The sequence below is a fragment of the Delphinus delphis genome, chromosome 1 (assembly GCF_949987515.2).
Source record: "Delphinus delphis chromosome 1, mDelDel1.2, whole genome shotgun sequence".
NCBI classification, from domain to species: domain Eukaryota; kingdom Metazoa; phylum Chordata; class Mammalia; order Artiodactyla; family Delphinidae; genus Delphinus; species Delphinus delphis.
In genome coordinates this window covers 19,193,541-19,335,319 of record NC_082683.1, presented here as the reverse complement: position 1 = coordinate 19,335,319, position 141,779 = coordinate 19,193,541, and the positions used below count along the sequence as shown (strand labels likewise).

Sequence of the window (141,779 nt, the reverse complement as noted above, 5' to 3'; positions counted from 1 at the left end):
ATTCAAAAAGAGTCATGTACCAAAATGTCAATGCAGCTCTATTTACAATAGCCAGGACATGGAAGGAACCTAAGTGTCCATCAACAGATGAATGGATAAAGAAGATGTGACACATATATACAATGGAATATTACTCAGCCATAAAAAGAAACGAAATTGAATTATTTGTAGTGAGGTGGATGGACCTAGAGTCTGTCATACAGAGTGAAGTAAGTCAGAAAGAGAAAAACAAATACTGTATGCTAACACATATATATGGAATCTAAGAAAAAAAAGAAAGGTCATGAAGGACCTAGGAGTAAGATGGGAATAAAGACACTGACCTACTAGAGCATGGACTTGAGGATATGGGGAGGGGGAAGAGTAAGCTGGGACAAAGTGAGAGAGTGGCATGGACATATATACACTACCAAACATAAAATAGATAGCTAGTGGGAAGCAGCCGCATAGCACAGGGAGATCAGCTAGGTGTTTGTAACCACCTAGAGGGGTGGGATAGGGAGGGTGGGAGGGATGGAGATGCAAGAGGGAAGAGATATGGGAACATATGTATATGTATAACTGATTCACTTTGTTATAAAGAAGAAACTAACACACCATTGTAAAGCAATTATAGTCCAATAAAGATGTTAAAGGAAAAAAAAGAAAATAAAAAAGAAGAGAACCCAAGAGCACCTGATTCCTAGATGTGGCTTTTGCTTTCCCCTTTTCTGCCCAGATGCCTCTCCACAAGGCCTGTGCAGTGACTCAAATCTCCCTCCCCGAGCAGTGACTGAGCAGGTGGTGACCCTATCTCAGGCTCAGATGAGGAAAGCCCAGGGATGTCAGGAGTGTCAGGTTCTGGTCCTTTTTGTACCCTCAGCCTCAGAATGACTTTGGACAGATCCTGGCTGTCTCTGGGCTTCATTTCTTCATCTGTTGGATGGGGTGTGTGTGTGTGTGTGTGTGTGTGTGTGTGCGTGTGCGTGTGTGTGTGTGTGTGTGTGTGTGTGTGTGTGTGTGAGATCAGTCAAGTCCCTCAAGTTGTTGGAAAAGGGGGAGGCTTTGGGCTAGACTGTCCAGACTTGCTAAGGCTGACATAGGGGATGGAGGGGACTGGTTTGTCCCCTCTGTCCAGCACTCTACTTGGCAGGGCTGGGGTTCAGTGGTTAGAACACCTGATGATTTGTCCCTGCCTGGCTCTGAGGTCAGACTTTGGCCCAGTGCAGCTCAGTTGGCAGCCTTTGTCCCACAGACCTACACTCCCAGCTCTGGCCATGACTGAGCCCTGACCTTGGCCCATCTGGTCTTTGACCTTGGTGATGAATGGAGTCCTGATTTGAACACAGACTGACACTGTCCCTGTCACAGTCTGACCCCTGAGCCAAACCGTATACTGACTCTTGACCTGGCCACAGACTGACTTTTTATCTCAGCCACAGACTGACCGACCCCTGGTCCAGCCACAAACTTCAGACCCAGGCTGAACTCTGATCCCAACCACAGACTGACCTCGGGTTTCTGGGCAGTGGCTGGTCAGGCTAAGATTAGTCACTGATATTCCTCAGCTACCCTCCCTGCCAAGTGGGTTTGAGGTACAACCGCATTCAAGTAGGAGAGCCTCTCCTTAGGATGGAGAAACAACGGAAAGGGTGGCAGGGAGGCAGGGCCTGTCTGACCCTGAGTCCCACTATCGCTGATCATGGCCACCAACTCCAGCTCTGCACCCATCAGGCTGGGATCCAGCTCCTACCGTTGGTTGATTAGCCCCTCCAGAGCCTGCATCCTGCCCTTGTTCTTTGGGGGCTGTGATCTCTGGGAGTGCTGGATGTGATGTATCCCTTTAGACACTAGAGATACTCTAAAGAGCCTTGGTATGGGAGGCAGAAGACAGGGTTTGGATCCCCGCTCTGGCACTGACTCACTATGCGATGTTGGGCATGACCTTCCTGGCCTCAGTTGCTCCGTCCTGCCTCTTCCCTACCAGACTTGGAAAGTGTTCCCTAACCATGAAACGGGAACAGTGGTGGTTTATAACTCAAGGTTGATTGAGATGAATTAACGAGACAGTTGCCTCAGAGCCTTGGCACTCTGTTCCCTCTGCCTGGACACCCTTCCCTCAGACACCCCCATGGCTCACTTCCTCCTCTCCTTCAGCTTTCTGCTCGAATGTCATCTTGGGGGATTCCACCTCCCTCCCAAAATGCTCTCTATCCTTATTCCCTACTTAATTTTTCTCCAGAAGTTATCACCACCTGCCACACTATATATTTTAATTATATATATATTATAATGATTTATAATATATCTTTCTCCCTTGTCTGGAATACAAGTTTCACAAGGGCGGGGATTTCTCTATGCTTTGTTCACTGTTGTGATCCTGGTACCTAAAACATAGACGCATAGAAGATGTTTGATCAATATTTAAGTGAATGAATGAATGAATAACTGACTCATGGAAAGCACTTAAACCACAGCACCCAGCACTAAATCCTTAATTGATGATATTTTCTGTCATGGTGATTTTCATCATTATCGTTGGGTGATGTAGCCATAAGGAACTGGGTCTGGCCTTTGGGATGGTGGACCTCGCCTCCTCACAGGAGTATTCCAAGACCACTCCAGTCCAAGCTGACCACACTTGCTCAGAGCTGCCGTGGTTATCACGTGGGGGAAGTTGAATAAGCCCTAGACTTGGAAACTGCCAGTTTGGGCTTCACTTCCCAGCTCCTCTATTCCTGGCTGTGTGGCTTCATACACAATTGTGTCCTGTCTCTGAGCCTCCGTTTCCTAACAGTCAATGGGAGACTATGAGTAGCTACCCTATGGGATGACGTGGAACTCCAAGGGATGGGGCATCCACGGTGCTGAGCGCACAGGTGGCCGTGGCTGTGATCCCTGGGACTCAGGCACACATGCTCTCTGCTCTGTTCCATGGGCCATCCTGCCTCATTTGTTGGACTGTAAGTCCCCGAAGGGACTAGAACCTGATCCTCTTGGTCTCTTGTCTTCCCAACAGCCTGAGGCCAGGCCGAGGGCCAGTAAGTTGGAGATGCAGCCCATTGGCTGATGGATTGACAAAATCGTGACTGCGCTTCTGGGTACATGACAGTTACAGCCACCAGGGGGCGGCCTGGCTATGTGCACAAAGAGCTGCCCCTGGTTGGTAACTTTTAACATCTGCTATTCTCCTGACAGACAAGGGGAGGCCTCGTCCATACTCCAACCTGTCAGCTATTTCTATCACTCTAGTGGAGAAAGAGCCAGGAGACCTGGATTTCAAGGTCTGCTGCTCACATGCTGTGTGATCTTGGGCAAGAAGCTCTCCCTCTCTGGACCTCAGTTTCCTCAGCTGTCAAATTAAGAACACCAGCCGTGGCATCCTATCATGTTGTGGGACCCAGGCTTTGTCTCAACTTGTTTTTAATCAATAAGTGTGTTCCTGCCGGCCACAAAGTATTTCTTCCTTTTCCTCCTAATTCCTTCTTCCTGACACCTGGAAGAGGGTCTTGCCTTATTGTACATGCTGCCCTCTGTTTGCTGGAAAAAGAACTACAGCTTCAGGGACAGCCCTCAAGTGCAGTTCAGAGGAGGAAGAAGCAGAAGCTGGGGAAGGCTTGGGAGGCAAGTGCTGTCAATTGACTCACTTAGCCAACACTTACTGAGCTCCTTCTGTATACCAGGCCTAGTGTCGGGCCCTGAGAACACAGCACTGAAAACAATATGGCCCATGCCTTCAAAGAGATCACAGTCATTTGCAGGGGTTGCACATCCGGGGTTTTCTTCGGCCTGCTCTGTACTTCTCTGATCTGATACTGTAGTGTAGTGGCTAGGAGTGGGTGAGGATGATTGGATTCAAATCTTGGCCTTGCCATTTACTAGGTGTCTGACCTTGGACTTCTTCAGTGCCTTTGTTTCCCCAGCTATAAGATAGGGATAATAATACTACCCACCTCATAGGGTTGCTGAAAGGGTTGAAGTAATTCATACATCATACATCAGAGCAGTGCCCAGTCACTTCTGGAGAGGTGTCAGCTACAATAATAATGAAAACATATTTGTGGAAAGATGAAAGGAACAACACGCACATATTTCCGATCTTAATCGGTTAAGAGCTTGCCTGTACAACCTGTCTCTAAGGGGGTCTTATATGAGGGTCAGATCAGTTGAGCTCATTTTGCAATGGGCATCTTCAATTCAGAATGGCCCCACCCTTGTTTTCATCCCACCCTTGGGCTGGCCCCGCATGGCTCTAGATGAGGCCTGAGCTGGGCATCCCAACTGCCGTCAACAGAGGCAGGGTGATGGTGGAAACCAGGTGACTGGCCCGGCCTGTAAGGCAGATCCTGTGCTGGTGGTGATGCTGATAGCAGCGCTGTCAATAATACTGATGACGGTGCTGACGGCGGTGGTGCTGATGATGGTCTGATGGTGGTGCTGCTGGTGATATTGGTGGTGGTGCTGCTGGTGGTGGTGCTGGCAGGAGCTCTGGGGCTTGGCACAGGGAACCTGACCTAACTTTCCTCTCTCCCAATCTCCTCAAGCCTCAGCCACCCTCAAAGTCCTGGGACAAGGGCACGGGATACAGATTGCCTCTGAACTTCCTAGGAACTATTTTTGAGTCAGGAAAAGGAGGTCATAATCGAAGCACTAAGTACCCCACCTCATCCTGCTTATGAAGGCTGTGAGACACTTCATGTCTCTCTGCTTCAGTTTCTTCTTCTGTGAAATGGGAAAGGGGAGAAAGCACATTGGTCCTGACCTTTAAAATTTTGCTTTGAAAATTTAATGAAATCTGGACCACCCCCCTCAGGAAATGCAGACACACACACACACGCAACCAAAGCTACACACACACGTACACACAACCACACACACGCATACACACACAACCGCCCACATAACCACAAGTCTCTGTGTGATCTGGGGGTTTCCAGCTCTTCTTCAGATCCGTGGACCCCAGTTCTGTCCCCTGGATAGGCTAATCTCTAACCCCTCTGCCAGCCCCGTCATCCAGGACTCCCTGGTCTGAGGCCCTCTCTCCTGAAGCCCAAGCCGGGCCTGGGTGGCCTGTGCTAGGCGGCACCAGGGGGCTGCCCATGTCTGATCCAGCCTGCCCATTCTTCTGGCCCCCACCACAGAATCTGCTTGGGCTCAGGGTCCTAGGAGGGCCCTACAGGAAAGGAGGAGTTGGTGGGTAGGAGCCACAAGCTAAGGGGTGGATGTTGGTGGTAACAGCATCTCTGGTTACTGATGTGGGCAAAGTGAGTTCACACCTGGCCCCTCCCGGAGCACGGCCTCCAGTGACTCAGTGGAATCAGGGAAAGAGATTAGCTACCTATACCCAAGTGAGGGGAGAAAAGGGAATGAAGTCTTCTCCCCAGGCAGCTTCCTGGGGCCCAGACTGCACTCCCTGTACATGGAGCCTCGAGCAGGGGGCAGCAAAGAGCAGGAAACATGAGATCTGGGTTCCAGTCTGATTCCACCTTAGTTAAAAAGCTGTTCACGGTCGCAGGGCATTACATTCTGCAAAGCATCCCCACATGCATCGTTATAGGTGAGCCCCACCAGAGCCCTGAGAAGTAAGGCTAGTTCCGTCACTGCAGAAAACGGCTCAGAAAGGCTGATTGACTTGACCAAGGTCCCACCGCAAGGAAGGGGCTGAGTGAAGCCTTGGACCTCGTCCTGGCTCCCAATCCAGTGCTTTTTCCAAAACCTCAGAAACCCCTGCTACTCCCTGGCTGTGGGAAGAGGATCAATCCCCTTCCCTCTCCAGACTCAGCTTCCTCGTCCGTGAAAAGATATTGGACCAGAGGAGCCCTGGGGGACTTTCCAGTCCTGACCTTTTAGGACTGTCCATGTTTCTTCTCCGAGGCAGCAGGTGGGGGATTATCACCCCATTTCACAGATGGGGAACAGGTCCAGACAGGGAAGCAACTTGGCCAAGGCCTCAGCGCAAGGAAGTGGCAGAGCTGGGACGAGAAGCCAGGTCTGCAGACCCCCAGCCACAGAGTCAGTGGCCCCAGGCCGAGCTGGGTTTCTAAGAATAAAGCCGGCTCCCAGAACAGACCAGAGAACAGGGACTTTTGGGCCCAGCTGTTTCCCAAGTGTGAGCTCAGGCAGGACCGGCTTGGGGTGGAGGGTGGGAAGGGGTGACCACTTCCTGCTCGGGCTGATGCGGTCCCCGTGGGGTGGTCATCAGAGGCCGACCACTTCCCGGTCTGGGCCGCCTTCCCCTTTCTGAGCCTGGGAGGGGACGGGCGGCCTAGTGAGGCACCCCTCGCGTGCTGCGGCCTGGACGGCGTCTGGCCTCTTTTCATTTCCCCTGCTCACCGCGTCGCTCTCCACAGCCACCAACAGTCGGAAGTTGCGCAGGGCTGCCCGCCCGGTCCCCTGTCCACAGCTGAGCACCTCCCAGCCCTGCTGTGTGCTGGGCCCTCGGGGGAGCTGCCTACGGAGGGTCTGCCGCGAGGCCTTCTCACTCCCACTGAGGCTCAGAGAGGTTGTTGGTGGCCCAGGGTCACACAGCTAGGAAGTGGCAGAATGAGAATTAGAACTCAGATGTCTCTGACTCCAACTCTGCCTCCTTTGCACATTTAACATCCAGCGGCCCCCAGAGGAAGTCTGAGCCAGAGGAGGCTTGGACAAGGGAGGCATTGGAAGGATCCCACCAGACACTGAGCTCTGAGGTCAGCGTCCTGTTATATCCCAGGACGAGCCCCGCGCCTGCCCCAGAGCAGGTCCTCGGGACACACCAAAAGACAAACGCACCCTAACTGCTCCCAGCCAGCTGCATAGATAGGCCTGAGCCCTGGGCTTGGGGACATGGACCTGCGGGAGACACGGCGCCTTACTCCTTATCCCCTGACTCTTATACAGGAACGGTGCTCGAGATTTTTAAATACACCTCAAATCCCATGTGGGAGATCACAACACCCTTTAATCCTTTTAGCGGGGAAGCCAGAGGGTCACAGGGTCTCAGAGTGTTAAAGAGGCAGCAGAATGTAGGGATGAAGGACATGGAGCCAGAGAGGCCCAGGTTCAAACGCGAGCTCTGCCAAGCCTAGGGTGGCCTCGGGGAAATGACTTCCTGTACCTGTTTCCTCACCTGTAAACTAGGAACAAAACAGTTTAGACTGTCTTAACTGGCCTCCATTCAACGAATTCTCTGGATTTATAAACATTCTCCTTTCCTTTGAAAGGCAGACTAATGGGTGTCACAATGTTCCGAATGTTCCCAGGCTGGCCGGCTACTGCCCAGTGCTATCAAGGTCCTCCTGCTGGCCCGGTGAGGCCCGTCCCCGAACCCGTAGCTGCCAGTTGTAATTGCTAAACCAATGCGACATGAGTGAGAGTGGGACAGAGAGTTGGTGTGTCTCTGAAAGCTAAGAAAGGGCCTTGGAAAGATCCAATAAAGGAGAGCTGTCCTAAAAAGAGAACAACGCTGTTAGGTGTGGGCAAGACACATAGAAGACTGGAGAAAACAAGCGTTAAAAATCCACTGGAGGGCTTCCCTGGTGGCGCAGTGGTTGAGAGTCCGCCTGCCGATGCAGGGGACGCGGGTTCGTGCCACGGCCCGGGAAGATCCCACATGCCGCTGAGCGGCTGGGCCCGTGAGCCACGGCCGCTGAGCCTGCGCATCCGGAGCCTGTGCTCCGCAATGGGAGAGGCCACAACAGTGAGAGGCCCGCGTACAGCAAAAAAAAAAAAAAAATCCACTGGAAACATGTTGAATTGGGCGTAGGTTAATACTTGGTGAGGGCTGCTTTTAAAAATCCAGAAGGATTCTGCTCACAGGTCGCTTGACAAGCATCTCTACGTCTCCCTCCACTTGAAAGAAACCCAAATGGGGACCATCAACTCTGCTGCACAGGTTTGTTTCATGCAAGAAAAATAAGGTAGGACTTTGGCCAGAGGCCCAGGTCTCAAAGAGCCTTGGCCCTTCAGCCAAAGATCATCTAATAAATATAACTTGTACACGAGTTATGTTTGCTATAATGCCTATTTTATGTATCATAAGATGTCCCGCTTTAAATATTTTTTTTCTAGTAACAGACCACTGGTTTTTCTCTCATTCGATAAGAGATTTCTTCTATTAAAAGTACTTACCTCATGGGGCGGATGTAAGAACTGAACGAGGTAACACATGCAAAGAATTTGGTGCAATGCCTGGTACACAGCAAATGTTCTGCAAATACTAGCTATTTTAATTATCTTCAAATCCAGTCCTCCACTTGGCAGATGAGAAAACTGAGGCTCAGGAGACAAGTGACGTGCACACAGTCACAAAGTAAGAGGGCTACAGATCAAGGCCTACAAATGGATCCTTGAATCCAAACCTGATTTCTGAATTGCGAGGGGCCTCTCCCTGGTCCGGAACTGTATAGGGATAACGCTTCCCAGAAGAACAGTGGAATGCTGGCGGCAGGAAGGAAGATCACAGGCAGAGGGTGGGGCCTTCGGCATCCCTCAAGGTCACACCCTGCCCTGGCCTTCCACCACCCACCCCACTCTGGGGGATACATGAGTCCTCCCTCTAGTTAAATTTACGTAAAACGCTAAGTTTCTCATCTCAGCGGCCCCTCTGTGTTCGCTCACAGACCTCGTGTATTTTTATCTCAAAGAGTTTCATTATGTCTTTAATTACTTGTTTCCATGAATGTCTCCTCTAGCAGCCTGGGGGTCCCCGGGGAGCAGGCACCCGGTCTGATTCATCTCTCACCCCCGAGCCCAGCCCAGTACCTGGCACCGAGTGGGCACTTCGGAGATGTTTGTTGGACAAATGAGCACCTGAACAAATGTCAAATAACGGGGCGCCCTGGATTTCTTGCTGTCTCCACGCTAGACTTGGCAGGTGGGGCTGCAGCAGACAGAGATCTGGAAGACGCGGCGCCCTCCCGTTCCTTATCTCCTCCTCTATCCCTCCAGCCTCCTCTTCCCAGGGAGCCCGAGAGACACAGGCAGGGCAGGGTGGCCGCTGGGAAACCCAGCCCTGGGGCGAAGCTCCTCTCTTCAGGGATGGCTGGGGTGCGGTGTGGGGCTTTGCCTCCGCTGAGTCACCTCCGTGGTGCAGGGGCACTGACTCAGAAGGAGAGCGAGAAGGAGAACTTGGCCAGTCCTCCTGGCTTCCACGGGTCCTGGGCCAGGCCGGGCAGGAGGAGGGGAGGGGCCCGGCGCAGGGAAGATGTTAGGACGCACAGAATGGATCTCGGGTCTCCTGGAGCAGCAGAGCCCCACACTAGCTGCACGGGGAACTGAGGCTTGGAAGAGGCAGCTGGGTGTGGTGGGGGAGGAGTTCATCCTGTCTTTACCTCCTCGTCTCCCTGAACCTCAGATTCTTCACCTTCAGCAAGAGGGTTAGACCCTACTCCCCTGCAGCCAACTCCCAGCTGGGTGCCAGAGCTTTTCCCAAAAGCTGCTCAGACCTGGAAGAAAAGATCCATGACCAAGAGCTGCCAGTGCTTGAGCGCCTACTGTGTGCCAGGGACTGGCAGACCGTCTGTTTACAGATCTCATTTAGTCCTTATGCCAGCCCTCCAGAGCTTCATTTTGCAGATGAAGAAACTGAGGCTAACAGAGGCAATGACTTGCCCCAGCTAAAGCCCTGAGCCAAAGCCCTGCACCCGGGGTCTGCCTGCCCCAACGTCCTCCTCCTTGCCCACCAGCCCCCAAAACTATCACGTGTTCCCCCACCTCCCCACACCCCAAGATGCTCACGCTTGGGAGGCCGGCCGCTGGTCCTTGTCCCCTCTTGGGTGTGAAGCCAAATGGCCACCTCACTGGAGAACCTGTCTGGCCATCTGCAGCCGTCACAGCCCACCCCTCCCCGAAGTCCCCGAGCCCCAAGTCGGCTGGACAGCTCTGGGGTAGGCATCCGATTTCCCTTTTATCGTTTTTCTTCCAACGTCTTGCAGCAAATTTGGAGAATACAGATTTATGCAGAAAAGAAAAAGGAAATTCATTCTTTATCCCCTCCAATACTAACATTCGGGTACATTTTATTCCAGTATCTATTTTATGCACATGTACCCACAGTTTTGTTTTTATAAAAACAGGATCGTTGGTCAACAGACATTTCCTAAACCCTCACTGAGGGCAGGGGATGTGTGGTCTTCCTGGTCCACGGGCTCCTCTTCTGGTCTTGCTACCAGGTCCCGCTGGGCCGGGCAATGCTCCTGAGGCATTGCAGGTGCAGGAGAAGGTGGGCTCTGGGAGCCTGGCGCTCTGTGGCTTAGCAGTTCTGAGCTTGAGCTTTCGAGGGGGCAGATCTGGGTCACTGGCTGTGTGGCCATGGCTACGTCACTTGACATCTCTGAGGCTTGGCTTCCCCGCCTATAAAGTGAGAATCACAGCACCTGTCACGGCACAGGTTTGAGAACTAAACAGGCCAACGCATGTTTGGCACAAAGTCAGTGCTTGACGAAGGTTCTGTCACGTTCTCTGTAGGTGGTGGGGCCTCTGAGCTGGGGTATTTCTCTTCCTGATGTTCTCGGGTTACAAAGCTGGATCCAGGTCGTGGGAGACACTTAATGACAGTTCAGTGATTAAAATCTTGCCTGTTCAGCTTGAGGTCAGGGCCTGGAAAACCTTTCACCGCCCTGTGGTGTTTCCAGAGAACATAGAATCTGGCCCCAGTCATCTTCCTTCCCGCGGGTTGTGAATGTGGGTGTGATTCTCAACCGAAAAACCAAAGCTGACTTCACAGCTGAAGACCACCAGCCGGTCTCCCTTTTGGTGACAACCACGACCCCTCTGAGTTTCACTCCAGCTCCCCCCACACCCCCGGGCTCAGGTGGGGCACACTCCCATGGGAGACACGCTGGGATTCAGGTGGGTTCACAGGTGCCAGCAGCTCTTGTCAGCCGGCAGGTGCTCGTAAATGAGCGAACCAGCCAGATGAGGGGGTGGGTACTGGGAACAATCACGGGAAAAGAAATCTTTATCTTTTCTGCCCAAATTTCAAACCCCAGTGCTCACCCCAGAGCCTAGGGGTGCGTGAAGGACCCGGCAGGCTGGTGAGGTGCAGACCTCAGAACACCCTCAGTGACCCCTCCCTGGGCTCAGACTGCCTCATTCCTCACAGGACACCCCCCATTCCCTCCTTTTTTTAAAGATTTTTTTGATGTGGACCATTTTTAAAGTCTTTATTGAATCTGTTACAATATTGCTTCTGTTTTATGTTTGGTTTTTTCGGTGGGGAGGCATGTGGAATCCTAGCTCCCCGACCAGGGATCAAACCCGCACCCCCTGCATTGGAAGGCGAAGTCAGGGAAGTCCCCTCATTCCCTCTTAAGTATCCCAGCTACCCCCTTTCCTGGGAGAATTTACTAGTGCACCCCGGATACATATGCTTTGACCCCAAAGGATGGCTGGCTAGTGAGGGACTTTTTGGCATCAAGGGAAGGTAGAGAATCTCTTGTAGGCAACCAACTGCTCCACCTACAGATAAAGCCCACCTCAGGGGAGCGTCAAAGCAACGGGTCTGCTCAGCAGTCCCCAGCGCCCCAGCTACCCAGCATCTGGAGGCAGCTGACATGGAAGGTGCAGTAGGAATGGGGCTGGTGTCTCCACGTGCTGAGAGCCGCTGTGTGGTCCTGGGCACGTGGCTGAGTCAAATGCCTTCAGGAGGCCCTCCCAGCCCCCCACCCAGTGATGGGCATGGCCATGAGGAGTGGGGGACAGAGAGGGCAGAGGGAGTGTCCCAGATCAAGGCAGGTGGGCACTCCTCAGAGAAGCAGTGGGAGGTCATTTGGACTTAGGAATGGCATTGGCATTACCCAGGGAACATGGAGCAAGATGAACAGTAATAACAATACGATGATGAGAATTGTCACAGGTTAAGGACCACAAGTGAGGAAATTTGCTCAGATTATCTTGTCTAATCTGCACAATGAGCCCTCTTGTGTGGCAGGCATTAAAGACCATGGAATCTGGAGTCAACAGTTGGAGTTCAGATCCTGGCCCACCAAGCCTCGTTCCCTCATCGCCCACAAGATTTACAAAGAGCCCCTACCTTCTGGGTGATGGGGCGTGTCTGTGAGCGATCACTGGGCACCGCGGCAGAGAGGAAAAGCTCAAATCATGTGATAATTAGTACTGCGGATGCAGAGACGGAGGCTCAGAGAGACCACGTCACTTGCCCAAGACCACCCACCTAGTAAGTGGCAGAGTCAGAATTTGATCTTAGATCTCTGTGACTCAAAGCCCCACTCCCCCCCAGTGCCCCCTGCCTCAGTCTCTCTTGTGCCCCTTCTGTTCCTTCAGGAGAGTAAAGTACTCAAAACCACAGGTGCCCTAAAATGACATTCCTTTTAGAGGACCAGAGAGGAGTGGAATTTGCTGGAAGTCACAGCGAGTCTGCGGTCTGGCCAGAACTGGACCCTCGGTTGGCAGACTCTCATGCCAGTGCCCCACACATGTCTCTGTACAGCCTGACGGTGGGGTCACCCCCTTTCCGGAACCGTGCCCGACCCCGCCCTCACCTCCCTTGGGGCACAGGAAATGATGGCTACGATCCATTCCAAACCACAGGGGAAATTTTTGTCTGCGCTGGACTAGAATCCGGCCAGAGCCCCAGGTCAGACGTTTCCAGTCATATGCAAAGGGCGGGGGGTATGTAAGCAGGGTAGGAGGGCGCGTTACACTCCCACAACTGTCTGGCCTCGGGATTTCCCTCGCCTGGTGCGGGTGGCTCTGAATCAGGAGAGCTTCCGCGCTGCGGACAGAGGCTCCTGACCTCACCTGCACAGACCATCCTGGGGTCATGCACAAGCCGGGCCTTGGTCAGCTCAGCTCCAGCCTCAGATCAGAGCCAGTGCTGGGTCGGGGACAGCAGACAGACCTCCCCTGCTGGCTCAGCCCAAACTTTCTGTGCGACCCAGGACGGGTGACTTGTCCCCACCGACCTCCAGCTCCTCGCTGTCTCAAAATCTTTCCTAAACTCCTCTTCAGCGATTCACAGGGAGCTTTCTTTCAAGCATTTCTGCCTTTCTTACAAGACCCAGCCTGCTGAACCCAGCACCAAGAGAAGAGCTGGGGGTAACTGGCTTTTCAGCCAAGCAGGTGCCTCTGGCTTCTCATCTGTTCACTCTCTGGGCTGGCATGAGGCAGTGAGCTCTCGAAGGAGCAAGCCTGGCTCTGCAGACGGCAAAGGGCTGGGAAAGAACTGCAGGTGGCCCATCCTTAGGTTGATCCAGAGGGCAGCTCTTGGCCCTGCCAAGGCCTAACAGGGCGCTGGCGCTCAGCTCTGGCCTGGTCTCTCCAGGGCTTTCCTAGGGGCTGCTTGGGTGGTAGCGGGCAGTGCCTGGGGCTGGCAGGGCTAAATTGAATTGAGGGGTGGAATTGAAGCCGGAATCAGGTCTGGCTGGAGACAGACCTGAGCAGCTCCAGACAGACCAGAGCTGACTTCCAGGGCCCTCGATAAATCTTTTTGTTTCTGGTGGTGGGGTGGGACACCAGGGCAGGGGACCACGAGTTAGGACACCTGGATTCTGGACGCTGCTCTGGCCTGACCTCCTCAGGTGGCGGGCACCTGGGATGAGTCCTTTGCCCTTGCTGGGCCTCAGCCTTCTTCTCTGTACAATGGGGAGATACCTATGATCCTGAAGACAGGGCAGGGAGTTGGGAACGGACAGAGAGAGGGACTGAGTTTTCAATGAATTTGTGTCTTTCTGCATGAGGTGGGCTGCTGTGGCCTCAGGGAAGGCGGCTCTTCCTGTGTCTGAGCATTTCAGCAATAAGGCAGGCTGGGGGCGGGGCGGCTCAATTGCACAGTCTTCCGTCCATTTTCATGGTGCCTGGGCCCCCAGCACACACACCCCCACCCCAATCAAGTGAAGCTCCCCTCTCCCACCTTCCTGAGTTGCTGTGTGACCTTGCCTCAGTCACTCCACATCTCTGGCCTCCATTTGGGTAATGGAGCTGCAAAGTCCTCAGCGAGGAGCAGCCTGTTCTGGCCACATGCCACCCCTCCTGTGAGACCAACCAGCTAGGAGCGCCCTGGGGGATGGTGGAGGCCGAGTGCCTAGTTTCACAGATGCAGGAAACTGAGGCCCCAAGGGGGAGAGGCCGGCCATACCCACTCCTCATGCCCCGTTTTGCTCCCCATACACCCTTTCTCCCTCCCCTTCCAAGAGCATCCGAGTAATGGGGTAAATCTCACCCAAGTGGAGAGGCCTGTGGCGGCTGGGGCTTTGGGTCCCCGCGCCCCAGTTTTCAAGTTCCCAGATGTCCCTGAGCCCCCATGTTCCCATCTGTGCTCTGGGCAGAGTGAGGGTGACGGGGGGAGAGGGCTGACACCAATGTCCAAAATGGCCTCACTCTCTCTGGGGCCTGACCAGTGGCCCAGGCCCCTCTCCTGCCATCCTCCAGCTTCCTGGCTGCGGTGTCCCTCCTTTCAGCTCTCCTGGTGCCTCCACAGGCTCATGCTGCCCCTCACAAGGCCCCCAAGGCAGCCAGGAAAGCCAGGGAAGGAGGCGGCAGAAATGGCAGGCAGTGGGCACCCAAGCCCCAAGCATCTGCAGAGGCATTCAGAGCATTTGGTGTCAGAGGGAATATTTGCGTCCGTGGTCAGCTGCGCTGCTCTTGCTGGCGTGGCCCCTCCGGTCCTCTGAACCATTCCTGCCTGGTGGGTGACGGCGTGACCTCTTCCATGGTCATCTGTCCTTTCTTCCCCTGCTCCCTGCTGGCATGGCCACACCCCCTGATCACTGCGTTGCCCTTGTCGGTATGCCTGCTGTGGCGGTGGCTCCTTCCACGAGCAGAAAGAGGGCCCCTTTGCCGGACAGCTACTCCTGTGGTCGGGTAAGCTGCCCCCACCCCACTGGCATGGCCGCTGGATCTGGGTGTGAGGTCACGGCTTTCTGCATTCACGGCAGTACTCAAGGCACCTGCCAGACATCTGCAGACGGGAACTGCGGCCCCTTCAACCAGGGCAGGACAGCCTTGCCTTCAGATCCATCCCCCAGGGGGCCTCAGCTCCCCCATGCCCTGGGGACCCAAGATTGTGTGCTCCCCTCTGCCCTGGAACCTCTCTCTGTCCCCAACGCCACCCTGTGATGAGCACCGTCCGCCCTGGCCCTGGCGACCTGTGGGCCCCCAACGACAGAGCTGAATGCCCCTCTCTCTTGGGACCTCAGCCACTGCCAGAATGGCAGGGAGTGGGGGGCACAGCACACGCTCCCTCTCTCTTACTCCCCCAAAGCTCCAGTGCCGTAAGCAAATAGCCAGGGACTCCCACATCCACGGAGGGGTAGCCACCTGCTGTCCTGGGAAAGTTGTCCTCTGCACGGCCCCTCTGGGACCCTCCTGTCAACTCTAACCCTCAGTGAGCAGCAGGTCCCAGGGCCTGCCTTTCCCAGAGGTCACCAAAGGGAAGCAGAGAGGTTCCTGGAAAACCTTCCGGGCAAATGCTGCTCTGTGCTTCTCTCAGCCTCTGGCTGCCTTGGTGGCCCTCCTTCAGTCCACAGCCTTGGAAACCTACTGTGTGCCAGGTACTGTGCTCGCCTGGGGATGCAGCCATGAGGGGCCAGACCCGTCCCTATCCCAGGGACAGTCACAGTCTGGGCAGGGACCCAGGCAGAAAACTGCACAAATCATGATTTAAGCAGTTATGATTAGTATGCAGAGAGGGGCTGTGTGCTGTGAGGGCACGTAACAGAGCCAATCCTGGAAGATTCCAGGAGGAAGTGACCTTCCAGCTGAGGTCTCAAGCTTGAGGAAGATATGGTCAGGCAAATGGGGGAACAGTCAGTGCTCAGGCAGAGGAAACAGCGTGTGCAAGGGCTCTGAGCAGAAGGGGCGTGCTCCTCATAGCTCCTGTGGTCCAGATCTCCATCAGCCACCGTCCGCCAAGCTCCTGGGACAGGCTGGCGCAGCAATTAACGGCTCGGGCTCTGGTGCCACGTCACATGGGTTTGAATCTCACTTTGCGCTTACTGGCTGTGAGATCATGTGGAAGTAACTTGACTCCCTGTGCCTCAGTTTCCTTATCTGTAAAATGGGAATAATACTAGTAAGCACTTCCTGGAGTTGTTAGGAAAACTGAATGCGATCATGCATGTAAAATAAGCACCCAACACACGTTAGCAACTCTCACGAATTATAAACCCCACCCACGGAGCCCTGCTGTGTGTCAGGCACTGTGCTACACATTCTGCAGGTAATTTTCCCACAGAGCTGCAAGCTTGGACTCACTGACCCTTTTCAGAGATGAGAAGACTGAGGGCAGAGGACCGAGTCACTAAGGTGGAGATTGGTCGAGGTTCTGGAGGACTCATGGGTGGCTTCTTGGAGGAGGTGGTGGCTGTGATGAGTTTTGAGGACGGCATCCTCCCAGCCAGGCAGCACCCCCCCCCCCCCCGACCGCAGCAGAACGTTTCAGCCCTTGGGCTTCCTGGGTCTGGTGACAGGACAAAGGGGCCCCTCCAGGCACTTCCAAGGCCTTCCAGGAGTCCCAGCAAGGGAAGGCCCCAGCGAGCCAGGTTCTCAGACCGTAGAGCCTCGAGCGAGCACCAAACAAAAAGGCTTTTCTCACTCTGGATGACTCACCAGACCGAGAGAGCAGACGCCCGGTCTCTGTGCTGGAGAAGACGAAACCACACATCTAAAGAAGTTTCCCACGGCCACCACTTGCTTTAAATAGCTGCAGAGAAGTGGGGGAGGGTGGGTTGGGAGGCAGGGTTCTCCCCTCCGAGGCCCTGGCTGGGGTCTCCACACCCCGCCCGCACAGGACCCTGAGCTGAAGCCCCCTTGAGGCTGGTCATTGCTGGGAACGCAGGCCTCACGGGCACCATGGGAACCCAGCAGAGGTCCAGAACCCGTGGTGGGCCGGGAGATAGCGGACAGACAGACAGCTGGAGAGACATCCCACCAGGCAGCAGGCGTGGGGTGCAGGCCCGGGAAGGGGGAAGTTGACCTCACCCTGCACCCCGGTGCAGCCTCCAGGCCCACAGCCAAGCTGCCTCGCAGGTCACCTGACTCCCCCTCGCGCTCTGGCTGCCCCGCCTGCCCGCCCGGTTCGTGACTGAGCCCTGGGCGGCGTTTCCGGAGGCAGGCCAGGAGCCGGGGCTGCTGACGCACTTGCCGCCCCCCGGCAGGGCCGGGTGAGAAGAGCGAGCCCCCCATCCCCCTTTCCCGTAAAAGAGCTCCCCCACCCAGGCCTCGCAGGGATTCTAAGAAGTGGAAGCTTCTGCACCTGCTCCTCGCCCACCATCTCGGCTTCCCCGTGGTGGGGGGAGGGGCCGGGGGTCCTCACTTCTCTCCAGCTGAGCCCTCAGGCGCAGGGGCTCCGGGGCTGGCAAAGTTTTCTCCCCTCAGGTGTGCAAGAACGCTGAGATCAGTTTAGCTCAGGGTGCCCCCATGGCTTGTGCCCATTTTTCAGAGGGTCAATGGGGGAAATCCAAAGATGCCTGGGCAATCAGTCTGGTTCCCTCCCAGGCTGGGAGTAACAGCTCCTCTCAGGGGGTGTTTGAGCAGCCCTTGGGGGCCAGTGGTGGCTCACTAAGTGTCAGCCCTTAGAGACCATCAGAGCCAAGGCCCAGAGAGGGCAGTGACCTGCTCAAGGTCACACAGCAGACCCGTGGAGCCCCAGTGCACCCCTCCATGGGCCCACAACCCTGGGCAGCCCACCGGTATCACCGTCACACGTTTATTGCGTGTCCTTCGGAGGGTCCCAGGATGAAATAAGATGACATCCTGCTAGAGTCCGAAACATAACAACTAGCAGTCACCAGGGCCCTAGGCCAGGGGTTCTCAGTGCTGGCTTCTCGGACAGAGCTCTACGCTTTGCAAAAATACAGATTCTAGGATGCCAACTCTGAGACTATGATTCAGCAGATTGGGAACAGGCCCAGGAATCTGCATTTTATAAGATTCCTCAGACTGAGCAGATGACTGAGAGGCTCTGGGACAGACTGTGAGTGGCTCCAGGGCAGGTGCCACTCCTCCAGGAGGGTGATTTGCAAGGGCTTCTAATGGGAGGCTCACCCTGCGGCCTTCCCCTCCCACACCAACCTCAGCCTGCACACAAAGCCCAGCCCAAAGGGGCCCCAGAAATGATGCATCGCTGAGGGAGGAGCTGGATGAATGATGCCCCCCACACCTCCCTGCTGCGGGGAAAGGTGGGGGCCAGCGCCTCAGCCTCAAATGTCTTCTAACTCTTGATCTGGCGCTCAAGGAGCTTGGTTTTCTCAGGCCTGGTAGCACTTGGTGGCCTCTCTCTCGGTAATTTGGGAAGCAACGAGAAGCTCACAGGCTGGGCCGCCTAGTGGTTAGGGGCTGGCCGGACCCCTGGGGTGGGCTGAGGTCTGCCCCTTGTCCCACCCCTGTGCCCGGCACTATGTCCAGCCAGGGTGAGGGAGGGCTCCTTGACTGGCTGGGGGTCTGGGGCAGCTGGAGCCCTCGGGTGAGCAGGAGTTGCTCCCCTCTCTGAGCCTATGGCCTCAAGGGCCCTGGTCCTGCACGCAGTGCCCAGCTCTGCCACCTCCTAAGGTCACCTGTCCTCTCAGAGACTGTGTCCTCTTTGTTCAATGGGCAGAATCACTTCTTCCAGCAGGTGCAGACAGCGTGGGAAGAGTGGCTGGTCCAGCCCCCCAGCTGAGCTAACAGCAGGAGCCAGGCCCCTCTGCAAGCCCAGATGCCCCCCAGATGGGGTGTGTCCCCAGAGCCTCTCTGGTCTGTGTGTAGGTCACCGTGAGGAAGCAGAGGGCCCTGTCCCAACCTCCCCAAGGGAGGCTGCTGCTCACAAACTCCGGGACCTTAGGCAGGCCACGCCCCCTCCAGTCGGGCAGATACCCCAACTCTAGAAGGTCGTTGTGAGGATTAAATGAACAAAATCACCGGTGTGAAGAGCAATCATTACTTCAACAAGCACTACTGATTTTTTTTTCTGACTAAGTGTGAGTTCCAGGAGTGGGGACTATGTCTCTGTGCCCAGGGCCTGACACAGTCCCTGCTGCATGGTAGATGCCCTGCCTGTGTTTCTGGAGGGAATAAAGGCTTAGAGAGAGAGCCCCCCTCTCACAGCACATGTGTATGCATGCGTGCACACTCGGTATGCAGGTGTGAGCCAGCATGGAAGTGTGTCTGTGCATGGGCCTGTCTGGGTCTGAATTTGCATGTGGGTCTAGCGTGTGTGTATTTGCATGTATGTCTTAGGCTGTATGCCTGGACACATGGACCTATGTGTATGAGTGTGCTCAGCCCACAGGTGTTCAGGCCTTATGTGGTTAATTCTTTGTGTTCAGGCCTATATGTTAATTCTTTGTGGGGCGTGGGGTGGGAGGGTGCCCCTTGCTCTCCTGACCTCGCCCTTCCCCAGAGACTCCAAGTTACGGGCCCACCTGCGAGGGCCAGACTATGCAAAACAGAGGCCAGGCTTGGGGAAGCCCCTGGAGAGCGGCCCCTGGGGACTGGCTGGCCCTCCGCTCCTGCTTAGGCTCCCCCTCCCCCCACACTCTCTCCATCCCCACCACCCTCACTACCCGCAGCAGAGCAGCCTGCCCCTTCCAGAGTCCTGTGACCCTCCGCTCCAGGGCCTTCACCCCGTCAGGAGCCGGGTGCTTAGATTTCCCTGCCCCCCTGGCCCTACCCGTCCTGCTCTCTGCCTCTGTTGACGCTATGCCTGGCATCTCCTTCCTTCCTCTGCGAGGAAGGTGGCATCTCCTCTCCTTCCTCCCTTTCACTTCTGCACCTCCCTGAACTGCTTTTGCGAGCTGCACCGTGCAGCAGGTACTTGGCACTTTACCAAGAGAGAGGTCTGGCAAGCGCCCCATTTTACCAATGAGGAAATGGAAGCTCAGAGAAGTTAAGGAACTTGTCCAGGGTCACACAGCAAGTGACTGAGAGTCAGACACGAACCAGAGTCCACATCCAGATGTCTTACCCACTAGGCCACACTGCTGTCACATTTCAATTCACCTGAATGGCCAAGCCTTGCGGGGCTGACCTTGCGGACCTCCCCCCACCTCCAAAAGGGGCCTCAGGGGCCTGGGCACCATCTCATATGCCCACAGCCTAGGAGATGGAGACCCCGGACTCAGGAAAGAGCTCTTGTCCTCTCAATGGTGGAACTGTGGCCCATCCCTAGCTCTTGGTCTGAGCCACGTTTGGGCCTAGAAACTTCTGAGCCCACCCCAGTCAGGCCGACTTGAAGCACCCCAAGTCTTCCCATTGCCTGGTGGTCCCCACGGAGAGATCAGAATCCCCTTCAACAGGGTCGTTATTGTTTCCCCAGAACACGCTTCCATTTGTCAAGGGGGTGTGTATCGGGGGAGCCATGTGGCTTTGATTTAAATTTCACCCTGGAAAGACAATGGTTTGGATTAAAGGAAGAAACAGTTGGTGACAAGTCATGAAAAGAAAGAAGGGGGGCCCTTGTAGCAAAAATGAGCCCCAAACTTTCAAACCGGCGTTCCAGAGGTTTCTCAAGGCCGGCCGTCCAGCCATAACCTCCCACCCCAGCAGGCTCCTGTCCCCTTCAGTAGTTGGGCGGGCAAAGCTGTGGGAGTGGAAGGTAGGGGGGTCCCACTGGTCCCCCTCCCTCCTCTTACAGAGGAGGAAACTGAGGCTCAGGGAGGTTGATGATGGATTCTGGTGGCTTCCACGGAGGGCAGAAGAAAGGTGGGGTAGGGGGACCACGAGCCTCTGCTACTCCCACTCTGTTGGCAAGGAGCTTGCCCTCTCTAGGCCTCCATTACCCCACTGAGAAAGGGAAGAAAAGGGTGTTACAGTATCTTATCACCACTGGAGCTGAGTAAAGCCCAGGAGGCCCAGGCAAGGGTGATCTGCTTGGCTCTGACCTACTGGCCCTTTTCTCATGCCAGGCTCTGCACCGAAAGCTTTCCACACATCGCCTGCGTGAGTCTTCCCAACACCCGAAATCCCCATTTCACAGACGAACAGACTGAGGCTTCAAGAGGTTAAGAAACTTGCAGAGGTTCCCCAGTTAGGATGTGGTGAGTGGGTCTTGAGGCCAGGTCTGGGTGTCCCTGAGGGCTGTTTCTAACCACTGGGATGTGAGACTGAGGCCAGGAAGGCAGAGTGGAGGGGAGTCAGCCTAGGGAAGTGAGAGCTGGGAAAAGTCTGGAAACACGCCCACAAGAGCATTTTGTGTCTCCTGAATCGCCAACCGTCAGAGCTGGGAAAGCCCTCAAAGATTATCCATTCCTGCCTCGTAGGGAAGAGGGGAAACTGAGGCCAAGGAGGGTGGGACGTGTCCAGGGTCACACGGCGGGGTGGTGCCAGGCCCAGTTACAACCACGTCTCCCGAGGACCAGCTGGGGGCTTCGTGGTGCATGTCCTGGAGCCGCGTGGATGGCCTTCACCTTCGGGGATGGCAACCCTGGCTCAGCAGGCCAGCCTCAGGCGGTGAGCAGCCTGGGCTGGTCCAGAGCCCACATCGACGTCTCTGACACGGCTGTTTGGGGTCAGGACCCTGTGGCTGTGGCTACGGGTTCATCTGAGGCCAAGGTCAGGGCATGTTGTGTGGCCAGCGCTGTGTGTCAGGAGTCAGAGCTTGGTCTGTGGCTGGGGTCAAGGCTGAGGAGTCCGAGGCAATGAACTGACTGTGGAAGACCAAAGGACTTCAAGCCCCAAAGACCAGGGCTGCTAATGGTGGAGTTGCAGGGGCTGTGATGGGCTGGGACAGAGGTGGGACGCTGGGCTCTGGAGTGTCTGGGGGCAGGAGATGGGGGCTCTCCACCCCATGCACTTCCCCTTCACACCCACCACTGCCTGGCCCCACGTGTGTGCAGATGGCGGGCACACCTGGCTACCCCACCCCCACCCTCCCCCGGACAATGCCACCCTTCCCTCTGGAGAGAAGCAGCTGGCAGTCAGGCCTCTTCCCTCTCCTGATTTGCCTCCTATCGGACCAGAAGAGCCACTGCTCCTCAGTTCTGTGGTCACCTGTGCTCAGAGCCCAATCTTGCCCCCCGTGACAGGAGAAGAACCATCTGGAGGCCAGAAGGGCCGTTCTGCAGGGCTGGGTGTGGGGATGCTGAGCAAGGGACTGTGGAGGGCATCGTTCCAATTCAAGACGCTTCTGATCCCTAAACCCACCCCTGCCCCTGAACTATTCCTGTTACTGGGCACTTACCACCCATCCAAGCCATATGAGGTTGAGACAAATACCCCCATTTTATGGGTGGGTAAGTGGAGGCTCAGACAGGTGCCTTCACTTGCTCAAGGTCACCAGCTGACAGGGATGGGGCAGGGTTTGCCAGGCCCACCAGCTCTGAGACTGGGCCGTACCCACTCATCACATGACCTCCTCCAGCTCCTCTGCCCATCCTGGGCCCAAGGAAAGCACTCCCGGGCTGAACGGGACAGGGCGAGGCGAGCACACCCAGCCATGGAGACGCCAGACCTGCCTTCTCAGAATTTCAGGAGAAATGGTTTTCCCTGGCGGTGGGGAGCAAACCTCGGCTGATATGATCTACTTATCTACCTCCCTTGGGTTTCTGTGCCCGGTGTCGCCCCACCAATGCAATGATAATAATAAGGGCCAGCACTTCCTGAGGGCTTTGTACGTACCAGGTACCGTTCAAAGTAATTTCCATGCATTCACTCATGTTATCCTTCCAACTACCCCATGAAGTAGGAACTATTATTAATCCTATTTTTAAAAATAAGCTTTAGTTTTTTAGAACAGTTTCAGATTTACAGAAAAATTGAGAAGCTAATGCAGTGTTCCCGTATACCCTACACATATATCCCGTTTCCCTGTTATTCACATCTGACATTAGTCTGGTGCCTTTGTTACAGTGAACGAATTGATATTATTAACTAATGTTCATACTTTATTCAGATTTCCATCATTTTTACCTGATGCCCTTGTTCTGTTGCAGGATCCCACCCGGGAAACCACGTTACATTTAGCTGCCGTGTCTCCTTAGGCTCCTCTTGGTTCTGTCAGATTCTCAGGCTTGCCTTTTCTTTTTTTTTTTTTTTTAAATGATCTTGACAGTTTCAAGAAGTGCTGGTACTGGTCAGGTGTTTTGTAGAACGTCCCTCTGCTGGAATCTCTCTGATGTTTTTGTCATGATTAGACTGGAGTTACAGGGTTTGGGGAGAAAGGCCGTGCAGGTAGAGTGGCGTATCCATCACATCATACAAAGGGTACATGCTATCCATATGACCTATCACTGTTGTTGTTGACCTTGACCACTGGCTGAGGTAGCATTTGTCAGGTTTCTCTACTGTAAGGTTACTCTCCCCACTCTCAAACCTCTCCCTTTCCATACTGTTCTCCTTGGAAGTAAGTCATTAACCCATTCTACAGGTGCAAACACTGGGGCCCAGAGAGGTTAAGTAACTTGCCCCGGGTCACACAGCAAAGGACAGAGCCAGGATTTGAACCCTGGCAGTTTGGCTCCTTAGCTCATGCTTCCAATCAAATGCCATAAACTTCCAAGAGCCTAGTGAGGCATTTATAAAAGGTCGCGTGCACACTGTTTTAGCAAAGCAAGGCAGTGTGGGGCAAAGGACAGAAACTCAGGGCCCCATGGGCCTGAGTGTCAGGCTCCATCCTGCCATCGAGACTTTGAGCAAGTCACCTCACATCATGGGGCCTGACATGTAGTAGGTGGTCAACAAACAGGAGTCTTAGACTCTCAGCTCCAGGCTCCAGGTCAGGGAGATACTGCATAGCAGGGGAAGGAGAAGCCGGCCTGAGCCTCCAACCTGTGTCCCAAGGGAAGGGGCCCCCTCCAGCCTTTCCTGCATGGGGGCAGTCGGCACCGCTGACCTGGGCTTTGCCAAAAGGATCAGGGTCAGATTCCAGGTGTTGCTCTCGACCATATCTACTCATGACTACCACATCTCTGAAGACAGTGAGAAAACAATCCCCAAGAACTGGGTAGGAAGGGACCCTGCATATCACCCTCTCCCCATTTTACAGAGCAGAGAATTGAGGCTTCAGGTTAGGAAGGGACTTGGCCGGGGTTGTACAGTGAGGTGCCAGCACATGCCTGGCCCGATAGGTGCCTCATGATAACAACGGGGCTATGCTTGCCTGCGGGCAGCCCTACTCCTCGTCCCCTGCACGTCCAGTCTCATCTAATCCTGTCAGGGCCGTACGACCACCAGCCCCATCTTGTTGGGGGGTGTACACTGGTGGGGGATAGTTTAAGGCTACGTTCACTCAACCAGCAAGTAAAAGAGGTGAGATTTGAGCCTGGCTGCCAGGCACCAAGCCATGTGTCCCCTCTGTGCCGCCAGCCTCACTCCCGGCAGCCCAGGCCAGGGGATGCCCAGGGTGTGGCAGCCTCATGCCCAGCCCTCCTCGCCCCTGCATCTTTGCGGAAGTCCGGGCCCTCTGCGTTCCACAAGGAACACTGTTCTCTTTACCCTCCAGCCTGTCTCATGAGAGGTAAGAGGAAGACAAACCCACAGACGCAGGCGAAGTGACCCCACACCCGCCATCATTTCCCCTGGTGGGTTTTTTCTCTGCCGCTGAATTCAGAGGAACCAGCCAACCTGGAGAAGAAATTAGGCTCGGGGAGAGGCAGCTGTGGCCAGGGGTGGGTGTGGGTAGATGGGGGTGGGCAGTACATTGACCAACCAAATGCAATTAGTTCATTTAGCGTTAACCTTGAACAGTGTCAGAGTCTTGCTGGGTTGAGGGACACCAAGGCCCAGTTCTAGTGCCACTGATTTGCTGTGTGACCTTAGACAAGTGACTTGGCCTCTCTGAGGCTTTGTCGCCCCCACCTATAAAGCGAGGGGCTTGAGTTCATCAGCTCGACTCCGGCTGCACTGGGGATCTTTTAGAACATGCACTTCGTTAAGGTTCTGGGGTGGTCCCCATTTAAGCCCACCCCAGGCGATTCAACCGAACAGCCAGGGTTGAGGGCCCTCGCCAGGTCGTGTGTGAGGGGCCCTCTGGCTCTGACATTCCACCAGAGCATAGGGTTTGGTGTCCAGCCCTGCCACGCACCGCTGTGTGCGCCTGGGTCTCTTCTCTGCTCTATGCCTCAGTTTCTCCATTGAGGGCTCGTCCTAGCCTTCCCTGCGTGAAGTTATTGGAAGATTAAATAACCTGGTTGTGTAAGTTGTGCCATGTGCAGAGGAAGGACTGGGTCAGCTGGTGTGGAACGAGCAGGACAACAGTTCTGAGCAGAGGGCCCCGGCTGGCACATGTCCCTGGGTTGCAGGGCAGGATGCAGTGGGCTTTCCCGGAACGGATGCTTCTCTACCAGTCTGCCTAAGCCCCTGCGGCCGTGTTCTTGTGTGATCCCCTGAGCCAGTGCCTCCCCAAGGTGCAGCGGGGGCCTCAGGAGGTGGCGAGCTCCCTATCGGTAGGGGTGTAAGCAGGGGCTGGAGGACCCATGGTTGACGGGGAGCAAGCTGGTTCGGGCCTATTCAAAGAGGGTTGGACAGAGCTGGGCGTCTGACCATCTCAAGAATGTCTGCTTCTCCTGTTCCGGGATCTGGGGAGTCTAGAACCCGTTTGGCCCATCTGGGCCTCTCCCTCTTGCAGCTGCAGCCTCTGGCTCCCCACGCCCTCCCCACTGCCCGCAGTGTCCCTGTGGGCCGGGTGTTCTAGCCGTGGCAGGAGGTGCCTGGTGTGAGGAGAGGATGGGGGCTGGAGGAGGGACCTGTCCGGGGGGCGCAGAGGAGGCTGCCGCTCCGGGGTCGGGGCTGGCGCTGGGGCCCCCTCAGAGCCAGCAGCCCTGGGCTCCTGCTTGAGCTCGCTGAATGCCAGAAATAGGGCTCTGGACAAATCACTGCCTTCGATAAGCCTCAGTTTCCTCACCTGCAAACTGTAGCTGATAAGTCCTAACCTGTGAAGCTGTGGCGAGGAGAAAATGAGGCCACGCTCGTGGCGGACATCTCGGAGATCACAAGGCGGGCGTCGGGCCCTGCATGGGGGAGCATCAGCTCAGCTCACCCTGAGCTCCATCACTGTGCGCACCGTCCCGTTCACAGAAGAGAAACGAGACCTGTTTCGTTCACTGAAGGCCTGCTCTATACTTGCCCCATTCCTGCATGCCTCCGCCCCGAGGCAAGGCTCAGAATGGTAAAGCCACTTGCTCCAAGCTCAGCAACAAGAAGCGCCAAGCCTGGATCTGAGCTCAGGACCAGCAGGCTCCCCAGCTCTGAACCAGTCGACTGAAATGTGCAGAGAGGCCCTAGCAGGCGGTGGGTGCCACACGCTGACAGCTGTCGTATTGTTGCGTGGTACCCCTGGGCTCAGGCCTGGCTGTCAGGAAAGTGAAGGAGGTGGGGCTTCACTGCCTGTGCTGGACCAAGGTTTGTGGCAGGAGAGCTGGAAGTGTGCATCCTTGTGGCCAGAGAACATCTCAGGTCTGGTGTGGGTGACAGTGATGATATGGACATGGCCTGAGCACATGCTGTGTGCCAAGCCCTGCTCCAAGCACTTTCCACCCACTAACTCACAGCCATCCAAAAAGAAGAACCACCATGGGCCCCATTTCACAAAGAAGAAGCTGAGGCGCAGAGAGGTTGAGTAAGGTGCCCACGGTCACCGAGTTAGAAAGGAGCAGAGTTGAGGCTCAGGTCCAGACTCCATACGTGAACAGCTATGCCTTAAGACCTCAGTGTAGACACCTGTATAAATTCAAGAGGTCTCTGGATCAAGTACCCAGACTCTCCAGCCTGCCGCCTGGAATCAAATCCCAGCTCTGCCACTTACTGGCTGTGTGACCTTGGGCAACTTACTCAACCTCTCTGTGTGTTTCAGTTTCCCATCAATGAAATGTGGATGGAAACCAAGTACCCGCCTTAGGGGGCTACTGTGACACTTAATTTATAAATCGGCCTGGTGCAGAGTCAGCCCCACGTAAGCTGTGATCATTACGATTATTTTACCCGTGTAGATGGTATGCACTTAGCTGTTAGCAGGGGTTACTTCTAGGAGTGGGACGGCAGCATTTCCACTTCGTACTCACCACACTTCAGTAGCATTTTACTTTTTTTTCAGTGAGCATTTAGCCTCTATTTTGATATACACACCTTTTTTAAATAAAGAAAAACCTCGGGCTCAGCTGAGGTGTGAGTAGGCGTCAAGAGGTCTCTTGTGGCTAGTATGTTGCTCTCTTTAGATAAAAAAAGAGGGAGCATTTGATTGTACTTCATAGAACCTGAGTCACGGCTCGTGGGTGTGCAGGAGGCCAAGGCATTCCCATCGAGTTTAACAAGAAACAGTTTCACCCCCACTGCACACTCGGGGCTGCAGAAGGACCACTGGACCGTGAGCCCAGTGACTTAGGGTTAGCCTGGCATTCCGCCACCACGTATGATGAAACCTTTACTTATTTGCTCAACAAATTCTCCCTAGTGCCTCCTCAGTGCCAGGTGCAGGGCCCCATGGGCTCTGAGGGTCCACTGCTCACCAGTCCTGGCATCAGTCCTGGGGGACAAAATACAGGACAAGGCGGAGGTGGTCCCCCTCCTTCTGTAACCGGCAGTCAAGCAGCGGAGGCCGGCACTATCAGATCATCCCACAAGCGAATGTCCAATGGCCACCTGATGCATGCTGGGGGAGAGGCGGGGCACAGGTGCTCTGAGAGCCTCTGTGGGGGCAGGGAAGGGTCAAGGCAAGGAGAAGATAAAGGATGTATTGCAGGGAGAGAGGACAGCATAAGCAAAGATCAGGTAGTGCAAAGGATCATAGTGAGCCTAAGGGAGTGAAAGTGTGCCTGGAATGAAGGGGGCAAAGCGGAGCTTGGTAGGAATCTTGGTACGAATAAGAGGGAAGTGGGGGCAGGGCCGGGCCATGCGGGGGGTCATGGTGGGGATTTGGCCTTCACCCCTGAAAGCCACAAGGCCATGAAAGAAAACCAGGGGAGAGGGGGAAGGTCTTACCTAGTAAGATCCCTCCAAAGCCTGGGGAGAAGAGATTAGGTACAGGGTCAGAGTGGACCCCTGCCAATCTCCAGTTCCTCTAGCTGCATAGGTGTGGGCACAGAGCAGCATCAGTAAATGGCTCTTCCCCCATATCCTTCTCCATCAACTCACAGTAGCAAAATTTAGATCTCAGTCTTTTTTTTATTTAATAACTTCTTTTCCTGATTACAAAATATGCACTCTATAGTGCAGAACAATGGGAAATTAGCAAATATAAAGGGCTTCCATGGGAATTAGGGGCTGAGCTTACTTCCTGAGCCCCTATGAGGTTCTCATCAAATGGAAAACCAGGTCTATAGGATGTAGCTATAAGGATAAGGAAGAGTTCCTAAGCCTGTTCTAGGAAATATTCTAAGATTCCTGGGTTCCTTGATGGGTAGTGAGTTCCCCATTCCTGGTGGTATGTAAGCTGTCAGAGTTTAATCTTAAAAAAGAAGTATGACTCATTCAAATATAGATTGAACATACGTCAAAAATTTGTTTAAATCATGAATGAGAGAACCAGAAAGACGGTAATGCTGATTCCAAGGAGAACAAGAGGAACAGAGTTACAAGATATTAGAGAAAGAACATTGGAATAAAATGGCTCAGTTAAATACAAAACTGATTAATGTCCTAAAGGGCCAAAAATCCATAACCTTTTGGAGTTTTCTACTAGAGAGAAATCTATCAGCTAACATAAAACTTCTAAAGTCGGGTCTTTTGACATACCAAGTCAAATGTAAAATCCTCCAGATAATTAAATACCCTTGGTGGGCCAGTTAAACAGTGCTCCAATATGAAGTTGAAAAAACATGTTGCCCTCTCTTTGTCTATTTTCAAGTTTTGGGTAATTTTTCTTACAAAGCTGTGCAAATGGCTCCAGTGAAAGGCTGCAGGAGAGCTCTGGTGGCAAGGGGTTGGCTGGTATATTATTTTTTGTGGTATAAAATATTACCCAAAACTTAGTGGCTTAAAACAATTGGCTTTTATTATGTTGCAATTTCTATGGGCCAGGAATGGGAGAGCAGCTTAGCTGGCATTTCTGGCTCAGGGTCTCTCATGAGGTTGCGATCATATGTCACCTTGGGCTGCACTGACCTGAAGGATTGACTGGGCCTGCAGGATCCCCTCCCAAGGTGACTCACGACTGGACAATTGGTGCAGGCTGTTGGCAGGGCTTGTCATGTTAGGCCTCTCCATGGTCGCTTCAGTACCCTCACAATATGGTGGCCAACTTCCCTCAGTGATCCCAGAGGGTAAGGCAGAAGTAGCAATGTCTTTTATGACCTAGGTTCAGAAATCATACTCCAACATTTCTCCAACAGGCTACTGGCTACACAAGTCAGCCCTGCCTGATGGGTGGGGACTTCACAAGGGGGTAAATACCAGAAGGTGAGGATCATTGTGGCCATCTTGGAAACTGGATCCACAGCTGGACACCCTTAGGGTCCTTTCAGCCAGAGGATGCGGCTGGTGCAGGTAGCAAGCAGAAGTTGCCTTCAGCTGTCCGACTGCCCAGGACCCTTCCTATTCAGCTCCTTAAAGCTGCTACACAGCAAAGGTCATGGGGCAGGTGGCTCTGCATCAAAATCTGTCATTGTAGCACCTAGTTGTGTCTTGAGAGCAAAAGCTGCTCTTCCCATCCCAGAATCTCAGCCCAGGACCTTTCTGGGAGCCTCTCTGGGAGAGCTAGGCTGGTCAGTCAGACACACCTTGGTATGAATGAGTAGAAGGAGAAAAAGAAGGAGATTTGGGATGGGAGCTGGTGGGAAGCAGAGTCAAGGTTGTAGGGAAGGTAAGCCAGGGGCACTTGGAGGGATTCTCTGGCAGGGAGCAGACTTTCTGAGGAGGGCCAGAAGGGACCATCTTGGGGGAAGCCTTAGAAGGCGGACACCTCATGCAGCACATGGGTGGGGCCCCTGAGGGGGTCAGGGAGGGAAGAACTCGGGATGGGAGCTGGTGCCCACTGCTCAGGGTCATCTGGGGATCAACAAATGCCCAGGTGAGGGCATCAGGAGAGGGCAGAAGGCATGCAGGGGGAAATGGCACAGCAAAGAGAAGCTTCTGGCCCAGATGGGTGGACCCTGGCTGGCCATTAAGATGTGATTGGCTGGCTGCCTGCCAGTGTGTCTGACTGAGGGGTGGGCCACAGCCCACTAGTGACCAGCAGAGGCAGACACTGCAGCTGGGCCACCCCAGGCCCTTGGAAGGCTCCCTTGAGGTCGTGGAGCAGGAAGGAGAATCCGTACCTTGCTCAATGGGCTGGCAAGGACCCAGGGTGGAAGGAGACCTCCTGGTTAGAGGCTGCATTCTCAGGAGTCCTGCCAGGCATCAAGCCCATCAGTAGAGGCCCACCCAAAGCTTCCAGGCGAGGCCGTTGGGACGAAGAGTCCAGAGTCCAGGGTCCAGTCTGGTCTCTGTCCTCCGCAGCACCGTGCCGAGACCTCCGGCACACTCCTTCCCCTGTCTGGTGCTCAGTTCCCTTCTGTGGGAATAGCCAGGGCACCATGATGGTGGAGCCAGCTCAGGGAGCTGCCACCCAGGCTTTGCCTCTTCCTTGGCCAGGCCTGGGGCACAACAAGACTCCCTTCTCCTTCCTCTCCTCCCAGGCCAGTCCTCACTGAAACAGGAGGTAGGCAACCAGGAGGGAGGGCAATGACCCCTGTGGACCCCATGCCCAGCTGATGCCCAGCATCTGATCTGAGGTGGGCAACTTCTGGGGGAGGTGAGGGGCAGATCCAGCTGGGATCTGAGGCCTGTGAAACTGTCCTAGAGGCCTTTATGCAAGGAGGGAGGGGGAGGGAGTCTGCCAGTTTAGGGGGTAATTATTTTGCAAAACTTTACTTCGGAAAATCTTGTTTCCCCCTTCACTGAAACCATTGTTTTTCAAGGGAAATTGAATTAGAAGGTGGTGGCTGCTGGAGGGGCTGGAGAGGGAAGAGTGAGCCACATGTTTTTCTAACTAACTGGGCAACTGTCCTTTGCCAGCAACTCCAGAAGCTCCTCATACTTTGCCTCTAGGACCACCAGGGCTGTGGCCGGGGCCGGGAGAGAGCTCCCAGCAGCTCTAGGGACAGTGGCAAGACTGGAGGTGCCCCTAAATCAGCCCCCTTCATCTGGGCTGGGAGACAGTAGGATGTAGCTGAGAAGGGGGGGTCAAGCCCTTGGTGCTGGGACGGAAGCCTGGGAGAGGCTTTTGCAGAAAGCTGGGTGGCCTTGTGCAAAGCCTCCCTGTCTCTCTGCAACCAGTAAGAGCAATCAGAAAGCAAGATGGGACTAAAGCTCTTCTGCAAGGTGAAAAGGGCTGCGGTCTTCATTGCAATTAGCATAACCGTCATCACCTTGTTGAGAGAGAGTCAACCGGTGCATCCTTTAGGCCAATTCCATGTGATCCCAGAGACTGGCTGGGGCGCTACAGAGCTGAAACTGAGCTCAAAGGGAGAAAGTGCAGGGATTGACTATTGATGCCTGCTACAGATGCAGACAGGGAAGTGATGTTGTGTGTGCCAGGTATTTACCATCTCTAAACTAGTCCAGTTCCCTCAATCTACTGATAAAGAAGCTGAGCTCTAAAGAAGAAAAGGGGCATTTCTTCCTGCTTCACAGGCTTATCGCCGTGTCCTCGCTCAAAACCCTTCACTGGCTCCTGCTGCTTAAAGAATAAAGTCCAAAATCTTTAGCTGGTCATTCAAGACCCACCCCAAGGACACTTTCCAAATGTCGTTTCCCTCCCTAGCAGCATGTTCCAGCTGAGCAAGGCCACGCACGACCTCATAGCCCCACCGCCAGGCCTTTGTCCCTGTGGCGCCTGTACCTGGGATGCTCGCATGTCTCGCCTGCTCAGCTTCCTCTCCCACCCCAAGCCCTACAGCACCCCCCCCTCTATTTTCCCTCCTGGTCCTGGTCAGACTTTATCTTTTACTGATATTCCCATATGTTCTCTTCCCTACTGAGCTGTGAGCTCCTGTCACTGAGAAGGCTGGCCACAGGCTGGCCACAGAAGGCTGGCCCTTTCCTAGCATGGGGCCAGGCACACAGATCCTCAGCAGACACTCAGCAAGTAAGTGAAATGAATGTCCAAGTTCACAGTGGAAACAGTGGCCTCCTCGCACTGGACCCTGGGCCCCTGACTCCCTGTCCAGTGCTCCTCTGGAGCCTCAGACGTCTTTCTGGGAGTCTGGCTCTCCAACATCAGCTCTCTAGTGGCTTCCGCAGGCCAGATAAGCCTCCATTTTCTCTCTCCCTCCCTCCCTCCCACCCACCCAACCTCCTCAGAGGTATCAGGAAGACCGCATTCAAGGCTGGCCTGATCGGGACCAATGCCTCGTGGTGTGAACCCCCAAATGAGGAAAGCCGGGTGGCGCAGCCTGAAACCCTACCGTTATCTCCCCGGCTCCTGGGCTCAGCACATGTCTCTCTCCTCCGATGACCCTTTATCCCTAGGCATGAAGGAAGCCCCAGTGCAGAGAAAGAGCCCTGGGTTGGAGGGTCTAAGTCACATCCTCTGACAGTGTGACCTTGGACAAGTCCCTCCCCCTCCTTGGGCCTCACCTGCGCAGGAAATCAGAGGACCCCCTCCAGCTCTAACAGGTGAGGCTTATTGGTGCCTCCCAGCAGAGTGGGGGGTGGGATGGGGGGACTGGGACTGCGGGGGTGGAGAAGGGACCCCACTATGCCCTGTCCTGAGCGCCTGGCCTCCTGGCCCCAGTGCTTGAGCCCTCTCCTCTGGGGCCGCGTGTCTCAGGCTGCCAGGGAGGCTGTCATTCATAAGGCCGACTGTCGCAAAGGCCTTCCTGGGCCAAAGTGATGATGAACTGGAAACCAAAGACGGCTCCCGCTTCTCTAACCTTTGGCAAACTGAAATACCTCCTTTGCTGGGGGGTGGGAGCGGGTGGGGGGCAACTTTGACTAAAGACACTAACATTGGTTTAAAAAAGAAGTTTTACATGTAATATATATATATATATATATATATATATATATATATATATATATATATATAATATACTTATTTACATTGAGAAAATACATTTCTACAAAGAAAGGGAGCCTCCAGGAGAGATAGAGAGAAAGAGAGGAACGGGAGGGAGGGGAGGGGTGCGGGGAGAGGAGAAGCAGACTCTGATGATTCGGGCATCTCCGCACACATGACAGCCACACGCAGGCGTCCTGACTGGGCATTCAAGCCCTGTTCCACCTCCCACTTCTCCTCTTCGCCTTCCCCAGGCTCCAGGAAGCAACGTCCAGCCTCCGAGCCTTGCTCCTGCAGTTTCCCCACCTGGAGTGTCCTCTGTGCTTCCTCAGCCTTGCTGTCCCTTGGGCAGGCAGGACAGGGTGGTGGATTTGGTCTCTGGGCTCCGAAAAGCCTAGGTTCCAGCGCTTCTTCTGCCACCTTCCTGCAAGTTACCTCACCTCTCTGAGCCTCAATTCCCATTCTGAAAAGAGAGGTAATAGTAATAGCATCTGGTGGCTTTGAGGCGATTTCAACACTCTCCAATACTTAGAATGGTGTCTGGTATATATTAAGTGTTTAAGTCGTTAGCTATTAAATAATGATAAGGTCCATTAATGCCCTGCTGACAGCCTGCAGCAGGTTCTCAGCAAACGTCTATCCCTGGTGAGGCTGTGGGTGAAGAGGGCGGTGGAGAAGCTATGCTGCCTCTCATCAAAGCCCCCGCCTCTGCGCAGGCCTCGTCCACAGCTGATCCCAGACAGTCTTGTACTTTTTGAGTTTGGAGCCGCAAGAATGTGTCACTAATTGTTCCAGTTGCTACTGCTGCATAACAAATTGCCTAAAATGCAAGAGCTTAAAGCAGCAATTTTATTTTGCTCGTGATGCTGTGGTCAGGAAGGGCTGGGCCGGGCCGGGCATCTCTCACTTGGGGTCTCTGATGCCGCTGCAGTCTGGTGCCAGCTGGGGCGGCATTCATCTGAGGGCTTGACTGGGCTGGACGTCCAAGCAGGCTGCCTCTCACAGCTGTCGACCCGGAGCTCAGCTGTGCCGCGGCCACTGGACCATCTACGTGGGGCCTCTCCAACACGGTAGCCACAGGGTAGTCAGATGCCTTCCACGGAAGTTGGCTTCTCAAGCAACAGGGTCCCAAGAGAACCAGGCAGAAGCTGGAAGGCCTTTTACCACCTAACACTGCAGTCACATCACATCACTTTCATCATATTCTATTGATGGAAGCAGACACAGCCCTACCCAGATTCACGGGGAAGGGACGTAAAGCCCACTGCTTGATGATACGAGTGTCAAAGAATTTCGGCTACTTTTTGATCTGTCACGCTGATTTTTTAAATTGAATTAATTTAATTTTAAATTATATCTTATATCTCCACACTAAATAAAAACCAACATCAAGTAACTGCAAAAATAAATATAAGGAAAGCAAAATATTGTATTACTTTCCTGTTGCTGTTTAATAAATATATCGGCTTAACTCAGCTGCAATTTACGATCTCACGGTTCCCGTAGGTCAGGAGTCCAGGCACAGGTTAGCTGGATCCTCTGCTCAGGGTGTTGGCAGAACTAAAATCACACTGGGGCCCAGGCTTCTCTTCCAAACACACTGGTTGTGGCGGAATTCAGTTCATCGTAGCTGTGGGGCTGTCTGCTTTCTTGCTAGCAGACAGCCCTCAGCTCCTAGAGGCTGCCCGCAGTTCCGCACTGTGGGCCTCCCATGTGCTGTCTCCCAGGCCAGCAGAAGTCACTTCTTGGTACTTCACCTTCTTTGAAAGTTTCCTCTGATTAGGTCAGGCCCACCCAACATAAACTTCCTTTGATTAAGTCACATTCACAGGTTCTGCTCTCACTCAAGAAGACTGGATTACACGGGACATGTACAGGACTCTTGGGGGCCATCTGAGAAAGCTGCCTACCACAACCGTTCTGAAACTCCAGCGGGATACTACAGTCTGCTGAAGCCTCTGACTCTGAGACTCTCTGCCTAGATGGGAGTCTGGCAAGAACAAGACTGTTAAAGACCCTCCGGCACCTAACTGATGGGAATCAGAGGTATCGACATGAATAGAAAAGGGCAGTCCAGGCTCACTCTGGAGTCCGTGCCCATCAACAGCCACCGAAGACACCTCAGAGACCAGACAGCCCTTGGGCCTTTCCAGCAATAACGTTCTATGACTTTGACCATCCATCTCAGCCCCGTCCTTTTTGGTCACGTGGCCTTAGGCTGCCCACAGTGAGCCTAGGACTTGAGAATGGGCTCTGCCAACTGTAAAGTGCTGTGCCAATACAGCGGGTTATTATTATTCGTCCTGCTTCCTGAACAAAGCCAAGCCGGGCTTTGTAACTGTTCCGGGTACTCACAGCGGCTGCGCAGAATGGAGTTTGGCTCCAATCAATTCTCATGACGTTAAGTAGCTTTCAGTGTTCCTGGTGCTGGGGGTGGCCCAGAAGGGGCCGGGCTGCGCCATCTCAAGGGTCTGATAAGAGCTGGGCTCGGGGATCCTCCGTAGGGATAACCGTCCTCATTGCTCTCCGAGGACCGTGTTATAGATGGTGCACCAACCAGTATTGGCTATTTTCATGGTTATTTCATATATTTTAGGGTGGAAAGTCTCTAGTCAATCAAACCTGTGATTCCACAGATAAGATTTCTCAGGATGAGGCTAAATGTAATTAAGTAAAAACAGTGAATACATTTTTTAAAACATACGAAGTAAGGAATATTATGTGCAATATGAATTTAGAGCAAGAAATGTCTTGAAGTTGTTACCGGAATGACTGAAGTTTGGAAAAAAAAGCATGTTTGGGAGGACAGTTCACCACAGAGCGGGGTGTGGCTCTGTTTCTTCCTGAGTCATCAAGCCAAAAGTCAGGGAGTTTAAGTTGGGTCCCTGCCACCAAGCCAAGTTAAGATGCTCTTCTCTAACAATGGCAGAAGCAGAGAAGCAGAGAGCATATCTTTGTGGATTGAGTTGCCTGGCTGGACCTGGCAGGACAGTGGCTCTGCTATGTTCCGTAAAGCTGACTGATGTGTAGTCTGTGGCCATCCTAACCGGGACCAAAGGGTGACCTGGGCTGAGCCAGCTGCCCGTGGGTGCCAACTTCCTGCTAAGGAAGAACCTGAGGGGCTCTGGAGGCTCCTGAGTCTGGTTTCCAGTGACCAGGGAGAGGACCTGGAAGGAGAGCTCACGGCAAGGGTGGAGGGGGTCCGGGGTGGGGCGGCTAGCAGACATGCCAGACAGGGAAAACCCAGGCAGGAAACATGGTCAACCAGCAGGACTTCACCTCGGGGACAGAGAAACCAGCATCGGCAAAGAGTAAATAAACCCACCCTGCCCTGTCCAAGCCTGTGCAGAGAGGCTGGCCTTGTCTCCTGGTGGGCCCAACAGTCAGCGGCCATCGTGGGGTGTAGGGAGGGAGAACCAGGGCAGATGTCCTGGATGTCCTCGGTGGCCTCTTCGAGGTGCTGGAGGACAAGCCTATAGCCCCATCCTGATCCAGGGACCACGAGGGCTTAGAGCCGGGCCTCTGCTGGGATGCGGGAGTCTCCCTCTGTTGTTACGGAGAGCTTGGGGTGATGGGCAGATGGAAAAGGAAAGTTTGGCACCCTATCCTCAGAATTGTAAGAACAGAGTGGTGACACCCATTGGGCACTGACTGCGTGCGGGCCCTTTGCAGCGTTAGCTCATTGGAGCCTCCCAACTCCCCAGGGAGGGAGACACTCTCATAGCCCATTTTACAGATATGGAAACTGAGGCCCAGAGAACTTTAAAAACTTCCCCCAAGTTTACACAGCAGAGAAGTGGCCAGGCCCTGCCAATATCACCTCTGCCCTCAAGAGCCAAAGTACATTTTTTTTTTTTTTTTTTTTTTTTTTTTAGTATGCAGGCCTCTCACTGTTGCGGCCTCTTCCGTTGCGGAGCACAGGCTCCGGACGTGCCGGCTCAGCCGCCATGGCTCACGGGCCCAGCCGCTCCGCGGCACGTGGGATCTTCCCGGACCGGGGCACGAACCCGTGTCCCCTGCATCGGCAGGCGGACTCTCAACCACTGCGCCACCAGGGAAGCCCCAAAGTGCATTTTTACATCAAGAAAACATGTCCTTCATATGAATGTAATTTACCAAGATGAGTTCACACCCACATACTGCTCTGTGATCAGCCTTTTCACTCAGTGTACTGAGAACCTCTTACCACATGATGACCTCAATCCTGACATTTCTCAAGGCTGAGAGAACCCAGGTCTGGGCTGGGCCTCAGCTGTGTCCCAGTCCTGTGCTCGGCGTGACGGGGAAAGGGGTGACAGGGAGAGAAGAGTCTCCAGGACTTGCAGACGGTGGAGCCTGGTACCTGGTGGAATATCTCCAGTGGACATTTGTCCCCTCTGTGCCAGGTCCTGAGCTGGACGTGGGGTGCAGACACATGCCCGACACAGTCCTGCACGGGCGGGAGCTCTCTCTAGTTGGGGTGTGAGCAGGGAATCCATTAATTCCAGGGCAATGAGTTGAGCTACCTGGAAAGAAGAAAACCCTTGACCCTCAGAACACCTGACAGCTAACCTGATGCACAGTGCTCTGCTGCAAGGGACAGACAGTGAGTTGGCGGGAAGCCTGAGGAGGGAGCGTTCTCTATGGAAGGACCCGTCCGAGAGGCTTCCTGGAGGAGCTGAGCCTGGGCACCTTAGGAGGACGGGCCGGGTACAGAGTGCGTTAATGCCGGAGCAAAGTCCCGCAGGAGGAAGGAGCCTGGTAAGCAAACTGGGACAGTTGGTCACCATAGAACGGAGCTGCTCGACGTCAGCACTAATGACATTTGGGACCAGCTGCTTCTCTTGGTGAGGGGCTGTCCTGTGCTCCAGAGAATGTCTGTAAGTGTCCCTGGCCTCTGCCTGCTAGTGGTGACCCTCCAGTTGTGATGACCAAAAATGTCTCTAGACATTTCCAAATGTTCCCCTGAGGGGCAAAATCCCCCAGTGCTAAGAACCATCACCCTAGAGGAAAGAGAGGCTGAGAGACAAAGACACTTATCCAAGGCCACACAGTGGTAAACAGCAAGCCTAGGGCTGTTGGAATCGCAAACGTGTGGACTTTGCACTGAGCCATGTGGCTGCTCCTGGCGTGGGGAATCAGGACATCTGGACGGGGGCCTTCGTTCTGCCTCTGATGTGCTGTGTGTCCCAGGCAAGGCTCTCCCTGACTCTGGGCCCCAATTTCCTCATCTCTAGGTTTGACAGCCTCTGCGGCCCCTTGGGTTTAGATGCTCTACCTTCGGCTCAGCTGACATGGGTGGGGAGGTGAGGTGCGGTGCAAGAGCACGGGCAGGGAAGCTGGGGGGCAGGAGTGGTTACCGGGCAGTGAGTGCCAAGCCCTGCTGTCTGGGCTTGGCCACCATCGTGTGTCTGTCTGCCCACAGGCGCATCTCATCGGGGCACAGGAGGGCTCTGTGGTGCTCGCGGTGGGTGTCTGCAAAGGAGAACAGAGGGGGCTGAGCAGAGGGGGTAAGAGAACAGGGGTCAGCGGGGTGACCCCGTCATTCAGGAAGCCTAAGCCTGTCTTCGTAGCCATCACCCACACTCCTTCCTTTGACTCCTGCCTGCCAGGTCTTTGTACCTAGTGCTCAGGAAATAGTTTTTTGAATGAATGAATGAATGAATTCCAGCCCAACTCCCACTACGGCTGTGCAGGACCCAGTCCCAGGCACCCCTGAGATCTCCCAGGCCTGTAGTTTAACCATCACGCCATCTTGGCTCCTACCTCCCTGCAGTCCTTCTTGGTCTCACCCTCCCCTGCCAGGCCTGACACACACTGTGCAGGCCCCCTGTAGGGAGGGGATGCTGCCCACCATGGGGCCAATCTCCATCTCCCTGGCAGAGAGCAGCTGGCACGTGAGCTGGGGGATGCCTGGCAAGGAGGGGCTCGGAGCCCCCATGCTCCCCACCTCTCCCGCCCCCCACACTGCGGTTTGCTCACAGAGGAAGCAGCAGCTGGGCCTGAACACGAAGCCTAGAGGTGTGCTCGTTGGGCCGTGTGGAAAGTTACAGCCGACACCACTGAGGTCTTTGAAGACCAAACTGTTTGTGTTCCCCACAGCTATTTGTGGCCAAGGCGCCCACCCGCCCCCATCCCGCGCTGGCTCAGAACTGGAGACGAAGCAGAACTCACAGCACTGTGGCTATACCCCAGCCAGCTGGAACCCAGGCAAGACAAGGCCAGCCTACAACCCAGCCCACCACACCAACCTATCCCAAGCCAGACAAGCCAACCAACCCAATCTGTCTAAGGCAGCCCAGTTCTAGAAATCCAAGTAACCTATCCCATCCCACTAGCTCTACCCAGCTAACCTTGCCTGCACCAACCCAAAGCAATCACCCAACCAACTAACCCAACCCAAGTAATGAGCTCAACCCATGTCAACAAGCCTAATTCAGTCAACCAGACCAACTCAAGTAGCCCTGCTCCACCCACATAATCCATCTTACTCAACAGGTTAGCCCAACTCAGCTGACCCATCCCAAGTCAACCAACCCAACTTGCTATGGACTGAATGTTTGTGTCCCCCCTGAATTCATATTTTGATGCCTAAATCCCCAATGTGGTGGTATTTGGAGGTGAGGCCTTCCAGGGATAATTAGGTCATGAAGGTGGAGCCGTCATGATGGGATTAGTGCCCTTATAAAGGGATGAGGGGAGCAGAGCTCGCTCTCTACATTGTGAGGCTATAAAGAGAAAATGGCCATCTGTAAACCAGGAAGAGGGCCTTCACCAAGAATCTAACCATGCTGGCACTGTGGTCTTGGGCTTCCAGCCTCAGACCTGTGAGAAATAAATATTTGTTGTTTAAGCCACCCGGTCTGTGGCATTCTGTTATAGCAGCCCCAACTGACTAAGATTCAACTCAGCAGCCCAACACAGCTAACCTAGTTGAATCCAACTAACCAGCCAAATCCAACTAAATCAACACAACTCACCCAACCCAAATGAACTAACCCAAACAAAGCCAACACAATAGCCCAGCTCAACTAACTTAAACCAATTCAATTTACCCACATCAAGCCACCCCAGCTCTCCCAATCCAAGTAATCCGACACAATTCAACTAAACAGTCATGTTCCCAAACCTGTCCAGTCTAACAAAACCAGCCCCACTCTACTAACTGGCCCAATCCAATGAACTCAGTTTAATCCAACTGAGCCAAAATAACTCAGCTTCACCCAGCCTGGGTAGCCCATCTAACTCATTTGAAATCCACCTGGTTTAGGATAAATCCTCCCAATCGAGCTCATTCTGTTTAAGCAGTCCAGGTCCAGACAGACTACCCATGGTCTCCCTCCAAAGGCCACCCCAGCCCAGTTCCATGCAACACGTTGGTATTAAGAAGGTACTTTTCTTCGGAGTTAAACAAGCCCCTGAGGACGGGGATGAGAAGACGTAGGTCCTGTCTGCAGGGTCCTCACAGTCTCCCAGCATTTGGGAGGTAGCCTCCATGGCATGGAGGGATCCCCTGTTGTGGGAGCCACCTCAAAGCTGAGCCAGGCCTGCAGCATGGTAGAGGTTGTAGCCAGGGCATGGGAGCTCTAAACACCAGGAACCACGGCTGACATGACCTATGTACGGGTCCTGAAGAACGGGTGGGCTTTGACAGAAGGAAAAGGCAGGGAAGGGCGCGAGCAAAGGCTCAGAGGTGGGGAAGCTCTGGTCTTACTTGACAAGCAGGAGCAGTGTGTTATGGCTGGAGAGCTGGGGGCACGGTGGGGAGAGGGGGATGAGAACAGAAGGGAGGGCTGGGAGGACAGCACAGAGCGCCCTGAGTGGACTTCTATGTCTTGGGCAACAAGGATCCAGGGAGGTTGCTGAGCAGGGTCTGATCAGACACGTACTTTTGAAGGTTCACCTTAAAGGATAGAGTGGAACAGAGGAGAGAGGAGGCCATGAGGATGCTACAGGTGGGGTGCAGGAGAAGCGGAGTGGCAGCAGGGAGGGGAGAAAGGGGGGAAGGGAGGAGAGTCAAGAAAATGTGGAGAGAACAGAGAGAGACAGCAGCGTGTGAGATCAGACTGGAGGGGCCTCAGAGCTGCCCCAGCTCAGTGCACCCCTTTTGCAGGTGTGGGCACCGAGGGCCAGAAAACAGGGGGTATCCAAGGCTTAGACCATCAGCCCAGTGTTCCTTGGCCAGCAAATCCTGAAGCACAGCTCTGGAAGCCATCTTAAAGGCCCTGTCTGCAGGCCCAGCTCCTGAGGTCCCCTTCCTGGGGGCCAGTCCTACCCCCATAGAGAAACAAAAACACAGGGCCCACTCCCTGACCGCAGGGGAAGCTACGGCCTCCTTGGGAGACAGTGACAGGGGTGGGGCAGGAGGTGGGGGTGAGTATCATGAGGGCTTTTGAAGGGAACTTGCCAGGATAGGGTAGGAGTGGGTGGAAAGGGAACGATAATTGACATTCCGTCTAGTACGGCAGGGGCCAGGGTGTGAAGGGAGCCAGTTATGCATTTACAAGGACCATGCCCACTCCATGAGCCCTCCCTGGGTAATGCAACATTTCCAGACAGCAGGGAATATCGTCACCACCATCAGCGAGATCAGAGCTGGACTGTCCTTACTGATCATTGGTCTGACCTCCTCCTTTGATCCCTGGGAACCTGAGGCCCAGAGAGGGACAGAAACTTGCCCAAGGCTACACAGCAGGTCAATGTCAGAGCAGGGACTAGAACCAGACTGATGACTCCAGCCCAGAGCTGTCAAACACGCACCACCAGGTTATTCTTCAGGTTCAAAGTCTAGGGCTAGAGGGAAACAGCAGTGAATTGAAGCACCAGAAAATATCGAGGTTAACCCAGAGCCTGGAAGGAGGTACCCCATGGGCTAGGCCTTTTCATCCCCACAGGCTGGGGCTTCCCAGCATGCTCTGCAGTCCTGCCCATGCCAGCTGATCCTCCAAGCAAAGTGTTTCCGAAACTCAAGGAGAACTATTTCCTGGCTCCAAACCCTCTGCCCCCATCGATTTCAGATTTGGAGGAAAACAGCTGCTTTCCCCGCGCTGACAACATGGATCAGCAGAAACAGCCCTGCACTTGCCAGGCCAGACAGGCTTGCGTGGCTGGTGGGCAGTGGATCTATACCAACCCGGGACCATTGAATCCCACCTGCCCCAGCTGTCTGTCTCCCCCTGTTAGGGGAGGGAGGCCAGGAGATATATATTTACAACACACTGTTTCTAAGAGTGAGTTCCCAGAGGACGAACAGGGTTTGGGGGTGGGAGGAATGAATGGACCGCATGGGGCAGAGGTGGGAGGCAGAGAGGTGCTAAGAGCCCAGCCATTCCCAGAAGGTGGAAAGAGTGTGGAGCATCTTCTTTGAGAACACAGCTCACTGACAGAGGAAAAGTGAGGCTCCGAGAGGAGCCAGGACCCCATTGTCACAGGTGAGTGAGGTCAGAGCTGGGAGTCCCAGATCAGGGACATAGCCCATTCTGCCTCCTTGAAACCAGAACCAAACAGGAAACTGGAGAGAGGGTCCAAGAGCCATTACCCTTGTTCCATGAAGAACTGACAACTCCCCCTGGCTCGGCACAAGTGGTACAGTTAGTAGTTTAAGGGCATGGACCGTGAATCAGACTCCTGGACTCAAATCGCAGCTCTCCCACGAATCGCCTATGTGAGCTGTTGATGCCTCAGTTTTCCTACCTCTAAAATGGGAATAATAGCATTTCTCTCATCTGTAAAGCATTTAGACTAGCACTGGGAGCATAACAAGGGTTCAGTAAATGTTAGCAGTTTTATTTCCCAGCACTTGACACTTAACCGTTGAGTAAGTAAATGAGAGGACCTCCCCCAAGATCACACAGCGCGTCAGTGGCAGAACTAGGACCAGACGTCAGGCTTTTTGACTCCTGTTTCCATCTGTAAAAGGAGTAGAGAAATGCTGACAAGGGTCAACGAAAGCACGCACAAACTTGCTTGGGACAGTGCTGGGCACACGACAAAGGCCATCGGGATGGCTGTGATTCCTCTGCCCGGACTGAGGGTTGGGCCCTCATTGGCCCATCTTGGGTCACATGCCCAACCGCAAACCAATCAGGGAAACCCTGAGTGGCCAGGTGAGTCCCTTACCGGTCCTGGAGATGGGGGCGTGGCCACCAGCACACCAGGAACTGGACCACAGGGTGATGATGCCGCACAGAGAGGCAATGCCCTCACATCCAGAGGACGAGGGATCCGAGCCATCAGGAAGAGAAAGAGTCATACTCACCGCCATCATTTCCCAACACTGCCCACCCGGTGTGCACATCCGGCCTATGAGGTGGGGACGGTTATCACCTCGTGTAGCGTGTGAGGACGCTGGGGCAGCACAGAGACTTTAAGAGCGTCTGAATGATGTTGCCTAGGAGGAAAACTATGGAGACTGTCCCGATCAGAAGCCTCCTTAAATTTAACTGAGAAATGTCACAGTGTTCTCCTGTCAAATGGCTGTTAGGAATGTGTAAATGAACAACAATAATAACAGCTGACTCTAATTAAGCACTTACTATACGCCAGGCATTGCTTTCGGCACTTCCCATGTGTTAGCTCATCTAACCCATGTAATACTCCTATGTGGTGGGTCTTATCTGTAAACTCCACTATACAGATTAGGAAACTGAGGCATGAGTAGGTTAGGTAACCTGCCTAGGGTCCCACAGCCAATTATTGGAAGTTTCAAGAGAATTTCAATTAACCATGGTTTTACCATATGCAGGGTAGAGATTTCAGTTAGCATCTGTATAGAACACCTCCCTTCCGCTTCCTCCCCACTGGACAGATAACTAATGTTACCTCAGCACCACCTACTTGCCAGACATTCTTCTGGGTGTATTACCTACATTTAGTCTCTCACTGCCAAGACCCCAAAGCTGGCCTCATCATCCCCATTTTACAGATGAGGACACTGAGGCTCAGAGAGGCAGAGTGATGTGCCCGGGGTCACACCCACATCAGGAAGAGCTGAAGCAGGGTCTGGACTGGCCGGGGCCCCTTCTTGCCCTGTGGTGAGGGCCTGGATGAATGGGGCGCAACGGCGGTGTGTAGTGGAATGTTCTGTGCCTGTCCCAGCGCATGTCCGGAAAATCTGTATCCAGAGAGGGTGGAAGTGGCCTGGCTACCCCCTGGGCTGCTCTGTCTGAGGCTTGATTCCAGGCAACCTTGGCATCAGCTCCTCCAGGACCACAGCCTGACCCTTGTTTTGCTCAGAAACCCCACACATCATTTCACACAGGAAATTCAACCTGGCCTTCTCACGTCCTGTTCTCAAGAACAGGGGAAAAAAACCTGTAAAGTGAGTCGCTGTGTTGTTTTTTAAGCCGACTTTGAAAAGTTTCCTGAGAGGGAGGGAGAGTCAAGAGAAGGAGAGAGAGAGAAACCTGCAGGTAGAAATGGGAGGGAAAATGTGTCAGAAGGACCTAGAATCAGAAAGGAAGAGAGATGGAGCAGAGAGGGCATCTGGGAGGGACCCCAGTGTGGAAAGGCACCAGGAGGCGCCTGCAGGTGATGGAGGGAGAGGAGAGGGAGGGAGAGTGGGCCAAGGGAGCCAGCGAGGCCCACAGAAGCACAGGGGAAATTTGAGCCTGGGGAGGATCCCTACCCCCACCTCCAGGGCCACCCTCACCCTCATGTCAGCTCCAGCAGCCTGTCCGCCCATCCAGGGCAGTGGGAGGGGGCCTCGCCTGGGGGTCAGACAGACCTTCAGTGGTGTGCTGGAGCCAGCTGGTGCTGGCTGCCGTGAGCTTGCAGGAGGCAATGGTGAAACATTTGGGAATTTTGCAGGCCAGTTGTTGGTAACTTGAAATTGGCCTTGGTGGGAGTATTTACACCATAGAAATTGGCCAGCACTACAAATCAGGGCTTTTTGGTTTTTGGTTTTTGTTTTTTTTGAGAACCAGTTTACACCGGAACACCAGTGCCTGGAGTCCAATTCTAGCCATGTCTCTTAACAGCTGTGTAACTGTGGTCTTGTCACTCTCTAATCCTGTTTCTCTTCCTATGCAATTAGAAGACTAATACCCAGCTCCCAGGGCTGCTGGGGAAATAAACTCAGAGTCTGTGTGAAGCACCTGCATACAGCAGACACCCAGCATATACCCCCTTCTTCCCTTGAAGAACTTGGAACCCTGTTTTCCTTCACCTTCTTCACTTCCCCTTTATGTCTGAGGTTCCCCTGCTAGAGAAAGATGGATTTAAGCCTTACCCTCTTTCAGTAGAAAAATACTCATCTTCCTGGTAGGGGAGGACCCTGGTATGTTTCTCAGGCCTTTAGTCATTTTAATTCAGTAGTTATTAAGCCCTTTGTATGCCCCACATGCCAGGGAGGGCGTGGGAAGGGGATGGGGAGGCAAGAGGAAAAGATAGAGATTAAGACGTATTTCCTGGACTCACAAGGAGAGATGAGGTGGCATATCCCGAAATGACTGATGCTAAGAGATAAATGATGTGTGGCTTTGAAACATGGAAATCAGGGGAGGCTCCCAAGGAAGGTCACATTTGAACAGCGTTGTCCTCCCTCCCTCCCTCCCCTCCTTCCTTCCTTCCTTCCTACCTTTCTTCCTTCTCTCCTTCCTTCCTCCCTCCATCCCTCACCCCTCCCTTTCATCATTCAATTATAATTTATTTGTTCATCATTCATTATTCAGCCAGCATTTCCTGCCTACCTGCCCAGCTGAGGTGACGAGGACGCTGGAAAGTGACACCTTCCTCCCGCCCTCCTGGGGCTTGCAGGCAAGTCAGGTAGGCAGGCCCACATGCAACCCATTTCAGTGAGTTATGGTCCCCTTTGCAGGCTGGCAGCATTGCAACATGTGGAGATGGTAAGGAGGACATTCCAGGAAGAGGAAATGGCACGAGCAGAGGCCCAGAGGCTGGACTGGGTGGACATGCTCAGAAGCCGTGAGAAGCCTGAGTGGCTGGAGAGGGGGGCAGGAGAGCTGGAAAGAGAAATCAGTCCCTTGAGTGCCTGAGACAGGACCTTTTTGCATCATCTGGCAGGACTGTTTCCAAGGACTGGCAGCATAAAGAGAGGAGGAGGGTGGGGAAGTGTCCCCAGAGACCATGGTCCCTTCCACCAGCGCTGCCTTCCAGACAGCCCCTGTCCCACATGCCAGCCCTCCTCTGCAGAGCTGGGCAGCTGCAATGGACACCTTGTTTTGGGGCCCCCCAGCATCTGTCCTCTCTTCCTTTGAAAACAATATCTGTGTTTCCCTGTGAGGAACTCCCCGTCCTCCATGCTCCTTCCTTGTGGGTCTGTATCACCTGATCACAGTCAGATCAGGCCTCTCCTCTGCTCAAGATCCTCCCGTGGCTCCCACCGCCATGGAAAGACAAGGCAAAATCCTCCCAATGGGCTTCAGGCCCTACAGCTCTGGCCTGTGTTACTTTCCGACTCCTCCTCTCACACCCTCCCCCTCACTCACCTGCTCCAGTCACACTGGTCTCTTCACTTTCAAGCCTGCGGCCACCTCAGGGCCTTTGCACTTGCTGTTGCTCTGCCTGGAATACTCTTCCTCCACATAAGGGTGCAGCTCGCTCACTCATTTCATTCAGGCCTCTGCTCAAATATCCCCTCATCAGAGAGGCCTTTCCTGACACCCACGTAGCTTTCAGTCCTCTTCACCTGATACGGTTTCCTTCTTACTGCTCTTCGTCATCTGATATATTCCATTTTTGATTGTGCTTTGTGGTTTATTATCTCTCTCTGACTCCCCCGCTATAGTGTTGTCTGTAAGGGCAGGGATCTTTGTCCCTTCTGTTTGGCTGTGTCCCCAGTGCCTAGAACAATGCCTGATGTAGATCATCAGATCAGGGTTAGCCAGAGGGGAGAGGGGTTACTGCTGGGAGAGTCAGCACTGGGTGGCTGCAAAGAGCCCGGAATCAATCATGGCTTCAAATCCCAGCTGAGCCACTCGCTAGCATGTGACCTTGGGCATATCACTCAACTTCCCTGAGCCTCAGTTTCCTCATCAGTTAAATGGGATGTAATAGCACCCACCCTGCAGAGCTGCTGTAAAGACTGAAATAAGATGACACATGTCAGACCCTTAGCGTGATGCTTGGCACCTGATAAATGCTCAGTATGAGTTTGCCATGATTGTTACTGGAAACCATTTGGGATAGAGCTCCAGCCTTGTCCCTCTGTGTGGGTTCAAATCGTAGCTCTGCGTGCTCTGGCTGTGTGACCTTGGGTAAGTTGCATGACCCCTCTGAGCCCCTGTGCTCTGCATCTGACAAATAAGAACTTAGTACTGCCTCGTGGGGCTCTTGAGGAGATGGAAGATTGAGCAAAATGATGGGTGTGGAGTATGTGGCCTGTTCTCAGCACACGGTAGTTGCTGATATTCAACTGTGACGTGTGATCCAACAGGGAGGGACCAGGCTTACAGATACCGAAGCGGCGGGATTGGGGGCTGGCTAAGGTGTCTCAGCTGGCCGGAGCCGCAGGCTGATCTCATTCATTCGTTTCAACAAACATTCATCGAGTGTCTACATGGGCCAGGCCCTGTCCCAGGTGCTGGGAACACAACAGAGAAGACAGGCAAAGGCCCCAGCCTCTGTGGAGCTTTCATTCAAGTGTCGCAAGACAGTCAGAGGGATACATGTAAAAGTGCTGGACTTGGATCCAAAATACAGCAGGAAGAAGCTGGCCTGAGCCACAGTGTGGGGCTGGGGGCTTCGCACTTGGAGATGAATTGACCGGGTGACCTGGCTGCTGAAACTGATGCTGGGATTCTCGGCTGCATTAATGAAGGCAGGGCACCCAGAGGAAGGAGATGAGTCACCTTCTCCCCTGTAAGGTTCACACATCCCTCACAAGTCCCCAGCAATACGGAAGATTTGGTTCATGAGTGGACATCTGTGTCTGTGCCTGCTGCCCTCCCGTCTTACTTCTTCTTTAAGCAGCATCTTTATTCTCCTCCAAGGAACTCCCCTCACCACCTCCCCGCCCCCAAACACACACATAATTTCAGTCCATGTGGTTTGGGTGGAAATGATACTATTCCCCAGCGCCAGAGATTAGTATGTTGCCCAGGCCTAGCGAGTCAGATCACTGGATCCTGCAGCTAGCCCTCGGTGTGAGGGAGAGCACGTGATCCAAGCCAGGCCAATAAGGATCAGTCCTGGAGGGCTTCCCTGGTGGCGCGGTGGTTGGGAGTCAGCCTGCCAATGCAGGGGACGCGGGTTCGTGCCCCGGTCTGGGAGGATCCCACATGCCGCAGAGCGGCTGGGCCCGTGAGCCATGGCCGCTGAGCCTGCGCGTCCGGAGCCTGTGCTCCGCAGCGGGAGAGGCCACAACGGTGAGAGGCCCGCGTACCGCAAAACAAAAAAAAAAAAAAAAAGCAGCCCTCCCTTTCTTTGCTTTGCTAAGCTTAGACAATAAGTTAGAACTTTGAGCAGGTTTCTTTGTACCTTGTGAGGAGAGCCTGCTCAGGAATGAAGCCAACACAGAGGAAAGCAGAACAGAGAGAGAGAGAGAGAGAGAGACAGATTTTAAGGAATGGGCTCACTCTGCTGAGGAGACTGGCAGGTGCACAGTCTGCAGAGAGGCCAGCAGCTGGAGACCTGTGGAAGAACTGGTGTGGCAGCTCCAGTCTGAAGGCCTATCTGCTGGCAGAAGTCCTTCTTCCTTGGGGAAGGTCAGTCTTTTTTCTCTGAAGGCCCTCAACCGATTGGACGAGGCCCACCCACATTAGGGAGGACAATGTGCTTTACTCAAAGATTATGGATTTAAGTGTTAATCTCATCTAAAAATACCTCCCCGAAAACGTTCATTAATGAAGAACTTGTCAAAGAAAAGGAAGTGGGCCTGGGTCTTACAGAGGCAGGTAAACAAGAGAGTCATCCACGAGTCTGATGGAAGCCATGAGGAAGGATGGAAAGGATGGAAGCTGTCTTATGTGGGAACATGCAAGGGCAGAGTGTTCTCTGCCATCAGCCTTAGTCCAGAACACAGGGTAGGAAGATTTTTAATTGTTTCTGCTTTCTGGGATGACAGAGCTTAGATAAAGTTCAGCAATGCCCATAGTGATGACAAAATAATGTTGAAAATGACTGAATCCTCATTCTGAAATGAGGTACTTACAACCTACTAGGCACACGGCTTGCACTGTGGATTGTAAATATATAAAACGCACACTGTGCTTCAGTTCCTCCTCGTCAGTGAACATCCTGCCTTAATGACTGTGCCTGTGCAGTCTCACGGTGGCTTGTGTTCCACTATGTGCTGCTTCTGAAGTTTGCATCCCGGAATCCAAAGATACACAGAGCAGAGGCAACCAGCCCTCAGTTTACAGGTATAACAATAACTGTTTGCTGTTGTGAATCACTAAGATGTGTAGGTTATTTATTAAAGCAAATAAAAACTCTTCTCTTTTCCATCAAAAATAAATAAATAAATAAAAATACCTTCCTGGCAACATCTAGACTGGTGTTTGACCAAATATCTGGATACTAGCACTTAGCCAAGTTGACACATAATATTAACCCATCACAGTTGGATTTCTGTCACTTGTTATGGTCAAAAGAGTCCTGACCGGAGGCAGGGGAAAATGGTCCAGGTGAACTTTCTGTCTTTTTCTGGCTCAGGGACTCCACCTGGAACAGAGGCAATAGAGTGTCTTAGAAAGAGCACTGGATTTAAGAGTCAGACCTGAACACAAATACCTTTTGTTATAAGGAAAAACGTAATAAAGAAGAAAGAGAAGGTTGAAATAAATGTCAAGGTGAAAACAGCAGATCACTCCTCTCTGCTTCCTCCAAACCCATCTGATGGAAAATGTTCCAGATGGAAAGATAAAGCATGGAGTAGAAACACCCAGATTGTGAACTCAGGAAGGCCCCAGAGCAACCCCAACTCTGATACTTCCTGGCTGTGTGACTATGGGGTGTTCCTTAGCCTCTCTGAGCCTCGGTTTCCTAACATGGAAATGGAGGAGGTAGTACCAACATCCCCACACCATTAAGTAAATTTAAGGAGGCTGAGTTTGTGAAATTTAAGGCCTGCGTGTAGTAGGTGCTTAAAATATGTGAGCTAAACCTGAACAGGGTAGAAAATCCAATGGATGCAATCACTGATGCCCATGCCACACACCACACGGCGCCAGGCACTAAGGGGGCAAGCAGAAGCAGAAGCTGACCTCTTGGCTACAAAAAACACAGAAGAATAGTAGCATGAGGTTGGCAGCTGGGAACTTCCTGGAGGAGGGGCACGAAAGCCGGGTCATGAAGGGGGAGCAGGATTTAGACAGTGGCAGAAGGAAGGGAGGGACTTCCAGGAGGAAGAATCCCTGTGGACAGTGACCTGGATTTTTTTTTTTTTTAAGTGCAAAGTATACCCTATCCTGGCTAGTGCAAGATGCATGATTAGAAGCATAAAGAAGTTTACCTGGAAGGCCTCAAACTCCAGGCTGAGGAGTGTGGAGGTGCTGCTGCGGATCCCAGGGAACCATGGGAGGCTGTAGACAGGGACAGGACCAGGCATTTTGCATCCCCTGGGGCTGCCACGGGGCTGAGGAATCTACCCCAGCCCAGGCTCCAGGAGTGAGTGGCCTCTGCCCACGCCCTCCCTAAGCTTCCCGGAGGCCCATCTGAACAGTTAGAACCACCGAGGGAAGCAGACAGCAGCCGGGCCCGTCTGACACCTCGACCACATACAAGACAAGAGGCTTATCTGATGTGCCTTAATGCAGAGCTGACAGAGCAGGCAAGGGAAGTGTCTTGATTTCTCTCTTGCTTCTGGTTGCTCTGCCTTGGAAATACTATTGTAGCTTCAGTAGGAGCTGGGGGTTGTGTCCTGGGCTGTCCTTATTGGGCCACCAGGAGTGGCAGGGCCCAGGATTACATTGAGGCCAGGCCCCTAGTGCCAGTGTAGTCACTGGCCCGGTGATGCTGGGAAGAGCTTTCTCTCTCTTCTGCATCCCACTGCCTGAAATCCCACCGTCTCAGCTGCCTCCCTGCCGGCCTAATGCCTGCTCTATCCAGTTACCAGAATGCAGGGGAGGGGGAGCTAGGAAGGTGGCTCAGTGGTCCAGCCTCAGAGGGAAGGCATTTTGGTTGTTCTCTGGGAGTGGATTCTGATGCGGGGAGGATGGGAAGCACAGGGATTCTAGAGGTTGGCGGGGGCGGGAAGGATCAGGCAGGATAAGGGACAGGTGGGGGCCCTGGGACTTCTGAAGCCCATCTCTGCCTTCTTTGGCCCAGAGCTCCTATGCTGGTCACTTGCGCTTTCTGTGCCTCTCCATCCTCTCCCCACCACACCAAACCTCGCCACGGAGCCCCGGGGTCCCCCAGGCCATGGTTCACTTTAGGGAGTTTCTTTTCACCTCCCACCTGCCCGGAACCTGGCTCTTTCCAAAGTATGCCGCCTCCCTGCAGCCCTCCCTGAGAGGCTGCCCCTCCACCTTCTCCCCTCTGTCAAGGGGGTGCACCTCCCCACTGCTTCCAGATGCCACCCCAGAGAGTCCCCCCATCATCTCCCACGGAACCCTCTGGTCCTCTGGACCCTTTTTGTCCCCCGCCTCCCCAGTCCCCTGGCCACAGCCCTTCAGCCCTTCCAGCCCTAGGCCCCTGGAAGACCATTTTCCTCTTTGCCCCAAGCCTGAAATAGTGAATGAATTGATGAATGGATGAGTGAATCAATGAATATGGCCTGACTTCTGCTGCCCCCACAACCCCCGCCCGCGCTCACCTGAAGTTGCACCTGGTTAATCACCAGCAACATCCTGCTCACTGAATCCGCGGTCACGTCTCAGGTTCTCTCCGCAGCATTCGCTCCCGTCAATAACATCTTCCTTCCAAACCCTCGCCTGAACCCGCTCTACCTCCCCAGTCACCTTTCTGAGCTCACCTCGCCCTCCTGATCCCTCAGACTGGTGTGTCCCAGCTTCCAGCCCTCTGTCTGGATCTCTTCACACCCACCCTTCCATGGCCATGTGTGAGCAGGTGATGCCCAAATTCCTTCTGGGCTCCAGAGCTGTACCTCTACCTGCCTGCTGGACACCTCCTCCAGGAGACCTCCTCAGATGCGGCAGGACCCGCCTGGAGCCTTCCCAACTCTGGACCTCACAAGCTCCGCCCCGTGTTCCTAAAGGCTCCACCCCATGGCCCCCACCAAACAGGCTCCGGCCTGGTGTTCCTCACCACCAACCACCCAGCCTCCAGGCCACAAACCCAGAGTCATTCTCAGCTCATTCTAGCCGGCTTCCTAAATGCCTCTTGAATCCATCTCACACCCTTCTTCTGGACACGCCTCCCGAGCTCCCCAAAGCCAATGGCGCCTCAGAAACCAGAGGGCACTTTTCAAACATTCTGCAGCACAGGCAGGTGGAAGTGGAGGGCTCTTTGGAGGGTTGTCGCGCGGGACTGGGTGGAAGCGGCTGCAGGCCTGGGAATCTGTACTTTGACAAACCCCAGATGCACGTAGGCCATAGACCTCTCCCCACAAACACCCGTGTAATCGAGCTCCTTCCCGCAGAGACAGCTCTGGCACTGCAGAGCCCACGGAGAGGGGACGGTCATCCCCCAGGGCACCCAAATGGCTAGCCTTTCCCAGTCACAGCTCCCGCCTGTGACCTGGGCCAGTGGGCAGAAGAGGGGGTCTTAACCTTTATTTGGGCCCTGGCTTCCTTTGGGAATTTTATGAAAGCTAGGGACCCTCTCACCAGAAACGACATATTGTATGTGACTTTGTGTGTGGTTTCTTCCACACAAAGAGGGGCCCCCAGACTCTCCGGAGCTTGTTGTACTCAGGGGAAGAATGCCCACTGTGGAACATTATCTATCCAGGTGGGGAAAGATTCATGAAAATTCAGGTATGGTGATGACATCTTGGGAGGAGAAAGAAAAAGACAGACACTGACTCAAGAGAAAGATACACACCAAAAAAAAATTTTTTAACATCTGTATTGGAGTATAATTGCTTTACAATGGTGTGTTAGTTTCTGCTGTATAACAAAGTGAATCAGCTATACATGTACATATATCCCGTCCCTCTTGTGTCTCCCTCCCACCCTCCCTATCCCACCCCTCTGGGTGGTCACAAAGCACAGAGCTGATCTCCCTGTGCTATGCGGCTGCTTCCCACTAGCTATCTATTTTACGTTTGATAGTGTATGTTAGTCCACACACCAAAATATTGACCGGGTTTAATTCTAAGTAACAGGTGTGGGGTAATTATTAAATTTTTTTCTTTGGTCTTTTCAAGTGTTCAGCATTGAACGTGTTGCTTTTGTAATTAGAGAGGGAGATGAACGTAACTACAGGCAGGGGAGAAAGGCAGGAGGAGGAGGGGTCCAGCCCCCATCCGGGGCAGGCAGGCAGGCCTGGAGGGGCCCCCCGGGGGGCAGAGGCTGGCTCCACTCAGAGCTGTCAGGGACTTGCCTGGCCTGAGCCTCAGTTTCCCACGCTTCAAATGAGGACAGAGGGTCACCTTGGTCAGCAGGTGAGGGTGAAGACGAGGGGTAGCGTGTAACAGGTGAAGTGCAGGGCACAGCAGAGATGAACCCCCAGTCAGCTCTCCCCTCCTGCCCGCCCCCATCCTGAGGCAACTTCAGGCTCTTTGATCTGTTTCCTTGAAAGAGGGAACTCAAACATCTACGCATGAGGGGCAGGGGTGGGGTGGGAACTGGGGACGGGGGCGGGCAACTTCCTCTCAGACCCTCAAGAAACCTGGAGGGCCCGTTCCCCCCTCCCCAGGGACAGGACCATTTCTGAGGGTCTTTGGCCCTGTGAGGGGCCACAGGCCAAGGAGGGGCCTCCTGGGGTGGGCTGATGGGCAAATCTGAGCCTGTGGGGCTGACCCTGGGGCCAAGGGGACCCGCAGAAACTGCCTGCCAATTGGTTGCCCCAATCCAGTTCCCTGATGCCTTCTTGACCCTCAACTGGTAGTAAAAGTTCCGAGAGGTTGAGGCGCTGGCCCTGGGTGCACAGCAGCCTGTGGTAGAGCTGCAGGTTTAACCCGGGTCCTTTCCACTCTGCCTGGATGGGTGCTGCCATTGCCCCCGTTTACAGACACGAGAGTTGTGTCTCATGCCGTGAAGCAACTGGCAGAAGGGGGTTTGAACCCAGCTTGGCCTGGTTGGCAAGTCCATGCCTTTCCACGTGCAAAATTCACTTCGGTTCAGTTGAGGACTGTTTGGGGCACAATACAACGTGTGGCAAGCCCAAGCTGGGCCTTCTGGGCACACTGGCCCAGTCACGCCTCACGCGTGAGGCCTGTGCTATCGGACCCTTGGACAGTGCCCCAAGCCGCCAGTCCAGGATTCCAGGCAGCGAGGGCATCTCAGCTGCATGTTCGTTTTCTAGGTCTGCGGAAACACACAACCACACACTGGGCAGCTTGAAACAACAGAAGCGTATTCTCCCACAGATCTGAGGCCCAGGAGTCCCAGATCAGGTTGTGGGCAGGGCCGAGCTCCCTCCGAAGGCTCTAGAGGACAGTCCCTTCTTGGCCTCTTCCCGCTTCCAGTGGGGCCAACATTCCTTGACTTGTGGCTGCATCACTTTGGTCCCTGCCTCCTCTTTTCCGCGTGGCCTCCCTTTGCCTCTAAGACACATGAGACGGCACTTGAGGCCAACCTGGATAACCCAGATAGTCTCATCTCAAAAGCCTTAATTTAAGCACACCTGTTACAATATAAGGTAATATTCACTCTTTTGCCGTGTAAAGTAACATTCACAGGTTCCAGGATGTGGACATAATCTTCTGGGGATTCACCGCTCAACTCCTGAGAGGCAGGCAGGCCAAGGGTGGGATGTTGGGAGAGGCTGTCCCTTTCTCCAAAAATGTGGGGTTGCCGGGGAGACCCTCATGAAGGGTATTGGAGGGGGCAGGTTCAGAGCAGGCAGGCTTATCTCAGGGAGGTTGGGACAGGGGCCCCAGGGCTAACCTTAACAGGAAGCCACCGCAGACTGCGTGGGGAGGGAAGGAGGGTGGGGGTCACCCTGCCCCTCTGCCCTTGGTGACAGGGATTGCAGCCTGTGTGTGTGTATAGGACACCCCTGACCACAGCCCTCAGTCCCCCTACAACTAGTTCTCTAGAGAAAACTTAGAACATGCAAACCTGATCATGTTACACCCCCAAGACTCACCAACACTATCTTCACCTCTGGTCACCTTTACATCTTCCAGAGCTGGCCCCTGGGTACCTGTTCAGCCTCCCCTCTCCCCGGGCCCATGGCCTTCTTCTGCAGCTCCCAAACCAGGCCGACCTCCTGTCCTCCTCCGGTCACTGCCCATGCTGTGGCCTCCACCAGGCCCACTCCTCACAGGTCTCACCCTCACCCATGGGTCACAACGGCTCCTGACTCTGTAAAATGTCACTTCATCCATGACTAAAATTCAGTAATTATTTGTGAACTTACTTGTCAAATGTCGACTTCCCCCATCAGACTCTAAGTCCCACAAGAGGAGAGGTCACGCCTGTCGTTTTAACCGCTGTGTCCTCAGCACGAAGCATAGGATGTGACATGTAGTAAGTGCACAGTGCACAGCTGTTGAGTAAATGAAATGAAGTTCGAGCCCAGCTGCCCAAGCCCCCTCTTTTTCAGTATTTCAGAAAAGGAGGGGCATTCATTCAATTCCTTATTTGGTCATTCGATCATGGATTCATTCAACAAACATTCATGAGTGCTTCTTCCAGTATCTGGAGACACACTTCCTATTTTTGAAAACTCACAGAAGGTGGAGGGGACCAGACATAGGAATGACAGCAGCTAGAAATATGGAGAAGATGAGAAGCCTGTTTCACAGAGGAGTGAGTTGTCCGTGGACAGGAAGCAGGGGCAGGGAGCAGGCAGGCCTCTCGGGAGAGATTACATCAGGGGCAAAGCCACAGACTTGTGAAGACACCACACCTGGCCTGGGAGGCTGGAGCTGGGAGGAACAGGGGGAGGGAAAGACCAGGGTTTTCTTGTAGAAAATGGGATGTTGTTGAAAGCGTAGGCAGGGTACTGACTGATTCTCCGCCTACCTGGCTGATAGGTGGAGGATGAGCTGTCATCCCACCAGGCAAGAAGCAGCATGGGTATTATTTTGCAGGTAAATTCAACAGTAAATGCAGAGAGGAGAGTGATCCAGGATCCAGCTTAGGGACAGGGCAGATGACCGTGCCATTCACGGAAGAAGGAGAAGGGGGTTCTGATGAAGTCCCTTTGGGAGCTGTGGCATTTGCCTTGTCTGTGGGACCTTTGCGTGGACTACCCGGGAGATGGTTGGCTATTTCCATTTGTATTGGTTTTTCTCCATTCCCCACGCTCAGATCTGCTTGTCACCTTTCTCTGCACTGTTCTGTGTACCCGGAGGCTACCATCTATGGCCTGCCTCACCTGGTCTCCATGCCCTCTGGCACTGTAGGAGGTGCTTCTTCCCTGCCTGGCCGGCCATGGTTTGGGCAGTGTCTGCATTCCTTCTGTGAGTCACCTCCTGTCCCAGAGCTGTTGACTTCCCGAACCATCTCCCCTCCCTCGTCCCTACAGGCTGGGGTGATGGTTTCCCATTGCTGCTAGAATCTGGGACCATCAGCATCCCTTGCTGGCTCCCTTGATCCTGCCCATACCTCCATAAAGAGCTGCTTCCTTAATGCTCCTTGGTCAAGGCTTTGAGGGTAACATCTGTTTCCTCCAGGATCCTGACAGATGCACCCTTATAGGGGCATCGGTTTCTGGGTTCTTTATTCTATTTCACTGGCTTAATCGTGTCATCTCGTGCCAGTACCTCTCTGACTTCATGACTGTAACGTATCCTAGATCCTGATATCGGGCAGGGTGACCCTTCTAGCTCCCCTCTTACAGAATTGTCTTGGCTTTTCTTGGCCATTCTTCTTCCACATGAGCTTTAGAAATAGTTTGTCAAGTTTTACTGAAAAATCCTGTTGGAGTTTTTACCGGAATTGCTAATATAATTTATAAGTGAATTTGGAGGAGAACTCACATCTTTTAAAGTTGAGTCTTCCCAAGCGCAAACAAGATATATCTGGAATTCTTATTTCAATCAAAATCTTCCCCACACTCTAGAAAACAGAAAGGAGTGGATTGAAGACATGAGTTTACCTCTGCTTCCTATCTGTAGAGTGTTGTTGTCGGCTAGGTGGTTGGCGGTGTGTTTTTTGGTTTGGGGGGTTATTTTAGGTTATTTGACTACCAGGTCAGAGAGAACAGAGAAAAGATAACAGCAGCGAAGTGTAGGAACCTGTAAAGCATCTGTGGGAGAAGCCACTGACTTGGCAGACCTGAGCGACCTGAATCCCCACAGACATGCCGTGGGAAAGCAGAAAGCACTCAGCTTCTTACATGGCAAAACTGCCAAAGACTCAGGGATTGGGCACAAGAGATACATCCAGAAATGCAGGTGGGGAAGGGACTGAGAACAGGAGGAACATTCGAAAGTCTGTAGGAAGCAGTTAGATCCCCAGATTCTCTCTCCCACCTCAGTAGGATATTTGAGGTTTATTTTTTGGAGAGAACAAAAATCAGAGGGTCTCTGGACAGGAGGGGACCAGCCACATAAAAGATAGAGGTTATGTATGGCATGAAGGATCATGAAGGATCAGGAGAATGTTACATATGTGCATTTATAACCCTCTTGGCCCAGAATATTGGCAGCCAGTACAATACCCTCTAAAGACATCAAGAGAGTCTACCCCAAGGAATCTGAGCAGACCAAGGGGAAAGATCTAAAGATACTGACCAAGGAATTGACCTACTCAGACCCCTCTATGAAGTCCAGAGTCAGGCTGGACTCAATTACACGGAGCTTCCAATCAGAGTTTAGTGCCCCTCTATTAAACAAGGCAGACAGCCAAGGAACATCAGCCATATGAAGAAAGACTCTACCAGGAAAGACAAAACAAAATAAAATGGAAAAAATAAAGTAACTGAAAAGAAACACACTAGACAGGGAGATGAAATCTTTTTTCGAAAGTCTATCATTCATATCTTCAGAGGGATAAGGAGAAGGTACTGCATCTATGCAATAAGAAAAGAGATGAAATGTAATAATTAGAAAATCAAAAAGTATGAATTCAAATTATTATAACAAAAATTAGAAACTTAATAGAGACATGGAAAGAAAAATATGAAGATATCTCCCCCCAAAAGACTACAAAAACACAACACAAAGAAACAGAAGAGAGGATAAGAATTTTAGAAATTATGAGACTCTTAAATTATTTAGAACTTTAGAAGCCTCAACAGAAAGATAGAACAGTGAAAAGGGAAGGGGAAAAAATAATCAAAGAAATAATTCTTGAAAACTAGCCAGGATCGATCACCATAAAAGTCCAAGTCATAGGATTAATGGAATGTCCAGAACAACGGGTGAAAATAGAACCACACAAAGGCATATAATTGTGGAATTTTAGGACACTTGGGACAAAGCATATCTTCAAAGTTTTCAGAGAGAAAAAAAAATAAGCTATTTTCAGAGATTAAGAATCAGAATGTCTTCAGACTTATCAGTAGCAGCACAACAAGCAAGAAAACAATGGAGAAATACCTTTGAAGAGGGAAAATTATTTTAACTATGATTTTTATGCCCAGCCAAACTACCTGTGAAGTATGACTAAAGACGTCATCAAATGCTCATCAATAAATCTACCTCGCATGCATCCTTTCTTGGGAAGCTTACTGGAAGATGTGCTCCATCAAAACAAGGAAATAAACCAAGAAAGAGAAAGGATCCAGAAAACAGAGCTTCTGGTGTAAGAGAAGGCAAAGAGAACCCCAGGATATCAGTGTAGAAAGATCACAGGTTAATAGCTGAGTAGCAGACCTGGAGAGCAACCAGTTTAGACTGGAGTAGGTTAGGATATTCCAGGAGAGAGGACTCCATAAAGGAATCGATGCCACTGAATTTCATAATAGGAGATTTGGACAACTAGTGGAGAGTTTGGGAATAAATTTGTGGTAAGCACACAGAAAATTATGCAAATGAAAAGCTAAACAAACTATAACTCCAGGGAAAACAAAAGGCTATGCAAGCAAGGAAATGTGATCAGAGCATACTATATGACCCAGCCGGGAAGGCATTTACCCAGTTGAAAAAAGGAAATGCTAACAGCTCATCTAACCAAAATAACTACTATCCTAGGAGGATAGAAAGGTACATGGTTAAGGAGAAGGCCAGGTAAAAGGAGCTAAATCCTCTTTCATATGGAAAGTCAGTAGATAATATCTAAAACTGAAAAATCACAATGAATTTGGTAAACATATTATTTAGAGAAGTGGAGGAAATACTAAAAGAAACAGTTAGAGGTGTTGAACATGGTTTTCTCTGAGGAGTGGGAAGGAGCGCCTTATAGAAGTATTTGTTTAAATCATGAGCATAACTTTGAGGGAATAATAATAAAAATTTTTAATTAAAAATTAAAAGACAAAGCAGACTTCTTTGGCCAAAGTGATGGAGGACAGAGTCCCTCTCCCCCCATTCAGCCTACTCCCTGGTACCTTCCTCCTTGAGGGTCCGCTGAGACACTGACCCCGAGGGGTTTCAACAAACACTATTTAAAAAGTGTTTAAATATGCTGAAGCATGGATAGGGGAAGCTCAGGCTCTGGGACAGGCAGTGAGGGTATGACTTTGTACCTCATCTACTGTGCTAACACATTACTTCCCTAATGTCATGACAGCTCAGAAGGGTTGATAGGAAGGATACTGAGGAAGATGCCTATGAAATAAGAAATCCTTATCTATCAGAGCCAAGGGATGCCTTAGAAATCATACACCCTCCCCAAATAGACAGTTGCCCTAAAGAACAGGTCGGCCTGAGGACATTTTCTGGTCTTGAGTGAGCTTTGCCCAAGGGGAGCAGCAAGAATTGTTGGAGAGTCATTACTCTTAGAATAACCCTCAACTAATGAGAGATGGGACTTGGTGGATACACTTCCCAGCTCCCTGACCCTTGGGGAAGCAGTTCTGTGCGGGTTCCACCCACTTCCTCAGAGGGGTCCCGGGGGGGTAAAGCTCCAGGTGCCAGAGCGGCAAGCTGTGCCCTGTATGGGCTACCTTCCCTCCCCTGTGCCACTTCCCCCCCCTTCACCCCTGCTTCCTGGGATCATTTCCCAAATAAACTGCTTACACTTAGTCCTTAGGTTCAAGGTTTGTCTTTGGAGGAGCCCAAACTAAGACAATGATCTCACCCTGTCCTTTTACATATAAGGAAAAACGACCCAGAGAGGGAAAAAGAACTTGTCTGATTTCACACAGCAAATTATTTGCAGAGCCTGGCAGCATGGAAAGAGCATCAGGCCACAAGTCGGGTGGTGCAGATTTGGGCATTAGCTGTGTGGCCTAGGGCAAGTTCCTGCCCCTCTCTGAGCCTCGGCCTGTAGCCTCACTGGCCAGGGCTTTCTCCTTACCCCAGGCAGCCCCTCTTCCTACAATGCTGCCACTTACGTGCAGATGCTCAGAGCATCCTATTTAAAGTCAAGAAAATGCACACACACAGTGAGGAGGAAGCCACAGCCCTGGATGGTAGCTAATTCTTTAATTTCCTTGAGGGCTGCAGAAATTCCTGGGATACTAGATCGGTGGCATATGAAATGCCTCACCATTTCCCAACCACATAATGACACACACCCCCTTCCTTTTGCCTGGGTCAGCAAATTTGCTGGCCAGCACACCCTTGCAAACGGGGTCATTATGATTGAAGGAGAGAGAAAGGGATGGAGATGGGTGGGGGGGACATTAAGACCAAATCATTTTTTAAAAATTACAACCCTATCCAGGCTCCTCCTGGGGCCCAGCCTCCTCAGAGAAAGCAGCAGGGATTGGGGGATGGGTGGGGGTGGGGATTGAGACTGGCAGCTTCTAGCAAAGGCTTCAGGAATTCCAACAGATGAGGTTCAAATCCCGACTCCACCACTTCCTAGCTCTGCAAACTCAGGTGGGTCCCTTTTCTTGTCGGAGCCTCAGTTTCCTCAGGAAAATGGGAGGGGGGGAGAATAATAGTACCCACCACACACACACACACACACACACACACACACACACGCACACACACACACACACACACACAAACACCATTTGTTGGGAGAATGAACCGAGGCCATAGGTGCCATGCCCTGGAAGCCCTGTCGTGAATCCTGGCCTCATCGTTTGCTGTCCAGGTGATTTTGAGCACATATATTCCTTTCTCTAAGGCTCTGTTTCCTCAGCTGAAACATGAGACTAACTAATGATAAAATAGACTGTCTGGGTTCAAATCCTGGCTCCATCCGTCCTGAGCCAAACTTGGGTAGGTCAGTTAACCTCTCTGAGACTCAGTCTCCTTGTCTAAGTGATTGGATTCTTGTGAGAATTGAGGTAATTTACCTAAAGCTCTTGGAAGAGTCCTTGGCATGCGGGGAGTGCTAGTTTATGATCATTGTTATGGTTATTAGTATTGTGTTTGCGGGGAGAAAGCACTGAGAGAAAAAGGGGGGCGGGGGGGCTCCCTGAGCAGGAAAGGAAGGAGCCCTGAGCCTGCGTCTGCCACGTGTGGCCCTGGGGGTCGGGGCAGGGTGGGCTGGGGACACCCTTCCTTGCTGCCTTCCTTCCCCACCCCGCCCCGCTGAGGAGTGCCCACCTCCAGCAGGGTTTGTGGTCAGACCAAGCCTGTCCCTCAGAAGGTCTAAGCCCCTGGCAGCACTCTTTGATGCTAAAAATAGATTATTCCACCAAAAAACCCAGAGAGAGCTCGTTTTAGGAGCCCAAAGGGGCTACAGCTTGGAGTTTTCTTGCTTTCTCTGAGGGGCCTGGGACTCTGAGGGAGGAAGCGTCAGGGGCCAGTCTTTCCAGGTCTCAGAGGAGCACAGGAGAGGCCTCTGAGCTGGACCGGCGGCTCGGGAGGGATGCACTCTGGCCGGGGAGACCAGTCCTGCAGCCTGGGACTCGGGTTCGGGTGGCCCTCGACTGGGATCGGCCTTCCGAACCCAGGAGAGTCAGCGTTGCTGGAAGCAGGGCCTCGATGGGACTGGATGGGAGGGCAGGAAGCTGCTGGGAGCACCAAGGAGCCTGGGAGAGTTGTGAGTCAGCCACACGCCCCCTCCTACCACCAGCCCTGCCCTCCATACAGGACACCCTCACCCCTTACATGCTGCCGCCCGGGCTCTCAGACCATCCGCCACAAAACAGCAACAGAAGAAGAGCTTACCCCAGCCAGCTGCCTACCTGTGTTCTTCCCAGGGGTTCCCTCCTCACCCGCCCACCCTGGGAGAAGACAGGGGCTTTTGATCTTCCCCATCTTACAGGTGAGGGCAGCGAGGTGGGGACAGGACCGGCTGACATCGCGTGGCCAGGAAGAGCCTGAGGGCACTCTCCGGACTCCAAGGCCCCAGCATGTCAACCTCCCTAGAGGGGACTTGAGGGAGAAAAGGGAAGTCAAGGGGCGCCCTGGGGATGGCTGGGTGTGGCGGCAGCAGACCTGCAGTTGACTCCCTCTTACCACACCTGCGACTGCACGTGAGGCCCTTTGCCTCTGCGAGCCTCAGTTTCCCCAGCTGTAAAGATGGAGAGAAGCATCTCTGCTCTGTCTGCCTGGGATGTTCGTGTGCAGGTGGCCGTGGGATGGGGGAGCACGTGGATCATTATTTTAAGCAGCAGGGAAACTCTGGCCAGAGAGAGAGGCAACAAGTCCATTTGGGGGGCAGCTGGGTAGAACCCAGCCTGTGTTCTTCCCCTGCAGGGGGCTCTGTTTACTCCTCCACCCGCTTCTACCTGCCTTTTTGACAGAGGGCTTATGGCCGAAATGTATCCAAATCCAAACGTGTACTGATGGTGGAATTTCAGGCAGGAAGAAAGGCCGTGAGTGGAGCTATCAGGGTCCCTGGTAAAGCAGATGCTGAGAGTGAAGATTGTTGCAAGATTGTCCTTAATGCCACCAAGCCTATGGCAGCTACACAGAGATGGCAGCGTGGGTTCCAGCAAAGGGAGGGCCTGGAGAAGGGGGCTGAGGCAGGAAGGGGGAGGAGAGGGAGGGGTTTGGTTCTGAAGGGGGCACCGTGAGCAGTTTTTTGAAACAAACAGCAGGAAAGAGAGAGGCGGGGGGCGGGGAGGGGAGAAGCCCAGAAAGCAGGCGGAGGGCAGGCTGAGTTTGATCCTGCTTCCTCCATCCACAAACAGGATGCCCTTGGGCAGGTCTCCTCACCTCTCTGACTGCCCCTGGAAATGGCAGGAAGACCAGTATGCATGGTTGGCTGTCCTGAGAGCCCACCATTGGAGACCCTGTGCATACAGCTCCTGGCATGTGCATCCCACCTGGTACCTTCTTAGCTAATGATCCCTGGCTTGGCCTGTGTATCCTGGCCCCTGGGTGGGCTGTGTGCTTGCAGGCCTCATCCTCTGACCTGAGCTCCCGATAGAGCAGGGGGTGGATCTGGCTGGGGGGATAAGGGGAGATGGGGGAAGAGACATCTTATCTTGATGTCTCTGTGCTGAGCTCTGAAGGTAGAGCCCCCCACCCCCGCTTCTCTGCTCTATCCCCCACCCCCCCACACACCCCCACCCCCGGGCAGCTTGCAGTAGATATCAAATATCATTCCAGTACCTTCCTTGGACCCAGTGCTGTGATTGGCTGGTTGAAAGCCAGGATTTGAACTCTAAGACCTTACCTCAAATCTGCTGCCTGTTTTGTCCAAGCTGGCTGTGCTGACTCCTAGAAGCTAAAACTCGGGATTAATTCCTGTGATTAGTCTTTTCCTCATCAGAAAAGTGAAGAGAGCCACACCTATCCCGCAGGTTGTTGGGAGGGTCCAGTGGGTTCAGAAGTGTGCCACCTTTGTAAACTGTAAGGTTCATCGACAGGCCCGGCAGCCAATGCTCATAATTCCCCAATCACAGTCACCCAAGGTTGTAGTGAAAGTATCAGCTCTGCACACAGGTTAAGAAAAAGGATTTCATCACCATTCACAGTAGGTGTTTTCTTAACTGACCCCAATGTAAATGGCCCATGGGGTTCACTGGTTCTTCTGGTGTATTATGCCAGTGGATGCCCTTGGCCAGCAGATCCCTCGCTGGTATCCACACCTTCTGGTCCCACCAACCCACTGAGCTGTCAACTTGCCAAACATCTGTTGGGTTTGTTCCCAAACCCGTTCGTTCCAGCTGGGTTTCCATGGTTACAGAGCTCCACTGAATACCATGCCAGTGTTGGGCCACTTTGCCCTCAGACCCATCTACTCCCTCCCCTCTTTGGCTCTATAATGCAGAGGTCTGATTCCACTACGTCAGCCGGCTCCAGCTCCATTCGACTGGTGGAAGGCACTAGAAGGAGGTGGAAGGACGGCAGGAAGAGAGGTTGCTTTATTCTTTGTCTCAGGGGCCCTCCATGGCAGCTGAGTCTCCTCTGCGGCTCCAGCAAATGCAAGACTGGCCATCATGCTCCTGCTTCCACTGGGGACCCTAGCGGCAACACTCCTCCTTGTGTCCCTCTTGCAGAATGGTGGCAGTGGCTTCCTGCCGTGGCTACTCTTGGGGCTCCTCCCCAGCTCTGTTTGGCTTCTCAGCTCTTCCATCACCTGGGTTGCCAATAATCCCTGAACTAACTTCCTTCCCTCGGTGTCCATCACTCAAAGTGGCTTCTGTTTTCCTAATTGGACTCTCACTAGTGGTGATGTGATGTTGTTCACGGTATGAGGCAAAACGGGGGTGTCTGTCTCTGTGAAAACTTTCCAAGGTTGAACACCTTGGAAAGACTCGGTGAAGGCAAGTTGCTAAAAAATAAACTGAATTGGGTATGGGTGAAACGTAAAAGATTGGGCGAAGGAGTCAGGTCTAGATGCTACGGGGTGCTAATTGCTTTGTAAGCATCCTTACATTTGCATTCCACTTTAAAGAGGACAAATCTGGAAATTGTAGGAGACGCCTTCCGGGCTGGTTTGAGACAGAAGAACAAGAGGGAGGCCATTTATAAATTTAAAGGTAAAATAAAGGAACATTACTATTTTTTTTAATGATTTCCTTCTTCAACCAAAGTTTTGGATTAACCTGATCTAACGATTCAGAGGCTTCTAAGGTATCGGATTTTTTTTTTTCCAGTGGAGAACAAGAGGACACCTGACTGCCCAGAGCATGCCGAGAGGGTGCACGGTCAGAAGCAGCAGGAAAGGGAATCTCAGGAACTGGGCACCTACAGTGTGCCAGGCACACCCACAATATTTGTTTTCATTTAATCCTCTTTGCAGTTTTGAGAAGTGGGTCCTGCTGTTGGCCCCATCTCACAGGCGAGGAAGCAGGCTCAGAAGAAAAAAGCCTTTTGCCCACAATCTCACAGCTCATAGGAACAAAGTCAGGCTTCGGGAAGGTTCTTTCTGCTTCCCCAGGCAGCCTCCAGGAGTTCGAGCAACGTCTGGTACATGCCTCTGAAGAGGCACATGGAGATTATAAGCCTCTTGAGGGAAAAACCAAACTTGTCACCCAGTAAGCATTTGCCACGTGGTCCCAGGAAAGCAGTAAACCACCTGCTGCACAGAAGTGCCCCTGGGCCCCCTTCCTGGGCCTGAACTCAGCTTCCCAGGGAGGGGGAGTCCCTCAGAGTGACCAAAGTATAGGTGTTATGGGGGGGCCCACTCTTATGTGTGGAAAAAACAGACAAGTGCGTAGGGTGGTACGTTAGAAACTAGAGGTGGTATCGGCAGAGTGGAAACAACTCCTGGGCTGGGAAGCAGGGGCCCGGGTTCCACTGACTCACGGGTGAGGTAGGGTAAGTCTCTGCCCCTCTGGGGGGCCTCAGTTTCCACTTCTATTAAAGGGGGTCTTTCCAGTTGTGTTCATCTCTGATCTATTTCACAACGTGGCAGACTCCAAAACGCTCCAGATTTAGTCAGGAGGCCAAGGCCCCTTGGCAGGCTCTGCTTGTGCCGCTGACCGCCCCTCCTTCCCCCCCCCCACCCCCCGCCCTGGCCCTCCTCGGGCCAGGCCAGCTGATGAGTTTCCAGCAGGGGCAGTCTATCCTCCTATGTGACTGTGATGGTTCTTTTCCTGCACTTACTCATAACAGAGCCCAAATTACATCACCGAGCCTCAGACAAGGAAACCAACCTTCATGGTGCCCTCACCCAGTTGCCTGTCTCTTTGAGAAATGTGTTGTCCCCATTCTACAGGAAAGGAAACTGAGGCCCAGAGATGGCAAGTGACTTGGCCCATAGTCTTGCAGCTGGGATCCAGCAGAGCTGGACTGGGACTTGAATCTGACTCCAGAGCCCTGTGGCTTTCATTGTAAACCTGCTTCCTCTCTGGACAAATGAGAACCTCCACCCCCATCCCCTGCCTCCACCAACTTGCCAGTCAGGAAGAGGAGACTGAGCCTTCATGAGGATCTAGATGAGGCACAGACAACAAATTTCCTAGGGCATCCCGCTCCCGGGTGACCCAGTGAGGCTGGGGGCAGAAGCAAGTCTCCCTGGGACCTTGGACGAGCCCCTCCTCCCCCGGATGCCCCTTCTGCTCCGCGTTAGCTTACAGAGAAGAGCGTGAGTCCGAGGCTGGTGCCGGGGTCTGGCCCCAAGCTTGGGCTTCCTGGGAGGGGCCAGGTGGTGGTGCCCAGTCTGCAGAGGACTCTTGGAAACCTTGGAATTTAGCTTAGAGGATGCTGCAGAGCACTGTGGTGTCGATGCTGAGACCCAGGCTGCTGAGCCAGCGGCTGACATTCTAATTCCACTCCGAATACTGTGTGGCCTTGCACAAGCTGACGTCAGTATTCTGGGCCTCAGTGGTCTGGCCCATGAAATGGGAGAGTAGAACTTACGAGGGAAATGGTAAAACCGCCACCCTCCCCCACAACGCCTGACCTGGTTTCTGGGAACACGGAAGTGTGGCGTTGAATCATCCTCCATGTCTCTCCTACTTTGGAGTCTCCCTGGGAATGGAAGCCTTCAAACAGGGGCTGACAAAGGGCACTGGGAGCCGGGCGTGGGGGGAGCGGGGAGTGGGAGAGCGAGAGGAAAGACCCAGAAGCAGGAAAGCCCAGGCACGTTAGGCTGGAACAGAGAACGCTACGGAGATGCACATGTAGGCAAGATGAGCAAAGAGCCTTGAACGACTGGCGCAGGCCTCAGAACCCGAGCTCTGCACAGGGCCCCTCGGCGAGGCCATGCCACCAGCTTTCCCTAGGAGGGCCTTTCTGAAGGCAGACAGGCCTCGGCGTGAGCGCCGCTGGCATCCCTTCATGTGTTTCCCTTTGTACTTAATCCCAACTCCCCTAAAATCGCCCTCAAGTGCTACCCAGCCACACATGTGGACGCCTCTCCCCAGCTGCAGTGGTGGACGATGACAGCGTGAGAGCCACACGCAGCCCAGGGTGGGGGGGCCTGGAGGGGATCCGGGCTCCCGGTACCCAATGCAGGGCCTGCAGGGCTCCCGGCTGCCCGGGCCAACACTGGCCTTAATTAAAAAGGGATCTCCCACAGGATCCAAACCGCCCCCCCCCAATGCCACTCCCTCTCCAGCCGCTTCTGGGCCGCGTGCTGAGGCTAGCTCCACAAATAAAAGCCATCCCTTTTTGTTCTCTCTTTCTCTTTCTTTCTTCTTCTTCTTCTTCTTTTTTTTTTTTTCTAAAAAGAGAGAGAGGCAGCCACAAGATCTTCTAAGAGGCTGTGACATCACGGCCCAGGTGACCGCCGCCCAGCCAATGGGCCAAGGCCGCGAGCTGACTTCTTGCATCCTGTGAGCTGAGGTCGGGTTGACACCGTGAAGGCCTGGTCCCTCAACCACAGAACCACAAGGCCAGGCCCTCAGCCGCCTTCAAGGCCCTGCGCCGGAGCTGGTTGGCTCCCCGTTCTCCCACCCCCGGGCCGCCCTCGCACCCACTGAGCTGAGCTGTGCCGGGGGCGAGCCTCATTCATTCATTCCCGTGGCGCTTGATGCTGGGCTGGCTCTGCTCTCACTGCCCTGCGACTCCTGCCCTGGCTGCCAAAGGCCCCTTCCCGTCATCTAATGATACATTCTGCATACGCTTCTGTTGAAAATTTGTGGCGAGACATTCCTGTGGGACCTGGAATCCAAATTCTTGGGTACAAACAGAAACTTACTTTCCTTGGGGATTTTTTTTCTCTCTCGCTCACACACACACTCTCACGTTCTTTGCTTTTTTCTTTTTCATAGCAGTAGGGGGAATAAAGGGACAAAACGAAAAAAACAAACAAAAAGCAGGAGCACCCCCCCCCCTTTATTTTCAAAAGTAGCTAGGAAAAAATAAAACGACAACCAACCAAGTCAATCCCAACCCAACCCCCCTGAAGGGCTGAAACCTCGCCTTCCTCAGAGCGGGGCATGGCATCCAACAGCATCTTCGATTCCTTCCCGACCTACTCGCCGACCTTCATCCGCGGTGAGTAATGATCCCCCTTTCGGGTGGGGAGCTGTGGCCAGTCCCCGGACCGCGACCCTCCACCGCCAGCCCAGGCTGCTTTCAAGTGCCCGGGCTGACTACCTAAATCCGCTGGCTTCTGAAAGCCTGAGGTGGGAAGAGGGCTTGGTGGCCTCCGTGGTCTCCTGCAGCGGAGCACCCTTGTGGACTTTCATCCTCAGCTGGTGGGGACTGTTCGTGGTGGGTGCCATGGATACCACAAGACCTCAAGACCTCAGAGGCCAGACCTCGGAGGGTCGTGGGGTGGAGCGGACACGGGGGTGTCCCTGTGACCCGAGGCTTCCCGCCTCACCATCAGGGCTCCTGAGCCCAGCTGCCCCAGCCCCTGGGCCATCCAGAGAGCTCAGACCCTCTACCTGTGCTCAGGCAGACACTCAGATACTCCGATCCCCCAGAGCTCAGCCAGCTTCTGAGCAGAGCCGTGGAGCAGGCAGGGGGCAAGTCTACGCCTTGGGATCCAGAGACCTTCCCGAGGACTTCTCCTGCATTGCATTTTCCGAGTGATCCCTGGGGTAAGGGAAGCAGAGGGAGAAGGGGCTACAGGCTTTTGCTGGAACTCGTGCAGCTCTGTGTGGCCTTGAAACTGGATCGGAGTTGAGGGAGCAGGCCTCGGGAAGTCTTGTGGACTTGGTCCCGGGTAGACATAAGTGTTTCTGGGTGGCTTCTGCCTCTATTCGTGGCCTAGAGGAACCCGGAGGTCGAAGTTACGTGCCTCAGAAAGGATAGGGTCCCGGGATCCCCCGCTTGAAACCTCTGATTGAGGCTAGAACTCGGGGGGAGACTGTTCCTGCCTCTGTCTGGCCCCCCTGCTGCCTTCCTCCCCGCTAGCAGGAGCCCAGAGGGGGGCTGTGGCCCCTGAGACTGGAGGTCAAGAGGCCCTGAGTCTGAGTCCCAGCTCAGTGGCAACCTTGCTGAGCGGCCTTAGACAAGTTACTTAACCTCTCTGTGCCCCAAATGGAGGCCCCTCTGGCTGTGACATTCTAATTGCCTGAGGCTGGGAACGGACTGTGTATGAGGGCAGTGTCTCTGGGTTATACACGGGGATGAGTCCTCCTCCAGGATAGAAGGACTGAGTGGCATCCGGAACTCCAGGGTCTGGGGGTCTGGCGTTGCCTTTTCTCAGCTGAGGTGATCGGCTGAGACACAGAAGTCGGTCTGACTGTCCATCTGCCCTTCTGCCCATCTGCCTGTCCTGCTGTGGGCTAACACGTGACTCTGCGCCAGTCCTTGGGCAGCCAGCTCTGGGCAGGGACTGAGGCACATGTGGGTGCCTATTGTCCAGAGGTTTCTGCGAGGGCTTGTCTGAGAGCAGGACATATTCCTCCTCCCTGGAGAGAAGCTGAGGCAGGCTGTGTGGCCGCATGTGGGGGCTGAGTGGGGAGAGGCGGGGGCGCTCCCGTCAGACCTGCCTGTGGCTGGTGACCAGCAGCAGCCCGAGGTCTGGGAGCCGAGTGCCATGGGCTCCTTCCTTCAAGCGGCTCCTATTATAACGCTGTTCCCTTTGTAGTCCTCGGAGCTAATTAAAGGCAGTTCTGTGGCAAGAAAATAAGAGTTTATAAAAACCATTTGCTGGGTCTTTGTAATCTGTATTTCTCCCTCCGTGAGCAAGATGGAGAAATGTCGAGTTTAAAACAAAGGAAACTTGGGAGACAGGACTAAAGGGCCACCCACCTAGGATGGGCTCCTGATGCCATGGGGCCCGAGAGATGGTAAACGGTGGCACAGAGGGAGAGGAAAAGGAGAGCTGGTGGCTCTGGGCCGGCTGTGTGCACAGAGCGGGCTGATGCCTGGTGGGCAGGGATGCAGATGTGTCTTGTAAGACAGGGTCCGGGGGAGGCCTCAGGGTCTGGGGTCTGAGGCTTTCCCTGCAGCTCCGTGTTCTGTCCCATTGTCTGGTCCCCTCTCTCCTGCCCAGTTCTGTCCCCCACATTCTGCTCACTTCGGGGGATTCTGTCTCCGGAGGCTCAAAGGGCTGCAGATGCCAATTCTGTCCCCAAAGCGATCCAGCCTCTGGGTCCGCAGTGCTCGGCTACATGCTGTCCCATGCAGGGCCCTTAACCTGCCCTGAACCACAGACCTTTCTGGAGTCTCAGGAAGCCTACAGACTCCGCAGAATCGAATTTTTAAATGCATAAAACAAAATACAAAGAGCTATGAAAAAACCCCAAATCTATGGAAATACAGTTATCCAACTATAAAAAAGCAAGTCTGTGACTCCGTGACCATGGGCCTCTCAGTGGAGGTAGTAAATGTCATAATACAGCAGGAACGGGCATACATGGTATTTCAAGAGAATCGTGACAGCCCTGATGAGACTGGAGGATATCTGTGATTTCCATGGGTGACAAAATCACTGTGGCAAAAGATGCTACATTTTAGTTAGAGGTCAGTGAAAGGAGAGCTGTCACGTGTTTCCCGCCTGAGTTCACGGACCCCCCTGAATGCAGGCCTGCGGTCCCAGCTCCTCAGCCGGAGGCAGTGGAGCCAGCAGGTCTCACAACATCACTGCCCCTCGAGAGCTTTTCAGGCTGGGTTCTCGATTCCAGAACTGCTCTCAGTTCCCTGTGACAGAGAGGTCTGGGGAGAGCGTGAAGAGGCATTTGATTTCCACACGAAGTAGAGGGTGAGGAGGAGACATGAAGAGGGCGGTGCCTACCCCACAGAGCTGCAGGCTGATGGCAGAATGCCAGGCACTGAGAGGCCAAAGGGGGCTCCTGGGGTGCCCTGTGCCCTGAGCAATTCACCACCTTCTCCCATCTCTTCTCCGGGACTCTCCCAGGTAGGAGAAGGGGTATGAATATTCTCTTTGACAAATGCGGAAGCTGAGGCCTAATGGTACACTGTGTGACTATGGGCGAGTCCCTTCCGGTCTCTGGACCTCAGTTTCCCCACCTGACAAATGTGGGCAATGGCCTTGATGCTGCCCAAGGGCCCGTCCACAACCCATGGAGGGCCAGCTCCACGAGGCCCTTCTCTGAACCCCTTGGGGGCGTCCCCCTTGCAGCAGGTCCCTCTCACAGCACCCTCAAACTGCACCCCCATGGACAAAAGTACTCTCCCCAGGACACTGAGGGTGGGCACCCCTCCAGGGAGGGAACTGGAGGAAATGGGTCTAAGCTGCCACATGCAGGAATTGGGAGACTCAGGGAGACAAAGGTTTTCCTTTATTCAGTAATTCCACAAAAGCTTATCAAGGAGTAGATACTGAGATTCAAGCTGGACTCTGGAATCAGACTCTCCAGGCTCAAGTCCTGGCTCTGCCCTTCGCTAACTTTGTAGCCCGGGGCGAGCCACTTCGCCACTCTGTGCGTCTGTTTCCCCATCTGTAAAATGGGAATGATGATTACACCAAGTTCATGGGCTCTGGAGAGAATTAAATGAGCAGGGTGCCTGGCATAGAGTAAGTGCTCAGTAAATGCCTTCCTTTTTGTAAATTATCAGGAGCCTGGCCTTGTGCTGGGAGCTCAGGTACAAGGGTGACTAGGTCAGGCTCTCCACCCTTGAAGTCACAATCTGGTGTGGAAAGAGACGGGTAAACTGAAAATTGCACTGGGGTGTGATAAATTTATAAGGCACAAAGAACAGGGGGCTGGGGGATCAGAGAGGGGGCACTGGTCAGCCTGGGGGAGGACAGTCCTCCTGGAGCGGGGCCTTGCAGGGTGAGGGGGTGACAGGCGGGGAAAGGATGTCCCAGGCAGAGGCAATGGCCTGGGTGGGCAAAGATGCAGAGGCAGGAAAGGATGAGATGACTGTGGGCACCTCCTGGGATGGCTGCGGGTACCATGTGCGGTGAGGTGCTGGAAGGGGACCGGGACGGGCCTGTCTGGCCAGAGTTCTCTGAGCAGCGGTGGGCAGCTGCACAGCTGAAGACACCTGGAAGGAGTGGGAAGTGGCCTCTCAGGTCTGAGGCAGGCCTCACAGAACGGCCCTGGGCAGGTCTAGCCAGGAAGGTCTGACTCAGAGGTCACTGGATGGCGGGAGAGCTGCCGCGACCAGAGAGGTCACTCACTGTGTCCTGTGCTCAGCTCTGGGCAGTGGCTAAACAACAGGGGACTCTCCCGAGTCCCGGGCACCCCAGGATGGTTGGTCACCCTGGGTAGAGCGCCCTTGGCCGCCTCCCCCCCACCCCGTGACCCTGGGAGATGAAGGTGCTGACCGCCAGCCACCCACGGCCACTCTGGCGTTTGCCTGGCACCACCTCTGCCGGTGCCCTTTGACGGCGGCTCCTGAGGCCGCCCTGCACACGCCCATCTCCCCAGACCACCCTGCCAGTCCACAGTGCCCCCCCAGGCAGGAAGGGCATTCCTGGGAGTCCCCCACTGGCCACAGGGTCTGGGCGGGCATGAGCCGGCCCCACACAGTGGGACTGTGTGTCCAGGCCTCACCCGCGCCCACGACGGCGGCCGGCGGCCCCCAGCGGCCCCACTGGTCACATAGAGAGCCCATTGACGCCTCAGTCTTGAGGGGGTTGCATCAAAGCTGAGGCCCGCTCGGCTACCGGAGGGCGGCCAGGAGTTAGATGCCCCTGAGCAACAGGGCCTGCAAACCTGACCTTCGAGAAGCCTCCTAGGGAAGGGAGGCAGAAGCACCCCCTGACCCCAGCCTCGCCTCTGAGCCAGTCCAGACTCCTCCAAAGGCGGGGAACCTGTGCTCTGGGCTCAGGCTTCGGTGGGGCGGCCGCAACACCAGCTCCTACTTCCGTCTCCTGGGGACGCCTCATCTGCAGACCCTTCCTCAAATCCACCAAGCCGGGGGGGTACCCAGCGGGCAGCTGAGGAGTCTCACCCAATCTTCAAGACTGAGCTCAAACACCCCTCTGCCAGGGGTCTTCCCCGGGACTACCTGTGGCCACCAGGGAGCCCTGGCCTCCTGGGAGCTTCCGGGCCCAGGCCAGCCTGGGGGATCAGCCAGTTACTCCCGCCTTGGTGCCCAGTAGCCTCCCTTACGTGCTGGAAGGGGACGGAGGGAGGTAGGAAGGGAGGGCTTTATCCCTCAGTGGATTTGGAACATGAGCCCTCCATCACCCGCCTTGAAACAGCACTTCCTGGAGGGACACAGCTGGGCTGGGAGCGAGACTTGTCATGCCTGGAGACTCCACAAGAAGCAGGAGCAGTGCGTGAATCCAGGAGAACCCTGGAGCTGGCAGGCAGAGGGCCTCCGCCTCGGTTTATAGATGGGGAAGCTGAGGTCCAAAGAGATGTGTGGTCTTGTGTGAAGTCGAATTCCGTAGCAGGAACACCAACTTTTCTCAGCTGCTCGGGGACCAGGCTCGCATACAGTTTAAGAATCAAGCCAGGTTTAAGCTGTGAGATAGCTGGGTGACCCAACATGTTAATTCACCTCTTTGAGTCTCTTTCCTCCTCTATAAGATGGGACTAGGGTGGTTGCAGGGGAGAATGTGACTCTGCCCTGAAGCCCTGTGCACGGCACTGGTCTATAGCAAGTGCTCACTCAGCACGGCCACCTCTTTGAGCCCCTCGGCCCCGCCGCCTCCCCATGTTCATTCACTTGCCACCTGGCAGATGTTCCCACGTATCACCCCATTGCTCCATCTCCAGCATGAACCGCCTGGTGTTCTCAGTGCTGGAGAGAGGTAAGCATGGGGGAGACTGTAGCGGGACTGTCAGGCCCCTTGTCAATGGCTCCCAGAGATGGGGATGGAGAAGAGGGTGTCCTCTGGGGAAGAGGCCACATGAAATGCAGTTAGTTACAAGCCCAGGCTGCAGCCAGGCCCGTCATTTCCTCACTCTGTGGCCTCGGACAAAGTGCCTCGCCTCTCTGAACTCAGTTTTCTCATCTGTACAATCGGGAGAACAAACGGTAGCCATCTCAGGATGTGTTGGGTGGGTTAATGAGATCATGTATATTACGTGCTTAATATAGGGCTTGGTGCAGAGGCAAGACCTCCATAATTACGGAAATTATGACTATTTCATGGTCCCGCTCCTCCTGGGCAAAAGAGTCTGACTCTGAACAGGATGGGGAAGGTGAGAAACCTGCCTCTCTCCTCTCAAGACCCAGCCTAACATATATACAATGGAATATTACTCAGCCATAAAAAGAAACGAAATTGAGTTATTTGTAGTGAGGTGGATGGACCTAGAGTCTGTCATACAGAGTGAAGTAAGTCAGAAAGAGAAAAACAAATACCGTATGCTAACACATATATATGGAATCTAAAAAACAAACCAAAAAATGGTCATGAAGAACCTAGGGGCAAGACAGGAATAAAGACGCAGACCTACTAGAGAATGGACTTGAGGATACGGGGAGGGGGAATGGTAAGCTGGGACAAACTGAGAGAGTGGCATGGACATACATACACTACCAAATGCAAAATAGCTAGTGGGAAGCAGCCGCATAGCACAGGGAGATCAGCTCGGTGCTTTGTGACCACCTAGAGGGGTGGGATAGGGAGGGTGGGAGGGAGGGAGACGCAAGAGGGAAGAGATATGGGAACATATGTATATGTACAACTGATTCACTTTGTTATAAAGCAGAAACTAACACACCATTGTAAAGCAATTATACTCCAATAAAGATGTTTTTAAAAAAAAAAAGACCCAGCCTAAAGGCCGGCCCCTCTGGGGAGCCTTCCCGGGTTCCCCCCTTCTCCCCTCCAGGCCTCGGGAGAGCCCTGCCCCCGCCCTCACTCCCCCCACCCCCTCCTGTTGGGTGGGGTGCTCCCGGGAGCAGGTCAGGCTCAGCGCTTCTTGCTAAGAGGAGGGAAGAGACAGAGGGTGAAAGGACCAATGAATAGATGGACCAACACTGACCTCCAGGGAGGGTTCCAGCTTCTCCCCTCACTTCCCCTTTGCCGTCTGGCTCGTTCTTTGAAACGCTTGCTGGTGGGTGCCTGAGCTCTCACATCCAATTGGTGCAGCCGTGTGAAGGGTTAGGTTCCTCTTTGGGGTTTTCTTTCGCGTCTGGGAAAAGTGTTTTTGGCAAAAGGTTCAGACTTACGTGTGGGCGGAAAGGGCGGATGCCATAACTTATGATTCGCAGGGGTGACCGAAGTCAGCCCCCCAGAACATCCTTCACTGTGTGACACTGAAAGTGGACACTGGTGGACTTAAATTCCACCACGGCACTCGGCCCCTCTGGGGTGAAGCATTGCCGGCTGGGCTTTTTTTAGAACGCAGGGTCCAGTGCCCGTGAGTTCACTGATCTGCTCACCTTTGTTAAGAGAACAGCGGCTGGGTATACAGCAAGTAGAAGGTGTTAAGGGAAGGAAAACTTGGGGTACTCAAATGAAAGGGGCTGAAAAGAAAGGGCATGGGGAGGAGACGGGAGGTCCATTCTGGTCATGCCCCTGCCCCAGACTCAACTCGCCCGGGTGCCCAGTGGCTAAAGGCCAACACTGCATGTTCCCAAAAGTGCCCCCACCTTGAGGACTTCCATTCCATCCTCCCTCACTGAACCCTAGTTCTGCCCCCCCCGTTACCCCCATGGAGGAAGCCCTGCTGAGGTCTCACCCACAGCTCTGGGCTCCCTCATATCTCAGGAAGAGGCATCAGGGCCAGCATGGTTGGAGCCCCATGTTAGGGGTGGGAGGGGCTCACGGCATTGAGCCTGGCTCTCCCCTGTACCGCAGGCATATCCCTTTCGGGGCAGGCAGAGGAAGCCGCCTCTGGGAACAAGGCCACCTTAGGAAAAAGGCTGGAAGGACAACACGAAAATGTTGTAGTTAGTGCTATGTGATGCGGTGATGGCGGGGAGCCTTTATTTCTAATTCTCTTGGTGATTTTTGTAGGGTTTCCAAACTGCTAAACACTGAACATGTATTACTTGTAAATTTAGGGGAAACTTTTTTTTCAAAACAAGGAAGAGGAAGAGGCAGCCCCACACTCCCAGGAGCAGGTGAGCTGGGCCTCCCATCAGCCGGGGCTGCAGCAAGGGGTCGGCCTGCTCCTGCCCAGCCAGGGCCCCACCGGCCGCCCCTCGTCTCTCTTCCTCTTCCCAAATCGCTGTGTCAGTCATCTTCCTCCCCGGCGCTCCCTAGCTCTCCCTATCTGTCTGTGGAGCAAGGGTCTGCCCTGGGCTGGGCAGAGCCATGCCTACAGCAGGTGCTTGGGAAATGCTTGTGGCCTGTGTCATGGTCCCAATCTGAAGACAGTTTTCCCTGGAAAGGGCTGGTTTTCCTGGATTCTCCCATTCCCAGTGCCCAGGACTTGGGGTGTGATGTGGGCCCACTGGTGCTGCTGATCACTCAGTGGACATTTATTGAGCATCCCCTGCATGCCATGTCCTGGGCACTGAGGATTCAGGAGCAGACAAAACAGACACAGGTGCCTGACCTCCTGGAGCTGACAGCCTCGTGAGGTGCGGAAAGTTTGCCTCAGGAAAATGCCCCAGTGAGAAAGGCCAGCACCCCTTCGGCTTCTACCCTTCCTATCGATGTAGAATCTCAGGCTCCTGGGACTTCTGTAACTTCCCATCACCCCATAGAACCCTCATCACAGCTCCGTGTGCTGGGCACCACTACCTCCATTGCAGAGATGAATAAACAGACAGACCCAGAGCGATGGGCGATGGACACTAACATTTCACAGAAAGAAGACACTGAGGAAGGGAGAGGGAATCATGTTTGTTGATGACTTGCTGTGTGCCAGGCACTGTGGTGGTTCTAATTTCATTAATCAGTTAATCTCTAATCCATGTAGTAGGTGTTATCAATATTATCCCCACTTTACAGATGAGGAAACTGAGGCTCAGCAAAGGGAAGTAACTCACCCAATGTCATGTAGCTAGTAACCGGTGAAGCCCAAATTCATGTCAGAATCTGTCTGATATCAAAGCCAGCCTGACAAAACTCTCCTTTTTCTACCTGGCAGACATCTCTTCTTAAAGACCCAGGCTCACCACCTCCTTGGAGCCCTCCCTGATTCCTCCAGGCAAGGTGATTCATATTTTCTTCTATGCAATTAGAGTACCTTCAGGCCCTTCTCAAATAATTCCAGAAGGCTTCCCAGAAAGGGTAGAATCTGAGACAAGTAGATCTGGGAAGGAAGGAACACTGGGGAGTCCAAGCAGAATTAATAGCATGGACAAAGGTATGGAAGAAGGACCACGTAGAGAGGATTGCTTAGAAATGGGAGGGCCTGTGGGTCCTGTGGCGACGTTGAGGGAGAAGAGACTGGAAGGCAGTTGAGCCAGGCCTAGAGGTTCAGCATGGCCTTCAAGGCAGTGGGGGTCCAGGCAGGATCCAAGCTGGGCAGTGATGTGGGGCAGAGCATCCTGTGACGAACCAGGCCGCTCTCTGAAACAGGCCAGTGTAGACGTGCGCCTTGAGTGCACGTAAGTGTGTGAACACAGACCACAGGGGCCTGCCCGCACCTGCCTGCGAGCCCTATTTTTATCACTCTCTAGGCACACACCTCGGCAACGAAAGCAAACTTTTTCTCAGACACATAGAGTGCGCCATGGATGGGATCGTCTGTGGTCTGACGAGGACAAGTCAGAGCAGCCAAAACGAGACCCATCCCCGGGAGAACCCGGGACTAGTGCCGGCGACACAATTTGCAGGGCACAGTGCAGAAGGAAAATGCAGAGCCGCTTGGTCAAAAATCATTAGGAATTTCAAGATGGCAACTGCAGAGCGTGAAACCAAGCGTGGGACTCTTCTAAGCAAGGGAGCCTGTGTGACTGCTTGGCCTGCAGGCCCGTGAAGCCAGCCCTGCCTAAAGCAGCCCTAGGCTGGAGGGACCCCTGGCCTGAAAATGAACCTCTGTCTGCCTCTCCTTCTTGGGTGCTCCATTCCTTTGCCTTGTGCAGGCCTCCATTCTTCATGAGTCCACAATTTTAAAAACAATGATAATAAATGAAGCCTTGGGCAAGAGCATACCTTGAAGCTTTTAGAACCAGCAAGAACATTAGAGAAAACATAACTCCACCCGACATCCCCACCCCACCGGCATTTTAGGTTGTAGATCACCTGAAGGACCTAGGAAATTTAAAAATAAACTCTGTAATCTCAATACCCAGAGAAAACCACTAACACTCAGTGTATTTCTGCCTAGACTGTTTTTCCCTGTGTCTGGTTTTTGCCTCTAGAGGGTCTCTTCCCTTTATGGGTGAGGCCATACGGAGACTTATGACATATCCAGGAACTTCACCAAAAATACTAACAATCGTTATGCATATATGTCGGGATATGTCTTGGGAGAGTCTGGAGCAATGCTGTCCAATAGAACTTTCTGTGATGATGAAAATGTTCTGTCTCTACTGCCCGATACTGTAGCCATTCACTGCGTGTGAATACTGAGTACTTGAAATGTGCCCACCCAGGTCCACAACGAGTGTGACTGAGAGACTGAATTTTTAATATTATTTTATTTTAATTATTTTAATTTAAATAGCACATGTTGGACCATGCAGATCTAGAAGAGTGTATGCCCAACTGTTTAACCCAGGTTATCTCTTGAGGTGAGGTTACGGAGCTTTTCATTTTCCAACTCAAAATGTTCGAAAAGTTTTATACCCAACCATCACGGATTGCTTTCGTAAGCAGAAAAAAGCTGCTGAAGATTTAAGTTTGTAATATATTCCGTGCTATAGGGGAAAAAAAGGCTTTAGATTTTTAAAAGCATATCACCAGGGAAGATTGATCCTGGCAGAATGAGATCTGTTTTTATTTTTCTTATCAACGTACAGAAGAAAGAATGTGGGGTTTAGAATCAGAAATTGTGGGTTTGCCTCCCATATCTGCCACTTACTGGCTGTGTGGCCACTTAACCTCGTGACCTCAGTTTCCTCACCTGTGAGATGGGGATATTGACACTACTGACCTCGCCAGGATGCTGTGGGGACTGAATCAGACAGTGATGATGAGAACGCAGGGAACCAGCTGAGCAATGGAAGCAAGTTACTGGAGATGATTTCTGTAGAGGTGGAACCACTCGTCTCTGTGAGGGGCGCCGCTCACAGCTCTGCCATTTCCTAGAAACCAGGAAATGAGTGGGGCATCTCCCAACGTGTGTTCAGCAGATGTTATCAGGTGTTGAGCAGAAATAAAGGGGGCTCATAAAAAGGAATGAAATAATGCCATTTGCAGCGACACGGATAGACCTAGAGATTGTCATACAGAGTGAAGTAGTCAGAAAGGGAGAGACAAATATCATATAATATTGCTTATATGTGGAATCTAGAAAAATGGAACAGATGAACTTATTTACAAAGCAGAAATAGAGTCACAGATGTAGAAAACAAGCTTAAGGTTACCAAGGGGGGAAGGGAGGGTGGAATGAATTGGGAGATTGGGATTGACATATACACACTACTATATATAAAATGGATAACTAGGGCTTCCCTGGTGGCGCAGTGGTTGAGAGTCTGCCTGCCGATGCAGGGGATATGGGTTCGTGCCCCGGTGCGGGAAGATCCCACATGCCGCAGAGCGGCTGGACCCGTGACCCATGGCCGCTGAGCCTGCACGTCCGGAGCCTGTGCTCCGCAACGGGAGAGGCCACAACAGTGAGAGGCCCATGTACCCCCCCAAAACAAACAAACAAACAAACAAGCAAAAAAAATGGATAACTAATGAGAACCTACTGTATAGCACAGAGAACTCTACTCAGTGCTCTGTGGTGTGACCTAAACGGGAAGGGAATCTAAAAAAGAGTGGATATATGTATATGTATAACTGATTCACTTTGCTGCACAGCAGAAACTAACACAATATTGTAAAGTACCTATACTCCAATAAAAATTAATTTAAAAAAGAGAAATAAAGGGGGCTCCGTGGCCAGATAAGATCAGGAATGACGGTATCAAGCAGTGTTCCACAGAGGGTTTTACTGCAGGACTTTTCAGAGCCTTTGATATGCTAATGAACACTGGCTTCTTGAAGGAGCTGGTGTGTTGAGAGCCCACTTTGGGAAAAGCTGCTCTAGGGAAAGCTATTAAATCCACCATAGCTGCAGGCCTGTGGGAGCAGAAATTGTATGAAACTTGAAAGGGAAATTTGCTGGATCCTAAATGCAAAAGGAAAAGTACAAAATTGGAATTAATAAGTGCATAATTATCTAGAAAATATAAATTATGACAATTCAACTCTTAAATAGTCACATTGGCAGTCAACACTTACATGGCTCTTACTGTATGCCAGAAACTAAGTTCCTTACACATCTTTGCTCACTCGATCCTCACAACCCTACAAAATGAGTGCTATTATTAAGCCTGTTTTATCCATGAGAAAACTGAAGCCCAGAGAGGTTAAACCACCTGCCCAGGATCACCCACCTGAGGTTCAAACCTGCATCCGGAGCCTGTGCACCTCACCGCAGCACATTAGCTCTGAGTTAACTGAGGTTTTCCCGGATAAAGGAACATCCCTTGGCTTCCACTGGCCTCCTTCCTGGGAAGGGCTGGCGGCACTTCCACGAGCCTGGCCAGTCAGGATCAGCTCTGCTGCTTTCTTGCTGGGTGAGTCATTGCCATTTCTGGGCTTCAGTTTCCTCCTCTGAGAAATGGGCCAGTAACCATTTGAAGACCAAGAGAGGGAAGTTTGTAAAACACAGTGCACAGTCTACTTAGAAAGCACTTGATGTAGGGTGGTCCTCTCCTTCCTCGGTGCACAGTTGGGGAAACTGAGGCATGGAGCAGTGGGAGCGGGGAAGGGTGGGGTGGGGGGCGTAATTTGAGCCAAAGTTGAGCTCATAAAGCACTCCAAGGAGCCAAGCCCAAATCCCACAGCTGGCCCAGGCCACGCGTGGCCCAAGCAAAGGGATCCTTTCTCATTTGGCAGGGAGGGTCCCCTGCTATCCCTCTCATAACAGCACTTTGAGCACTTTGGTGGTGGCCTTTCCCTCTGGGCTCCTCTCCCTGGGACGCCCAGTTTTCCCAGGGGTCCCTCCCACCTAGTGTAGGTTCTGTGTGATCCAGCCCCACGCCCCAAGCCTACTGCCTGGGCATCCTGCAGCAGTCCTCTGGAATTCCCCTCCTGGATCCTCCATGTGGAGAGAGGGGCACACAAGACATGCCTCTGGCCCTATTCATGGACCCCCCTGCTTACCGGGGGGTATATTCCTCTGCTCTGGGTCACCTCTGAAATTGACTCGTGCCAGTACTGGGCTCAGCACTTGATATAATCACTACTAACTCGGACAAATCCAACCAGTTGGTACTTGTGTCCCCATTTTGCAGAGGAGGAAAGTGAGGCCCGGAGAAGTGAAGTCACTTGCCTAAGTTCCCAAAGTTTGTAGGTGGTGGAGCTGGGGTTCAATCCCAGGCTCTGCTCACCACTGCCACGGTGTCCCCCATGGGCACAGCCTAGTGCACAAAAGGCAGCTCCTAAGTATACGTGCTGGGCACACACACCCACACTCCCCCTGCACCCCTGCATGTCAGGGGCTTTGTTGCTGGGGTGGAAGTTGGGTGACTGACCCTCCCATCTGAGCTGGGTCCCTCCCTCAGGCAGACCAGCTTCGTGAGCTGTAACCCATGGGGTGCTGCAGGGCTCCAAGCTCAGAAGGTCCCCACACTCGCGTTTAATGCTCTGCGGTTGCCTCTCGGCATTCTTAATACCTTTATCTTTGGCTAAAAAGGGGCTGCAGGGGGGTGCACACCAGCTCAGACTCCGGGGTGGCCCCATGCTCTGAGTGGAGGCTTGCCCTTCGGCCAAGGCAAGAGGGGAGCTGGGCTTCTCTGCCCCCTGCCCGGGCAGGCCCCAGGCCAGCACGCAGCCCCCTGCCCCAAGGAGGCTTGGCCCAGAGTGGTGGGCCTGGGGCGGTAAGTGGGCTCCTGGGGGTCTCCCTGCCCGAGCAGACAGTGGCCTGGTGAGGCAGGCACCCGGTCTTGGCTTTTGAACACATTGTGGCCCATGAAAAGCTCGTAAAGGCCCCTGCTGACTGGGGGAGGCGGGACTACAGCTTGTAGGGGGTCAAGCTGTGGTCAGGGTTGGGGCTCAGTCTGTGACCATTTGGGGGCTCCGATTAGGGCCTGTCTGTCTTGCTCAAGGCCAAGTCCCCAGTGCTGAGCTAGATCTGACTCCTCCGCTGGAGGAATGAATGAGTGAACACAGTTTTCCCAGGGGAGCCGAGTCCCGGACCCCGGGAGGATCTGCACTTGCAAATTAGCCAGACCTGGGTTCGAATCTTAGCTCCACCACTCACTCCCCGAGGGTCATATTTAAGCTCCCTTTCCCTCAGTTTCCTCATCTGTACAAGGGAGAGAGCAACAGTTCAGACAATTAACTAAGACAGTATTTCAAGTGCTTAGCTCCGCCCCCGGCCCCAGCGAAATGCTCAGGGTTTGAGAATTAAGATGATTTATATCAAGAGGCTCTAGAGACACCTTCCTCCTCAAAGACGCATGGTATTCACTCTGGCTCTAAGATTTCAGGCGTCAACATTTTTTAGGTGTTTTTCTGTATTTGTACAAGTTTTTTCATTGTGCTCATTCTACTTGTATCACGGGGCCAGGGGTGTGTTATGTGAGACCCTCAATTAATGTTATTTAGTAACAGTGTTGTTTTAAACAGACAGTAAAAAGGAGGCAAGTCAGAGTCAGCTCCCCTCAGACCTTCACTAGGGTCCCAGCTCCTGGAGGCCCCGACAGCACCGGGGCGCTGGGCCCAACGTGCCCCGCTCCCCCACATGATCCCCTCCCCCACATGCAAACCTCCCCCACATATACCCCCTCGTCACATGTGCCCCTCCCCCCCATACGCCTGCCCTGCATGCTCCCCTCCCCCACGTGCATTCCACCTTCAGGTTAGACCAGCCCCAGCCAAGGGGTTCTGGGGGGGACCTGTGGCTGTGGTAGGGCCTGACACAAGCTGCCCCTGTTCAGCAACCAAAGTCTGGTCCCCCCAGGCCCGTGTGCCCACTGGCCCCCATGTTCCTCCCACCCCCACCACGTACGTGTGAACACTCACAGAGGCAAACACACATCAGCGGCCGCACCCACTGTGACAGACACCCGACTTTTCAGGAACCCCTGTCTGTGGGGACCAGGTACACCTGGTGGTGTGGTCTGAGGGAGGCCGCAAGGGAAGCGGCTTTGCCCCTACCCAGGCTGGTCCCCGCTTCTCCAGCCAGGAATTTCCTCCTCTCCTGGGGGGCCCCCAGACACCTGCCCCTGGCCCCTGTCCACAGGGCTGACGCTTCTCGAGCCTCCCGGGAAACCCAGGACTGATGGGACAGAGTGGAGGCCCCAGCGCAGAAGGAGGTTCTCCAGCTGGGAGACGCTTCAGAGTTGCCCAGAGGGGACTCATGATCTGACAAGTGGGAAAACTGAGGCCGAGACAGGAGGGTCTTGCTTGCCCTGGGTCACCCCAGGAAGGTGGAGGCAGGGGAGGTGGAAGCACACAGCAGAGGGGGCGGTGAGGAAAGCAGGCCTAGTCCAACATCTCTGGGCTTCGGTTTCCCTGCCTATCACACGGGGACCTTCCAGCTCCAACAGTCTGATCTGCTGGGAGCTCTGGAAGGCTCCAGGGAGCTCCAGGTGAAGTCCACTCAGCTCCCTGGCTGGTGGGGGAAAGAGGATGCAAATAGGAGGGGTCCCCAGGGACCTGGGTTAACCCCCTGAACTCATTTCTGGCCTCTTCTTCCTGTGGGGTTGGTTAAAAAATAGCCTCCCATCTGCCGGGGCTGGGGGGGTGTGTGGTGAGTAGGCTCCATCTGGGGCTGTCAGGTCTAGGACTGAGACTTGCCCACTCCAACCCCGCAAGAACCAGGCTTGGCTGCCTCTGATGACGTGGCCCGTCTGACAAGAGTTCTCTCTTCCTTTGACTCAGCGGTGAGTATCACCACGGCTGTGCTCAGAGAAGCCGCATGCCCAGGAGGCTGTCATCTGAGTCCCTGCTCTCCCATCTTACAGATGGAGAGGGTGAGGGCACACACAGCATCAGGACAGCGGACAGAATCTGGCCCACCCAGCTTGTAGGCCAAAGCTCTTTCCTTACTTCCCAGTGATGCTGGGACCCTGCCCCGTCAGGTAGCAGGCAGCAGGGGCAGGCGGGCTAGGTCTTTGCACCCCCAGATTACAAGGCTCACAGCTCTTCAGCGTAGAATCAGGGGTCTACACGGGTGCAGCCCCTGGAGGACAGAAGAGTCAGCTTTACACTGAGTCAGGCCAACCTAGGGTGAATCCCAGGTGCCCTGTTTCCCTGCTCTGTGAGCTCGGCCAAGCCACTTCGTTCTCAGACCCTCAGTGTTCTCATCTGTAAGATGGGAGATAGTCATCCCTACTTCCAAGGGTGATTGTGGGGACGCACAGAGATGCACAGGGCCTGGTATGAGGTAAGTTCAGTCATTGAATTATTAACACATGATGTCTATGCAGGCCTGAGGTCGTGAGCACCCTCAGAGATGTCTGAGGCTGTTTCAGTTAGAACCGAGTGTCTGAGATGGAAATCATGAGCCTTAGACTATAAAGCGGACAAATGGCTAAATAAATGGGTATCTTCAGCCTGGATGGAACCAGTGAGGCCTTGGATGTAGAGGGGGTTTTTCTTCCGAGGAGGTCAAATAACTCCCACAGTTTCCTGCCAAGCCCAGAAAGCCAAGGCGAATGGTAGGAGCGGGACTGGGGAGAAGCAGGCAGGTGGGGTCGAGAGCCCAAGAGTGTCCACACGGGGGTCCCCACCCTGGAACACGTTCCAAGGGAGGAACCAGGGACGAGGCTAAGACGTCCACACTGGGGTGTTCTAGCAGTGTCTGCATAACTGAGATCTACAAACACCTCAAAGGACTCACCACGAGGGAATACCACGGTGGTCCAGCTGGGACTGGGGGGTCTCTCCACACACTTACCCCCACCATGCCCGATCAGTGTAGTTTTGTTGCCTGCCGTCAGGGAGAGGATTAAGATCAAGGGGAAATGCACACTGTATGTTGGTGAGTTTCAAAAGCAGGTTCAAAACATGGACTACAGGTTCCCACTGTTAGAAAAGAAAAGAAGGAAAGACAGAGGGAGGGGGGAGGGAGAGAAGAAAAAAAATCTATACATATAGTAAGAATACCAGAAGGCCGAAAACCAAAATATTAACAATTGTTCTGGGTGGCAGGATTATGGGTGGTTTTAATTTTCTTCTGCATAATTTTATTATTTTCCAATTTTTCTTTAATGAATGTGTATTATTCTTATTATCAGCAAAAACTGTGTTTTGTTTCAAGAGATGAGGGGGTAGGGATTAGAGACTGTTCTTCCCCTTTCATAGACTCTAAAACTGAGGCCCAGAGTGGGAAAGATGTTCGTTCATTCCCTCGTTCATTCATTCACCACTCATTCATTCATTCATTCACTGGTCCTTAAATGCTTCTGGAAAGCCCCTTAGAGCCATGCTCAGTTCTAAGTTCCTCGGCCAGAGAGCTGAAAATGACTCAGTTCTGTCCTCAGGGAGGTCCTAGTCTGGGGGAGTAAAGGACAAAACAGCAAGTCCTTACATACAGTGCATTCAGACAAGGGACCAAGTCCTCCTGGGAGCATCAGAGACAGTCTCACAATGAAGGGGAATTAGGACATGGCTTTGGTGTATGAGCAGGAGTTCTGCAGTCAGAGCAAAGGGGGAAGCCACCCCTCAGAGAGGCACCATGGTCTATTAGAGAGAAAGAATCCACTATGTGCAGGGAAGTGAATTAGGAGATAAAGCTAGAATGTTCTGTGAGCCAGGGTCTTCGAGGGCCCTGCACTGCCTGGCTCTGCCACTCGTGGGCCTCAGTTTCCTCATCTGTAAAGTGGGCTAATGACCCCATTCGGTTACTGCAAGAACTGAGTAAGTTAGTAATTGTAATGCACTCAGAACGGTACCTGGTATATAGGAAGGGCCATGAAACTGTTTGCTTTCATTATTTGCTGTTATTTATCCTGTAGGAATTCTGGAAGCCAAAAGGATTTTTAAGCTAGAATTTAATGTTTATTCATTCATTTATTTATTTCACTCATTCAACAGATATTTATTGAGATCCTAGTATGATCTCAAGCACTTTTTTAGGCACTGGGAGTAGAGTTGCCAGACAAAATACAGGACACCCAAATTAGTTGAATTTCAGATAAACAATGAATGACTGCAGTCGTTGGGACAACTTTACACTAAAACAGTATTTGTTGTTTATCTGAAATTCAATTTAACTTGGTGTTCTGTATTTTTATTTGCTAAATATGGCAACTCTAACTGGGACTGCGAAACCAAATGAAAAAAAAAATACCCTGCCCTCCTGGAGTTGGCATTCTGGTGCTGGGGGAGGGAAAAGACAATTCGTAAGTGAAAGTGTAATTTATCAGGCAATGATAACTATGCTAAATAAGTATAAATCGGGGAAGAAGGATGTATTAGTTTCCTATTGCTGCTGTAACGAATCATCACAAATGCAGTAGCTTAAAGCAACATACATTTATCATCTTACAGATCCGGGGGGTCAGAAGGCCTACGTGAGTCTCACTAAGAGCAAGGTGCTGGCAGGGCTGTGTTTCTTTCTGGAGGCTACTGGAGCATCCATTTCCTCGTCTTGTCCGGCTTCTAAAGGCCATCTGCTTTCCTTGGTTAGGGGCCCCTTCCTCTGTCTTCACAACCAGCAACACTGGGCCAAGTCCTTCTCATGCTGCCATCTCTCTGGTTCCCCAGTCAGTTTTCTGTCTCAACTCTCCCTCTGACTGTCCTCTTCTGCCTCCCTCTTCCACTTGTAAGGACCCTTGCGATGTATTAGGCCCACCCAGGTAATCCAGAGTAATCTCCCCATCTCCAAGTCCTTAACCTTCATCATATCTGCAAAGTCCCTCTTGCCATGTGAGGTGACATATTCAGTTTCAGTGGTTGGGATGTGGGCATTTTTGGAGCCATTACTCTGCCTATTGCTGGGGCTCCAAGAAGGCCTCTCACTGGGGTGTCAGGGACCTGACTGAGGTGGGGAGTTGAGCCATGCAGACTGAATGTAAAGGCTTTCCAGGCAGAGGGAACAGCATGTGCAAGGGCACTGTGGTGGGGGTATAATTGTGTGTTTGAGGACCAGCGAGGAGGCCAGTGTGGCTGGAGTGGGATGAGGGAAGGAAAGAGTGGAAAGAGATGAGGACAGACAGATGGAAGAGTGGGGGGCAGTCGTGCAGAACCCCATAGGGCTGATTGGAAGGGGGAAATCAGTGATGGCCCTTCCCACTCCTGGCCCTCAACTGCCCTCAACCCCTGCCCCCAGTACCACCCTGTTCTGCTAAGCTGACACCCACTCACATCAAAGGCCAAACTCCCCTCAGAAGTATCGCAAGATGAGAAGGAAAAGGGATTCAAGGGAGTTGGGCTCAAGGATCTTCAAGGCCTTCCCAATATCAACCAGCTGTGATTTCCGCACTCCAAGACCCTCTGATTCTAGGGATCTTATATTCTAGGACAAAAGCCTCAGAACTGTGTGACCTTAGGTAGGTTACTTAACTCTGATGAGACTCAGTCTCCCCACCTGTAAGTGGGGGGGATCATAGAACCCAGGATGCACGGAGTTAAACCGTATAAAGTGCTCAGCACTGTGCCTGGCACACAGCGAACACTCAATAAATGCGAGTTCTGATGACAAAGATTCCGCCATTCTTGCAGTGTCTCAGAGTCTGGAGTCCGTGACCCTGTCCCTGGGAGCCTGACATTGGCCGGCTGTGGGGTTCCAAGTCTCCGGAAGGCCCCTACACTGTCAGCGTGCCCCCAATGCCCTGGCCTCCCCCACGTGCTGGGTGGCATGCCTACCCCACAGCCACATGAAAGGCCATTCCCCCAGGGTGTTCCCACACCTGGGAAAATCGGCAGCCTGCCCGGTGCCGGTCCCGCCCAGTGGCTAGAACACCAGGCAAGATCAGTGAAGCCCGGCTGGGCTCCCAGGGCCGCCACCTTGTTCCAATCAGGGCCGGGCGCATAGCCCCCAGCGCCATCCCTCCCAGGCCCTGCCCAGCAGCCCACGTTTCTAGCCCCGTGACCCCTGAGGAGCGGTGCCCATGGCCTGACTCCACTCTGGCTGTCGCCTGCCTGGACTTGGAGGTTGAAGAACACGCTGGACAGTGGGGCCGGCCTGAGGAGCACCAGGCCGGGTATGGGGCCTGGTGGGGTCCTGGCACTGGGGCACAAAGGAATGCAGTACAAGCCCCTCTCATCTCCAGCCTCAGTTTCCTCAGCTCTAGGTCAGGCTACTTCAATTCGCCCCATCTGGTTCTCAGGGCTATTGTGGGAGAAGCAAAAAAGGAGAAAAGGGGAAACAAGTTTTAGAATCATGGACGTGCCTGGTGCAGAGGAGGTGGGAGAAGGCAGGTGCGAGAAGCTGCTTCCTGCCGTGCTGTGGGCCCTCCCACCAGCTCCCCTCTCCTTTCCTCCACCTGAGTCTCCTCAACCTTCAGGTCTCGGCGCAGATGCCACCTCGTCCGAGAGACCTTCACTGATCCGCCTGTCTAAGGAATTAGTGACCACCCACTGTCTATCTTCGTGTTTATGTATTTGCCTCCTTGTTTATCTTGTGCCTTCCCTGCTGGAGTCTAAGCTATCGTGTCCATTGCTGTGTCCTCAGCACCTAAAATAACCCCTGGCACATAGTACGTGCTCAAAAAATGTTTGTTGACTGAATGAATCTAGCTAGAGCCTCCTCCTTCCTTTGCTTATTTCCCCTTTTCCTTTCCATCCCAGCTCTTCCCCCATCAAGTGCAGTGCTCCCCGAGGATAGGACTGGGAACATTTCCCCCTGCGCTCCTAGGATGGGACCAGGCCTCTGTGAGCTAAGGACTTTCAGAGCATCAAGCCCACCCCTGATCTGACTGAGGTTCAGAGATGGGGCAGTAAGAGGGTGCAGCCCCCACCCAGGGTCTGAGCACACTTTATGATCCCATTCCAGAAGTCACTCAGGGGCACCCAGAGATGCACAGGTGATGAACATCACCTTCTTGCCAGGGACAAACTCATGCTAACAGCAAATGACAAAGAGTGCCCAGTGTCTGAGCCTGTGGCCCAGCTTGCTCTAGCCTCTGTTTGGTTCTGCCCACATCCTCAGCGCCTCCCCAAGGGCCACAGGCCCGCTAGGCGAAGAGGGACGGACACAGCTCATTGCATAGGGCTGGTGTCACTCTGGGAGCAGATCTCCCTGCTGCATACCCCAACCCCAGCCATCCATTCCTGCTGGCCTTCGGTTCCTGGGGGTCATCTGTGGACCCCAGGCCACAGCTCTGTCGTGTGTCCGTGGCGTCTGTGCTCCCCATGGGCCTGGCAGGGCAGCACAGGCTGCCTAGGTTCAAAGCTCACCTCTGACATTCATCTGAGGTGTGAATCGGGGCAACTTATTAACCTTTCTGTGCCTCAGTTTTCCTAGTGCTATAATGGAAGTAATTATAAGGGTACTTAACACCTAAGGTGGCTGTGAGGATAAATGAAATAATACATGTGAAGTGTGGATCTCATTAGTTATTATATTGAAGGGCCTGGCCCCTGGGGTGGGGCTGCTGCATACAGCAGGGCACAATTTCAGCATCAAAAGATCTTGATTCAAATCCCAGCTCTGCCCCTTCCTAGCTGGGTCCAGGAGACTTACTCAATGAACTTCAGTCCCTCGTCTGTAAAGCAGGCCCGATGACATGTACCTAGAAAGCTGTTGGTAAGATTTAAGGAGCTCAGTAGGGAGCATGCTCAGCAGGGGCTGGGTACCCCAAAATGCTCCACATGGGGGGCTGCCATGGTGAGGATGGCTTCAAGGCCACCAGATGGTTCAGCTGAGTGAGCTGGTGGACAGGACAATCTGGTTGAAACAGTGATTTGGCCAAGAATACACACCCTCCAACTTTGATGCCCCATGGGCAGTTTTGCAACTCTATGCAAATGTCAGCATTTTTGTCAATCATTTTTTCAGAGGTTTCGGGGAGGGAGGGCTTTTTCGGGGAGGGAGGGCTTTTTTACCTTTTGCTTTTCTCCTAAAATATTTTATTGTAAAATATAGTAACAGGGAGTGTATATAAATATTGTTTAAATGATAATAATAAAACAGACATCCATAAACCCACCACCTAGCTTTTAAAAAACCCCACTAAGTAAGGTGGATGGACCTAGAGTCTGTCATACAGAGTGAAGTAAGTCAGATAGAGAAAAACAAATACCGTATGCTAACACATATATACGGAATCTAAAAATAAATGGTTCTGATGAACCTAGGGGCAGGACAGGCACAAAGACACAGATGTAGAGAATGGACTTGAGGGCACAGGGCGGGGGAAGGGTAAGCTGGGACGAAGTGAGAGGACGGTATTGACATATACACACTACCAAATGTAAAACAGACAGCTAGTGGGAAGCAGCTGCGTGCCACAGGGAGATCAGCTCGGTACTTTGCGACCACCTAGAGGGGTGGGAGAGGGAGGGTGGGAGGGAGGGAGACGCAAGAGGGAGGGGATATGGGGACATATGTATGCATACGGCTGATTCGCTTTGTTGTACTGCAGAACCTAACACAACACTGTGAAGCAATTATACTCCAGTAAAGATGTTTAAAAAAAAAACCCACTAAGTGGACCTTAGGGCTCCCACCAGTGTCCGCTTCCCAGTCACATCCCTCCTTCTCCCTGTCCCTGCCACGGCGGGGCAGGGGAACCACTCTCCTGTGTTAACCATCATCTTGCTTGTCTGTATGCTTTCCGCTTTCAGTGTCATTTTCTATTTATAAGAGCAGTCATTTTGGAATGAACTGAAAGGCAGCAATAAAGGATGTGAGCTATTGAACTACTAAAATGTATTTGGAGGGAAGATCATGGAAGGTGGTCAATTCTCCCCATTTTACAGATGAGGAGACTGAGGCTGGAGGAGGCCCAAGGTCACACACTAGCAGGTAAAGATGCCAGGGTGAGAACTCAGAGCTGGTAGACCCTGCATCACAGACTGTCAGGTCACGAATGGAACTTCGGTTTCACTCTATCATTTGTTCAATAAATGTTTACTATGAGCCAAACCTAGGCTAGACACTGATACCTGGTCCAGCCTCCAGCCCCATCCAACTTTTAAATTCCCTCTACAATATCCTGGCCTCAACTTGAATACCTCCCATGACGGGGAGCTCTCTACCTCTAGAGGAATGTCTCATTCTGTCTCTGCTTCTTTTCCTCATATGGAGCCCAACAGCCACTGGCCATAGTTCCATCCCCAGCACTCGTATGGTCCCCTGCCACGCATGGGCTCTTCAGAGATCTGAAAGCAGAGCTCTCAGCCCCAGGCTTGCTCTTCCCCAGGACAAAGTTCCCAGTTGCTTTAACAGTTCATCAAATGACATGGCGTCAATACTCTTCCCCGTGCTGAGGTTCCTGGGGGTGTCACCTAGGCCCTAAAAGAGGGGGCTCAGGGTGACGCACCCTGCAGGGGTGGTCAGGCTGTGGCAGCTGCTGTCTCTGAGCTCCCATGTGAGCCGGAAGCCCCTTCACGACACCCCTTGAGAAGCAGTAATTGGCCTGTTTTCCAGGTGAGGGGGCTGAAGCTCAGGAAGGCGATGTGTCATGTCCGGGGCCTCTCAGCCCGAACCTGACCCCAGGGCTTTGGGGCCCCAGGCTCATGCTCTGCCCTCCAGCCCAGGCTGCCTCAGGGACCCTCCCTGCAACCCTCATATAACAGCCACCTTTTTCTGGACCAAGAGGGCAGGCTCCCCTCACCTCCATGGAGCATTTGGGAGGGAAGGAGGTTAACAGTCAGATACTGGGCAAGCGTCTGAAAGCCCTGGGCTCACAAAACACCTAGAGAGTCAATGCCCCTGAACTAAGAAGCAGCAGAAACTCCCACAGCCAGGGTTCAACTCCTCCCAGAGCTGAGCTAGAGAACAAACTCAAGCTCTAAGCCCTCACTCCACACCTGCCTCAAAGTTTGCGTGTAGCTCTGTCCACAGGATGGTCTGTGTCTACACGCACTTGACGTGTGCCTATGGAGGCCTATCTGCGTCTACATTAATGGGTCTGTGAGTGTTGACACAGACAGATGTGTCTCCTTGTGAGCGTCTTTGCACACACATACACTTAACTGTTTACATGTGTGGCTGTGACGTAGCAGTGTTGGCCTCCATGAGGACTTGTCCTCATAGATGTGTGAGTGTGAGCTGCGAGTGAGTGTGTGTGAGAGTGTGCGCATGAGCATGTGTGTTGCGTGTGAGTGTGCCCATGAGAAGAGGTGTGTGTGTGTGTGTGTGTGTGTGCGCACACGTACCCTGTGTGCCTTGGGTCCAGTAAGATCTTTCTTCTCCTGGCTTTCCAGCGCTCTATCCCTCACCTGCCCCTTGGGTCCTAGAGTTTGACCCTTCCTCCCCATTTTCTAGCCAAATTATAACACCTGGAATAGAGGCCTTTATTATGGAAACAATGACACAACCTAAACGTGAGTGGGGAAAAAAGGACATTACCATCACCAGGCACATTTTTTCCTAAAGAGGACCCTTAGCTGAGGCTTCCAGACCTGGGCACTTAAGGTGCCTGACAGGCCATGGTGACCTGTGGAAGACAAGACCAGAGTTGGTCCCTCCAAAGGTTTGTGCAGAGAAAAGCTAGGTTATCAGGCAGGAGCCTCAGAGTTGGGTCCGGCTGCCAGTGAGCATCCTGTGTGACCTTGAGCAAGTCTATGACCTTGCCTGGGCCTCAGTTTCCCCAGTCATAGATTAACATGGAATGCTAGAACATTGAAGATGGACAGTCCTCCTGTGGATCAAGTGTGGGCTAATACATTTCTCTCCCTGATGGGGTGTCTGAGGCCCAGAGAGGGAAGGGGCTTGCCTGAGGTTACCCAGCAAGGAATAAGGGGACGGCTCCCCTGGGGCCAGCAGCCAGGTCATAAGTCATGACCACCTTTAGGCTCCATTCAGCCCCAACTTTCTATGATTCATAGAGGATTGGAAGCCCTTTGAGTTTATCAAGGTATAAGGCACAACTGCTTCCCCAGCCAATGAGGGTAGCAGAGGAAAACTGGAGCATGAGAGAGTGAAGTCACAAACAAGGACTTCTAGATGTTTAGGACTGAGAGTGGGGGAGGGGGGCCAGGACTCCCACTACATCCAAGGCCAGACTCAAGGCAATGACCCACACAGAAGAGCTAAAAATGTACAAGTGCAACAAACAACTATAAAACTGGGACACCCCTCCCCCTCAGCCCTATGGGTCTGGGCCCAGGTCCACTGCTGCCCAGTCCAGGACCAAGGGACCCATTCCCCACTGACTGGGTATGACCATGAGTACCTTCACTTGTCAGGCCTCAATTATCCCTTCTGTTATTTGGAAATAAAAAAGCCTGACCGTGTGCATCACCATCCCCACTGGACATGATGAACATGAAAGACTGCAGAATGCGGAGGGACCTGACTCCAAATCTAGGTTTCCCTGCCGCATGGACGCCTCTTTGAGCCTCAGTTTCCACATCTGCCCAATTCACGAGGTTGCTTTAAAGTTCACCTCAGACAATATAGGTGCTCAAAAAACACTCTCCCCAGGCCTGGGCCCATGGAAGGGACCAGGAGACATGAGGCAATGGGCTGATGGGGTGACCTGTGGGCAGGATCAGTCATATCATTTGAGGGGCCTGGTGTAAAATGAAAATGCATGCCCCTTCTTCAAAAAGTATTAAGAATGTCAAGGCAGTGACGGCAGAGCATGAATCCAGTTGCAAGGCCCTTTTGTGTGACTGCATGGGTCACGGGCCCAGGAAGCTGGCCCTGCCTGTGGGACATCTGGGGCAGCTCAAACTCAGTTCAGGTTGAGGGACTGAGGCCCTGCCACTGTGGCTTCTACCACCGCGTGGAGGGCTACCCCTGTCCCCCGGGGTTGCAGCTGGGATCACGACCGCTGGGCCCTGCCACTCTCGGTGGCCGTTGGAGGCCACATAAAAGACCAACTGTTCTCCACCTCATTCTGCCCCGTTTTTATCTCATGCCATGCATACAGCACATAGTTGATTTCTTTCCGCAAAGGGCTGCGCTTTTTTTCTTTTCCAAGGGCGACGCTGGAAAGCCATGTGGCTTTTATTGCTGTCAGGAATGTCTGAGGCGTTCCTCTACTACCACATGAAATGGAGCCGTAATCTTCATCTGCGTAAGGCCAAAGCCCCCAGTCTCCTCAGAGCCATCGGCCTCTGAGATTAATTAAGGCTTCACAAGGACTGATAGTCATTAGGACCTATTTGGGGCGATGGAAAATCCCTAATGGGACTGGCTGGGCCCTGGAGGCACTGGGTGGGCAGGCATGGGGGGAGGTGGCATGGAGAGAAAGGCACCCTGGAGCACAGTCAGTGGGAGGCGGTGAGAGGGGGTTCCAGACTCTGCCCCTGGCCAAAGCTGCGACCTTGAGTGAGACCCTTCCCCTCCCTCGGCCTTGGTTCCACCATTCAATAAATAGGAGATTTGGATATGATACCTCAGAGCCCTGTGGAGTCCGACATAAAATTCTGAATCCTGCCCACAGTTCTCATGCCAGGATTCTAGTTCTATTCCATGACTGTAACTTCAAGCAACTGATTCTGGTCCATGAGAACAAGAGTGTGGTGGTCAGGAACGTGGGCTCCGGGGCCACGCTGCCTGGTTGGAATCGTAGCTCCACAGTTTCCCAGCTGTGTGTCCTTGGGCAAATTACTTAACCTCTCTGTCTTCGGTTTTCTCACCTGTAAAATGGGGGTGATAACTGTACCTCTCCCATAAAAATATTGTGAGGTTAGATGAACTTTAACTGTTGTCAGTAATGATTAATAAAGCTTAGCGTTCTAACCCTGTGGTTCCAATCCTATTCGAACATTGGTTTTTGGACTACCAATCTCTTGGACTCCTATTCTTGCCACCTGATTAAGGTTTGCAGGCATTTTGAACCTGAAAGCCCTCCTGTCTTTCCTCTACTATAGGGGATGCAAGAGGCAACAGCCACTCAGAAGAGCCCTTTCCTTAACTGCCAGAGTGGAGAGCTCCGTCCAGGGCCTGGGGAAAGGCCACGCCCTTCCCTGAAGCCCCCTTGGGCTCCAGGATACCCAGGCCCCTCTCCCCATTCTCCTGCTCTTCCCTGCTCCCCCACAGAGGAGTCCTCTGATTTGACGGCTCTGCCAGCAAGGAGCTTGGCACCCACCCAGTGTTGTGGATGGATGCACTGTGACCAGCCAGCAGAGCAGAGACAGAGCCCTGCTCTGTGTCAAGGAGTCATGTTAAAAGAAGGGCCCTCAAGGGACTTCCCTGGTGGTCCAGTGGCCAGCTGTGGCCCCAGGTTCAATCCCTGGTGGGGGAACCATGATCCTGCAAAAAAAAAAAAAAAAAGAAGAGCCCTCGAGACTTTCTTGTTTGAACCTCTCAGGTTCTGAGGCCCAAAGGGAAGAAGCTCTTTACTCTCTGAGCCTCAATTTTCCCACCTGTAAAGTGGAGAAAACAAACTCTCTACCCTGCGGAAGCCTCATAAGGGTTAGTGGTAATTGGCGTAGCACTCCCAGCACACAGCAGGAGTCCAACCAATTAGGGCAATTGTTAGTCATAGACCACAGCGCTCCGCCAGAATTATTTCCGTTTTATAGATGACCAAAGTGAGGAACGGTGAGGGTGGTAGGAAGACCAGACCCAGTGGTGGGAGCCAAAGCCAGAATCCACTTCCCTGGCTACTGCTGGGGCCGCCTCCCCTCCCCTGGCCACACTTGTGCTGAGACCACCCCTCTATCCTTCGTCCTCCCTCTCGCATTCCCAAAACTGGGCACCCTCTCCCAGGGGAGCTACAGCAGGGTGGGAGTGGGAGTGGGGGGCTCCGCGGCTGCAGGGACAAGAGGGGAGCCGGCACGTCCTGAGGCTCCAACCCGGGGTCACAGTGAAAATCATCTGGGGTACTGCGGGGAGCCGGCCCAAAGCCTAGAAGGTTGGTGAAAGTGAGGCCTGCAGCCAGACGGGGCACTTCCCCTGGAGCGATGGGTCGCACCTGGCCGGGAGGGGGCGCTGGAGGGATGCCCTGCAGCCCTGGCTCGCGGCTCCGTCTGCGGGCTCCAGCAGGGTGGGCGGAAGTCAGGCCGTCCGGCTGTGGTGCTGCCCCCTGGCCTTGCAGGAGCTCCGTCCAAGTCTCCCTTCTTCCTTGGTGACTCAGGTCAAGTCTCTCCCCGTTCTGGACCTCAGTGTTCCTATCTGTATACTGGGGACTACAGCTGAGTCAGCCTCCTCCCAGGAGAGTCGGTTCCGAGATGAAAAGAGAGCAGGCTGTGGGAGCGGACAACCCCTGCACCCGCTTCCCGGAGTCTGCAGGGTCTGCTGATTTCCAAGTCCACCGTTGTTCAACAAATTGTATTGCCTCTAGCTCCCCTACCATCATCACAGCTAACCGTACTGAGCTCTTTCAATATCTGTACACTGGGCTCTTCCCATTTCTTCATTTAACCACTGGTGGGGGGAGGGAGGAGGAACGTATATAACCATTTGAGGTGCCTCCTCCCCGAATTTTGAGTCAGATTGAGCTTTTAATCTGGTGCTTGTTCTCCTTAGCCCAGAAAACCTTGAGCCATGTTTCTTTTCATTTAAATGGGCGTAACACCCACCACGTACACATGAGGATCGAAAGACGCACTTAAAGCCCAAACACAGTGCCTGGACGTGATAACACCTCAGCCAACATGGCTGTTACTTCTCTTCCTACTTTATCGTCCAGGGGACCAAGGCTCAGAGAGGTGCAGACCCTGGGCAAAAGTTACAGCCAGTTAACGGCAGAGGCTGTAGCTGTGTCCTACTCACCATGCTCTCCCCAGCTCCCTCTCCCGCCCCTCAGAGTCTGGCCCTTTCCAAAAGAGAAAAAAAAAAAACCCTGCAATTTGAGAAGCCACTTGTCCTCCTCCTCCAGCCCCATCAGCAGGAGCCTTCCTGAGAGGCTGCCCAGGAGGGACAGCCTCAGAGATGGATTCTCGGGGGTGAAGGCTCCCAACTCCGGAGGCAGCAACCCCTCAACCGTATTACTGTTTTTCATGACCCTTTCTCACTAATTATATATGTATGTTTTAATATATGATATATAGGTAGCATATATAATAAAACTTACATATGTATAAATATATATCTGAAATAAGGATGCAGACAAGTCCTAGTTTAAACAGCAGCATTCTCTTTCTTTTTCTTTCACATGGAACAATTGATGGTATTTTTCATACGGTGAAACACAATGCCCCTCCCCGCCAGATTGTGAAATGGAGCGATTAGAATGACCTCCATTCACAGAAGAGGAAACTGAGGCTCAGTGAGGGACAGGAATGTTCCACCTTGGGTTCCAGGGCACTAGGAAAGAAACAGCTTTCACCATGGGTCTCTCTGGAGTGGGTGTGCAGGTCGGGCTGGGAGAAACCATCAGCTTCTGCATGACTGTCCTCTGTCTATTCTCTGGACTGGGGCTCCCATGAGACTCAGGATAAAGGGAACAGCCGCCTCCTGGGGAGGGCGTGAGGGCTGACAGTGCTGGCTGAGGTCAGTTTCTACTTGGGAAAGTGTCTGTGGGGAGGTAGGGGGTGAGGCGAGTGGGTTTCCAGAGTGAGGGTCTGAGAGCCCAGGGGAAGGTGAGTCCTCAAGGTCCAGGCACCGGCAGCCCTGTGATGGTTGCTGGAAAACCCTCCTGCAAGCTGTCTCTGGCTGGACATTCCTTAGCTCCCCCAGGCCGCCCCCAGGAGAACCAAGGGGGACAGGATTGCCAAGGACTAGGTTCCGAGTCTGGGGAAGCTTTGAATTTGGGAACTGGGTATTTCACAAATGGGAAACGTGAGGCCCAGAGAGGGGAAGGGACTTGCCAAAGGTCCCGGACAAGGGGTGATCAGGACTTATTTTTTTAGTATAAACAACAGTGCCAGCTAGAATGGATGGAGCACCACCTATGTGCCAGGCCTGTGCTAAGCACTTTACACACAATTCTATGAGGAGGCCACTGTTATTACCCCCACTATACAGATGAAACAGATGAAGCTCAGAGAGGTTTTAAGCAATTTTCCCTAGATCACAGTAGGTGGTGGAAGAACTCAGGCAGTGGAACCTCAGACCAAAGCTCCTTCCACAGCCAATGGACCTCTTAGGTTTTCCAGAGCATATACGTCCACTATCTGGCACGGCTGGGGGGTCCTCACCCCTCCCCAAGCACTGGGACTCCCTAGGAATCAGACCTGCCCTCAGAAGCGCTCTCTCTGGTGGGAGGGGAGAGACGTGCAGGCACCTCACTACCGGGAGTGCGCTAGGAGCGCACTCCTAGACCTTCTCCTGCAGCAGGAGGAGGGTGCCCGACACAGGGTCATTCTGACCCCATGGATCCCCTTCCAGGGGTGGAGGACACTTGGCGGGAGGAGTGGCTCCCAGAACCCAGACTCTGCAGGCTCCAGGTTGTGTCCGTGTTTACCCAGCTCTGGGCCAAGGTAGGTCCAGACCTCCTGGCTTCCTCCCCCTGCTGTGGACAACTTGGCGTTCCCTTAGGTGGGCTGTTTGTCCATCGGTCCCAGAGAAGAAGGAGAGGAGATGACTGTCCACATAAGATGGGGAAGGGACAGGGTAACTGGGTGTCCCAGCTTGGGGACTGGGAGCTTTCCAACTGTAACTGTCCTTCGAAAAACGGGGAGAGAGGGGGTGGGAAGAGAAGGAGAGAGAGAGGTGTGACCCTAGGTCTGTCAGTCTGGGGTGGGGACAAAGCAGGTTTGCCTTAGGTTGAAATTGGGAAAGAGCTGGTCTGTTCCTCTGTGAGTGCTCCTCAACCCCGGCGCTCCGGAACAGGACAGGAAAGTACTGTGCATTTCTGCCAGAGGGAACGTTCTGCAGCGGGTCGGAGGGCGCAGGAGCCCTCCGGTGTCCGAGATGCGAAGGCAGAGAGCGTCCTTGTCCATTGGGGGCGGAGAGGGCAGCCTCTGGTCTACCACAAGGCTACTGGTTTGTCCGATACGTAGCGCACAGATAGTGAGGAATAGGGCGGGAGGTCTGTCCAGAAGGGGCAGCTTGCAGGAGGCGGCCGGCAGCGCCTGAACGCGGGACCGCAGCTGGCGCACATCTGTGCGCAGAGCCTTTCGGGGCATCTCCGCGGCTGGCAGAGTGCAGGCGTCAACTAGCGGTGGATCTCGGAACTGCTCCTCCCCCGGCGGCCCCGGCGACCTCCTACGTCTACAACCCAGGTTCCCTGGTTCTGGCGCCCACTGGCAGCGAGCGCCTTCCTTAGGGCTGGAGCCATGACGGGTCCTATGCCAGGTGCCAAGATCCACAGGAGTCCTATTCTCAGGAAACCCATTTGTAAACCAGCCGTAGGATGAGAGGGAGAAATCAGGCGGAGAGACAAGGAAGGGCATGGCTGCAAACCAAAACCATTCGACAAACCGGATTTACGAACCTCAGAGGCAGCGGGTCCTGGCCGCTCCAGGGCAGTGCGGCGTCGCCCGTCCTCCCTGGCCCCGGGCCCTACCTGGCAGGAAGCTCCCAGAGGTTGGATGCGCCAAGGTCCCGATTCCTCACTTTCTTCTAGTTCTGCGGCTAGTGTCTGTGCTCACGTGAGCGAGCGGGCCTGAGCCCCGGCGATCTGCAACTCCGACGTGTAGGCTCTATAAAAAGGTCCAGTGATGGACCTTCGTCGTCCCTGTTCTCTAAATGGCCCGAGGGACTGATGTGAGGCTCCGACAGGGGTGGGGATCAGCTCTCCAGGTGGTCGAGGTTGGGCCAGAGTCGGTCCACCCTGGAGCGGACGCAGGGCTTGATTTCGTTTGGTAACGACGAAATGGCACGCGATGGGCCGGGGTCAGATCCAGGGCGAGATCTTGCAGCCACCTTCAGATCCTATGCTTCTTTGCTCCCGAGGCTTGGAATCGGTCGTTTTGCACCTGTCGAGTGCCGGAAACAACGAATATCCAACCCGATCTGCAAAACGGCGGGGAGGCTCTGCACGCGTTCGTTCCCCAGACTCCAGGGAGCGCATCTGTGGCGATAATCCAGTGTGCATGGCGGCTTGATCTTTCCAGTTCCCCTCCTCGATGTAGCCTGTCCCTACGCCCGCTCGCCCGGCCTAGGAGGCGGGAAAGGGATTGTTTGCCTGCTTGCCGCCGGGGAATGGTTGGGCCACGCGGCCAGGAGTGGGAGCGAGGACCCAGGGCCGGCGAGCAGTGCCTCGGCAGAGCTGTCTTTGGTCCCTGCCCGCGTGGCCCAAGCGCACCGCCCGGGCAGAGGTGGGCGTGGACCCGCGGGAGCCAGTTTGCATCCACATGGTGGATGAAAATTCCCTCCTTTGGAAGAAGGGGCCCTTAGCTTTGCAGCCATTCCTGCGTTATCTGCACAGTTTTCCTCTCACCAGGGACTCGCGTCCTCTTCCACGATGCAGGACAGTGTTTACATGCGCGCGGGGTCGGCGGGGGGCGGGAGTAAACACTCGCGTTTTTCAGGCCCCACCGCGTTTTTCGAAGACCCTCAGGCCGCCACAACGAAGAACGACACAGGCCTGCGAGATGCTGAAAGTTATTTTGAGGGGAGAGCGGAGAGAAATGGGGTTACTCGCCCCCAAGCCGATGAGGGCTCATAAGGGACACCCTTCCCTCTGTCCCCAGGTTGGCACCGGGGCCACCGGGGCCGGGAGAAAAGTCGCGCAGAGCTGGGAGCTGCAGAGGCCTCTGGCTCGCGCGTAATCTCGTATGCGGTGGAGGCTCTTGGGTCAAAATAATTTGCGGGACAGGTAGGGGCAGTGAGAAGCCACTTTGGGGCAGCTCCCCGCTGGATGTCACCGGCCTTGAGGCCCCCACGGCCCCCAGCTGAGAGTGCAAGCTTCACAGGCCGAAAGCAGCTGGAGTGGGGAGGCCTGGCTGCGGGCGGCCGGGAAGGGCGACAGAAGAGCAGCTGCAGCCCCCGGGTCAGGAGGCGGCGGCAAATGAGCCTCTGTAGGGACTAGACGTTTTAAACAAATTCTTAGCCTCGGCTCCGGCTCCTCAGAACTCTCAAGGAGCCCCGGGTCGTCGCGCTGGGGGCCCCCCAACCCCGGGCGTCCTCGGCGGGGCGGAGCCTGCCGCCCCTCCCCGTTGGGCGGCCTTCTGCGGTCCCCGTTCCTCCCCCGCGAGCGCTGCCGAGGTGCCCGCGATGGGGGCTCCGATTGGCTGCACGACGCGTCGCTCGGGCCGGCCCCGCCCCCTCGGGCCCCGGGGTACTAACCCCTCGCGGGCGGTTTCGGCACCGCCACTTGATTCTCGAGGATTTGCTCTGGGGCTGCGGCTGCGGAGTCGGTGGGGAGGCCGCTAGCGGGCTGCGGGGGCGGGAGGCGGCGGCGGCGGTGGCTGCACAGCCCGCGCGGGCCCCGCCGCGCTCAAGGCAACCGGGATCGCCGCGAGGGCGGCCACACGCGGGCCGCTCGCCCAGAATGCGGGACTAGCGGACAGGCTGCGCGGCCGTCGGGGCAGCGAGGCCTCGCGGCTGGCTGGCCCAGGGGAGGCGTCCCCGGGCGCCGCCCCCTGCGCCCTGAGGCCTCGGCCCGGCTGCTTCTGCTTTCCCGATTCTCGCGGCAGCGGCTGCCGAGGAGGCGCCCGCGCCAGCCACCCCCGGGGGAGCCGCGCCGCCGCCGCCCGCCCGGTGCCCTGACGGCCGCTGTTATGCGTATTCCTGTAGACCCGAGCACCAGCCGCCGCTTCACACCTCCCTCCACGGCCTTCCCCTGCGGCGGCGGCGGCGGCGGCAAGATGGGCGAGAACAGCGGCGCGCTGGGCGCGCAGGCGGCCGTGGGGCCCGGCGGGCGCGCCCGACCCGAGGTGCGCTCGATGGTGGACGTGCTGGCGGACCACGCGGGCGAACTCGTGCGCACCGACAGCCCCAACTTCCTCTGCTCCGTGCTGCCCTCGCACTGGCGCTGTAACAAGACGCTGCCCGTCGCCTTCAAGGTGAGTGCGGGGCCCTGGGCGGGAGGACACCGGCCCTGCGCCTTCGGGCGTCTCAGCTGCTGGAGCCAGGGCCCCAGAAAGGGAGGGGCGGGGACGTGCCCGCGACCCCGCGGCTAGAGCCCAGCAGCCGAGCCACGGGTGCTTGCGGTCTCTTTGCGCGCTCCGGCCGGGGACTTCGGCGTTCCTTCTTGGATGCACCCGACACGGACGACTTTTAGAGGATTTAGCCCCTCCACCCTTGGGGAGCCCTGCGGAGAGATGTTGATGCGGAAACGGGCGGATGGGGCTTCGCTCTTCCCCAGCCCGGATCCCTCGGACACAGCCCTGCGGGCAGCGGGGCAGAGGAGCCCCGGGACCAGGGCGAGGACACCGGAGGCGGGGTGCGGAGGGTGGAGAGGGCCTACCCTCCTCTCAGAGGAGCAGCACCCCTCCTTCTGCACTGCTTCAGAAACACTTCCTGCTCACACCGTCAACTCCCGGCTTCTGAAATTTTACACCGGGAGGCTCTATGCCGGGATCGGGGGCCTAAACGAACCCTAAACGGTTGCGGCCGGGATCCCGAATGTCAGGCAGAGACTGGGGGCGCTCCCACCCCTGGCAACCCCCAGTCATTCAGAGGAGCTTTTTCTCTTTGCTGGGGAGTAGACGACTGTTTCATTTTCATTTTTTTAAGGGGGCAGCGAGATGAAACGAAAACGCCTTGGTTTTCCCCTAAACCTCTCACAGCTGCCGTGAGAAAGGGCAAGGCAGGAAGGGCCAGCGGCTGGGGGTGGCGGGTGCCTGAGGTGGCTGGAAACAGCGGCTCCTGGCAGCTGAGGCCGCCCTTGGTCCCATTAAGACGACTCCAAATTGGAAAAAGGGATGAGTGGCTCTTTGAGGTCTCCCGGGTGACATCTTAAAATACCAGTGGGGAAAATCTCCCGGGGAGAAGGGGGAGGGGGAAGCCCGTGTGACTTTAATCCTCAGATCGGAGGTTTTACTGTCACTTGGAGCTTAAAAGGAATCTTTGAAATTAAAAGAAGACAGGATGTTGACAGGAAATCTGGCCTTTTTAATCAGACCCCAAACATTTTCTCCTTGAAATTTTTACCATCTGGATCCCTAGTCCCTGCACGCGGTGGCCACGTTTAAATGGCTGTGACTGCCTTTGCAGTCTGATTCCTTTTCAAAAGGCATCTGCCTCCCCATGCTCCTTGGGATGGGGTGTGGGGGAGACTGTATTAGGGGGGCATCTCCACCCCCATCCTGCAATTCCCAGCAGGTGCATCCTCCTGCTATCAAAAGCCCCTCTCTCACTTTAAAGGGGGTTTCTGGACAAACCCCTCTGAAAACACCAGTTTGTTTTGCATTTTGCATTTTCCCTGCATAACGAATTCAGGCTCTGCAGAGGCAGATAAACTGGGCCTGGGCTGCATTTCAGGGCCACATTTTGTACCCCAAAGGGCTCTGGCATTAATTGAATGTGGGGAGCAGTCCCGTTATTATTGATGATATTATTTTCATTTAGAGACTTGGTTGCTAGGAGCGTGTTGATTCCTCTTTTACTCAAGCCGAAGGGAAGAGAGGAACTGCACCCCACAACATACTGCCTGCGCTCATTCACTGCTTTCGCTTAGATTAAATTTCATTGAAAGGATAAATTGTTCAGGACGTGACTTAGCCAGTTGATCTAGGATTTGGGTGTGGAAGGTAGAAATTTTGTCCTTTGATTTTTGTTGTATTGGGGGGCAGGTCGCTCTTGTTTTTAACCTCTTCTCCAACCCGCATTTGAAAAATCTGCAGTGCGCCTGGGACCTAGGGGAGCTGCCCGCCCAGCTCCTCCCCTTCTTTCCTTGGCCTCCTCTACCTTCCTAAGCTGTCCCCCTGCCCCCATGCCCTCAGGTGGTGGCTCTGGGGGACGTGCCAGATGGAACGGTGGTGACCGTGATGGCCGGCAACGATGAGAACTACTCCGCTGAGCTGCGCAACGCCTCAGCCGTCATGAAGAACCAGGTGGCCAGGTTCAATGACCTTCGCTTCGTGGGCCGCAGTGGGCGAGGTGAGCGGGAGGGAGACCCCGCCAGCCCAACTTTGGCAATGGCAAAGGCGGGGAGAAGGAAGCTGAGAGCAAGGTCTTGGGGTCCCTGTGGCAGCCCCAGAAACAGGTCTTCAGGGCCAGCTCTGTCGAAAACAGCGGTTTGGAACCCCTTAGGGTGTTACAGACCCTTTTGAGGATGTGAAGAACGTTAGGGTCTTTTGCCGGAAAAGACACAACTTTCTTCCCATTTCTGGGGTTTACTAACTTGTGAAGTCTTCCACACCTCCCCTCTTTCCCGGTTAAGCACCCTTGTCTCACAAAGGTGCTGGGAGAAGATAGTAGACTATCACTGTCTTCAGAATGGGGCCTCGTCAGTCTTTTTTGGCAGGATGCTTCGAGGCTGATTTAGACAAATCCTTGGTCTTTAGGTCCCCAGCGCCCCAGCCAGTCTCCCCACTGGGGTGGAATCTCCCCCACACTTTGAGGCTGCCTCTCCCCAGCTGCGGTCTCCTGAAGCCACAGTTTCACCAGTTCTTCGAGCCTTAAGGTGGTTTAGAAAAGAAACGAATGCAGTGCAGGATGCTGAATGTTGGAAAGCATAGCTTGAAGGCTGCCGTCTCCCACCCTAGAATCATGGCTGGTGTGCCACCCTGCCTGTCTGATCTTCCTCAGGCAATATGAAGGAAGGCGGGACCAGACACCGCTGTGGCTGCTGCCAGGGGCTGTTGAGTGGGAGGCTGCTGGGACCTGAAACCCGTCATCACTTCTGGGTGGAGAAGTTCTAGAACCCCTGCCGGGGTGAAATGGAGACTTGAGGGCTCGCTGGCCCTTTAAGACCAGCCTGCTGAAAAGCGGGGAGTGTCCTTCCCAAGCACCAGCCGGCCCCTCCCGCTTAAGAAAGTGAGCTAGGTTCCCTCTGCTTCCAGTTGCGACAGAGGCGGAGGCAGAATGGTACTTTTCATCACCAATAAACAAGACCTGCTTAAGGTTTTAGTTCCCTCTGAGCCGCCAGTCCTGCTCGGAAAAGGGCATCTGGGCACCATTTTTTCCTCTCCAGCCGCTCAGTGTATACATACAAATGTCAAACATATTTTGACTTTTCAGCATTAATTAAAACCAGGGCATTATTTGCATGTAATAACTGTTTACTTGTTACTTTTTATGAAACTGAAATAGTTTACATTCTTTCAAACATTTCCTGTTCCTGTTGGCTCCCTTCCCCACGCCCAGATTTCTTTCAGACGTTGCCCTTAACTGGTTGCAGGTTGATAGATGGAAAATGTTTGCTTTTATGAATTAAGCTTTCATTGCTGCTCCTAATTAGTCTTCAAGTCCCTTTTGTCATCCCCAATCTCTCAAGCCTTTTGCAACTTAATCCCAGCCCCAGCCCTGAGTGGAGAGTCGCTCGCCGCTGGCTGGTGGTAGCTTGCTTGGATGCAGTTGGACGGCGGGGTGGTGGCCAGGTCCGCAGGCCCAGATGGCGGTGGCGAGGGAGGCCCACTACAGCTGCAGCAGAAGGGGAGGTCGGTCTTGGGAGCCCAGTGAAGCACCTACACCCTCTTCTGGGAGGTGAACTCCGGAAAGCGAAGAGACGGTGATTCTGTGTTACTGAGACCCTGCCTGGCCCTTCTGCTGCTGAAAACGATTTCTTTGTGGTATTTATACCCACAGACCCGCACCCACCCTGCAAGGCCCACCGGGAGGGAGATAGGTTTCCAAAGCATTGTGTAGCAGCGTGTTCCTGGAGCAGGCAAGGCTGAGGCTGGGGTCATGGCTCTGGGAGATGCAGGAGGCTGGGTCTATGAGGCATCCTCACAGCCATTCTCTTGCCAGTCTCAGTGGTCCTGGGAGGCAGAAGAGGCCTGAGTGGGCGCTCCGATGCCCGTGGAACTTGACGGGACTTTCAGACGTTGGAGGCTCATGGTCTTCAACAGCCTGGGCTCTACAACCAGCCGACCTGGATTTCAGTTCCAGCTCTGCCAGTGACTTGCTGGATGATATTGGGCAAATGGCTTAACCTCTCTGTGTCTCTGTTTCATCATCTGTAACATGGGGATGATAATGTTACCTACCTCGTGGGATTTTTGTGAGCATCAAGGAGACGGGTACTAGCATATCAGTTGGCACATGCTGAGAGCTGGATACAGGTCAGAGATTTTGTTACTTCAAATGCCTGGGACTGGAGGAGATCTTTGCAGTCCCTTTGAATGGTGACAGTCACTGATTTTCTGATTATGGTGTGGTTTGGGCGGGGGTGGGGGAAACCCAGAAAGTGTGAAGTGTCGAGTGGGAGAAGTGGAGGCGGCTGGCAGTGAGATAGGAGGACACAGGGGTCCTGTGGCATGCAGCTCCGCATCTGCCGTGCCCCTCCTGCCCACTGGGAAATTCCCTCTGAGGAACAGATCGGTGGTTGACACAGACAGTTTGGGCCACTTTAGGAGGCAGGACAGGCTGGGGTTTTGGACTCAGAGCCTTTCCCTGGCTCTCTGACTTCTGCCAGAGCTAAGAAACCAGATGGAAACTTCTGCTTGTTTCCTTGCATTTTACTCCTTGAATCTGTCTTAATTCCAAGAAGGTAGCTTTCCGTAAAGGCGTACGCACGATACCACCCCAGAGCTCTCACGATAAGCCTGAAGGTGTAAACCAAGAGAAGGAAGGGAAGGAAACCAAGTCATTCTCCTGCAGTGATTAGGGCCAAGGTCCCCGCCCTGCCGGCCGCAGTGCCCCTTCTTACACCAAATTTTTGCAGCACGCCCTCTACCATCCTACAATTGAAACGCGCAAGATAACTTAATCTATCCACCTGTGTGCATATTCAAAATCTATATAATTCCATAGCTATAATGGAGAGAAAAAGGAAAAGTAACTTATAATGATGTATCTATTTGAATATGTAAATGTTGGGGCGAGATGACAGACACTGTGAGGTGGATGGGTGTTTGCACCTCTAGCTGAAGCCCCGTGACCCCTGCGGCCGACCCGACAGGCCAGGTGTACATGACTCAGTCTGAACGTGGCACTGCCGTCAATGACATGATTCGCTGAAGCTGTGAGCAATTCTTGGCAAAATTCTGAGCAAAATTTAAAAAAAAAAAGAATTGTCTTCCCTCCCAGAAAATTCAGTACATATCAAAAGAGTGTAAAAACTTTTTCCTTGTTTTATCTAAAACTGAGTTAGGCTCATGGCTCAGAGAATCTACATAAGCAAGTTTTTCCCACATGGGAAGAGTGAATAGTTGATTGCCCTGTGCAGTGCTAGACATTTGCATCCCCCCCACTGCCTTCCACATCCCACCTCTTGAGGACCACGCAGCACACATCCCCAAAATGCTGTCTAGGAGGGGGCCACTGGCCTAGGTAAAGATGAAAACAACGTGACTTCCTGAACTGTCATGACCTGGTGAAAAAGAAACTGTAGTGTGTGGAGACAGATTTGGGAGCCAACGTGTAGGTGCAGGCTTAGGGGGACCACTGATGGGGGAGGAGTGGATGGCTTCCTGGTCGACATTGAACAAATCCAGAGGCCCCCAGAGATGTCCCCTCCCGCTGTCCATGAGGCCCCAGTGAGTGGGGCTTGTCCCACAGGAACCCAGGCAAAGAGAGACAGGGACTTGCCCAAGGGCGCACTGCCAGACCCTGCTGTGTCTGCTGCTCCATCCAGGGACCCAGGTCCTGTGGGGACGCCTACGGCCACTCTCAGCCCCAAGGAGCAACTATTTCCAGACAGGACTTCTCCGCCTCCTACCAGGGCCGGTGGGAGCACCTTGATTTGCAATTCCTGGGCTCCCAGCTGATTGAGAGTTTGCCCGGGGTTCCTGCACAGTTGTCCACCTCCTTTGTCCTCTCAGCTTCCTGCTCTAAGAGAGTGGAGAGGTGGGCGGATGGGTTTGCCGCCAGGTGGAGAGAGAGGTGATGGGCGCTCAGGGAGACAGCTTTCCCCACCTGTGGTTCGTGGGACCCCTGCCTCTTGTGGCACCTGACACTTGCCCCTCCCTCCCACTCCTGCTCCCAAGTGCCAGCCCCTCCCTTCCTCCCTCCCTGGTCTCTGTGGGTACCTGGGAGGGGTGGTGTCAGGCCTGGAAACTGGGAGGAAGCTGTTAAGGTGGGCTGGTGACCTCAGGGCAAGCCTGTGGTTTGCTGCCTGGTGGGGGCTCCTCACTCCCCAGGAGTAGGTGCTTAGGGTCGGTGCGAAGGGGCAGGCTCCAGTACATTCTAACCTTCCTGGGCACTCTGCCTGGATACTGTGTGACCTGGTCAACTCATTGCCCCTCTGTGAGTCTCAGTTTTCTAATCTGTAAAATGGGAGCAGTAACCTCTGCCCTTAATTCATTTAACAAACATTTATTGAGCACCTACTATATGCCAGATGCTGTCCTAGGGGACATAGCAGTGAACAAGACAAAAGTTCTGGCCCCCAGGGAGCTTATAATCTAGTAAAGGGAGACAAAATAAAATAAATAAGTAGGTAGATTATTAGAAGTAATAAGCATTAGGGGGAAACTCAAGCAGATTGAGTGGGAGTGGGAAGGTCTGTGACGCTTCAGAGTGAGCTTCTTAACCTTTCATTACCCGATGGACACCTTTGACAGTCTCAGAATTGTGCTTTTAAAGAATGAAATAAAATACAAAGGATGGCAAGGAAAACCAATTATATTAAAACATAGCAAAACGTTTTTAAAAATTGTGATAAATGCGCTGCCTTGTTAGCTTGTTAAATAACAAGATCTAGCAACGGGTTTGATGACGACCGTGACTTTGAAGTTGTGACGAGCATGAAAGATATTTAAAGAAATCTGCAACGTCTGTAATGTGATATGTAAATATGTGTGACGTCTGTTGGTGACAAGGTCACAGGGGCCGCTGTAATGCCTCTGTGGTTTGTTGCCTACGTTCATACTTAAGAGAGATGCTAAATTTCAGCTAGAGGCTAGGGACAATACAGTTGTCATTTTTTTCTTTTCCTGTCCCAGTTTCTGAGCCCGCTCAATTCTAAGAGGGATGCCAAGTTAAAAATGCCTCCTTAAAAAAAAAAAAAAAAAAGCCTCCTTTAGATAAAGTGAGCAGGGAGGGCCTCACTGGAAAGGTGACTTTTCAGTGATGACCTGAAGGAAGGAAGGTGAGAAATAGAGCACTCCAGGGAGCTGGCAAGTGCGGGGCACAGGGGCCCATCCAGCCCTGGGCTGTCAACCTCAACTACCCAGCGGCTTGGCACCCTGCGGTACCAAGGAGGTGACGGAAGGGTCAGAGGCCCAGGGACCCCTGGAGAGGGCCTGACTGGGGAAAGGATCCAGGAGGGAGAAGACCTCAGAGTGAGGGGAAGCAGTAGGGGGGAAGGAGGGTCCCAGGAGGAGTGGGGCCTGGAGCGGGAGGCCTCTGCACTTCCTGTTTCCAGAAAGCATGGAAAGCGCCCCTGTGGTCTGAGTGAGGGCCAGGTGGGTGTCTGGCCCAGAGCTCCAGGTCGGGAGTGGGTTGCATTTCCACCCCTGCCTCCAGCTGGCAGCTCTGGCAAATCCCTCCAGAGAGGCCCCACTCTTCCCCAGTTTGAGTCACACCTCAATTTAAACCCCTTCTGTCCCCCTACCCCCTTACATCCCCCCAGTCTCAGAAACCCTTGGGTTCCTGGGTGTGGCCCCGGGAGCCTGGCTGGTTTTCTTTTTTGCTGGGTTGTCCTCTTCCTGAGGCTGGAGTTTTCCCTCCATCACCGATCAACGAGTACCAGCCATGCTAAGCTACCGTTTCTCACACCCCGCCGCCCCCACCCCCACCCCCGAGCTTTCGTCTCCTACTTGTGAAGTGGGAATATGGAATCAGGCCTGCCTGCCCTGGCGAGGTGTTGGGAGGATGGGAACAGCCCTGGGGGGACACAGGTGCACAGGGCCATCAGCCCCTGCCCTCGGGGAGTCCCCAGGCCTGTAACTGGGGACCAGAGATAGGGGTGCTCGGGGGCAGGGCAGGAGGAGGCCAATCTGACTTGAGGATCAGCGAAGCTCCCCCCACACCCCTCCCCAGCCTCACACGCATGGAGACTTTGATGCTGGTAGAGAACAGGGCGGGAGAGGAGGCTCTCACTTCAGTAAAGGTGCTGGGAAAATTGGGGTGCCCTTTGAAGAAAAACCCAACCAGTAAACCCCCAGAAGAATCAAAGGATTCAACGTGGAAGGTAGAGAGGATGGTGTTTATTGAAGGTAACCTTTCTAAAGACAAAATGACAGGAGAAATCACCAGCAAGAGGTAGAACTGAAAATGCAAATCAGCTTGTGTCAGAAAGCGAAATGTAAAGGCCAGTGGAGTGGGAAACCGACTGCCACAAACAGGACAGGAGAGTGTTAACAAGCTTGATAGAGTGATTTTTCCTTAAGGCATTGAAACCTTAATAGAAAAGTATGAAAGACCATGAAGCAATGATTTGTGTTGGATTAGGATAGATGATAAACATATAAAAAATTTCAGTCTCACTAGTAATAGAACAAAGGTGACAAAGTCAAGAGTGTTTAAGAGATCTTTCCACCTTGATAGATGAGGTCACGAAGATGCTGACAGCATCACGGTAGACTCGGGCCCACACCAATCACGACGATCCTCTCCAGAGAGTCATCTCACCGGAGAGATTAATGCCCCTGAATCCCTCCCAACCCTCTGACGCGATGAAATCACTCACCGCTTCTTGGAATCTATTCTAAGGAAGTAAGCAGAGATGTAGGCAAAGACTTTTATAAACAGAAGGCCATTTTCGTTTTATTTTAAATGGTAAAACAAAAATGATGATTTTAAAAGTTTTCTCCCGTCTCAGGAATTTTGAATGGAGACTTTGGAGCCAAATGTCTATCTAAAAATAGAACAGAGCTCTGGAAATAACAGTTGTGTCTACAAATGAAATGTCTGCAGTTCCCAAATCAGTCCTTTTTCAGCCCCAGCTGCACACGCCAATAAGAAATTAGCAGCAAGGTAACACCCAAGAGTAAGGAGGTGGATAAGTCAAAGGTGAGGCTTCCAGGAGTTGAAATGTTTTGCAGCCATTAAAAATGAAGTTTATGAAGAATTTTTAATGACATAAGTGCTTATGATGTGATGTTAAGTGAACAAAAAAGAGGGTACGGAAATACTTATTTTAGTGTCATTGCAACTATGTAAAAACACACACTCGCCCAAAAAGGGTTGCAGGAAAGAACACCCAAATAAATGTTAATAGTGTTTATCTCTGGCTAGTGGAACTGTGGGTGATTCTTTTTTCTTCTTTTTTATATGTTCTGTGTTCTCAAAGTCTTCTATAAAGATCACTAATTATTTTCATGAAAAAAAAAATATGTACTCATCTGAGCTCCCCACCCCCAAATCGCAAGGGTCTCTAGGTAGAAGGAACAGCACAAACAAAGGCCAAGAAGCAGGGAGGAAGCAAGCCAGGGTGGCCAGAGCGTGGGGCAGGGGAATGTGGTAAAGTTGGTGCCAGACCTCCTGGGGCCTTGAATGCCAACCCCAGCAGCTTGAATTTTACCCAGAACCCTATCTTCTGCCCAGGTTCAAAGTAGAGAGACCTGCTCCTTCTGGAAGATGAGGGCTTCAGGGTGTTGTGAATAGCTCCAGGTGCCAACCTCTTCTTTATTCCCCACTCCCCCCAGGGAAGAGTTTCACACTGACCATCACCGTGTTCACCAACCCCACACAAGTGGCCACCTACCACCGAGCCATCAAGGTGACCGTGGATGGACCCCGGGAGCCCAGACGTAAGTGCCGGAGCCACTCAGCCCCCTGGGTCGGGGAGGAGGGCGGGGGAAGGGCGGTCGCCGAGGTCAGACAGATGGCACTGGATCCTGGGAGCGGTGGCGGACGGCAGTCCTCCGCTCCACACCCCCGCCCCGACCGTGTGCCTGTGCTTAGCCCAGGCTGTAGGAAGCCATTCTGGGAAGAGGAGATGACTGAACCAACCTGACCCGCCCTTGGCTCCCTGTACCCCAAGGGATGACTGCCCACTGGGGGCCGGCTGGGGGAGTATGGAGTTGCAACCTTTAAGGAAAGGAAAAGGATGGGTGTGTGTTGTGTGTGTGTGTGTGTGTGTGTGTGGTGTGTGTGGTGTGGTGTGTGTGTGTGTGTGTGTGTGTGGTGTGTGTGGTGTGTGTGGTGTGGTGTGTGTGTGGTGTGTGTGTGTGGTGTGTGTGGTGTGGTGTGTGTGTGTGTGTGGTGTGTGTGGTGTGTGTGGTGTGTGTGTGTGGTGTGTGTGGTGTGGTGTGTGTGTGGTGTGTGTGGTGTGGTGTGTGTGGTGTGGTGTATGTGTGTGTGTGTGTGGTGTGTGTGGTGTGGTGTGTGTGTGATGTGTGTGTGTGGTGTGTGTGGTGTGGTGTGTGTGGTGTGGTGTATGTGTGTGTGTGTGTGTGGTGTATGTGGTGTGGTGTGTGTGTGGTGTGTGTGTGTGGTGTGTGTGGTGTGGTGTGTGTGTGGTGTGTGTGGTGTGGTGTGTGTGGTGTGGTGTATGTGTGTGTGTGTGTGGTGTGTGTGGTGTGGTGTGTGTGTGATGTGTGTGTGTGGTGTGTGTGGTGTGGTGTGTGTGGTGTGGTGTATGTGTGTGTGTGTGTGTGGTGTATGTGGTGTGGTGTGTGTGTGGTATGTGTGTGTGGTGTGTGTGGTGTGGTTGTGTGTGTGTGTGTGTGGTGTGTGTGGTGTGGTGTGTGTGGTGTGGTGTATGTGTGTGTGTGTGTGGTGTGTGTGGTGTGGTGTGTGTGTGTGTGTGTGTGTGGTGTGTGTGGTGTGGTGTGTGTGTGTGTGTGTGTGTGTGGTGTGTGTGGTGTGGTGTGTGTGTGGTGTGTGTGTGTGAGGGTGGAGGTTGGGCCAGCTTTGCTCTACTCCACCCCAGCTTCCTCTGCCAGTGGCGGAGGGAGGGAGCCATCAGAAGTAGGGGCTGCTCGGGCTGCAAGGCCAGATCCCCTCCTTGGAAACGTTCTTTGAGTCTTAGCATGTGACTTAAGTCACATAGAGCCCAGACACTCTGACCCCAGGACCCACATCTTGAGATCAGGAATGCAAATTTGATTCTGCAAATATTTATTGAGCACATATTCTGTGCAGGGAGCCCTGATCCATGCACTTTAGCATCAAAGAAAGTTTGTGTTTCATTGCTTCTGCCTGCTGAATGACCTAGAGCTTGCAGATTCAGACTGGGGAAACTGGAGGGGCAGCTGCCACAGTGGGCCTGAGGCCTGTGTTCCCTGAATGAATGAGTGAAACAAAGAAGCAGCTGGTCATCGCTGGACTGGCTGCTTCCTGAGCTCTGAGCAGAGCTCTTGTGTGGACTGGCCCCCACTCACGGCATGCTCATGCCTGGTGTATTGAGAGCTGCCGTGTCCTTCTCTTTGTAACTGTGGCCCTTTACAGTTTAGAAAACCCTCTCACATTTATTGTCTCATGGGATCCAGAACCAAAGGGTCACTAGTTCCAGGGAGGAGAGAATCCAGCCCTGGGGATGTTGAGAACCTGACCAGGGCGTCACACTGTCTCAGGTGCAGGGAGGCGCCAGTCTTCCCAGAGGCAGCCTTCAATTCCAGTTCCAGGGCTAAGTGGGCCTGAGGCAGGAGGCTGAGAATGGGGTGTGGCTGTACCAGGGCAGCGCCAGTGAGGGCCACCCAGGCCTGGCTCCCCATCTGTCCAGTTCCTGGGCCCACTCCAGTACCTGGCCACTTGGGAAAGGCTCAGAGCTGGGCCCGGTGGCCCTGGAAGAGTTTCCCTGTAGGCCTCTCAGGGCCACACCTCCTCCACCCTGCCTCGGGTTCCTGAACCTGGTGATCAGGCCCAAGTTACTCACCTCCCAGCTGGCACCTGCCCTGGCCAGATTCCTGCTGAGTCCTTCCTGCTGGGATTGGATGTGGATGGGTCCATGCCCCTGGTCTTGGACTTTGTGGCTCCCTTTTGGCCTCAGTTTTGTCATCTGTGAACCGGGTCAGTGACCCCAAGAGTCTCAAGGTGGTGATGGCTGGAAAGCCCTTGTGAGCCATAAGCCCTTGGTGCAGAGAGCAGATTCTGAACCAGCTTGCCTGGCTTGGAGACCTTGGGCAAGGTCTGATCTCTGTGGGCCTCAGCTGCCTCCTCCAGGAAGTGGGATGATACCACCCAGCCTGCAGGCCTGGAGATCAGTGATGGCTTGTGGATAGCATCTGGCTGTAGCAGAGGGTCCTTGTGAGTCTCTGTATCTGTGGTATTCTCTTATCCCTGGTACCTGGCACCCCCTCTGTACTCCCACCACTAGCACCGTTAGCCGATGGTGAACCTTTCTTGGTCGGCAGCAGGGTGGCTGCTGAGAAACGCAGGCCATAGTAATAGAGGTATCAGGTCTCCGTTGAGGGAGGTGGTATCGTACTCGAAGTCTCCAGGGGCAGAATCAGGATGAATGGGAGCCGCGGTTGGGCTCAATGTGATGATGAGCTGTTAGGAGCCACTCCACGAAAGAGTGAGCACCCACTGTGTAGAGGCAGAGGGCGCTGGGAGCTTGGGGGGAAGGCACCCAGGGACCGGCCAATGCCTGGAATCACTCAGAACCCTCCATGTTCAGCCCTGCCCAGCCCAGAGCAGCTGCCCACCCTCCCCAGCCAAGGCCACTGGCTAAGGGTGGAGGCTCAGCCCTACCCTTGGAAGCCCCCGGTCAAGTCCTTGCCTGCTCATCTCTCCTGAGGTCCCCCAGACATGAGACAGCCCCTTCTCGGGGTGAGCTGGTAGGGGAAGGGGTGGCATAGGTCGAGGCAGCAAGAGGAAGGGAAAGAAATCAGGAGCGGAGAGAAGCTGGAGTCAGAAGCAAGGCGGTACGGGCCAGATCAGTGACTGGAAACAAAATCTTAGCAGAGGCTCATTTACAGAAAAGAGTAGATGTGGGAGGCGGCACATCTCCCAGTCTCCCATCTGAGCACCTGCTTGCTCTTCCCCCTGCCCGGCCCCCAGGGCGGGTCTCACCTGCACCCTGGGTTCCAGCCCCAACCTGCCCTTCACTCTGCGACCTTGGACAAATCTTCCTCCTTTCCCAACTTCCGTTTCCCCACCTATAAGTGGTCAGAGGGCAGCTCAGCTGCTGCTGGTCAACGAGCACTCCCTGTGTGCCAGGCCCTGTGCAGGGTCTCTTTTTTTTTTTGCCGTGCTGCACGGCATGTGGGATCTTAGTTCCCCAGCCAGGGATAGAACCTGCGTCCCCTGCATTAGAAGCGTAGAGTCTTAACCACTGGACCACCAGGGAAGTCCCCCGGAGTCTCTTAATTGATCCTCGACAACCCCAGGAGGAGACAGGCCAGGAGACCGAGCCACTTGCCCAAGGGTGAGCTTCGGTGCACCGCAGGGGCTCCAGCCTGGGGCTCAGGGAAACAAGGGCCGCTCAGAAGGGCCTCCCTAGCTCAGTGTGCTCGTCTGTAAGATGGGGATGGTATTAGCTTCTGCTCCGGGGAGTTGTGAGCTTTACGTGAATTACAGCTGCCTGGCCTGCAGGAGGCACCCAACAACCCTGATGGATTGTCACAGGGTTTCCCTTCGGGGCTTTTCTTCTGCTTTGTGACCCCCGACTCCGTGTGAGGGCTGAGCCTTCCGTGGGGAGGGGTGGGAGCAGAGGCTGGTCCCGGGAGCCGGGGAGAGGCGCCTGCAGATCCCCGAGGCCCGGCTGTGGGTTCTGTGGCCAGGTCGTTCCCCTCCGCTGCCCTGCAGAGCGTGCCCAGTCTGCAGCCAGGTGGCCGGCTGGGTTTGAATGCTGGCTTGGTGGCTTCCTGCCTGTGTGGCCTTGGTTTCTGAGGTTCTCGGTGCTGGTGTCCCTCAGAGTCACCGGGGGCTGGTAAAGAAGCAGTGGAGCAGGATCCAATATACGGGGCAGCAGGCGGTGTAGCGCCTGGCGAGCCTGGGGTAGACTGCAGCGTGGGAACTGCTCACCCTGTCTCCCAGGCTTAGCAGGTGCCGTAGCTGAGAGGGCAGGACACAAGTTCTCCATGCTGCCTGAGGCCATGGGCCGGCGGCTGTTCTGACATCTTGCCTGAGGGCCCTTTCTTCCCCAAAGTGTACATGGGATGGTTTCAACAAATATTTTTCTGGGTACCGACCATGTATCAGGCACTATTCTAGAAGCTAGGGACACTGCAGTGAACCAACAGATGGGCTCTGGCCCTCTTGGGTCTCACACACTAGGGGTGGGGAGAAATGGTAAACCATGCTATGGTCACCATGGCCCACGAGGCCCAACCTGATCTGTGCCCTTTACCCCTTGCCTTCCTCTCTGACACCCTTCTCCTCACTTACCCAACTCTGGCCACCTTGGCCTCCTGACCAGTCTTCAAACTGGGCAGCTTCACACTTCTGCCTCAGGGCCTTTGCACTGCTGTTCCCTCTACCTGGGACACGCCTCCCCCAACAACCCCAGACGTGTGGCTCGCTGCTTCCCACCTTGAAGTCTTTACTCACACTTCTCAGTGAGCCCTCCCCTGACCACGCTGTTTTAATCAAACACACAGGCATCCCCCTCTCGCCCTTACACTTCCCAGCTTTCATTTTACTTATCGCCTCCTAAGATGCTATATAGTTCACTCATTTATTTCACATATTTTTCATCTCCCCTGACTACTATATATGCTCCATGGTGGGGGTTCTTTGCTTTGCCAGACATTGATGTAGACCCTGGAACACGGACGTGAGCACTTAGTAGGTGCTCAGTAAATATTTGTTGAATAAATAAACGAGGTAAACAGATGATTAGCTAGTTTAATTTCAGGTAGTGAGAAGCCCTGCAAAGAAAATCTAAGCTGGGGGTCGGGGGGGAGCGGTGGAGAGTGCAGGGCGGGGACCCACAGTGGGAGGGGGACAGGGGAGGCCTCCTGAAGAGGTGACATTTGAGCAGAGGCCTGAAGGAGGTGAGCAGACAGCCACTGGGGCTGCTGGGGGCGGGAGACGACGTGGGCAGGAAAAGTGACCCTGAGCCTGCAACTTTAGGACTGTGGCCGTCCTAAAGTTGCCACAGTTCTGTCCTCAGCTCCAGGTGGGATTGGAGGGATGCCCAGCTTGAGGAGAGGCAACTGCTCCTGGCCCCTGGCTCCCAGGACCCCACGCCTCCAGGGGGAGTGCACCCAGCAGGAGGGAAGGGGTTAACCTTGGACCTCCCCGGTTCCCCTAATCAACTCCAGGCCACTGGAAGCCCCAGTTGTGCCCCTGGGAGAGCCGCTGGCCCCCCACCCGCCTGGTTCCTTGCCTAGCCACCGACTGGCTTTCATCTGCTCACAGGGGGCCAATTCACGGCAGACCACCTGGGGCTCAGCCCCCACCTACGACTCTGCTCGGCTGTTAGGAACCAGGGATAAATCTCCTGACAGGCCGCAGAGCGGGCCTTGGGCCCGGGTGCCCCACCCCACGGCTGGACAGACAGTGGCTGCTGTGTATGGGATGTGGCCGCACCAGGGCCAGGCCGGGCAGCCGAGGAGGTGGCCAAGTGGCTTCCGATGGGAGAAGGGCCCCATGGCTGGAGCCCACATTGTTGCCTGCAGACCACGCTGCTCCTGGGGCCCCGCCCAGCTCTGTTTCTCCCCGCTCCCTGCTCCCGTTGGCCTCCTGCCCCCCTCACCCCACCGCGGCAGGACACTGAGCTGGCCTCCTGCCAGTCGGGCCTCACTGCCAAGGAACCCAGCTCTGCTCTCTTGGAGGTCTTGGGAAGTCAAGACCTTAGCAGCTGAGCTCCATGCAACACGCTGACCAGTCCAGGTTTGACCTTGACCATGTGCCTCCACTTTCCCATCTGTAAAATGGTTGTGATGATAGCGGCCTCTCGGAGGATCGTGGCCCTTGTAGACGACACGCGTGGCCTGCCTGGCACAGTGCTTGGCACGTCGTAGATGTCTGCTCAAGCGATTGCCACTCTCATCACGGGGGCTTGTGTCAGGCCAGTGTGAAGGCAAGGGCGTGGCCCTGATGGCCCCTGGATTTCCCCCTGAAGCACCAGGTACCTGGCAGGTGTGGGGACCTGGTGCTGGCCCGGTGCTGAGAGATGCCGGGTGAGTCACCCACCTGGCTGGGCCCCAGCGTTCCTCCCCCAACTTTTATCCTTCTCACACACCTGCGAGGCTGGGCCCTCCCACTGTCCAGATCCATTGAGGAGGGGTTGTAAACCCGGAGTGCCTTCCTTGAGTGCCACGGCCAGGTGGGCTGTTTAATTCTCCCGGCCTGTCCCCAGACTCAGGAGTTAGAGTGTGAGCTCCACTTCACAGGTGACACAGCTGTGGCCCAGTGGGTAAGAGCTGCCTGGGACAGGCCTGGGCCGCTGGGTCCTGGAGGGTCATAAGTGAGGATCGGAGCAGGTGCCGTCCCACGGGCTGTCAGTGAGTTGAGCCCAGGCGCCGCAGGCGGACAGGCAGCCCAAGCGAGGTCCAGAGGGCCAAGGTGGGGCCGTCCCCAGGCAGTCCCCCTCCTCTGCACAAAGTGCTCTGCCTTGAAACACTTGGGGCCTGTCCTCTAGCTCATCCTCAACTCAGGGGTTAGACACTATGATAACCACTTGACAGCTGTGGAAACTGAGGCCCAGAGGAGCAGAGGGACTTGGTGGGTTAGAGCAGGGTGTGATTAGAGGGTTGGACGCTCAGCGCTGAGCTTCCGAGCAGGGCAGGGCTCCTGGTGGAGTCCACTGAGACCCTCTCATCTTCTTCTTTCCAGGCCTGTAATCCTGCACCTGCTCTGGGCCCTGGGCCCGGGCTGGGTCCTAACACCCATTGTTTGGAGCCCCTGACTTTCCAAACCCAGGCTCCTTTCCTACAAGATGGGCTCCGGGAAGACAAGGTGGCCAGGTGCCTCTATGTGACCTCGAGCATGTCCCTGGCCTTCACTGAGCCTCAGTTTTCTCACCTGTGAACTAGGGACAGTGGTAGACCCCCTCATGGGGATAATGCAGGTGAAACAAGGCAGAGCGTGTCAACCGCTTAGACAGTGGAGTGGAGGAAGCACTGAGTAAGTGTCGGCCACTGTTTTTCTTTCCGTTCCTGCTAGCTACTGCTCTTAGCCTGCAAGGTGCTGGGAGAAGGGGGCTTCCTGGAAGAGGCAGAGAATAAATACTAGAGAAACCCTGGGAGCAGCAGCAGCAGGAGGCGGTGATGGGGGTGCCCGTGGGGGGCTCATCCTGGCCAGTGGCTGAGTCTTGCAGTCTTAAGTCAGGGACTTTCAAAGCTAGAGGGGCCTCAGTGAGCAGTGTGTGCAGATGGGAAACTGAGTCCCAGCATGAAAGGGCTGGGCCCCTGGTGACCTAGTGAGCTGGGCCAGGGCTCCCCACCCAGCTCTCACTGTGGGCAGCCGAATGAAAGAGGTCTATTCTGAAGGCACATCTTCTTTCCTCAGGCACAGGGAGTTCTGCTCTGCTCCCAGTGTGAAGGCCCAGGCCCCGTGGCTCGGAGACTCTGTGGCGCCCTGGCCACGTGGAGTCACCTCAGCTCCCCTTGCCCCTCCTGGGCCGTGGCTCCAGCATTCCACAGCAACAAGGAAGCAGTTCCCCAAGTGCTGTTAAAACTCCTCCTCCAGGAAGTCTGCCCTGTGTGAAGGCAGAGCAGCATGTGGTGGGAGCGTGGGCTCTGGGACCACATTACCTGATTTATATCCCAGACCAACCGCTTAGTGTAGGGCTCATCTTGAAGCCTCAGTGGCCCCATCTGTACAATGGGACCAAAAGGGAAGTGTCAGGAGAAAGAGCACTGGACTTGGAGTCGGGGTCTGGGTGCCGACGCCAGCTCCACTGTCCTGGCTTTGTGTCCCGGACAGGACTTAGCAACCTGGCCTCCGTGTCCTGGTCTCTATGTGGGGATGATGATCCTGCGTCCCTTGGCACAGGCTGGGGTAGAAGTGACCGTGCAGATGGTGGGGCCCCAGGTGGGTGGAGAGCGTCCGGTCACCTTATTTGGCCAGCACCACGACCTGCGAGGGCACCACGATGCAGACACCGTGGCTCGGGGTGGGTGGGGGAAAGGGGTGAGGCCACCAGGCGGCAGAGCCCATCCTCGGACCCAGGCTGGCTGCGAACCCCTCCCTCCTTCCACTGGCCCAGAGGAGTATCTCTAGACACATAGTGCACAGTGTGACTCAGAAACGGGACTTTATTAGCCAGTGGCGATAACGAGGCCTGAGGTTTTGCACCAGCTTTCGTGTAACCCCACTGGCTCACTTCAAGCTTGTGGCTGACTAAGACACCCAGATCCTCTGCACCTGAGCTGCTGTCAGGTCAGTCTGCGGTCTCCAGATCTATCCAGCCGGCTTCTGCCTGTTGAGATTGTTCCGACTTCATTCATGCCCCAGCTCATCCACATTGCCTTGCCATTTTCAGTGGCCTCGGCAGCCAGGGCAACAGTATTTCCTCCAAGGCCGATCAGGACTGAGGCCAGGCCGTCCGGCACTTCCCTAGAGACCACGTCCTGAGGGGTATCCATGAGCCAGTCCTCGATGGCTAAGGTTAGACAACCAACCAGCAAATGAAATCCCAAGCTTGGAGGATGCAAACCGGCAGCCCCTGAACAGGACATGTTCTACACAGTGGTCGAGTTATTTTGTTGTTGTTTTCAGTATTTGAATTGCCAACACATAAAATACGGGAGGCTTCACATAAAAGCAGGTTTATGGCTTCCGGTAAACTGGAAGCTCTGGCAACACTGGGTCCACCCCCACCAGGGCACCAATCAGCTGGACTGGATGGCAACGGCCCCTTCTACGAGGCCCACCCTCTCCAGTCTGCCCCAGGCCCTACGCATCCCATGTGCCTCATTTATGCGACTTGCCCAGCCCCCATAGTCATCTAACCTGGTGGCCCCAGCTCCAGCCAAACTACCCCCAGCCCACGTTTTTCCTGTTGCCAAGGGTCCTGGGAGGCGCAGTGGGGGGCCCGGCTGGGAGCCAGGTGGTCTCATTTTGGCAGCTGGATGTCCCATGGGCTCAGGCCTGGGGCCTCCTCGGAGGGGAAATTGGGTCCCTGGTTCTTGGTGACTTGCTGAGCCCATTGAGGCTCCTGGGACAACCTGTTCCATTTCTAAGGGCTCTCACATGCCTGTTTGAGCTTGTGACAGTGGTGTGTAGCAAGACTAGGGGCCTGTGGGTACCAGAATGCATTGCATCCCCCTTTTGAAAATCAGAAGTCAGGCCCATTCTGAAGTCCCCACCTCTGTCCCCTCACTCCCAGTGGCAGTGAAGAGTCATCTCACACCTTCCAGGCCCCTAGGACACCATTTTCCAAGCCTCAGCAAGCCTGGTGAGGAGTTTTGTTTTACTTCCCGCTACCTCTCTCTCCTTCTTCTTTCTCTGTCAATCTAGAAGATTCCTCGTGTCACTGAAGACCCCAGGACTCAGGCAAGCCTTCCCCTCTCCCTTAGCCCCTCCCCACACTTCTTTTCCAAGGATCCCAAGTCTAAGACATCCTCCCTCTTTCCTCGCTGTGTGACCTCGGGCAATCCTCTTCACCTCTCTGAACTGCAGTTCCCTTGTCTGTAAAAAGAGGACCAGGCCCACCTGTCTGCCTGGCCTCCTCCCTCAGGGTCAGGTGGAGCCGAACGGGCCAACCTCGGCTGACAGGCTGATCAGGAGAGCCCAGGAATGTCCGGTCCTCTCAGTGAGGAGTCTGTTATAACACAGGGTCTGCCCTGGAGAAATCCCCCGACACAAGGAGGTGTGTGAACAGAGATATTCCTGGGAGTCCTGCATGCAGGGGGATCATTTGGAAGTGAGCTAAGTGTCCATCTGAGAGGAACGGCTGAGGGGACTGCGGCCTCCAGGGGATGTGACGAGCAGGAACGAGGGACACCCACAGGCTTAGTGAGGCCGTCCCGCCCCCACCTGTTGCCCCTCACTGTGCCCCGGGGTGGGCTCCCGAGGTTTTGCGGGAGCTCTGTTGTTTCTCTGGGGCTGGGTTACTCTCTCCAGCTATCAGATAAGGAAACTGAGGTGGCCCCCCAGGTGTGCTACTGAAAGAGCAAGTTAGAGAATGATACAGCCAGGCTGAGACCATTCAAGAAAGTTCTGTGAGAAACTTGCTCTGTGTTTTGCATGCACGTGAAACCAAAAAACGGCTCGAAAGAAAGACCTCCAAATTGATCACGTGGGGATTTCTGGGCAGGGATTTAGGGTGGGTCAGAGGAGCCATTAGCCTTACCTGTAATGCTTTTATTTTTGTAGCTATTCATACTTTGCTTGTGAAATGTAAAATGAGTAATTGAAAAAGTGGTGTGTTTGTGTGTGTGTGTGTGTGTGTGTGTGAGAGAGAGAGAGAGAGAGGTGGTGGTCCCTGCAAGCCTGATGTCATTCGAGAAGCCTTGAGGGTGGCCTCGGCTGGCTGCTTAAAGGCAGGGGCATGGCCATCTTGACGAGGCTGGGGTCCTTCCTGTGTGGGCCGTGGCAGAGGGATACTGGGAAATGCTGGCGGTTTCTCCAAGTGTGATGCCCAAGCCAGGTGCCCTGGTCCCCTGTTCCCAGCTTCGGGACAGAGATGGGAGTCCAGCCCCTCACACAGCGCCCCACTCCACTTCCCAGCATCGTGGTGAATTTCCCCTCCTGTCTGAGACCCAGAGGGGAGAAGGCATGTGCTGGGGGTCCCAGGGTAGCTCTGGGCTGGAGGAGCCAGCATTCCCATTCCGGGGCCATCTCCCATTCCTCTTGCAGATGTGAATGGCAGGCAGGATGGATGCTGGGGGGCAGACAGTGGCAGCATGCCTGGGTTCTCTCCCTGCCTCCCATGGGTGCCTGCTTAAGCCCCTTTCCCGTGCCTGTTGCCTCAGAGTCCCCTTCTGCCAAAAAGCGTAACGTACAGGTGTAGGTCGCAGGCTTTGATTTGAATGCTGAGTTCAAATCTTGACTCCACAACTTACTGGCTCTGTGGCCTGGAACCTCTTTGAGCCTCACCTGTGGCATAAGAAGGTACGAGTGAGATGATGGCAGCCCCAGGGCAGCACGTACTGACCATTCTCTGTTCAGAAGAGACATCGGTAGTGGCCTTTGGGTTCTCCCTACAGAGGCCTAAGGGTAGACCTCAGGGAGAACTTCCCAGCAGAGCAAGGCATTTCTGCCTCCTGAGACTCACGGGGACCAGCTTCTCACGGGCTCTCATGCTCTGCAGGGCATCGACAGAAGCTGGAGGACCAGACCAAGGCGTTCCCTGACCGCTTCGGGGAGCTGGAGCGCCTGCGCATGCGGGTGACGCCGAGCGCGCCCAGCCCCCGAGGCTCGCTCAGCACCGCCGGCCCCTTCAGCAGCCAGGCCCAGACCCCCATCCAAGGTACGTCGCAGGGAGGGGGGCTGCGGTGGGAGAAGGGGACGGCGGCCTGGAAGCGGTCTCTCTGCTCCGGACCCAAAGCTCATCCCAGGGTCGCCGGCTGCACCACCCTGGTGTTTGGTATAAAGGAACGCGGCCTGCTCTGCCCGGTCCTGGGCTCAGCCCTTCCTTCATTCATTCAGCAAACATTTACTGTCACTCACCCTGTGCCGTCGTGGTGCCTGGCCCCAGGGATGAATAGACAGGCACAGTCCCTGCCCTCCACGGGCTCCCTGTGCCCGGCGGGAAATGGGTATTAGTCCCCCAGTGCACCCGTTACAGTTGGGCAGGCCTCGCCCCAGGAGCCTGAGACAGACACGTGTCTGTCAAGGACGTCACAGCCCCCCAGGCCTCAGCTTTCTCATCTGAAAGCGGGGTGGTGGTGGATGCCTCTGCCTGGGCCTCGGGCGACATTCAGATGACGTTACTGCACTCAAACTTTGTAAACTGTGAAGTGAATTTGTCCCTGGAGAGAGACAGAGCATCTCCTGAGAAAGGTCCCCCCCTGGCCCAGAGACTCTTCCCAAACAGGAAGGAGGAGGGAGGCCTGTGGGCGGAGGCCCAGGATGGAGTCTTTACCCCTTGGCCAGATGGACACGGCAGGCACGTGTGAGCCTGTCTCGGGCAGGCCGTCCGGGTGTACAGGGCCTGGCACATAGCAGGTGCTCGGTAGGTGGTCAGATGGTGAACATCTACGCTGCTGTCCAGGTTCTCCTGGCCGGTGGGTTGGGGTGCAGGAGGCTGAGTGCGCAGCTGACCCTCAGGCCAGGCAGGGGTGGAGAGTGCTCGGCAGCAGTGCTGGACGCGGCCGGGAGGGCTGGCTGCGGCCGTCATGCACCGTGGGTGTCTGTTCTTTCTTGGTCCTCCAGGTCCTGGTTAGAACCCATTTGGCAGATGAGTGAATTGAGGCTTAAGAGGTTAAGGGCCACTCTTGGGTCACACAGCGCATCAATGACCAGGTTCAAAGTGTCCACAGCACCTGCCCCCAGGAACTTCCTGTACTTCTGAGGGCACAAGAGAGGGAGTCCCTGCTGGGTCTCTCCATTAAGGGAGGCCCTGCCCCCAGCCCTGGCCATGTGTGCCAGGCACAATGCCATGGCAGGGGGACTTGATGCAGCCCCGTGGTGTGAAGAGACGGTACCTCCCTTCTGGCCTGGGAAGCTGGGCCTTGGCCCTGCTGAGCCCCCAAGGTGGGGAGAGGCCCCAGGTCCAGGCTCTTAGCCACGGGCTGTCGAGTTTGAAACACTCAGCAACTCTTGAGCCAGGGGGGCTGCAGGGTAGAGGGGTCTGAGCTCAAGAGGCAGTAAGATGTCCTCTGGGCTCATGCCCACCCCTGCCCAGAAGCTGTCCACACTCCCCTTCCTGGCAGGCCAGCCTTTGCGCAGGTACAGTGGTCTAACACTCCAGGCCTTTCCCTGACATGGGCAGAGCTGGGGCCCAGCCGGGGGGCCCTGGAACCCAGCAGGTGGGGGCTAACAGTGGCGTCCTGTCCAGCAGCTCCCGTGGAAGGAGAACCCACCTCTCTTTCCATTTGTGTGGACATAGGTTGGGAATCAGCACCTGCTGGAGCCTGAGGCAGGCCTACCCACCCTCCGTCCAGCCCCAGAGGGCCAGGCCTAGCCCAGCAGCAGGCAGAGCCCCTGCCTCCCCCGAGGCTGGGAGGAGAGGAGGTCGGGCCTGTGTGGGATAGTGGCTGACCCAGTCCTTCCCCTTCTGCTGTATCCTGAGGCAGGGTGCTCGCTAGCCACCCACAGCATTGGACTTCAGGCAGCCTCTGTGGCCCTTCACACCAGCCAGGCCTCCCCGTCCTCAGGCCTGTCCCCTTTGGAGTGAGAGGAAGGGCTTTTGACAACCAAGACCAAGGAAGGAACGTGAACTTTGCAGTCAGGTGGACCTGGCTAGGAATTCGGGCTCTGCCAGGCACTGGCTGTGTGATCTTAGGCAAGTCGCTTCACCTCTCTGAGCCTCAGTTTTCTCATCTGTAAAGTGGGAAGAAGGAGGTATCTGTCACAGGGGTGTTGGCAGGGCCAGGCTTGGGGAGTCCCTCTCACTGGCCCTCCCCTACTGGTGGGACAAGCCTCTACTTTCAGACTCCATCCTGGGGGTCCCCCTCAGGATACCCCACCACCACTTCTCTTGGTTCCTGTTAATAGCTTTGACCCCCCAGCTTTGGTGACTGGCAAGCAGTGCCGAGGCCCCAACCCCTCCGTACCCCAGCCCCCAGCCCCCTGGCTGTGACCGCCCACAATGGGGGCTTCTCACAGCTCAAAGGCCTCATTCAGCCACCACACAGCAGCTGGGGCAATTTGGAGAAGAAAATAAACATTTCCTTCCAGTGTTGGGATTGGCTGCTCGACAGAGGCCTGGCCAGCTCGGGTTTCTTGGGGCTACTGGGCTGGAGGGGGCGGGGCTGGGGGCAGGAGCTGAGGGGGTGCTGAGGGCAGACACTCCCCCCACCCGGGGAGGGAGGCAGGAGAGGACGGTGAGAGGGCCGGGCAGGCCTGCCCGCAGCCCACATGACCCCCGAGGGCCCACCTGGCACGGAGGCCCAGGCTACAGCCCTGCCATCGCATCCTGGGCTCCCTGTTTGGGCTCCCTCCTGTCAGGCGGCAGCGCTCGCTCCCCTGGGCTCAGGGCAAGTGTTAGCCTCATGCTTGGCTGTGCTCGGGGTGCCAGGCGCTGCCAACAAGACTCCTCCCCTGGGGTTCAGAGGTGAGGGCAGGAGCCAGGCTCCCCCGACCCCCTAGGCCTCAGGGCAGCACTGACCAGCCAAGGGATCTGTGAGGGAGGGTCCAGATGGGCCAGAAGGCGCCCGTCTCCCGGCCCCTAGCCCCCACATCTCCCCACCTGGAGCCCGGAGCCTCATCCCGTATCATCCACATCCGGGACCAGAGCCTGCTGCTGAGGAAACACCCCCCCAGCTGAGCTGGGAAGACCCCAAAGTCCAGAGAAGTTACAAGTCTTATCTGAGGTCGCACAGCACCTCAAGCAGATCTGGGGAATGAGGCCTGAGGGCACCTGCAGCTCAGCCACGCCTCAGGCACGGCAGGCGGTGCACACCTGGAGCTGGCCAGGGGCAGAGGCTGGCCTCCTCCTCAGCCCGCTCTGGCCCCTAGTCTTTGGTGGACAGAGGGCTTGGGAACAGACAGACTTTAGACTGCTGCTGGGGGCTCATCCACCTCCCCACTGCTGCCCAGAGTCACCCCTTGGCCAGGGTACAAGGAAGGCCCAGGGTCAGGGGCTCAGCTTTGCAGGGCCCTGAATGAGCCGGTTCTCCTGAGTGCCCAGAACAGGAGGTGTCACAGCTGCAGTGGCAGCAGAAACCCTCATCAGGCCCCTGCTGTGTGCCCAGTGTAGGCACTTTACATGTATTAACTAATTTAATCCCTAGGAACTGTTATTGTCTCCATTTTTCATGTGGGACAACTTGATGCACAGAGAGGTTTAGTGACTTGCCCAAAGACACACAGCTAGTAAGTGTCAGAACTAAGATAAGTATCCAACCTCAGAGACCACACAGTTGTGCTGCCTCAAAGATGGGACAGTTACCCTTAAGGCACGTGTCAGAACTCAGGACTGAGAGCCCTAGGATTCTGTGTAGGTCCAATGTGCTGTGTGACACTTAGGCAAGTGCCTCACCCTCTCTGAGTCTCAGTCTTCCTACCAAGGGGTTTAGACTCAATCCTGAACCCCTTTGAGTGTTGAGGTTTGGGGGGGTCTGTGATTACAAAAGTACGGGGCAGAGGCTGGGATGCTTTTGTCTTGGAGCAAACTCCTGGGGGAGGCAGGGTGAGGCCTGGGCTGGACACTGGGTCTCTCTGTGACAAGGGCAGGGTCCAGGCCACCAAGCCCCTCTGGCTGCCATCTGTCTCGCTTTGCTGTGGAGGCGGGTGAGGGTGGCATCTGATCCTTGTCTGGCCACCAGTCAGCTCCAGCCTGCAGGGCAGCCCTGGAGACACAGACCCAGGCTGAGGCCGGGGTGGGGGGGGGGGGATGGACAGAGCTGCCGTGGACCCAGCTGCCACAGCACAGGCGGAAGCTCCCGTAACCTAACTGAGCCCCACGTGGGCAGGAGAGGTGCAGGCGCACACGCACGTACACCCCAGCGGGAGCAGAAAGCAGAGGCCTCGTGATGAGTTCCAGTCCTTTCTGTGCAGCATCAGGAGAAGCCACCTTTCTCTCTCTGCCTGGTTCCTCGTCTGCGAGAGCAGGGCCTGACTCCCAATCTCACGGGACCGTTGGAGACCCTCTTTACCGAGAGCGAGAGAGGGAGGGGAACCTGCCAGGCCAGGCTGTTGGGCGGCCTGTGCTGGCCCCGCCCTTGGCTCCCCATGCACCCACAGCCCAGCAGGGAGCCCACCTGCCCCCTCGACAGGCCTCTGCATGGCTAGGCTGGGAAGAGGATGCCGGGAGGAGAGAAAAGCCCTCCCCCTCCTCTGCCTGCCCCGGCAGAGCCCGGGGCCACCCACAGCCCAGACCCCTGCTCACACCTGCTTCCCAGGTGGGACCGGATTGGGAATCAGCAGGCTCCAGCCCCCGAGCAGCTCAGGGCGGTGGGAGCAGAGCCACATGTAGCACCAGGGATCCCCCCTAGATGGGCCTGTAAACCAGAGCCCGAGGTCATTCTTGAAGAAAGGCCGCCGGAGTGGTGTCGGGCGGTGACTGACCATCCTCCTTGCTGTCCCCCAGGCACCTCCGACCTGAACCCTTTCTCCGACCCCCGCCAGTTTGACCGCTCCTTCGCAGCGCTGCCGACCCTCCCGGAGAGCCGCTTCCCCGACCCCCGGATGCATTACCCAGGGGCCATGTCGGCCGCCTTCCCCTACAGCGCCACACCCTCGGGCACGAGCATCGGCAGCCTCAGCGTGGCCAGCATGCCGGCCACCAGCCGCTTCCACCACACCTACCTCCCACCGCCCTACCCGGGGGCCCCGCAGAACCAGAGCGGGCCCTTCCAGGCCAGCCCTTCCCCCTACCACCTCTACTACGGCGCGTCCTCCGGCTCCTACCAGTTCTCCATGGTGGCCGGCAGCAGCAGCGCTGGCGACCGCTCGCCCACCCGCATGTTGGCCTCCTGCCCCAGCAGCGCCGCCTCTGTCGCCACCGGCAACCTCATGAACCCCAGCCTGGGTGGCCAGAGTGACGGCGTGGAGGCCGATGGCAGCCACAGCAACTCGCCTACCGCGCTGAGCACGCCCGGCCGCATGGACGAGGCCGTGTGGCGGCCCTACTGACCGCCCGGGTCCAAGTGGACTGCTCCCGCTGGTGGCGGGGACCCCAAGAACCTTCCAGACAAGTGGCGGGCCCAGCTCCAAGGCTCAGGGCACTCATGGGACTTAACGCTTCACGGCAGCTGTGGGCCCAGGGTCCGTGGTCCTGGGGCCCAGAGCTGGTAGCTGGCTCTGAGAGCATCTGGTCCAGCCACGTCTTTGTACAGAGGGGTCGGGACCTCCCCCAGGACCCCACCCCCAGCCCAGATCCTACTCATCTCATCCCACGTCCCCTTGGGAGAAGTAGCCTCCTCCTGCCACCTCCCCTGGAATGACCTGGCTGTCCCCAGCTATGCCCACTGCTGTCACGGGGCCCAGGCCTCCTGGGACAGAGACCATCTCTGTTCTAGAGCGAGGTGGCATTTGCCCACACGGTTTGGCCTCTTATCCTCGGGACCCTAGAAAGACCTCCCCACCCTTGCCTTCCTCAGAGACCCCGCACCCTGTGGGCCCAGCCCTCCCTCTGCATTTACACAAGTTGAGTCACAACTGGAAGGTCCCCCAGCCCTGAGAGGGGCTCACTTATGGTTTGGATGGGGAAGGAACCCCTCCAGAGGCCCCAGGGAATCGCTAGCAGAGATGGAATGAGGATACCCCCAGGCCCGCCCCTCAGCTCTGTTTCCCTACAACTCCTGGCAGCTAAGGGCCCCGACCCCATCCCAGCCGTCCATGGGTCCCAGGCCCCAGAGCAGACTGGCCTGCGGCAGCAGGCCCCTAAAACCAGGAAAGACACCTGCGGACAGGTCTTCCATGCACTTTACCAGTCCAAGGCATTCGCCCTCTGTTCTCTCAGTGGGGGCTGGGAAGGGTCCCTTTCCCCCTAGGCTGGTCTCAAAATCGCCATTTTTGGAGAGAGCACCAGGACCAGACAGGTCCTACCAGAAAGCCTTGGGGTAAGGGGTCATGGGGTCAGATGTCAGCATCCCTGGCCCATCTAGGTCCAGCCAAGCTGTGCACAGCCAAGCTGTGCCCCGGACCCGCAGCCTCGTGGGAAGGCCCAGCCTAACCTTCCAGTCTCTGACACACAGCTCCCCGTCTTTAACCAGTCTGCTTCCAAAGCAGTCTTGAACAAAACACCAGTTTTTAAAGCTGATTTTAGAGAAAGAAGCTTGTCAAACATTTTCAGACACACGATCTCTTACAGAAAAAGCCCCCATGATAGTGAACGGTACCCCTCTGAGAGTGTGGAATTGTTAGGATCCCAAAACCTCCTCAAGGGGCCACAGTCCTTCAGCAGCATCCCACCAGCCTGCACCAAAGGCCAACCTGGTGCAGAACAAAGGGATCTCAAGTCTGTGGCTCTCTGGCATTTGTCCGAGAGGACGTGTGGGTGTCCCGGTAGAGGTGGGAGGATGTGGGGGAGTACGGTGGCTGCATGATGGCAGACACAAGAGCTGGGAAGGGCTTGGCAGCCTCAGCTCAGCCCCTGCTCTGCTCACAGGGGAAGTATTACAGTTTACAAATGGGAAAGCAGGCCTTGCCCAAGGGTTTAAGCATGTCCGAGTATTTTTCGTTCTAGAAAGGCATAAAAAACCCATGTCTGAATTTTTTAGTTCTCGAAAGGCGTAAGTGGAAAAGGACAAAACTCTTATAAGCATTGGGCAGCATGTGGCTTTTAGCCATCGTTTCAGCCCCATCCTCTGTGGATGTGGAAATCTCCCCTACAAAATGCTCCTTAGCGGTTGTCTCTGGAATAGCACGTGACCTGTCTGCCACCGCACCTGTGACAACCGCCAGATAGGCACATGGGATGCACGCTCAGACAGGTTAGGAGCTACAGCTTCTCTTGTCCTGCCCTCACTGGAAAAAGCAGTCCCCTGCTTTTATCTCTTCAAAATAGCTGCTGGGGGTATCCTGCTGACTCCCTTCAGCCGGGGGAGGGGCGGGGGGCTATCTCCACCCCTTCTCAGGAAGCAGTTACAAATCCATTGCCCTCGTGTCTCCTCCTCTCCTATTCTCTTTGGTTGTAGACTGGCCCCAGGCCCCAGTGGGAGGCACCCTTGGGTTCCCAGTGCCCAGCACTTTGTAGCCCCTCCCCAGATTACTCCCCCTTCCTGACATCCAAGCCCCGGTGGGGGCAGGGACAGGAAATAAATCGACCCCCTCCCCGAAACTCCCTGACTCAAAGTGATGGCAGCCGTGCTGAGTTTTTTAAGGCCCACAGTGGGTACAGACAGCTTGGGCTGGTAAAGATGGGTCCTTATTTACAAGGCTGCTTTGAAGTTGTACTAGGCAAACACACTGACTTAGAAAGCACAAGGAAACGAAGGGGTTTGGGCACCATGTTACTGTAAGCCTCTTGGTGGTGGGTACGGATACGTTGTGACATATTGTCATGCTGAGGAGTTAATACCTGCTATACTCATATCTTCCGTAAAACCGACCCAGGGCTGGGAAGAAGGTGGGGAGGGATGGAAACTGCTTTGCACTATAATTTGCTTGGTGTGTTTGTTTTTAATGCACAACTTCTATGTACAGTAAACTGTCTTCTATACTATTTAACAGTAAAATGGAATTTTGGCTGATTTGTTACAATAATATAACTCTGAGATGTGTTGAAGGATCTCAGTGCCAGACTTCTAGAGCTGTATGCATGGGGGTGGGAGAGGATGGGAGTCCTCCCGCCATGGCCAGGGAGGAATGGGGCCGGGCCTGGGGACAGGAGCAGGACTGACCGCACTGCTTTGGAGATTCCCCAGCGCCTTGGCCTCCCTGCATCCGGCTCCATCCGGAAGGGCCGCAGAGACCACCCTGGGTAAGTACAGCTGGCGAGGGCTCTCCCATGTGTGGCTGGAACCCCAGAGGAATATCAGGTCTTCAAGGTGCCACCGTCCCTTCTCCCTTCGCAGGCGGCCCATGACTTTTCACAAGTCAACAGAATAGGCGGAACACCTGTTCCAGCTCATCCCCCAGGCTCTGAGTTGGGACATAGGCAGGTGGGCCGTGAAGCAGCCTTGGTGAGAGCCCATCTCTGGGAAATGTTCGCTGCCATGCTGACAAATTAGCAGCAGTCAGCACTGCAAAGCAATCAGCCACGTCAGCTCCCCCATTTTGCAGATGAGGCGACTAAGGTGCAAAGAGGGGGTGTCACCTGGCCCCACAGCTCCGCGGAGGAGTTTGTGGCTGATGGTGAGGGCGACGGGTGTGAGGGTGTGGGCCCCTGGCTTGACAGCCTCCCCAAGCCTGCCAGCACGGGCTTGGGGACAGGAAATTTCATAAAACACCTTAGTTTTGAGTGAAAATACTTCAAAAGCTAATCCCAAGACTTTGCCCTGTTCAGTTAGGTTGGTCTGCCTGAAACCCAACACCCAACAGGAAGTTCCCCTTTCCCCGGCCTAAACCCTGATCCCCGCCCCTCTGCGCTGAAGCACGGCTTCTGCCCCAGGGCCAGCAGAGTCTTCTCTAGGCAGGATCCCGGCCAGAGCTGCAGAACTGCTCTGTGGGTGTGCTCTGAGTGCTGTCGCCCGGATGAGCAAGATGGTCCTGAAGCAGCATCTATAAGTCAACACTCTGCTTCCGTAATGTGTGTTTATTTGGGGGCCCTTTGTAGAGAATGATGGAGGTTATGAGGGAGCACAGTTCAAGATCCTCCCCGCTGGCCACACTTTGGTGCCACAGCTGATACAAGAGGAGGTGTGGCCTCCAGAGCCCCTGACTCAAAGCTCCATCACCTTAACCCTAGCAAGCACAGACCAGCACACCCAGGTTCCCAAAGGGAAACTGAGGCCCAGAGAAGTCCAGGACTTGCCTGAGGTCACACAGGCTGCTGGGGGAAGAGCTGCAGTAACCATATCAGCCTGCAGGTGGCAGCAGGTGGGGAGAGTGAACATGCCCCTCCAGAGAAGGGGGAAAAGGGATTTGCCTCAGTTATGGCCAGAATTCAGGTTAGGTGTTGGAAAGAACTTCCTAACCTCAGGGGGTTCATCCCAGAAGGGCCTGGAAAATATCTTGATGTGGAGGAAGGGTTTTCTTTCCTTCTTTAGCTATGTGCCTGTGGGAGGTCCCTGTCCCTCTCTGAGCCTCCCTTTTTATTCAGATATTACACGATCACCTACTGTATGCCAGGTATGTAGTATCAAGTCCCATGATGCCCAAAGGCCCTGCTTTGGGACAGGGGTTTACTCGGCTTGAAGGAAAGGTTGACATCCCTGGCCCAGCATCCCCAGCCTGCTGGAGCCCAGGCCCGAGCCCCCCACCTCCTGCACCTCCCATCAAGGGTAAAAGGGCATTTTGTTCCAGAGTCTGGGAGCCCCTGGACTCTAGAATTCCATTTTGAGGCTCGAGGAACTGGTGCAGTTTGGGCAGTGCCTACAGGTTCACCAGCCGTGTCAGGCCACAGCCTGTGTCCGGCCTGGCCAGAGACCGAGAGAGGTGGTCCAGGCCTTGGGACTCCAAGGGGTGGTCTCCCTGGGCACTGGACTGATCTTGGCACCTCCTGAGGGGTGAAGTGGTCCCAGACAGACTTGAAAGTGCTGGGCGTCTGGCCATGGGGATGGCTTTGGCTTTTGTAGTGAGAGGTGGATGTCCCGGCAGGGGTCTACAGGCCCCAGGTGATGATGTGTGACCAAGGGAAGAGCTGTGAGGGCCGAAGGAGGCTGCGGTGAGGAGCTGCCCGGTGCGGGGCCAGCACCGGTGCTCTGGGGAAGGGCCTCAGGCCTGCCTTACTCCCCCCTTTCCCCAGACTGCACCCCACAAACACAGCCAGCCAGGCCCCCCCAGCATGGCCCAGGGGGCAGCTCTCAGCTGCAGCAGACACGCAGCTTGGCCACCGGGGAAGGCACCTCAGTGGGTCGGTTCATTCTGGGGTCGTAAATGAAATGAGCTGTCCAAAGGACGGGGGCGGGGGGGCACCGGAGTGAAAGAATGAACTGTTCCTTGCGGAAACTCAGGGTGCCCCCCGTTCCTCCCCACGAGGGCTGGGGAGCTGGGAGGGGGCGAGGGGCCGCATCCCCTCAACACCCACATCCACACCGATGTGGTCCAGCAGCTAGAGGAGCCCGGGGAGCCGGATTCCAGGCTTCCTATTTTTAGTTTTGCAGTTAACGGCACGCTGTTTGTTTTATATATTTATACTCACCCGCAGAGGGAGCCTGCCCTGAGCCAGCCCGGAGGAAGCCCTTGAGCGAAGGGGAGAGGAGCAGCCCCCGAGCTGGCTTTCTGGAGCCTCCCTTCCTTTGTGCCCATGCCAGCTGCTGGAAACCGTTGTGACCTCGTTGTCGTCCTAATGGGTGGCAGCTGTTTGGGCCACATACCCCACTCTGCTCTTTGGGCCTGGTGTCTGTGAGGCCTTGGCCAGAGTTCATTCACTCATTCACCAAACAGACCCAGGCCTCGATCCACCCTCATGTGCCAGACAGCAAGAAAAATGACCAATAAGACACAGCTGTGCTCCCGGGGAGCTCAGAGGACAGACAGGAAGACAGGAGGGCTAACCTGTGGGATACACGGTGCGGACGAGACAAGATGGAAAGATGAGTAGAAGTTCACCAGCAGAACTTCTACTCAGAGAAGCAGCAAGAGGGCCTCTAGGTGGAGGGAACCACACGTGCAGAGGCCTGGAGGACAGGAGTGTGTCTAAGCTGGGAGGACAGTGGGGAAGGTAGAGGAATGGCGAGGGGATATGGGAGACGAGCAGGCCAGGGGGTCACAGGGGCTGAAGGTCAAGCTTGGATTTGGTCCTGCAGGCACTGCGGAGTGGGGGCAGGTTCAGATGGTTGTGCGTCTGTTGGGGGGAGTCACCATGGCAGCCTGGAATATGAACTGCATGGGGGTGCAGAGAAGACACCTGCTCACAGGCTACTGCAATAGTCCAGGCAAAGGAGGGTGAAGCCTGTGCAAAATGGTCAGAGGGGGAGCTAAGTGTTCCCTAAGGCTTCTTTAGCACAAAAGTCATAGGCTGGATCCATGCCCCAAACCTCAGGTTCAAGCGTCTCTCAATTTCTTGGGTTCATGGCATTTGATGGGGCCACTGGGGACAAGGTCTTGATAATAGTTTTTGTTATGCCAAGTGTGTAATAACAACCCTGCCCTCTCCCTGATCCCTACCCCCCACACATGTTTTAGTGAAGCCTTATGTCCTGGCTCGTGACAACCCCCTCACCACCCCCGAGGCCACATGGAGCCGCTCAGACTAAAGGGTCCAGGGCTCAGAGTCTGGTCCTGCCACCCCACTCTCCTCTGTAGCCCAAAGATGTAATGGTTGTAAGATCCTGAGTCTGAGGTTCCCAAATTCGATGTATTAAATTTTAAAATCAAATTTTTTAAATTGAAGTATAGTTGAGTTACAATATTATATTAGTTTCAGGTGTACAGCATAGTAATTCAGTACTTTTGCTGATGATACTCCATTAAAAGTTATTACAAGATAAAGCTGTTTCCCTGTGCTATATAATATATCCTTGTTGCTTACTTATTTTTTACACAGTAGTTTATATCTGTCAATTCCATACACCTAATTTGTCCATCCCCCTTCCCTCTCGCCTTTGGTAACTGCTAGTTTGTTAGAGAATATTATGCTTAGTGAAATAATCAGACAGAGAATGATAAATACTGTATGATATCACTTATATGTGGAATCTTAAAAAATAATACAAATGAATGCATGTGCAAAACAGAAACAGACTCACAGATATAAAATCACATTTTAAAATTACACCAAATAATACTAGTGTAATTAGTAGTAATTACAGAGAAAAAATAGATTATACAGATTACCAAAAAGAGGACAAGAAAAATTACCCATAACCCCACCTCTCCAAAGATAACCATTGTTAATACTTTCAGGGATTTTCCCCCATCCAGATCTTTATTTTCTATAAATATTTTTCCTGGAATAAATTTTTTCTAGCCAGGTACACACTGTATATACAGTATATCAATTAATGTAATTTAAAAAATAGAAATAAAAGGAATCTAGAGTGAACTCACTGGAAGGTTGTGGGTTATAGCTGTTTTCTGTTTTCTTCTTCATATTTTTCAGTGTTTTTTCAAGTTTTCTAAAGTGAGCACATTTGTTAGGGGCATAGTGTATTAAACTTCTAGACCTTGATGAATATCCAAGCAGAGGAGTTCAAAATCATGCTTGGACCAACTCCTTTGACATTAGCTGAGGTGTCACCTCTTCCAGGTAGTCTTCCCTGATAACCTCATGCTGGGTTTGGTGCCTTCTCTGTGAGTTTATCTTTGGAATGATAATAATAGCTAACACTGCATGCCAGGCACTATTATAAATATTTTGCCATGTTAAATCAGCTCTTTGAGGTCTATATTATCATTATCCCCATTTTACAGATAAGAAAACTGAAGAACAAGGAAAGAATTCCCTTCCATTTCTAACAAGGACAGAGCAATACCTGAAAAAGTTGAGCTTAAGTTTCCCATTAGCTAAACGTATTGGGGGCTCAAAGTAAGAATTAAGTTCATTTTAGGAAAAAGGTGTAATTTCTTGCACACCTGAGTTTGTGCCCCATGACTCATCTTGGCCATAAAGATTGCCCATCAAAGGGAAAAAGAAAGGAAAAAGCCATGAGAAAATGTCTTTTTAAAAAAAAAAAAAAAAAAAAAACAGAAGCAGGGAGGACACAGGCGTTACAGCCCTTTCTTCTCATCTGAGAGCGATGTGTCTGCCTTTCTGAGTTGTGAACCTAAGATTTCACAGAAGTGTGAAATCGAAAGACAGAAATCACCGTCTCTGGACCCTCTGGCGACCCCCAGCCTGTCCTGCATACTCAAGGGGACAGACGCCCTGTGAATGAGGCCTCCCTGAGGGGACCCAGGCCCTTGGTGGCAGGGCTCCCTCGCCCTGGACAGGCACACCCAGTGGGACCACCAGCCGAGGGGGCAGTTCCCTGCCTCAAACAAGTGCTATTTCTTTTTCCATGAAAACAACCCAGTTCTAAACCACCGACGCCCGAAATTAGAAAAATACGTGGCCAGTATTATCATAAAACTATTTTAACACGGTGGGGCCCTCTGGGTGGCAGGAGGGGTGGCCAAGAGCCCACAGCAGCCCCTTCCAGTTGCAGCCCCTGGAAACGCTCAGGGGGACGAGAAATTTGGTTTTCATTAGCGGCGAATGTGAGCGGTTCTGTCACTCTGAATGGACCTTTGATTCTGGCTGGCGGTGGAATCTTTCCAGGACAAGTGAGTTTTGTTTTGTTTTGTTTTTTTCGTACAAAATGGGCCAGGCCCTTCTAGCTTACGTCTCCCCGAACTACACGGGAATTGGGCGACTCCCCAACCTCTTGACTTCTAACATCAACAGCTGGGGCCAGCAGGAGGGGCACCCGAGACCATTTGGCTTTATTGACCCTGAGGTTTTATTAAAAATGTTATGTTTCCTTGAGGTCTGCCCCAGACCCAACAAGAAGCCCAGCCAGGGAGGGGCTCACCAGGCCAAGGGGATTTTCACCACCTGGAAGACAGCCCACCTAGACCTGCTTTCTCCCACCCCGGTGACCCCCAGAAGTGGCCTCCACTTTAAAACCTCCGTAGAAAACCCTGTCGTTTGACTTCTGTCGACTTCAAGGGAAAGAACACAGGCCCGCTCTTTCATTCATTCGACACATATTGGTTCAGCACCTACTACCGTGATGGGGGCTTGGGAGGCAGCGTGAATAAGCCAAAATCCTGAGCCCCACGGAGCTGACGCCCTTAGTAGGAGAGAAAGACTGTAAACAAACAAATACATGCCATGATTTCAGAAAGGAATAAGGGCTACAAAAAATAAAATGGGAGACTATGATGGAGGAAGACGGAGTGTTAGAAGACAACGTAGTCAGGGAAGGGCCCTCTGAGGAGGGGACGCAGCCTGCCAGGAGCTCGGCCAGGTGTGGCTGAATCTCCGCTACAGGTGGCATCTTCCCTGGGGCAGGTCAGCGTGTCTGGAGTCCGGCAGACAGCTATTGATCTGGCAAACTCTCTTCATGATGTCCCGCGGCAGAGAGGAGACAAAGCAGTTTGCCTTTACACGGCAGGGACCGCAGAACCCCCTTCCCGGCCCTGCCTGAGCCCCATCATAATAACACTGCCAGGGGCTGTCTTAGCTCAGGTTCCCTAGGAGCAGATCCAGAAGTAGGGAGTTCTGTGGGGTGGGCTTTCAGAAGTGGAATGAAGGAAGTAGGACAGAGCAGGGGAAGAAAGCTAATTCGTGATGTCTTTGGGCTGGAGACTGGCCTCCTTCTGATCTCACTGGGGCCTCTGAAGTGTGAATTGCACCACTGAGTTGCCTCCCAGGCAGCCGGTGTGGCTGACCTGCCCCCGCCAGAGGGGAGTAACCCCCCTGGTAAGATCCCTACTATTGGGAGGAGAGCAATTCTCCAGGGAAGGAGGCATCTATAAGCTGCTAGAGCCAACCTGGTGGCCCAGGGTGGTGTCTGGAATGTTTAGAGGATCAGACACACCATAGTGTGTCGATGCCTCCAGAACATTACCCATACCCCCCTCCCTGGGCCGGTGCCCCATTCCCCTGCCGCTGTGAACCTGAGGAGCAGGGAGTGGCAAGAACATGGGTGCCAGAGGGTGGAAGATACACCCCGTGAGGATTCAGGGGTCCGACATGTTAATGAAGACAGTAAGGGAAAGGGAGCTGAGGCATGCCACGCCTTCACCTCTAAGAGAAGTCGCTGCACTCTGCACCTTCTACCACGCAGCAGGCAAAAAAGTCCCCCCACCAAAAGATGCATCCACGTCTTTATCCCCGAAACCTGCGATTATTACCTTATTTGGAAAATGGGTCTTTACAGATGTAATTAAGTTAAGGATCTCGAGGTGAGAATATAATCTTGGGTTATCCGAGCAGATCCTAAATCCAATGACAAATGTCCTTATAAGTGACACACAGAGGAGGAAGCAATGTGACCACAGAGGAAGAGACTGGAGTAGAGAAGCCACAGGCCAAGGCATGTCTGGAACCACCAGAGGCTGGAGGAAGCAAGGAATGGTTCGTCCCCTGGAGCCTTCAGAGGGAGCAAGGCCCTGACAACACTTTGATTTCAGGATTCTAACCTCCAGAACTTTGAGAGAGCAAATTCTTATTGTTTTAAGCCACCATCTCTGGCCTCTCTAAATTTTGAAGCAGCATATTCCACACTTGGCAATACTACTCTGACCTATTTATTAGGTGATCAGAAAGCGACCAGCTTTGTGTGTATGTGTGTGGGCGTGTTAAAATACATATAACATAAATTTACCATCTTTACCATTTTAAGTATACGGTTCAGTTGTATTAAATGTATTCACATTGTTGTGTAGTCATCACCATCATCCAGCCCCGTAACTCTTTTCATCTTGCACAATAGAAACTCTGTATCTATTAAATGATAACCCCCAAGCCCCTGACAACCACCACTGTACTTTCTGTCCCTATGATTTTTGACTACTCTAAGTATCCCATATACGTGGAATCATACAGTATTTGTCTTTTTATGACGGCTGATTTCACTTAGCATTAGGTCCTCAAGGTTCACCCATGTTGCAGCATATGACAGGATTTCCTTCTTTTTTAAGGTTGAATATTGTTCCATTGTGTGGATATACCACGTTTTGCTTACCCATTCATCCGTCGATGAATACTTGGATTGCTCCCATGTTTTAGCTATTGTGAATAATGCTGCTATAAACATGGGTGTAGAATATATCTTCAAAACCCCACTTTTTATTCTTTTGAGTATACTCCCAGAAGTGGAATTGCTGGATCATATAGTAATTCTATTATTAATTCTTTGAGAAGCTGCCATAGTGGGGATGGAGGGGGTGGGTATTTTTTAAGTTGCTTTACAATATTATATTAGTTTTAGATGTACAAAATCGTGTTTCAAAAATTTTATAGACTATACTTCATTTAAAGTTATTATAAAATATTGGCTACATTCCCTATGTTGTACAATATATCCTTGTAGCTAACTTATTTCACTAAGCATAATACTCTCCAGGTCCATCCACGTGGTTGTAAATGGCAAAATTTCATTCTTTTTTATGCCTGAGTAGTATTCCATTGTATATATACACCAAGCCTTCTTTATCCATTCATTTGTTGGTGGGCACTTAAGTTGCTTCCATATCTTGGCTGTTGTAAATAATGCTGCCATGAACATTGGGGTGCATGTATCTCTTCGAATTAGTGTTTTCATTTTCTTCAGATGTATGTCCAGGAGCGGAATTGCTGCATCATATGGTAGCTCTATTGTTAGTTTTTTGAGGAGCCTCCATACTGTTTTACACAGTGGCTGCACCAATATACATTCCCACCAACAGTGTCCAAGGGTTCCCTTTTCTTCACATCCTTGCCAATATTTGTTATCTGTGGTCTTTTTGATTATAGCCATTCTGACATCTGTCAGGTGATATCTCATTGTGGTTTTGATTTGCATTTCCCTGATGGTTACCATGTTGAGCATTTTTTCATATTCCTGTTGGCCATCTGTATGTTTTCTTTGGGAAAATGTCTAGTCAGGTCTTCTGCCCATTTTTCAATCGGGTGTTTTTGTTTTTTTTTTTAATTGAATTGTGTGAGTTGTTTATATATTTTAGGTATTAACCCCTTAGCAGTCATATCATTTGAAAATATGTTCCTCCATTCAATAGGATGTCTTTTCATTTTGTCAACGGTTTCCTTTGCTGTTCAAAAGCTTTTAAGTTTAATTAGGTCCCATTTGTTTACTTTTGCCTTTGTTTTCTTTGACTTAGGAGACAGATCAAAAAGAATATTGCTACAATTTATGTCAAAGAGTGTTATCCCTATGTTTTCTTCCAGGAGTTTTATGTCTTACATTTAGGCCTTTAATCCATTTTTAGTTTATTTTTGTATATGGTGTGAGAAAATGTTCTAATTTCATTCTTTTACATGTAGCTGTCCAGTTTTCCCAGCACCACTTATAGAAGAGACTATCTTTCTCCACTGTATATTCTTGCCTCCTTTGTTGTAGATTAGTTGACCATAACTGTGTGGGTTTATTTCTGGACTGTCTAGTCTATTCCATTGATCTATATGTCAATTTTTGTGACAGTACCATTTATTTTGATTACTGTAGCTTTGTAGTATAGTCTGAAATCAGGGAATGTGATACCTCTAGCTCTGTTCTCCTTTCTCAAGATTGTTTTGGCCTGCCATACTGTTTTTCACAGTGGCTGTACCATTTTGCATTCTCACCAACAGTGAACAAAGGTTCCAATTTCTTCACATCCTCACCAGCATTTGTTATTAAAAAAAATAAAACTATCACTTTTGAGACAAAAAGAGAGATAACTCTGCAGAGGTTCAGTCTGCAATGCAAGCTGCCCTGTTATTTAAGCCATGTAACTAAGAAGATTCCACGGTGCTAGATAAGGATATTGGGCAGAGTCTTTGGCAATCCCCAGTAGAAGAGTGCTGGTGCACACTCCTTGGGTTTTCTGCAGCAGAGAACTACTCTTTTTTTGTGATAATTTCTGGCATTCTCCTGGATCCTAATAGAGACTGCATGCCTGACCATGAGACACCCAGCAACTGTACCATCTGAGCTCCCCTTGTGAGCTGGGTATTATCAAATCCACCAAGTCATAATATTAGGAGGGCCCAGCATCAATCCATTATAGAATGGAAATGGTATATCTGGAATTGGGACTGATCAGGTCCCGAAGATCCAAGCAGGTTCCATGAAGAGGTGTGCCAGGCCCATGCTGCCCACTTGTGTTGCATCTATACCTGTCCCTCCACACACTCCTGTGACTTCATGGTAATAGTTCCCTATGGTCAACTGTCAGAGGAGTCAAGGACTCAAGTCTGGGTCATGGGCTGGCACACAGCAATGAGCAATGCATGTGGTTGTCCCCTTCATGTGGAGGAAGAAGGACTACCCGTTGGCACTAACTCCCAAGCTGGGTGGTCAGCAGCCTGAAACTGCAAAATTAGAAGATCTCAGATGGCACGGCTGGGAAGACTGGCCTGAGCAGGATGTGTGGAAGGCTCCTCAGGGGCCCCAGTGGGTGAGTCCATTTACAAAGCGTCACCAGCCACAAATCACTGGATCTTGGGACCCTGTGAGGTGGGTCCCTTCGTGGCTCCCCTGGGCTGGGTTCCTGCATCAGTCCTGGCCACAGCAGGCTCAAGGTATGGGTACTTGTCTCAGGTAGGGCTGCCCAGAGTAGACTTTTAGAAGAGGTTCTATGTGCAAGTGAATTTCTTAAAGAAGTGCTCCCAGGACAAGCCATGAACAGAGTGGGGGTATCTGAACCTGGAAAGTGAACTAGTCAGCTCAACCCTGACGTATGGAGGCCTCTGAAGTGTCAGCTGCACCTCAGAGTTTGTTCCCAACTGGAGGCCAGTGAACTGGGCTTTCACACTCCTGCATGA

General features: G+C 53.9%; 1 protein-coding gene across 1 annotated transcript; it reads left to right on the top strand.

The window, feature by feature from the left end:
- The first annotated feature begins 68,047 nt into the window (after positions 1 to 68,047).
- Positions 68,048 to 128,455, top strand: RUNX3 (RUNX family transcription factor 3). The gene is made up of 6 exons (XM_059998856.1): positions 68,048 to 68,108; positions 101,636 to 101,904; positions 103,786 to 103,942; positions 111,538 to 111,642; positions 122,985 to 123,143; positions 127,869 to 128,455. The coding sequence occupies exons 1-6, from the start codon at positions 68,051 to 68,053 to the stop codon at positions 128,411 to 128,413; spliced, it is 1,293 nt and encodes a 430-aa protein (XP_059854839.1). The 5' UTR covers positions 68,048 to 68,050; the 3' UTR covers positions 128,414 to 128,455.
- The last annotated feature ends 13,324 nt before the right edge of the window (positions 128,456 to 141,779 follow it).

Coding starts and splice junctions, on each gene's coding strand:
- RUNX3 (XM_059998856.1), top strand. CDS start 68,051: ATGGCATCCAACAGCATCTTCGATTCCTTCCCGACCTACTCGCCGACC. Junction 68,109..101,635: donor CTCGCCGACCTTCATCCGCG/GTGAGTAATGAT, acceptor GTATTCCTGTAG/ACCCGAGCACCAGCCGCCGC. Junction 123,144..127,868: donor GGCCCAGACCCCCATCCAAG/GTACGTCGCAGG, acceptor GCTGTCCCCCAG/GCACCTCCGACCTGAACCCT.